Source organism: Schistocerca nitens, chromosome 9 (assembly GCF_023898315.1).
Source record: "Schistocerca nitens isolate TAMUIC-IGC-003100 chromosome 9, iqSchNite1.1, whole genome shotgun sequence".
Classification (NCBI taxonomy): domain Eukaryota; kingdom Metazoa; phylum Arthropoda; class Insecta; order Orthoptera; family Acrididae; genus Schistocerca; species Schistocerca nitens.
In genome coordinates this window covers 208,476,843-208,621,021 of record NC_064622.1, presented here as the reverse complement: position 1 = coordinate 208,621,021, position 144,179 = coordinate 208,476,843, and the positions used below count along the sequence as shown (strand labels likewise).

At 41.2% G+C, this 144,179-nt stretch overlaps 1 protein-coding gene across 1 annotated transcript; it reads right to left on the bottom strand.

The window, feature by feature from the left end:
* Positions 1-28,232: 28,232 nt before the first annotated feature.
* On the bottom strand, positions 28,233-118,450 carry LOC126204100 (uncharacterized). Its single transcript, XM_049938517.1, has 4 exons — positions 118,403-118,450; positions 112,554-113,111; positions 44,151-44,306; positions 28,233-28,289 (listed from the first exon to the last, which is right to left on the bottom strand). The coding sequence occupies exons 1-4, from the start codon at positions 118,448-118,450 to the stop codon at positions 28,233-28,235; spliced, it is 819 nt and encodes a 272-aa protein (XP_049794474.1).
* Positions 118,451-144,179: the final 25,729 nt, after the last annotated feature.

Sequence of the window (144,179 nt, the reverse complement as noted above, 5' to 3'; positions counted from 1 at the left end):
TGATTGCATGTTGAATACAGTCTATCAGGTATCTACGAAAAGTCTATCAAATGCTATCTTCTTTTAAGGCCACCTGGCCTTTTCTTTTTAGTTATACATTTTTATGCAAATATTTTGGCTCATTTACTTGAATCATAATACAGCAAATAGATATCGTCCTTCTTCCGACACGTCAAGTTAAATGTGTTTTCAAAATAATTGTCAGTAATTTTACTGGGTGAGGTATTTTTTTAGAAATGGATCAGTGTTTAAGTTGGGTACCGTGAACTCCTAAATGCTAGAAAATTTGACTTTCACGAAATTACAGCCTAGTTGTTCAGTAAGAAAAGCACTGTTAACTTGATTAATGATCTACATCGACAGTTTTACAATTTTCTTTATCATTGGTATCCGCCATAGTCATCATAATACCTCCTTCTTCCAGAGTATGGCACATATCTATCTCGTAACTACATTTATTCATATAATACCAGTACAAGCAACTTCATTAACTTCGAGCTGTCTCCAACGCCGAAGCCGGCCGCTGTGACAGAGCGGTTCTAGGCGCTTCAGTCCGGAACCGCGCTGTTACTACGGTTGCAGGTTCGAATCCTGCCTCTGGCATGGACGTGTGTGATGTCCTTAGATTAGTTAGGTTTAAGTAGCTCTAGGTGTAGGTCCTGACGACCTCAGATGTTAAGTCCCATAGTGCTCAGAGCCATTTGAACCATTTTCCAACGCCGAGGAGGGACAAGTTCAAACACTGCAGAATCACTCATGCTGTGTTATTCGTCCACGATCAACAACATTCGCCAACCTTCATTTGTCAAAATCGAGATGACATCCGAATACAGCTGGAGCACGAGCTCACTAGTGAAACTATAATTTGGAACAAGTTCCTAATTGTCAGGATTCCAGTTTTTAACCCATACGTTGTACCTCTTTACTATAGGTCGTCAAAACACACGTGTTCAGAATTCTCTTAATGAAAATAAGGTTTCAAGCAGGTAATCCTATTTTAATTAGTTCACAAACACTTAATCACGTGTCTTCAAGTTTCAACGCCTTTTTATATCGTTCTTCATATTATGGAGGGTATCATAAAAGTGGTATGTTGAAAATTTCCTATCAACTATTTTACAGTATTGCGAAAGCTTCACTACGAAAGGTAATTAATTACGAGAATCTTCTGTGAGACAGATTGTGTTTGACTTTAGTGCCGTTTACGCTTAGACCGTAGACGCGTATAGACTACGTTAGCTCTGTCTGTGTCTTGAAACCATGGAGATATAATAAGAGGATTTTTCATTACGTCACGGACTTGAAGTCGACATCCGTCATTTTAGTTACCCCTAACATTAGCTTCTGGCGGAGGTGTTTTGACAAAAAGTGCCAGGTTTCGTCGTTTACGAGTGTACCAGTCATTCTCATTATAATGCAAAATGTAAAGGACTCACATTTCATTCGTTGTTGAAGCGTCACATGCTTCTCGGCTTGGTTATTATAAACGTATAACAAAATTGACGCGAAATGCGCCGTATTACTGAATCAAATCTGCACTTAAGACGAGGAAAACGCCCGAAGTGTCTTCTCCACGCTGTGTGATTCACGAAAGCACTATAACATTTTCTGTTTCATAGAACTGTTGCATGCACACGACAGAAATTAAGAACAAGAATCAATCGTCTGCTAATGTTTTGTAGCATCTAACATGGCGGCACCTGCAACGTACAGCTTAAGTCTGTAGCGCCATTTCCCCTTCTTATACCTCCATGTTTGAAAGCAACAACATAGTCATGTGACATGTGGAATAAGACCCAGTCACTGTTATTATTTTATGAGAAGTGGAGCTAACAGTACAGTTCGCCTCTGTTAAAGCTGAAATTAAGCCCATATTTTAACAATCGTGTGACTTAAAACAATGTTATTACCTATGAAATACTGTAATTGAAATTATTTCTGCTAAATTCTCAACATAAAAGCAGTACCCATCGTACTCATCTATTTAATAATCAAGCAGATAAAACATAATAAACAAAATTTGAAACAACTATTTTTGCCGCTCTTTTTGTACATATTTGTTAGCCAGAGTTGCCTTTCCGGATTTGAATTTCTTGTGTTTGCCATGCTGCACTTCATCTGGTCCAATGTTCACACGGGAATCGAAGACAGCTTATCAGTTTGGTAGGAGGCATTTCGTTTTCAGATGACTCCACAAAAATGAAAATTGTGTGTAAAATTTTACTTTTGTGCTGCTATGAGAAATGACAACCACTTTTATTCTTCAGCTCCTATTTTTACAGAAAAAAATGCTGTCTTTATATTTTTCAAGGTTGCTGAAATCAGCACGGGACTAAAATCATACTAAAATAAGAAGTTGAGTGCGAAGGACATGTTGAATATTAAGAAATCCGTTGCAGTAAACTAGATAATATGCAGTTCGTCTGCTTAGCTCACTGGTAACGTGCTTTTCTCCCATGCAGCGGGCCCGGGTTCGATTCCCAGCCGGGTTGGAGATTTTCTCCGCTCGTGGGCTGGATGCTGGGTTGTCATCATCGGCACGCAAGTCGCCCAATGTGGCGTCGACTGAAATAAGAGTTGCACTTGGCGGGCGAACCCGAACGGGGCCTCGCGGCCAACAGTGCCATCCTATCATTTCATATCAGATAATATTAACATGCTGTTGCTTCATCGATGTTCTTAGCGTTTTGAAATTGAGAATCGATGTAGATCCCAGATTTCTAGACTGATTATGAATAAAAATTTTTATTAAAATCTACAAGTCTTTATACCACTCTCTGTCACTGACGTTTTCCTATCAGTTTTGTGGTGTGGTTATTAATGATCGATAACAGTAGAGCTCTTTAATGAAGACAACTTTTTAAAGACTAAACCAAACTTAGCCTGTCGAACTTAAATAACTCCTCTTGGCTAGTTCTCTGAATGGGTGGCTTTCTACATTTTTAGCGTTTAAGTTCTAATGCTAAGGAAAATTAAAAATTGGTGTCTCATTTTCTTGCTTTAGTTTTCTTCCAACACGAGAAGCCTCATTGTCAAAATATTAAGGCAAAAAATGTTTCTTGCGAACCTTTGTACAATGCCTTGCTCCAAAATTTTTCCTTTTCAAGGCAAATGTCGAAACATTTCTTTGTACCTCATCAGTGAAACAACTGTTACCAGCATCGATCATTAAGTATAGATTAGTTACAAAATGCATGTTACTGACAAAAAATACTAAGTTGTTGATATTTAATTATTTCCCTCCCACACGTTTTATGAGACATGTGTAGAACGATCCTTACCAACAAATTCACTACATTTATAAACAAATACATGTTATTAAATAGATCTTTTGCATATGCGTGGTAACAATATCACTCAGTTTCTTCCACAGGCTATAATTTAACGTCTTGATCTCGCAAAGCGTGTTAGCAATTTGATTTTTATTTTTTACAGATCTTGCCTCTGAAAAGAAATATTAGTTCCTGAGACATATTTCTGCGTGTAACCAAACAGTGCACGAGACTTCACATTCGCAAACAAAAAATCTTGACTGAGAACACTAAAACAAATTAATATTTAGGTTTACAGCATAATTTACGTGCAAATAGTATTCACGTGTCAGCTTATCGTGATATCGTTTTCAGTACATTGCGCTTTGTGTCTCATCTGTGGTCTAAGCGTTTACGTTTAACTTCCTGGCTGGATAGGGAAGAGATGTGTGGAGAAAGTTCGAACAGCTTACAGCGGCATAAAAACTGTTGTTGATTAAAGAATTCTCAGTTTGCGGAGAATGTATGTTGTAAACTGCAGCGAAGTAATTACGCAAGTGACCACAAGTGATTAACTTACATAAGCTTGGACTGTAGATAATAAGTCGGAAGACGACGTGCATATTGGTCCAAAGCTGCATCACATAAATGGAGAATTTCAACTTCACCTTTATTTATTTTTAGGGAAAAAATGTTTCGCTTAACATTTACGCTTTCTTGTTGCAGTAAAACGCGCTGCGGCTGGTAAGTATTTACGCGTGTAAAAATGTTGTGGAACCACGTATTTGTGAGAGTGCGAAATAACATTTCCTACCAGGTATTATCTCTGGTCTCAGTCCTTTAATTTTCAAGATCGCTTACTGTGTGGACCCGTGAGTAGCTGGAACGCACAGATAATTGTTGGAGGTAATTTAAACAAATCTACGACGTCAGTCTACGCCATCTTGTGCACCGAGCTGCAAACATTGCACTGCACCTAAGACATCACATCCTATTCGCGTAATAACAACGATCCTTCATGATAACAACGGAAGGTAAGATCACAGTCTTTGGTACGACCAAGACACATTTGACTTTTATCAAACTTCACTATAACAGGAATTGTTTCTGTTAAGTATTTAATGTACAGTAAACAATAGTGGAAGTTAATCTGAACTTGAAACAGTTCCGCGACGAGATTTTATGTTTCGGAAAAGAACTGAATCGCGACATTTCTCGCTGTTGCATACGTAAACCAAAATCCTTAATTGTTAATTCATTTTGAAAAACTGTCCCAAGAATTTATTAAAATAGTTCGGATTCAAGGTTCCGACGAGGTTTCCGCTAGATCTCCCCCGATTGTCTAACATAGAAGTGATGATTCCCTGTCAAATATTTCCAATTTGGAAAGCCTTTTTCAGACTCCTAAGCTACTATGGCAGTTGACTGAAAAGAATAAAGTACCACATGAACACTCGTGTTCTCATGGGTACGGAAAGCAAGGTGAAAAAAGTAAATAGTGTTGCACTAACAGCTAAGTCTACCTATGATATTATAAGGAAACCCATGTAATAGTGTATAAGCAAATTTATGAGATAAAAACAGTTATCCGTACTTAAAGCAAGCATTGTAGATTTTTTTAAGAGAAGGTTGAGTAACATATTAATAATCCTGTTACATGCCTTCACCTAAATGCATGCAAAAGTACCAGCATGACAAAATGTTAACACATGATCAGTATAGATTCTTCTGATTTATCTACAAACAAGTAGAAACAACTTTTCATTTTTAGCGTACTTGTATCGGTTCTGTCTGAATGCGCATTTGTCAACATCCCTCCTGTTGGATTTAAAGCATGTTTTCCGCGTTGTTAGTTGCACTGGTGGTATGTATTTAAATTCAAAAACAGTACGTTCTGTGTAACTGAGTGAACAGCTGTAGAGTTATTCTGGGGAAGAAAATAGCAGTGCTCGTTAATAAGCGAGTTACGTTACCCCAGCTAGTATTGAAGAAGCATATGAGAACATTTCTACTGTAACAGATACGAGTTTGATAACAATACACTCTTCAAATAACAGAAGTCTGTTATTGTTATAGTGTACTGCTTTGCAACTGATACAATTTTGCTATTCTGTTCTTCTGTGATTATGCACTTAACTACGGATATTTGGATACTCTATTATTCCTAGCTTCTCATTTCCAATATTTGTAATGTTCTAATGTTCTGTATATTTCACGAGTTTTATATTTTTAAGAGTAAGGTTATTGTTTAACGCCTCATCGACGATGAGAACACTAAAAAACTAAGCTTGCAAACAAACAAGGCAGAAAATCGACCGCGGGGTTTTGAGGGAACCATCCTGATATTTTTCTTAAGTGATTTTGATAATCCACGAAACCTAAATCGGAATTGCCTAAACAGAGATTTCGTACACACAGCTTCCTGACGCGAGTCCTGAACCTTAACCATTGAACAGCTAGCTTGGTAATCAATTTTGAACCAAACTTCTTGACACGTGATAGACTAACCATTTACAGTCAAATCAAAACAAAATTTTAGAAATTACGCATTATGTACAGATTCGGGTTTTCGGCTATTTTTTGCAGTACTTTCCATTTCGTACTAAATGCTCGCACAAGTAACAACTTTATTTCTTTTCCTAGAAGTGATAAGTGAAATAAGTGAAGTAGATTTAGCATTGCACCTCTAAAAAGAGGCAGGTATCAAAGGGAAAATAAATATACGGTATTTTAACTATGTATCGCAGTCTGACGAGCTGCGCTAGCTACCCGGGTATAGGATTTCCTCTGGTTACGCAGATGGGAGAACTAGATTATAGTACACATTAATTTCAGCGTATAATGAAAATAAGCAGAGCCAGGTTAGGATTTAAAATGCCGTCCCCTACGAAGCTATTACCGACAAAGTATATACTCTAAAAGAACAAAGGTGGAGAACAAAATCGAAATCGTCCATTTCAAAGGAACCAACAACTGGTAAAATTACGAAAATTTTTTGGGTAATCGAATGAGTATTTGAACCCCACAGCACCAAAATGAGAGTCCATCGGGTTAACCGCTGTAGCAACTCGCTCTGTCAGCGCGTAATCGTGAAATACTAAATGCTATTGTTGTAATCGTTTGCCAGTCAGATTTTTCAGTAACAATGACAATGAAATTAACGTTAAGTGGCTGCTAAAATCACTATTGAACAAGATTTTACAGTTTATTCCGTGCTCATGGTAAATATAGTGCGGCTGGATCCACTAAACTTATTCTGGTTTGTTATATCGATCCACCACAAACTAAAATTTCCATAAAAAGTACAAACAATTTAATCATTTTATTCCATCACTCAAAATAAATTTAATCTTTAAATCAGAAGTTGAATTTCATATGCGGAGTTACATATTCACATCTATTGCGCAAGCCATTGAGCAGGACATGGAGGAGGTGTTTCGTACCAACATAGCCCAGAACCAAAGCGAAAAATATCTGTATCCCTTTGTAGGTACCCTAACTTCTGTTATTTTCACGATTCTTACAAAGAACATACGACAGAGGCAGTAGAACTGTTACACAGTCTTCCTTTAAAAGCAGGTTTCTAAATTTAGCGAACAAGGTTTTGTGAGATCAGCGTCTATATTCTTCCAGAGACTGAATTTCATTTCCTTTAGAGTCTCTAGTACATTTTCGTATCTTCTGTACTGATCTACTACCGTCCTAGAAGCGCATCTTTGTATTTGTTCGACACCTTCTTCGTAAGGCATCAAAAGGAAGAAGGAATGAAAATTATGATTTAACTTTCCGTCGCCGTCATTAGAGAAAGGAAGATTAAATTTCAACATTCCGTCTACAGCGCGGTCGTTAGTGACAGCACAAGCTCGAATTGGGACTGGATGATAAAGGAAATCCACCGTACCCTTTCAAAGGACCCACAGCGGCATTCGTCTACAACGTTTTAGGATAACCTGAGCCGCTGCTCTTGATAATATGAGTCCCTGTTCAACGTCAGAGGACTCTAAATCACGATATCGGTATTGTCGACCGCTTTACCGTCTTTCACGCTGTTTCCTCTTCATATTTAGCGCAAAGTCCAGTACTTTTCCAACAAATCTTCCATTCGTCTCTCCCGAAGCTACTATACCGGAATCGTCCTTCTTCCTATCACTTCGTAGCGTTACCCCCATATAGCTGAACGGGTTTCAGAAATTTACCATTAATCTTGAAAGCTGTTAGTATCTGTCTCTTTCTCTTTGTTGTGGGCGTTATTCTGAATTCATTCACGTTTAAAGAGCGTTATCACTCAATACTCCAAGCGGAAATCCTCTGTCATTCATGCGTTTTCTCTTTATTATTGAACGACGGCACTACTGTGCAAATAATATCGTCAGGGAAGAATCTTAGAGGGTTTCTGACACTATGTGACAAATCATTTATGTTTATCCAAATTATTAAATATTCTATTACACTTCCATGGAGCATACCAGATTTTATTTTCGTTTGTGTAGAACGTTCTCCGTCTAACATAACATACAGGTCTGTATTAGTAAAAAATTCTTTGAGTTTATTCATGTGTTTGTGAACTCGAACGGGCTTATCATGCTAATCAGTTGAAAATATTCTGCTGTGTCGATCGCGCTACGAAAATATGAGAAGACGGAATCTAGCTGTTCGCCTTTTTCTACTACTTACAAGGTATTGTGTGGCAATAAAACGCGCTATGTTCCAGAAGAGATTTTACTCTTCACAGTATATTTTTATCCAATAATTATTTCACGTTTAATTCAGGGAGTATTTATATTCCTCTCAGCCTCACTCCTTTTTTACCGCCTTCTTCTACCTCACGCATCTAAATAGATCATGCAGGTTAACATGTGTCGATGATTCTATTTAATTTCTCCTAAGGACTACGTGCAGAACGTTTAATTGTGCTAGTTCTATTTTATGAACTTTTGCAACATTTTCAGTTTCACTTCTCGTCCCGCGGTAAATTATCCCTAATGGGACTTTATATTTTCACGTGTGCGGGTACTCCTCGTGTAGGGGTCCGTCAATAAAGTGTGCCTCCAAAATTTTAGAGCTTCCCACCAGCGGTTTGTTAACAAAACGCGTTTAATTGTTTCCATTAAAAATGGTTGTAGCTATTTTTGTTATGTATTTTATTGTGTTGATAATTTTCACTTTAGGACCGTTTGTATACATCTGAGTGAAAGGCATTTTATCATACAATACGCGTTTCGCGTACTTTGTTGTTCACCTATCTGTCCTTCTTTTAAGACCCCTTTATTCTCAGGAACGGGAAGATGTATCATCACTGAGCGAGGTGGCGCAGTGGTTAGCACACAGGAATCGCATTCAGGAGAACGACGGTTCAAACCCGTCTCCGGCCATCCTGATTTAGGTTTTCCGTGATTTCCCTAAATCGATTCAGGTAAATGCCGGGTTGTTTCCTTTGAAAGGGCAAGGCCGATTTCCTTCCCCCATCCGTCCCTAATTCGAGCTTGTGCTTCGTCTCTAATGACCTCGTTGTCGTTAAACACTAAACTCCTCCTCCTAGACATATCAACTTGAAGTTTATGTCAAATACTAAGGCCTACGGTCGCTTTGCGGTGTAAAACATTTAAGTTTCTAAGGCAGTGCAATCGAAAGACATGGCCGTTTATGTAACATACTCTGACACAATCAAACTCACTCACCAATTATATATGGAGTACTTTCCGTTGACGTAGAATCATGAAATGTGGTAAGAAGCAAGGTTATAAAATAAAAATAAAGCAAGAAATGTTAAAATTGTTAATTTGTAATTATATCACATAAAAATAGTTTTTGACATTTTTCCTCCGCCTGTCTCACTCCTTCCGCCTGTTAAAGCCTTTTTCTCAGGAACGAGTGAAGGCATCATGCTGAACTTTATGTCGAACATTGAAGTCTACGGCCCCTTTGCGGTATAAAAATTTAAACTTCTAAGTCAGTGCAGTGAAAAGATACGGCTATCTATGTCACATATTCTGATACTCGCAAACTCACTCATCAGGACCTACGGATGAATTGTTACACACAGAATTAAATTTGTTTGGAACCCTCAGAAAGCAAATCCTACTAGCACCTGTCCGGTTTTTGGAAGATATTTTTCTTAGCAGGTTGAACACAGCAAGAGATTATATGGCCATTACTTCGATGAAGAAATTAATTTACATGTTTCGCCATGGTATTGTGCCAATGTACGTTAACGCACGGAACGGTAGCATTATTTTTACATTAAAAACCTCATATTAATAGTCATCCAGCATTCGCATAAAATATTTTCTTTTTGGTAATGGAACAGTACGTAAGCGTTAGCTTGTTTCACATCTTGTGTAAGCCGGCCGGTGTGGCCGAGCGGTTCTAGGCGCTTCAGTCTGGAACCGCGCGACCGCTACGGTCGCAGGTTCGAATCCTACCTCGGGCATGGCTGTGTGTGATGTCCTTAGGTTAGTTAGGTTTAAGTAGTTCTAAGTTCTAGGGGACTGATGACCTCAGATGTTAAGTCCCATAGTACTCAGAGCCATTTGAACCATTTTGAACCAACACCTTGTGTTGCATTCCGCATGTGAGATCGAGTCTCTCACGGCATGACTATGTCGCCCCTTGTTGCTATGTTAACTACAAAGACACGTGCAGTGGTGAACACATAATTAATTAAACTATCTATTATTACACTGTTTGGTTCGTCTTGATTAAACTTACCTGGAAAAACCAAAGCAGAGCAGAATGACCACTTTTCAATTTCAAGAACCAAATGCTTTTCGTTGTCAACTCTTGGTATAAAATGCCAACAATTTTGTAAACACGACACTTCATGGTCTCCAACATATATTTTTTTCACACTTACCTAAAGCCCTGTTTACTAGTCACGGTTCGCTAATGAGACACATTGAACTGGCCGTGTGAGGTCAAACAATAATGTGAGTGTAGTCATCAACCTGAAAATTCGGCTTGTAGAACCAGCCCGAATACGAAAAGATGTTGACACTGTGGACTCGCCTACAGGGTGAAAGAGATGATGGAATGAAGGTAGATTAGGAAGAAGCATAAGCTCAGATTCGAAATAGTAGAGAAGGAAATCAAACGTGACCTCGAAGTAAATATCCTGACATTTGCCTTGTGCCGCTTAGAAAAATTCCGGTAAACAGTTATCACGACGGCGGAGCAGAGATTCGAACCCCACCAAACTGTAAGTGAACCCCGTGAGTTTGCCAATGCTCGATTTACGGAGTAAGCGGAATTCATAATCTCAGCAAACTATGCCGACGCAGTTTTTCTGTAAGTAAGTTAAATCAAATGCCGAAATGCTTCTCTGAATAGTGTCTGAATAATTCATTGCATGATTCTAACGTATTGAGTTGTATACCTCAACTGTTGGTAACACAACTCACACTCTGCTCCCCCTCCCACTCTCCTCCTCTTCCACCTTCTAGTAGTTTGCAAGTCTGTCAGCATTTCAGAGCTTTTAGGATTCTGTACCTCAATTGGTAAAAACGGAACCATTAGAGTATCACTTCGTTGTCCGTCTGTTTGTCTGTCTGCCTGTCTGTCTGACTGTTCAGAACCCTTGTTCTAAGCAACGGGTAAACGTACCAAGTTGAGATTTAAGACACATATTAAAAGCTACGTTCCCTTAGCGGTCTAAAAGACTGAAACTTCTAAGTCATTGCAGTCAAAAGACACGCCAGTTTATGCCACACACTTTGATACTAGCAAGCTCACTCATCAAACGGGGTACTTCCTGTTGACCAAGAATCATGCAAGAAGCAAGTTTTCACAGTACAGCCAAAGGAAAATGGTCCGAAAATTGTTAATCAGTAATTATATCACAAGAAAATAATTTTTTGTCCTTTGTTGTCAGACTGCCTAATGTTAAGACCCCCTTTTCTCAGGAACCAGTTGGCGTATCAGGTTGAAATTCATTTGACATTCTGACTTCAGTAGTCCTTTGTTGGTGCGAAAATGTTAAGCTTCTAAGTCACTGCAGTCAAAAGGTACGACCATTTGTGTCATACATTTGGATACTCCCAAACTCGCTCATTATAACCTTGACGTAGAATCCTTAAATTTCACGAACAGAATGGTTTCACGGTACAAGTAAAGCAAAAACTCAGAAAATTGTTAATCTGTAAATATGTGACACGAAAAAAGTATGTCTTTTGTCACTTGTTACCCGACTTCAAACATGAAATTAAAACATTCTTGAAAGTCTTGGAATCCCTGTGACCGATATCTTGCCAGTATCAATGCCGATAATAGGCAAAAATCGTCGAGATACTCGATTACCGGAATGGACGAACTGTCTGCACACATAATTACGTTTGTACGGTACCATCGGTGTGCGAGACCTACACGCAACTGGATAAGTTTATGTTTTATTTTTTTTTAGTTCCGTGCCCATGATCGCGCAGCAAACTGACGTACAATTTATTTTCAGCCAGTTCTCAGCAGTCTCAGAGGATACCACAAATGAAAACATTTGGGAGAGAATTTTCAGTCGCTCTAATCGCCGGATAAACTATATGACATACATAAATATATTTTATGTGTGTGTGTGTGTGTGTGTGTGTGTGTGTGTGTGAGTGAGTGAGTGTAATCGCATCCATATACCTACACCTGCAGTTCTTACAATAGTATCTTCTCGTCTTATAAACTAATTAAGACTCTCTGACCTGGAGGGATCGTAAACCTAGACAAAGCATGTGTGTCCTGAATTATTGTCGATGCATTAATTTTTATAGATTTCTTACGCGGTTGAAAGTGTTCGCTAGGCATTGATTTGAACCACCATATGTGCGTCCCTAGGAACATTTTTGTGGAATCGTTTACACTTTTTCAATATGGTATGATGTGATACCAATAGTGCAACTATTACAGATGAAGAAGTGGTTCTGTTTACACTAACACTCTGTATTAAATTTGACGCAGACCTCTGTAAGGAACCGTACTGGTGACTTCGAAATCCTCTACTCTTCATACGTGAGTATACGATAGGTTCACATTGATTGTATGCGAAAGAAAATTAAATAAATAGAAACAATTTGTGCTAGTTTATAAGGTTTATTAGTAACACAAAATCAATATTACGTAAGCCCAACTTTTGCCCTTATTACAGCAGAAATTCTTTTTGGTAGAGAGTACACTAGCTTTTTGCCATCTTCGGCCCAATGTTCCACTCAAGAACGCAAGCTGTCTTTTAATTCTTCTTTTGAGTTAATTGTGTGACGCCTGATTTTGCGCTTCAATAATCTCTAGAAATTCACTATGGGGTCCAGGTGCGGTGATTTGGCAGGCCATTCCAGAAGCTCGATGTTATTTTCCCAAAGCCAAGTCATTGTGCGGACAGATTTATGACTCGCTGTGTTATCGTGCTGGAATTTAACGCCGTTCATGTTTTTATCGCCAAAAAGTGTTGTAAAAGATGGCAGTAAAGCAGATTCTAGGACTTCTATGTAATTTGTGGATCAAAATTGTTCAAATGGCTCTGGGCACTATGGGACTTAACATCTAAGGTCATCAGTCCCCTAGAACTTAGAACTATTTAAACCTAACTAACCTAAGGACATCATACACATCCATGCCCGAGGCAGGATTAGAGCATGCGACCGTAGCTGTCGCGCGGTTCCAGACTGAAACGCCTAGAACCGCCGGCAATTTGTGGAATCCATACGGCCTTCACATACGACCATTTGACCCACTCCTGCAGCGCTCATGCAGCCCAAGTCATGACACGCCTTCCACTGTGTTTTACGGTAGGTACCACACACTCTGGCTTATATTCCTAGCCCATCCGGCGACGGACATGGGTCACACTCGGTGTAACAAAAATCTGAAATGTGAATAAGTATTTTAGAGGTTTCTATCATGAGTTTTTAAATTAATACGTTTTGTTTTGTACTCAAATTAATATTTGTTTTGAGAGCATCGACTTGACAAATCTGCGTGAACGTTTGCTTCGTCAGACCACACGATATTTGACCAATCTTGTTCGGTGAATGTCTGGTTTTTTGGAACCCATTCATACTGCGCCTTTCTATTCTTGTCAGAAAAGTGAGGTCTAAAGAGGTTTTCCCCCGTTTTTTAACTCTCTCTTACTATCATTCGGTCCCAGTGGGCTGTTATGACTCGCTTGCGCCCGGTTCTGGGCCTATTAACAAGCGATCCGGTCATGGCGAATCATTCAGTAGGATATTGTGCAGATCGGTGTGAACATTTCACAGTTTCAGAAATCTGCACATCACATTTCCCTTCCTCATGCAAAAGCTTTATCTGCACTCGTTTTTCTATAGTAAGTTCGTTGCTGTTAGGCATGATGCAACTGTATCAAAGATGTCACAGACCAAAACAGGGAAAGAGCACTAGATTAGTGATATGTCTCCACAAAAGCTTTATCTGCACTCGTTTTTCTATAGTAAGTTCGTTGCTGTTAGGCATGATGCAACTGCATCAAAGATGTCACAGACCAAAACAGGGAAAGAGCACTAGATTAGTGATATGTCTCCACAACGAGTGAATGTAGCTAACTGATTAGTACACAGAAAAACATAAAGCAAGAAATACTATAAGATTAAAAAATGTTATTAGCAACACTTTACTGAATTTGCAGTCTTTCATATTTTGGCAGTCATTTTAAGTTCTTTTCAGGCGTGTTAAGACCCTTCTTAGCCCATCTTTTGTCTTTCCACTACCACTCAAGGCATATTTTTATAGACATGAAGTATTCATTATAAAGAGACAGCGAGTCATGAAGTTTTATTGCTGACAGATGATCGCAGGTCCTTGCTATGTGTTCACTACGTCAGTTAAAACTACATTTACGCCTCAGACCGGATGTTACGTGCACATTTTACATGCAATAGCACGGTAAATTTGAGCCTCTGGATCTCGGTAACCAATACTGATATCGAAAACAGTTTAAAGATTCCCCAAGAACACCATCTTGAGAACACAAAGTAAAAATTTCGACGGTTTGCCGTGAACAGAAATTATAGAAGTGGCCATTCCCACAACCGCTACTTTTCGTGTCCAAAAATCATGCTTTGTTGCGTTTTGCTCAGGAACCGCCCATGAACCTAAGGTCGACAGTAGACCTCAGGTAATGCAAGAGGACCAACAGATTTGCTCAAGTTCCCTGCGCTGAGTTTAAGTTTTGACACAGTAATGCAGAATAGCTAGAGTATGCTCGTTCTTCCGATGTAAAAATGGACGTTAGGTCAAGGGCTATCCAAAACACTTGATGCCCCTGTGATCAACAGAACCCAAGATATGACCTACTGAAAAATTGTAATTTTGCGCGCGGCTTTTTGGAACACATTGGTACCGTGCGCTCTCGTGCACCGATCGATGCGTAAAAAAGAAACCTTGTGTATTAGAGACCACGGAAGCTGCTTCATAAATAAAAGGAAACGAAACACATATGGTGCAAAACACATTGTCATTCATTTAGTTCCATAGATGGGCCACACCTCCAAAAATCTCACAGACGTCTCTCACTACTTGGCTCTGCCCCATGAAACCTGCTTTGTTCCCTTTTCCATGTGTCTTAAATTTCGCGATGTCTGAATTTGCGACTTCTTAACGACTTATTGAGCGAAGCAACACAGGGAATCGGAACCTAAATTCACATTCGAGAAATTTGCCTTACTATAATTCTTAAGTGGCCTATTTCATCCCAGATTCTTCCCTGAACCGAACTTGCGCTCAGTGTTAATAAGCTTATCACCGTTAAAAAGTATTTGTGTGCATGTGTGTATGAGTATATCTCTAAAAGCACAAGGATGAGATTTTATCACGGTAACGTCCCTACAACTAGAAAATGTGATGTGATTGCAACAGCTCTTAGAGCAGTCCGTCGTTTGACCAACGATCAGCTAAATAAAACATTTAGCATAGAAAGTACATTCAAAAACATTATTCGTGTTCGAAGTCACACTCAGGACTGATATTTTATCTTGCCATTCAGCCGTTTCGTCGATATTTGTGAGCAAAATTGCAGTGCTAATAACAGTTTTTTGCGCATTAACTGTGAATATACGAGGTGGCCTAAATGAAGCTTACCAGCATTCTTTCGGGCTGTTCTCTAGAAAACGTTCTTCTAGTAAAAGACAGAGTGCAGAAAACAATGTCAAAATGGCAGCAGAGTTAGTTGTGCAAGTCAGACTCATAATTTTATCCTGTCCAGTTATATTTTTATGGTCCTATATTTATTTGCTCACAGGTCAAAGCAAGATCTACATGTGGCAAGAAAGCAAACGGTGCTGAAATAGCAGTTGATGATAGGATAAACGTGTTTCTGACGACTTTCTTTGAAACGAATAGATCTCTAGCAGTCCGAAATTGCGCTGCTCCGTCAGTTAAATGCCATAGAAAATGACGTGTATTCGCTACATGTTATGATTTTGTCTGTACTAGCAGAGATAATTCACCCCCATGGGCCGGGTAAGAACTCGAGACCTCGAGCGCCAGTTGCGCAACCGCTGGCCGCTCGTGCGTCAGCGGCGTGATCAGCTTCTGCATTCTCGCAGGCGTTCGCTTAATCCTTAAGCACCGAGAAATTAAAGCCTTCAAAACAACGAAAGTAGATATGAATTCGTAACCCACTAATTACAGAGCCACGGGACACGGCGTAGCCTCTGCCAACAGAGGTCGATGGGCAAATTTATCATTTATCGCCTGCATTCGTAATGGCTTCCCGTTGTTATTAACGACAGCCTTTACCGCACTGCGGCTATCGAGCGCCTTTTTTAACGTAGGATACTCGGAAGAAGACAGCACTAAATAATATATAATTAAGAAATCGCACGAGAGCGGAGTAGTTCTTCAAACGAGCCATCGGAAAAGTGCCAGGCTGCAATGAGATGAGTGACGACGCCTGTTATTTTATCTGACGCCACTTCTCACAGATTACTTTGTTATCCGGAATGAATTTTTCTCTCTGCAGTGGAGTGTGCGCTGATTGGAAACGTCCTGCCAGATTAACATTGCGTGATCGAACCTGGGACCTTTGCTAACGCAGGCAAGCGCTCCATTGATTGAGCTACCCAAGTGCGACACACGTCCCACACTTACAGCTTTACTTCCGCCAGTATCGCATCTCTTACACTCCATACTGGACGAAGGTACCAGGGTCGAATCCCAGTCCGGCACAGTTTTATTCCATTTATTAGTCGTTTTGATCACCATCATCTGCTAACAATCACGGATCTCGAATGATCTACATCTATTGTGGTGATGCGACGTAAGAAAGCGAGGTATTTTCTCATCTGCTCAGATTCCTACACTGCTCTACAGGCAACTTCCCAGCGGGAAGACTGACAAAGGAAACAGAATTCTGCTGGTTACCAGAGACGTCGTATTTCAAATAAAGAGGCTTACATTGTAACGAGAAGAGCTTACCAGGAACACATGTAGAAGCAGTATCCTTGCTGTTAAGCCAGAAAGTCAAAATTAGCGAAGGCAGAGTAACTGCAAGAGTCGGAAAATAAGTTACTTTGTGTGTGATCATCTTCCAGGCCGTGGCGATCTTTCTTTCGGTCGCAGAGGTGGGATGAAATGGGCCCAATCCACCTCTACGTGCCTTCTTGCTCCAGTGAGAGGATCCGCCAGTCTGTGGAATTTGTGGAATGTGTATTTAGATGCATCACATTTCAACAGAGTGTATTTTATGTACTGACGAGAGGGAAGGGGCATATTTAAGAGGGGACTTGCTCTTTGTTTTAGCGGATGACAAGACGAGTGTGGTGCGAGTTTTAAAATTTTGTGAATCGCCCAGACTCCAACCTAAACTACTATATTGGAGGTTTCAATGCGTTGTAGAATGGCCGCTGCATCCTTCTTCGTCCGGTGATCAGCCAGTCACATGTATCTGTCATATTATTTTGCAACCTTTTCAAGATTTCTCCCTTTCCTTTTATCCACTTTTTGAAAACTGACATATGAAAAGCTTTTGTAGTAAGTTTGTTTGCATGTTAGTGTATCTGTGTTTCGAAAGAGCAGTTTTAGGAAATATTTTACCATTTTATTTTGTAGTTTAACTTTTAGTCATTTTAACCACAGTCGTCTCTCCAGACAATGTTATGGCCGCAAAAGACCTCGCTGATGAGAGCACAGATAATTCTATCATCATCATCTGCATACGTTCTTGTCTCTGTAACCTAGCTCGCTAACACACACTTGTCCCATGACGCTCGATTCCGATGACGATCTTTTGAATGATGATGTCAGAAAAAAAATTCATTGCCTGTATTTGGCCGGAGCACATCTGCTAATATGTGGTCAGCATTACCCGCTACTAAAGCGGATGTCCTGGGTTCGGTTACCACTGACCACCTCGGATTTTCTTCCGGTGGGATGGTCTGGAATGCAGTCTGCTCGCGAAGTCAGATGAGAAGCTGCTTGATAAAATAAGCAGCGAAACCGACAAACAAGCTAGTGAAATGGAGTCGAATAGAACGGCTTGCACTGAGCTTGTGGCCACACGACTTTTTTTTATCAGTTTTAAAAAATGGTGAGTAAGGGCAGCAGAGTTTGTGACATACAGTTTCAGAGTTAAATTTCAACTATTTGGTGACTTAGACATACAGCCAGCTCATTTATACACTTAGTACGTTTTACTCGTATCATGTAAGCACACAACATAAATTAGAGAATACACAGAACATCGATTTAAATTTTATTTACCTGACTAGATTAGGGTTTTAAGGCCTTCTCTTACAGCCGACAGAAACAACATATATAAAATATATTACAAAACCTCCCATTAATACTACTACTACTACTACTACTAGTAATAATAATAATAAAAATAACTGACACTGCCTGGCTTTTGTAGGAGATTTTGCAATACTTTCAGAATATCTGACAGACAAGTTTGTACAGATAAATCTTCTGGAAGAAATAGCAAATAGAAATGGTTTCAAAATTTCAGCTGAAGAGACAAAATTCATGACAGCTATAAAAAATGCATCAAAATTCATAGACGCAAATATGTAAAAACAGAGTAAGTAAATTTAAATACCTTGGAGAACCTATACAACAGAATGAACTAGAAAAATTTGCAGTAGATGTAGGAATTAAGAAAATGGAGAGGACATACGATGTGACAAAGAATATTTACAACAATAAATGCATGTCTATAAAAACAAAAACAAACCACTATACCACAGTGGTGCGACCAGAACATGTATATGGATGTGAATCGTTAAAAATGAACTATGTGCTGCACAGAATAGAGGTATTTGAAAGACGGATTACTAGAAAAATAATGGGTGCAGTACGGACTGTAGATGGCTGGAAAATAAAAAATAATGAGGTCTAAAAAATATGGATAAAATGTCGGAAGTAATGGTTAAACGAAGATTAATCTTTTCCAGACACCTCTACCGAATGAATGACAACAGGATAAGGAAGCAAATATTCCTACATTGCTAGAAGAAAAAATCGACAGTAGCATGGATTACAGAAATTAGGAAAGAAATTGAAAGAAACGACATCAAAGAATCGGAAGTAACAGACAGAAACATTTTTAAGAATTAAATACTAACTTTACAATGCTTTCAATGCTGAAGAAATAGGAAATAGGGAACAATGTGGACAGAAGAAAGGAAAATATAACATGTGGAGAAAATGGAGTATTGGAAAAATAGGAAACAGCAACAGAGGAAAAAGAGGAATTGACAGACTGACACTAATAAAAACAACAAAAGTAATAATTGTAACAGCAGGTGTCATTGAGAATGATATGGACTGGCTTATCACACTTGAATCCATGTTTAGTATTAAGAGAAGCGGAATGAACAAAGAAAGAGAAGATTGAAATGACAGAGACAGTGACTGTTAGGAAATAACAGGATATAGATAGAAAACACTGCCGGCAATAGGTAGGGGTGAGTTCCCGGACAAGGAGCTGATAAGAACTGCACAGAATGAAGGAGAGATGGTTATTGTTACACAAGATGGACGATTGATCGCCTTTTGGACTTTGGAAGAAATTTAATGTCTCTCATATTTTGAGGAAGATTCTTCCAAAGTCGGGTCCCTGATACAGACAATGATTTAGACAACATGGAAGCGCTGTGTGATGGTAGAGAGAATTCTAGGAATTGCATTCTGATCGACACAGAAGACACCGACAGCTCTTTCAAAACTCTGTCAGGCTCGAGTGGTAACAATGATCTTTGCTGTACTAATCAGTAACTCACGAAGGGCTATAAATTCGTGATCTCTTCGCAGTGTCTTGCAAACAGAGACTATGTGACAACTGTCGGCGGTGATCCGTCCGTTAGGTGGGAACCAAATGCTCGATATACCCTTTGATGTTATTCGAGAGGACTCATGTGTCAAGTATCGACACATTATTACGCCCTCTCCCTTCTCCTCATTACTATTAGTAAAAAGACAAAACTGAAACTGCTCTCCATACATACTCGTCACTGTCCCAAGCGCTGTTATACAGTTAAAACCCCTGATTTATCGCAAATACAAGCAGCCTAAATGTGTTCCACTTGAGCAGCTTGTAGGCAATGAGTCACATGAGAAAAAGTAATGCAGTATCATTAGTTAAAACGAATTGTCTTTACACTAGGGCGCTTAGTCCAAAAGAGGTAAACTAGAAACCAGTTCAGGAAGCGTGCAGATTTCATCAGAAAAACTATGATTCCTGACGGAATGCCGTAGCGATAACACTAAGAAAAAATATATTTAGTAGCCCCGTGCATCAATAAATAGATCTGACTGAGACTAGATATGCACACTGTGAAACATTTGGTTCTACAAAGAAACTAATTCATCCGCAGTGATAAAAGAATATTCTAACTCTGTAATCATCGTCAGTTATTTGAGATCCACTGTCGGATAAAGTCCTCCTCTACAGCTGCTCGTGCATTACAGCCTTCAGCCACACACGTACAAGTTGATTATGCATATTTTCGAACATTACGAGGGGCGTAATGCAACACATATTTTTCTCGGTCACATTCGGTTGAAAAATTGCGGAGTGTGTTGTGGACATCGTGGAATATTCCCGCTTCAGCTCCTATAGTTTCATAAAAGTTCCGATAGGTGGCAGCGCTATACCTAGCCTTCAAAAAAATGGTTCAAATGGCTCCAAGCACTATGAGACTTAACATCTGAGGCCATCAGTCCCCTAGACTTAGAACTACTTAAACCTAACTAACCTAAGGGCAACACACACATCCATGCCCGAGGCAGGATTCGAACCTGCGACCGTAGCAGCTGCGCGGTTCCGGACTGAAGGACCTAGAACCGCTCGGCCACAGCGGCCGGCAGCTAGCCATCAAAATGACGTCTGTGATCGAGGTGCGTTCCAAGTAGAGAGCTATCATTCAGTATCTTTTGGCAGAAAACCAGATCGTCGGAAATATTCATAGGCGTTTGAAGAATGTCTACGGAGACCTGGCAGTGAACCAAAGCACTGTGAGTCGTTTCGTGAGAGGTCTGTCATTATCGCAACAGAGTCGCCCAAACCTGTGCGATCTCCCGCGTGCCGGCCGGTAGCACAAAGCTGTAACTCCTGCAATGTTGGACTACAGTGTGTTCTACCCATAAAAATGCAAAAGAACTTCTCCATGACAACGCAAGTTCATACACATGTCTGCAAGCCCGAGAGTAGCTCGCAAAACTTCACTGGACTCTTTTTCCTCATCCAACCTACGGCCCGGACCTCTCCTCTTCCGACTCTCCATCCGTTTGGATGAATGAAGGATACACTCCGCGGGAAGCAGTACGTGCATGGTGGGATACAGGAAGACGTTCGCTCCGATGTCGACCGTAGAGTAGTACCATGCGGGCACACACGCGGTCGCAGTTAAGTGGCGTAAGGCCGTCGCATTGAACTGATGTTGAAAAATAGGATTTTGTAGCCCAAATAGTGGGGAATAATATAATGTATTGGAATTCTGAATAATACCAATCTACTTTCAGAAAAAACGACCTCCCTATCTACCCTCTTTCCATTGGATCATCTTCCCGGTCTTTTTTTTTTTTTTTTTTTTCTCTCTCTCTCTTACAATCCAGCGAAGTACTTGCGTGATAGCCGGCCGCTGGTGGCCGAGCGGTTCTGGCGCTACAGTCTGGAACCGCGCGACCGCTACGGTCGCAGGTTCGAATCCTGCCTCGGGCATGGATGTGTGTGTTGTCCTTAGGTTAGTTAGGTTTAAGTAGTTCTAAGTTCTAGGGGACTTATGACCTCAGCAGTTGAGTCCCATAGTGCTCAGAGCCATTTGAACCATTTGAACTTGCGTGATAACCCATTCGGAGGATTCTATGTCCTCCTCACCACTATCGCATTTTCAGTACAGCCCTAGTTATGCCTTGCACTCTAGACTTGTCTAATCCATTACTTTGCATTCCTGTCTCTGTTACCGTTATCCAACACGTTCAAAAATGGTTCAAATGGCTCTGACAACTATGGGACTTAACACCTGAGGTCATCAATCCCCTAGAACTTAGAACTACTTAAATCTAACTAACCTAAGGACATCACAGACATCCATGCCCGAGGCAGGATTCGAACCTGCGACCGTAGCGGTCGCGCCGTTGCAGACGGAAGCGCCTATCCAACAAGTATCTCGCCATTGAGAGCTGAACAAATACTGGAAGCGTGAACTTAATCATTTCACTTTTTACACATTTACTGAACTGTTTAAACAGCGTATCACGCTCGCTGGGTACAGACTCATATGAGGCAATGCATTCCTTTAACCGACATGCTATCGTTCAGGAAGGCTGTACAGGTACTCACGAGCGGCGGATAATTACGTGGCATAAAACTGAGTACCTGATACATCTGTGATATTGTCTAACCGACGAACGATACAGAACTATTCTGTCTGATCATGTGCATCCCTTCGATCATCGACAAAAAGTCTTAGGCGATCTGTACACTAGGTATATTACCATTGCCTTAAAATTGATGTGGCATAGCACCTCTGTCAGATAACTGTCGTGGAGTCCCTCTTACCTCCCCGTTAAACTGTGTTTTAGCGTAATGCTTTGTGAAACCTTTGTCTTCTGTGGCGCCCTCGATTGATTTTTTCCACTCAATGTGCTCAAATTAATGTGTTCAGAACGCGTTCTCGAAAATTATATCTGGAGTTTATGGAAGTGCTCAGACCGAACTGGTTCACTGGTGAGACACTGGTCTCTTATTTCGGAAGAACTGTAATCCAGACTCCCTACTGGCAACTGGGATTTAGGTTTTCCTTGGTTTTTCTTAATCGCTTAAGGTGCATTTTCTCTTAAAAGAACTCCGTTTTCCTTTCCCATTCCGAACTGATGCTGCGTTGGTAATGATCACGGGGTCGATGAGACCTTAGACCGTAACCTCCTTCCCACATCGTTATCAAATAGTATGGAGTTGTAATACGCTGCTGGGGCATTGTCTCTTTGCATTTTTGTTACAACAGTTTTGAATTGGTTTGTGTACCATTTCAGTCGATCATAATCTCTCCTTGATGGTATCCTTTCCAGTACACTGAAATGAAATTACCTTCCTAAGTACAGGGGGATTATAATTAAAGTTAAATGTTAAAAACGCAGTAGCAATAACACCACTGGCCAGAATGACGTCAAAAATGCAACGGAATGTTATCGGAGAAAGGGGAAAACGTATGGCAGAAAAAAAAAGTTGTGTGAAAATTGATCAGTACATGGCGTTTTATATGTCATAATACGTAAATATGTGCCGGCCGGGGTGGCCGAGTGGTTCTAGGCGCTACAGTCTGGAACCGCGCGATCGCTACGGTCGCAGGCTCGAATCCTGCCTCGGGCATGGATGTGTGTGTTGTCCTTAGGTTAGTTAGGTTTAAGTAATTCTAAGTTCTAGTGCTCAGAGCCATTTGCACCAATAAGTAAATGAAAACACCTGCCATGCGCACGACCCATTGAAGTTGGTATAAACACGCAGGGTATACGGCTTTTCCTACTTTCGCGTCTGCGACGTTCGCCATGACTGTCTGAATGCAGGATCGCACTCTGATGTGAAACTGTATTACGAGAATGATGTCTGTGCACACGTCCCTCTGCATAAGTTCTGGACACTGAAGAGTTTGAAGAAAGGTGTTGGTCCGATGACTGCCGTGGGTCTGGAGAAAATGATTCTGAAATTAGAAAAGACGGATTCTTTTGGACTCTAACCTGGTAGAGGTAGGAAAAGAATTGATTGGACGTCAGTGGAAGCAGTGGCCACAGCAATGCAGGAGGAGACGGGTGGTAGTACGCAAAAGTGTAGTGCACGGAATATTGCCCGAACATTGGACATACCCGTGAGCACGGTGCGTAAAATCCTACGAAACATCCTCCTTTGATATCCATTCAAAATTACCCATGTGCACGAGTTGCTTTCTGTTGAGCTGCCAGCAAGAGAGACCTTTGCTTTAGAATTTCTTGCTCGCCTGGAAGTGGACAATGATTGGCGGTTGAAGAATTTGTGGACAGATGAAGCCCACTACCATATGACAGGATGTACCAATGCACAGAAATGTTGAACATAGGCAACGGAAAATCCACACAAAAATCAACCATTACCACTTCATCCTGAAAACATCACTGTGTGGTGCGAGTTTACGGCATCGTTTATCATAGGCCCATATTTTTTCCAAGGCCGGTCTTGTTACCTGTACCGTCACTGGTAAGCGCTAAGAGTGTCTTTTGCGCACCTACGTCATTCCAGCTCTCCAACAGCGTGGATGTGTGGATGGGATCATATTTATGCAAAATGGCGCACCTCCGCACATTGCAAATCCAGTCAAACAGTTGCTGAAGCGACTTTTTAGAAATGCTAAAATTATCAGCCACCATTTCCCCTACAGCTTGACCATCTCGATCTTCTGATCTTAATCCGTGTGACTTCCGGCTGCGGGGCTATCTGCAAGATGTTGTGTTCATTGTTTCGATTGCAAACTTAGCTGCATTGAAGGCACACATTGCGCAACACATTCTGAACGTGACCACGGAAACACTTCGATCAGCCGTGAAACATGCTGTTTCTCGATTTCAACTTGTTGCAGAAAACGGTGGACAGCATATTGAACATGTTTTGCGCCAGTCACATGGAAATTAATACTCCGATTTGATTTTGATTGATGCTTTTTACGCAGTTTTCGGCCTCAGGACCGATGTGAGTGATGCTTCTTATGCGGTTTTTGGAAGTTTAACTTTAATTATAATCATCCTGTATTTAAATTTGTCTATACGCCCAGTCTTTCGATATAATCTCTTCGTGTTGTTTTCTCCATGTGCGTGAATTAATTGTATTTTGTTCTTTTCATAGGATATTTCTAGTCCAATATCTTATTACAATGCTTACTGTTATTCCTAATAAATAAAGTATCCAACTATTCTGTTTGTGTGTAGATTACCTGCAACTATATGCTTACAATTCTATGTATGATTTTCCAGCATGTTATTTTTACATGCTGTAGATTGATTGCATCCTCATTCTTTGTGTTGATCAAAATCATACGGCAAATATCTATCATTCATCATTCTTTAAGTTGGGTTTTTTTCTCAATATTTTCATTCTTCTTATCCTCAACATCGTAGTGCATGCCTAAATTGTAGTATCAAGATAAATAAAAATCCGTCTTTCCGCTCCTCTGGAATCATATGAAGAAGCAATCTGCTGCATATGTTCCATATCAGATTCAGACACAAAATCAGAAAGAATAAGAATCATGTAAAGACACTAAGAAACTGGGGAAAGCTGACTCTGCTCAGATGAAGATTCACTGGAAGAAACCTTATAATCAACTTCTTGTCGATGGGGAACATCTGTTAAGCACAGAGTTACGGGTTGACTTACTGCAGAAGCGCGTCGGAGATTAATGTACAGAATCTCTCCTACAGTGTGACGAAGGGGCTCACGTGACGAGATAAGTGACCTATGTATGTAAAGTTTACGGAACAGTAATGACCTTAGTTTAAATTACTCAACAACAATCGGTGGGACAAGTTACTACAGTCAGTGGGAGCTGTAGGATTTAGGTGGCTCTAAGATCCCCTGTACAAACACAGTGAACTGGTGCACATCGGACTAGGTTGCCAGAAATCCATCATCATCATAACACCGAAAAATGTCAACTGTTGATGAAGATGACAGCTACTGTAACACTGTTCTGACATCTCTTAATAACTGGAACAGTATATCGTTGGACGTAAGTAAATAGCGAAGAGATAGGTTGAACAAAGGGTAGTTTGGCTTCAGGTAAATGTGGAGGTACTACGAGGGCTATTCGGAAAGTAAGGAAGGATCGGTCGCGAAATGGAAAATATAGTGAAAATCTGATGAAGCTTTGCACAGATGCATTGGGCCTTACGTCTAGTACGCCCATAGATCGCATCATGTCGCTCTTTTCAGTTCTGAGCTCACAGTGAGAACGTAAAAACGGCTATAAATTAGCGTCTCCGGCCAAGTATGAGGGCCTGGCGAAAGATTTAGCCTGAAGATATGCAGTCCACATAACATAACTGTCATGCGGTTCTTTCTACACGACAATTCGCTGCCGCACTCTGCAGGGGCAATGAAGATGCTCCTGCAGCGTTTTCGATGGGAAGTGTTTGATCACCAACAATACAGCCCGTAATTGGCTATCCCTCAGGATCATCTCTGCTCAAATGAACCGCTGGCTGTGACGACAATATTTTGACACAGACAACGAGCGGCAGTCAGAGTAGAAAATTGTCGAAAAGCACTGGCGGCTGTCTTCTATAACGAGGGAATTGAAAAGTTGGTACAACGCTAAGATAGATGTCTAAGTCTGAGCGGCGACTGTGTAGAGAAGTAGTTGGAAGGTGTAGCTAACTGTTGCAAATAAAACAATTTTCATTATCACAGTGGTTTCCATTTCGCGACCTATCGTTCCTTACTTTCCGAGTAGCCCTCGTACGTAGCACCTCTTATATTTTTCAGATGGTTCAAATGGCTCAGAGCACTATGGGACTTAACAGCTGAGGTCATCAGTCCCCTAGAACTTACAACTACTTAACGTAAGGACATTACACACATCCATGCCCAAGGCAGGATTCTAACCTGCGACCGTAGCAGTCGCGCGGTTCCCGACTGAAGCGCCTAGAACCGCTCGGCCACCGCGGCCAGCTCTAATATTTTTACTCACGAAAAGAAAGTAATAGAGAAGTCCGAATATCTGTATATCTTCCATGCATTCCTGGACCTAGAAAAGAACTTCAAATCTGCTGCAAATGGGTATGAATTAAAAATGACATCAGATTATGTATAAACAGACGTTATTAGGAGGACTGACTTAATTTCCTAAAGAAAAACACTTTTTGTACAAATTATTTTATGCTTTCTCAAAATATTCACCTCTAATGTTTATGCTCTTCTGCAGGCGTTAGAACTAATTTTGGCTGTAACTCTGAAATTGTTGACTGAAAAACACATGGCGTTGGAAGACATCAGCTCCTCGACTTGATGAAATTCCCTAGCCTCGTATATTTTGTTTGACGTTAGTAAACGAAGACAAGCTGTTAGGTAATAAATCAGATGCACCGGACAATGAGACATTAATTTGAAACTTTTCTTCATCAGATAACCAACTGTTTGACGTGCTGTGTTTGACAGCTGGTGTTGACATGGCGGAGAATGACGTTACGTTAGCGGCTTCTTTTTCTGATTTCATCGATGACTTTTGCAGCGGCATGTGCCCTGTAAGCACAGAAGCATCATATCATTTTCTTGGAAGTATTTTACGAAAGAGTCACTTTTCTTTACTTCGGTTCATCTTGGAACATCCAGCCATTCCTGCTTAGGTTCCGGCTCGTTTGAATAATATATACGAGTTTTGTCTCCCGATATGATTCTGTATATCTATTTTGTATTTAATCCAGTCGAATTTTTTGAAGATTTCCTTACCGCTATCTTTTTGATGTTCGGCCAAATTGTGTGGAGTCGATTGGAAACATCTTTTTCACACCACAATGTTCCCGTGAAATCTAATGCAGTGCGATCTACGATAAGCCTAGGGATAGCCCTGTCTCATGGTAAATCTCATGTTAATCGGGACCTTCGCCTTTCGCAGGCAAGTACTCTACCGACTCAGCTATCCAAGCATGACTAACCATCCTCCCTACCTCCCCATCTGCGAAGCTGTACTTCGGCAGTACCTCAGTAAAATGGAAGTAACAACCTGGCTGAACATGTGGAAGCAGACCATTAATCAATCACGCCTATAAAACCTGGGAGAACACATAAGGTGCTCTAAGACGATGGCTAAATAGATATCCAAACGTAGAACAAGTTGAGGCTATACAGAAACACGTACAAGCCAGTATGGATGCAGACGAAAAATGACTGTAAATCTCTATGTCCCTTCATACAGCAAGTATGATTTCGAGGAGTCAGTTTTGAATTACAGGGATTTCCAATGGTATCAACAACTGAAAATTGTCACCTATTACAGTTGTGCTTACATAAACACGAAATAGAGGACACTTGAAACATTTTAACCGATATAGCGTTCAGTGACTGTTGTTCTTTATTTAAATATGAAATTTCAAAAGGAGTACAGAAAAATTTTATTTGGAAATTCCAGTTTTCTTGACAGAAAGACAATGATTAGAAAAATCACAGATTTTACAAACAAAAGCACGTGCAGAATTAATATTTACTCTTGTTCTTAATAAGTTTACAAGGATTCAGTATTTGTGCAAAAATTCTACCCAGTGCATGTACAGTTACATGTAAAGAATTAGATACAGTTCTCTCTCTAGACCCATTCAACTTACAAAAATAAGTTTAACACAATAATATACAAATGTTTTTTTACAGAGGCTTTTTTAATATTGATTTACAAGTTTAAGTAATACTGTCTTCCACATATGTTCATTGTTTGCACAATCACCAGCGCTATGAGTGGATTCTTAGCACATACTGGTTACAGAGGTTCGTAGCTCATCTTCATCTTCGTTGTGGAACAGTATCACAGAAGAAAGCACCCTTTAACGCTTGTTGATCTGTCCCAATAGCGCGTAGTACGAGTAGGATGCATTCACAAGCTGGAACAAATCGAATAACATTTAAGAGACAGACAAACATTAGGTAATGTTCCGTCCCTTCAAAATACAAAGTAGTATTCAATTAAATTTTAGTTTACTTTGAGAACACACAACATCCGTAAGAAATGTCAATCTTTCATAGGCTACAGTTAAACACCTCTATTGATACATTATGTACCGGCCACTATGTAGCTTAATTACCTTAATGTAGCCCACGTATTTGGTATTTTTGACACGAACATCGTGAAAGATACAAAAATTTATTTCATCCCGCTGAATATTCGTTCATTTCACATATTTTAGTTTTCGCGCAGAAGACTGTTACTCTTCCTCATATTTAAAGAAAAATTCTTAAAGTGAAATCTGTGCATTACTTATATTTGTATTATTGCAGTGAAAAATAAAGCATGACCCATCGGTAAGTTAGCAACAATCAAATATGCAAAGTTGTAATGGACACGAAATTACATTCGCTCATAGTTGGTGCCTCATTTGGGGTATAAGTGCGGATATTGCGATCTACATCTACATACATACTCCGCAAATCACATTGAAGTGCCTGGCAGAGGGTTCATCTAACCACCTTCTCAATAACTCTCTATTATTCCAATCTCGTATAGCGAGTGGAAGAAACTAACACCTATATTTTTCCATGCGAGCTCGTATTTCCCTTATTTTATTATGATAATCGTTTCTCCCTATGTAAATTGGCATCAACAAAACATTTTCCCATTCGGAGGAGAAAATTGGTAATTGAAATTTCATGAGAAAATTCTTTCGCAACGCGAAACGCCTTTGTTTTAATTATGTCCACCCCAAATCCTGTATCATTTCAATGACAATCCCTCCCGACTTAGCTGAGCGGTCTAGGGCGCTGCAGTCATGGGCTGTGCGGCTGGTCCCGACGGAGGTTCGAGTCCTCCCTCAGGCATGGGTGTGTGTGTTTGTCCTTGGATAATTTAGGTTAAGTAGTGTGTAAGCTTAGGGACTGATGACCTTAGCAGTTAAGTCCCATAAGATTTCACACACATTTACATTATTTCGCGATAATACAATACGTGCTGCCCTCCTTTGAACTTTCTCGATGTATTCCGCCAAACCTATCTGATAAGGATCCCACACATTGTAGCAGTATTCTGAAATAGAACGGGCAAGTGTAGTGTAGGCAGTCCCTTTAGTAGATCTGTTATAGTTTCTAAGTGTCCTGCTAATGAAACGCAGTCTTTGGTTAGCCTTCCCCACAACATTTTCTGTGTGTTCCTACCCATTAAAGTTTTCATTATTGTAATTCCGAGGTATTTAGTTGAATTTACGGCATTTATATTTGGCTATTTTATCGCGCAACCGAAGATTAAACGACAGCATCATCTGCAAACAACCTAAGACAGCTGCTCAGATACTCTCCTAAATCATTTTGCAGATGAGGAACAGTAAAGAGCCTGTAACACTACCTTGGGGAACGCCTGAAATCGCATTTGTTTTACTCAATGACTTTCCGTCAACTACTGAGAACTGTGACCCCTCTGACAGGAAATCACGAATCCAGTCACATAACTGAGACGATATTCCATAAGTACAAAATATCACTACAGGCCGCTTGTGTGGTACAGTACCAAAAGCCTTCTTGGAACCTAGAAATACTGAATCAATTTGAAATCCCTTGTCAATAGCACTCAACATTTCATGTGAGTAAAAGAGCTAGTTGTGTTTCACAAGAATGATGTTTGCTAAATCACTGTTGACTGTATGTCAATAGACCGTTCTCTTCGAGGCAATTCATAATGTTCGAACACAATAGATATACTCCAAAACCCTGCTGTATATCGACGTTAATGATAAGGGCTTGTAATTTAGTGGATTACTTCTATTTACTTTCTTGAATATTGGCGTGACCTGCGCAACTTTCCAGTCTTTGCGTACAGATCTTTCGTCGAGCGAACAGTTATATATCATTGTTAAGTATGAACCTATTGTATAAGCATACTCTGAAAAGAACCTAATTGTTATAGAGTCTGGACCGATAGACTTGTTTTTGTTAAATGATTTAAATAGCTTCACTACTTTGAGGATATCTACTTCCACGTTATTCACAGCTGGCAGCTGTTCTTGATTCAAACCTGGTACCTTAATATGTACCCACTTCAGCTTGTTTTTTCTCTGCTTCTAATAAGACTTCCCACAGACACGTTACATAATTTACCACCTGTTTCTGCACGATTGTAACTGCACCACTAAGTGGACTATGCTTGTCAGTTTAGACTAACGGTTTTGTGTCTGTGTGTCCGAACTTCAATACCTGATCTGCTGCCTGGCAGAATGAAATATTAAGAGCTTGCTCTTGCCACATGGAGGTACTAACGAACCTATAAACGTACTACTGCTAATATCCATAACTATACGTCTGCAAATGAAATAAGTACTGATGCAATGTTGTTCAGTACTCTGCCCTCAATCATCAACAAAAACATCTGCACTTATACCCCTAACTCCCCGTATGTAAGCTGGACCAGAATGAGGTAGGTATACTGCTCATGTCGAGCAGGTCATTGGCTTTGCTCTGGATACACATAAAGAAATCCTCGTTTTGAGCCGCAAGAGGCGACCTGTGGTAAAACATTAGATTGCTGATAGTAACCTACATTCTCGATAACCGATCTTGTTAATGTTACTATCTTCAAATCTGGGAAGATTTTATACAGTGTGATTATATACAAAAGGGACTGTAATATACAGTATCAGCTATAATATAAAAGAAAAAAAAAACAAGAAATACAACACACCTCGACAGACCGCTATTGCACATTTATTAAAACAGCAATAAAGTACTCTTTCTCGCCACTTGAAGGGAGGTACCTAGCAGACCAGAAAACTGATGCATCAGCATGTCAAAATTAAAACAACTATACACACAGTTATCCAACATATACATATGTCTTATATCACACACAATTGAGTGCATCATTGCAGCCATTGTGTCGCTAGACTGACAGGCGGTGACCAATAAAGGATAGACGTTGAAAGTTTGACCAACCAACAGGTGTCACTAGTGTAACATGTACATTCTTTCTTAAAATAATTATATGATTACATTAAAGTGTGCTAGCTCAAACGTGAACGAGAAAAAATCCAAACACACATTTACAAAATTATTGGCAATAATAATTTCAGAATTTAAGAATTATTCTTATAGCAACTATTACATAATGTACCTATGTAAAAGCAGAGTTTTTATTTCGTACAGCTACCGCAAAAACACATGCAATAGATTGTTTAACACAGGATTTAACAGTTAACAAAAGCCACAACCATTAAAATATTTAATTTTTTTTAACTATTACAAACCTTAAAAACAAGGATAAAAATTAAAATCTGGACTCTTACAGTGTCATTAAAATAGCACTGTAAGGTGTGGTTACATCCAAAGTAACGACAATGGAATCACATGATAACGTAAAAGCAATTTTTATTACAAAATACGGAAATATACTAATCAACAGGGCTTACACAATGTCATTTGGGTAAACTGGGCTTCTGCCATGTCATTTAAGTAGCACTGTGGGCTGTGGTTATTTCCAATGTAACAACAATGTATTCAAATACAACATGAAGAACAGCACGCTGCATATAAAGCACAGCTCTAGGTAGTAAAAAATAAAGCCACTTGCTAAAGATGTGGGACCTCAAGTAACGCTCGATTAACAAGTCGTGTTAAGGATGTATTGCGTAGTATTATTGTTCACGGCCCAGAATTCACATTTTCATTTGTTATTACGTATGGGATAATGCCTAACTCGAGGTCTAGGTGTATCATGGCAACTTATCAGAGCACACTATCTAAGTAAGTATTCAAGGGCACGACATTGGTGGCACGGAAAATGTACCCTAAAGCTACTAACCGTATCCTGCAGCAATTACTTCAATGTATCAATGTAAGTGAACCACTCCCATCGTAAAATTTAGAGTGGTTTTAACATTTCGTTAACAAATGACAAGAAAGACGACATGTACTAATTTACAGGATAAATCTCAAGTTGCCCATATAAAATAGGTACTCGATTAAGTGTACAACGGGTTAGGTGATTCAAGTTCAAATGGTTCAAATGGCTGTGAGCACTATGGGACTTAACATCTGATGTCATCAGTCCCCTAGACTTAGAAATATTTAAACCTTACTAACCTAAAGACAACACATACATCCATGCCCGAGGCAGGATTCGAACCTGAGACCGTAGCAGCAGCGCGGTTCCGGACTGAAGCGCCTAGAACCGCTCGGCCACAGCGTCCGGCTGTGTTTCAAGTGATAAAGAAAATAAAAAATAGCCTCACTAGACAGAATAAGTGATCCAGGAGATCCTTCTGTAGGCATTATGCAGCTGGACAGAGAAACTCATAAGTTATTTCAAGAATAGACTAGTTACGATAAGTAATAGAGAATATCTACTGTCATTACATCGCTGTAATAAAGTAATGACGCCGTGGCCCAATGTCTACGTGTATGACAGTAGACTGTAACTCGACTACAATTAATACAGAGCTTACCCTCAAAGAATCACTTCACTTGATATACGCGAACCTGCCACACTAAAAACTGAAAGCCAAAATAGAGCACATATTTAGGTATATAAAAATGAATATGGAAATAAGTCGTTCACGAAGCGTATCAGACCTCGTATAATGCTTATTTACTGTGCTATAATAAGGCCAGCATGCGTTTTATTTGTGTTCACTGTCCGTAATTCCAGTTTTTATTCATTAGTTGTTTCAAAAATTTTAATTTCTTGTTCTTCATTTTTTCCGTTTTCGTATATATTACATAGGATTGTCTCAGGCTATAACCGCAGCGTACGCTGCTTCTCAAAAGACTTTGTGGCTGTTCGATTGTAAAATTTCGTCAATAGTCTACGGAGTGTAAAAGATATTAACAAAAATTTATATGAGTTTTCAATAGCTGTATACGTCTAAATGTGTATTAAATAATCAGATATAGAGGGTGAGTCACTAACTATTTCCACCAAGAATAACTCCGAAAGTATGGTAGGAGCTGAAAAGTTTGTGCGACCATAACATGACGTTTCTTTGTCGCTAGGTGTGGTCGTGTCAGAGATATGAAGGTCAACTTTGTTTTTTTAAGTGGGATGCTGTAGTTTGGTACTTAATTTGTGATAGTCTCCATCAAGACGAATCCAATGATTTGTAACAGTAAGGTCGTTCAAGGTCAACGGAGATCACAAAGGTGGCATGAACATCCATTTACAGAAGGTGTTCGAAGTGATGACCATTGGTATCAATGCAGTGCTGCAATCTTCTTGTCATAGATTGACTGGTGTTCCTTATCACATCGGCACTTATCGAAGCTCATGCTCTGACAGTTCTCTCTCGCATATCTTTTTACGAATACCACAAGAAAAAATCCAGAGGCGTCAAGTCTGGCAAAAGAGCCAGCCACGACACATCTCCTCTGCGTCCAATCCAACAATTTGGGGATTGTCTCTGCAACTCATTTCTAACCATCAGCGAAAAATGTGGCGGACACCCATCGTGTTGATACCACATTCTGTTCCTTGTTCCTAAATGTATTTCTTCCAGTAACAGACCTAACGTTTCTTGCAGAAATGTAGTGAACTACCTACCACTAAGATTTCCTCCGATGAAATACAGACCTATAATTCTGTCCACCAGAGTCCCACACCATACATTCACCGACCACAGTTCTTGGTGTGCAACTTGCCGCAGAAAATATGCATTTTCAGTTGCCCAATAACGCATGTTATGCGAATTAACACTTCCATAGTTCGTGAATGTAGCCTCGTCAGTATATAAAATCAAATTAATAAATGTGTTATCCCTCTGAATCTGAGGTTGATCCCATCGGCTCCATGATAAGAAGATTGCAGCACAGTATTGACACTAATGGACGTTCATGTCACCTTTTTGACCTTCGTTGACCTTCAAAGACCTTACTGTTACATATCATTGGATTCGTCTCGATAGCCTCTATCGGAAAATAAGTACCAAACCATAGCATACCATTTAAAAAAGCAAAGTTGCCCTTCATATCTCTGACGCGACCCCAGCTAGCAAGAAAAAAACCAACGTAATATTATGGCCCCCGTCGTCCCACGCGACATTTGTCCCGCATACTTTTCAGCTACCATCATACTTTCGGAGTTATTCTAGGTGGAAACAGTTAGTGATTCACTCTGTATATCCGTTCTGGTAACTGCATCATTTATTAATCCTACCTCTATAAAGGTACATTAGCTAACGAGTGCTACAAGAATTAGTTTTTACCTTCTGCAAATAATAATTATTTGGCAATAACTTTTAAAACTTGCCTTTAGAGCTCTTCCATGTTACTGGCATTCACACTATAATGCAACTCTATGTATGGATAGACTGTGTCATCATTCTTTTTGACTCACATGGTTTTCACTCAGGTTCCTTTGCAGCAAGGACAGTAAAAGACATGCGTAAACTCTGCTGATAACTATATCTCTAGCTTTAAAAGATTTTTTTTACTGTTCATATTTTTTCTCATTTTTACTATGCTACTATTCGAGTACGTTCTTATTACCTCATTTTATAATAAAATGTTTTACTACATTAGCAAGTAACTGCACAGTCGTGACTTTGGATGTAACCACAGCTTACACTGCTACTTTAATGATGTTGTAGAAGACCAGATTATAAATTTAACCTTGCTTTTTTAAATATTTTTGATTTTTTTAAAAAAATGTAAGTAATTTAATGGCTTTGTAAGAGTCGCGCTAGAACGCCCAGTGGGCAGCACAAAGTACCTAGAACGCCACACATAGTACACTAGCATATCGAAGATATACATCGTAGTAACTGGCAGCAATTGAATTTTAGGAGGAGAAGGCGTTCGCGCCTTACAGTGTATAAGGCTACTGGTAATATATCTGCTACTACGAAAAGCGGAGTAGGTGCGTAAGTTATTCTGAATGGTCCTTCAGTGTTTTGTGGATGCGTACTGAATTTTACACTTACTAATGCTGATGCTAGTGCACATGGTAATGGTTGGGTTACTGTAGCTCTGGTACATGGTGGTAAAGTGGAGACTGTATCAGGCAGGGCTGGAGACTTAACAGCCGAAAAGTTATTGCTTATCGCACATTTCAAATATGTGAGGTGTATAACAGAGATCGTGGTAAATCTTACTATATGTTTACAATGCCGTTGGTTCTTAGGACAAGGAATCGCCGTAAAGTAAATTAATCAGAGTGTGTCCGTATGGGTTAAAGGTACACTGAATTATGCAAAGATTAAAGTTGTTGGTGATGTCACATTATTATAGAAACAGAAATAAAGCACCTGTCCTTTCCTTATTTGACTTTGAGAAAATAAAAAATAAAAAATATTACACGACAGCAAAAAAGAAACTTGTTGGGTCATGGTAAATGACCCATTCCATGTCATCCGGATACTGATTCACCAACAGACACCGACACATCAGAGGGTGACCCATGCCAATTGGGGGGGGGGGGGGGCTATCACGAGTCTGCATGGTATCAGATATCTGAAATTTAATATGTGATGCTACCTCAGGTTTTCATTCTCATTGCAAATCTGTTTACAGTTTTTTTCTGTCAGATACAGCTTTGTCGCAGTTTGACTTCAGTGGTATGTTGCTGTGCCTATAGGTTATGTGTATTGTTGGAGGGAAATTTCTCAATACGACTCCTTATACCTTTCGGCTGTTGCACTAGTTGGTGCTAGTTGCTACTGAGTGACCTTGAAAGTGTTGTTTATAACATAGGCTTGCATTATCAGTGCTGTACTGTGATTATCCCGTATATTTAACACATAATTAGGAAAACAGTTCATCTTACGTTTGTACTTACAATGTCGACACGCAAGCGTGCGAACAATCCAAACGTTTTCTGTTATACTTACAGAAATTATACCATACTTAAGCGGAAATAGCAGATTTTGTGGAAAAAAAAGCTTACCATGCTTATTTTAAAATGAAACTTGGTGAATAGGACAAGGGATAGGTGCCAAAGACTGTTTGCCGCTATGTGTTGGAAGGTTAAAATAGTGGACAAAAGGAAAGAAAACATGCACGTTATTTGCGATGGTTTGGACGAGCCTAAAAATCACCTTAATGACTGTTTTCTGTTTAGTTAATGTTCAGGGGTACAACTCGAAAAATAAGAAACAAATTGTGTATCCACGTACTGATTCAGCCATCTGGTTGCTCCTCTTCCTCCAACTGTTTTATAGAACGTGGCAGAAGACAATGACGAAAATGAAGCTGATGCAGTTAACTAAGGCTATAGTGATGTCTATCACCATGAATGCGACTTTACTCCGCACCTGTTCTCTTAGAGTGAAATTAATTATCTCGCACGCGATTTGAATTTGCCTAAGGAATCTGCTGAACCACTCAGCTCCTGGTTAAAAAGTAATAATCTTCTGGGTCCAAGAACACATTACTCATGACACAAACATTGACAGAAGGAACCAGTTCCTTTATTCTCACAGAACGAATCCTTGTCTTACTCCAATAACAAAAACAAGATAATGCATTTCTATGAAATTGAATGTGATCCTATTCAGTGGAGAATTTTTCTAGCATCAACGAGGAGCCTGAAAGATGTATTACTGCATAACGGGAACGTGTATGGGTTCATTCTCGTGTCCCCTTCAGTTCAAATGAAAGAAAATCATGAGAACATGAAGATACTCTTAACAAGTATCTAGTACGAGGAACACAAATTACTTATCTGCGGTAATTTCATGGTTATCGGGATGCTAATAGGACAACAAGATGAGTTCACAAAAATGCATGCTTTCTGTGGGAATGGGACAGTCGGGCAAGGCAAAGGCACTGGAGTGTGGTAGTTTGGGCAGAGTGGAGAAATTTTGTGTCTGGATCTAAGAATATTCTGCACGAACCGCTTCTAGAACAAAAAATCTTGCTTCCACCACTACACATAAAACTGATCTTGATTAATCAATCTGCAAAGGCCTTACCACACGGTCGACCCCACTTCAAGCACATTTCCAAGAAATTTCGCTTTATCGCAAAAGAAATTGAAAGCTGGAATTTTTGTTGGTCCTCCAAGAAATTGATGAAGATTTTGATAAGACTATGAAGACAGAAAGAAACGCAGGACCACCTTCCGGTTAGTTACTGAGAAGTGTCAAAGGAATAACAAAGATCCTAATTACAAGAGCCTAGTCGAACGTAAGTGTGAAAGTCCACTTTCTACACTCAGGTATCGGCCACTCTCCGGAAAATTTGGAATCGTATAGTGAAAAACAGGGTGATCGTTTTCACCAAGATACTAAGGAGATGGAGAGGAGTTATGATGGCCGACTACTGTTGGATGCTGAACAGTCTTCTTATACGGGGTGTTCAAAAAGTCTCTCCGCAGCACCGTATGATTGTTAGCCGCGCGTGCCGTATGCCGCAGTGAATATACCGAAATGAAACTCAGTGAAATACAAGTTACTAATTTATTGAATATTCATTTTTACTTACAGATTTTCACATTAAATGTTGAAAGTGTCCCCCCTTTGTTCAATATACAATTCAATTCGTCTAATCATATTTCCAAACACAAGCTGTAACACTTCTTCTGTAACAGAGATAGTGAAATTGGATATTGCAGTTTTCAGTTCATCGATGGATTTTGGACGGTTTTTGTAGACATTTGCCTTCGCTGCACCCCATAAGAAAAAGTCAGGTGGTGTTAGGTCAGGTTATCGTGGAGGCCAAAGTTCCTGTGAAATTATCCGATCACCAAAAACATCAGCAAACAGCGACATTGACACGCGAGCTGTATGCGCGGTTGCACCATCATCATCATCTTGGACAGTTTCCAGCCACTGGCTGGGTCTGTCGGGAACACAAGCCTCTCCATCGTGTTCTGTCTTTCCACCATTCTCCCTCTTCCACCTTCGTCCAGTTCTCTCCTCTTCTCGTCACACATTCCTTCACTCCCTTCACCCATCTATCTCTTGGTCTTCCTCTGGGCCTCTTCCCCTCCAGTTGCAGATCAAACATCCTCTTTGGAATTCTTCCCTCATCCATTCTCTTCATGTGTCCATACCACTGCAGTCTTGATTTTTCTATCCTGTCCTGTACTGGTTCCTCCTTTAGTCTTTCCCTCACATACACATTTCGCAATCTGTCTCGTCTTGTTACACTCAACCTGCTCCAACTTCTTGAAAATAACCATTCGGTATTTCACTTAACACAAGTTGTCCTATGAATGGGTACAGAATATCACTGCAGTATCGTTGTGCGTTTATTATTTCGTTGAAAGATATTGGACCCAAAAACCGATGTCTAGAATTTGCAATTCAAACTCCTATTTTCACAGAATGAAGTGGTTCATCATGAATACACAATGAATTTGCAGCACTCCATGTACGAGAATTTTGTGAGCTCACGTACCCGGATAAATGAAACCACGTCTCGTCAGTGAAAAACGGTTCATTAAGCATATCCCTTCCATTTTGTTGAACTAAATTTGTGAACCATTGACAATAATGCAGTCTCTTGCCATGATCAGTATTTTTCAGTTCTTGCACGACTGTATGGGAAAAGTTCTAATTTTTCCCTACAGCTGTGTGGGCCGTTCCGACACTAACATCGATTTCCTGGGCGAGTTTTCTTGCTGACTTCTTCGGACTCATGGACATTTTATCGGAAATATCGAGTAGTTTATCCCTCAGAGAATACGCTAGGACGACCACTTCTCGGTGCATCCGTCACTGAACCCGTACTTAGAAATTTTTTAATCAAATCTCGCACATTATCGCGGAGTATTGTCTCCGGGAAAACTGAATTAAATGTTTAACCAACTCAAACTTTGTATTTACCGTCAGCTTTGAACACTTGTTCGACTAAAAACACATGTTCTTCAATCGTTAGAATTTTAACAGTGACAAAAACGAAACAAACGAACAAAGGAACTAAACTTAAACGTTCACGCCAACACGTAAGGACACACACCAACGATACCACTGACGCTGGCTGAGATAAACGAAACAGTGGAATGTTGGGAGAGTCCACTTGAAGGGAAGTAACCCAGGCAGGCGAACAGTCATACGACACGCGCGGCTAACAATCATGCGGCACTACGGAGAGACTTTTTCAACACCCCGTACAAGGATCTGCAAGGGAGTCCAAGAAGAGAAAGTTTAAAAATTAATGGTACAGTACGGACGTCTTGTTTTTACACGAGATAGTCACGAAACAAATTAGGGAAGCCCTGTAGAGTGTTTTTTAAATGTATTTTATTTTTTAAATGTATTTTGATTACAAACTCACCGTGGGTGAAATGGTGTTGAATGTATTTGTGAATTCAGAAGTTAAAACCTTCAAAACATTACATGTTATTTTGTGTAAAAACCTGACGTGATAGACAGAAACCGAAGTTATTTCTATAATCAGTATAAAAAATTTGTCCAAGGACACCTACTTTCAACTAATCATCTGACAAAAAGTTTTAAAAATGCAGACAAGTGTAATTTCTTAGAGCCTGGCTTAATTAATTATTGCCAGTAATTCTTAGCGACACCTGTTTGTGGTCCAATTGTCAACGTCTATTTTACTGGTAAACGCCTGTCAGTCTAGCGGCGCCGTGGCTGCAGAGATGTACCCTATTGTGACATAAGAAAACTGTATATTGTAAGTAACTGGGTATATAGTTGTTTTAATTTTGACATGTATCAGTCTTCTAGTCTGTTACGTACCTGCCAATTCATGAGAAAGAGTACTCGAGTACTTTTACTGTTGTTTTAAGATATTTGCAATAACCTATCTGTCGAGGTATGTCGTATTTCCCTTTTTACATTGTACCTGATACAGTATATTACATTTCTTGTACGTAATCACATTGTAAAAATTCTTTCCAGATCCAAAGATAGTAACACCGATTAGCGAAACCGCTTATCAAGAGTAAAGTTTGTTACTAGCTATGTTGGTAAAGTAGTTTATCTTTCCTAGCACACATAAACAAAAAGGTTACATTAGGCTCTCCGTTTTTTTCTGAATCATTTTGACTCGGACTTAGATTAAAATATATCCCATTCTGTGATTCTTAGCAAGGTTTTAGATAACTTCCGTTCGTTTGCAAGAAAAATGCTGGAACTGGAAATCACTGTCAATTACTCCCAACAGGAAACAGCAGACAAAACAAAACAGTGTGACAGTCAATTCCCGCCTTACAATGGCTGTGAAGCACCCAATAAAATTGAAGTACAACCCTTTGGCACGGCTAGAAGCCTGAGAAGATTGCTTTTAGTCATACCATCGTGTACAATGCATACATACAAATTTCTTAGTATCTGGCAAATAGGATTCAGTACTAAAAGTAAAAGGTAAGCTTGCCACTGACTACGAAGGGAAAACAGAACTCTAGATCTATAACGAGGAAGTCCATTTTAGGGAGAGTTCCAGCCACATCAAAATAAATTGCCACGTATGGTGATTCGAGCGCAACAGCTGGGCGATAATAAAAGGTCCACAGAGTACTGTTACGTGGTATTCTTCGCTGGGAAACCTTCAATGTTGATTCAACAGTGTCAACTGGAAATACTCGGATCTCTCCCACTCTCTCGCTCTCTCTCACTCTCACTCACTCACTCCCTCTCTCTCTCTCACTCACTGTCTCTCTCTCAACCTTCAGTGTTGACTCAACAGTGTCAACTGGAAATACTCTGATCCCTCTCACTCTCTCGCACTCTCTCGCACTCTCTCGCTCTCTCTCACTCACTCCCACTCACTCCCACTCACTCTCTCTCACTCTCTCACTCTCTCTCTCTCACTGTCCCTCTCTCACTGTCTCTCTCTCTCTCTCTCTTTCCTCTCTCTTTCCTCTCTCTCTGATTGCAGCTGTTTAACTGATAACTTTTTAACAAATGTGATGAATGCATTTGGAGTGTAAGCTATTGATAGTGGAGCCGTGAAAGCGAGAAAAACAGATGGATTTCAAAAGGTTCGAAGTCCAGGCTGTCTGGTGAATGGGGAAGAACAGTCCAATGAAATTTTGTGAGTTCCTCTCGGATGTGCAGACTTGGGTGAGGCCTGCGTTGTCGCGAAGATGAAGCTGGTCTGCATTTGTGTGGAGACTTGGTGAAGGCCAACATTGCAGGAGTCGTAGCTGTGTGCGGCCAGCCGGCACGCGGCAGATCAGACAGGTTTGTGCGAACTTGTTGCTATGTATGATGACAGACGCCTCACCCAACGACTCACTGTGCTTTTGTTCACTGACAGGTCTCTATAGACATTCTGCAAGCTCCTATGAATATATGCGGTTCTCTGGTTTTCCTCCAAAGGAAACTCAATGACAGCACTCTACAACAAAGGCACCTCCGTTATAGACGACACTTTGAAGGCTACGTGTAGCCCAGCCACCTTTCGGAATATTGCACAGTGTCCCACAACAAATTTCATTTTTTTCCACCGAAATTGACCGAGAAAGAAAACCGTGTTGAATTACTTATTGAACACCATTCGTAGAAGAGTGTGGAGTCGGCCAGGTACCAATAAACGATTCAGGAACGTTGCCCCACTGGTTCAGCAGGGAAGTTGTTCAATTTGAGTATTTTGTGTGAACCTTACGTGTGTGTTACCGACCTAGGTGGCGCAGTGGTTAGTACACAGGACTCGCGTTCGGGAGGACGACGGTTCAAACCCGCGTCCGGACATCATGATTTAGGTTTTTGGTGATTACTCTATATTACTTCAGGCAAATTCCGAGATGATTGCTTTGAAAGCGCAAGGCCGATTTCCTCCTCAACCTTCCATCATCCGATGAGGCCGATGACCTCGCTGTTTACTTCCCTCCCAAAATCACCCAACCAATCAGGCAAGTTGTTTACGTTCAACCTGAACTGCTCTTCGATGCCGTCGCATGCCCAGTCGAACAACAGAAACAGCGTTAATTTCCGTGGACGTACTTCGCGGCCGAAACACTTTGTTGGTTACGGTTTGTCTTGTACGCACAGCTAGTTGATTCCAGCTTAGTTTCCGGCTCGTACGAATACCTCGGAGTTTCACACCCTGTTACGACGTCTTGTCTGAGCTGTACGTTTCCTTAGTTGTAGTTTTTGTTGTTTTCTTACAGCAAACGAAACAAGCCTGTTTTTGGAAGTAATATATAGGGAACATACACTTTTCACAGTTAAATGTCCATGCAGAATAGAAAGTACTGCGGTCTCGGATAGGTCCAAGGATAGCTCTGTCTCACGGACAATCTCGTGCTGATCTTGTTCAGTGGTCTTGCGCATACCATTGAAGTTGTTTAGAACAAAATTCATCGCTGACAACTACTAAAGTTTGCAAACCAATAGCAAACACTCTTGGCTGAAGGCGAGTGATCACCAAAAGGTTAACGAAGCTATTCAAGGGTTTGTTAAGTCCTTACGATGATTGTAATCCACTGCCTGACAATAAAAGTGGAGCGCCCAGAAGAGATGGTCGAATATCAATGTAACTTCGTACACGCACACACAATCGACAGGTATGTAAATGATTAGAATTACAACCCTGCGTAATAGGTAGAAGAACCATCAGAGTCAATTAGTGTTGGTGAGTGTTGTTACTAGGCGTGGAAGGGTATTAAGGGGCGTGAAAAGCGTCAGTTGGTGTGTGATCAATGTGGAGGACCTGGAGATGGCGCTGCTTTGTGACAAACAACATCATCAGCCCCTGACAGAGCTTGAAAGGGAACTCATTGAGGCTCTACATCTGGCGGGCTGGTCGAATCGTGCAATACCAAAATTTATGTGGCACCCGGATGTGACAGTGGTCAGATGTTGGATTGCGCGGGAATGTAGTGGCAGATATCCTCGTCGTCAGTTTTCCGCTTGCACACGTCTGAGAACCGCCGTACTGTGCACTAAGCACACTGTAACCACATCTGAGCCTACAATCCGCGAAGAAGTATTGGTCTCCCTAGAACATTCTCTGTCATTCCGCGCCATTGGTCGTATACAGGCAGATTAGGGAACTGCCGTCCCACGAGTAAGTTACTGTTATAACAACATAGACGGATATGTTTGGCGTGATACCGTGACCAGGAAGGATTGACCGCTTATGAATGTTGTCGCATTGTGTTCATCAATGAAACTCTGCGCTCCACAACCCCAGATGACCATCGTCGATGAGTATGGCAGTGACATGGGGAGAGGTCGCGTTCTTCCAATGTTTTGGAGAGGCACAGCAGTATTACTTCTAGCGTCATGGTACGGATGTGACTTCAGGTGAAAGCTGGTTGTAACTTGACGGCACAGCAGTATGACACGGATATCATGCGTTCTCATATGTAAACCTCCCACGCGACAGTATCGTGGCGCGGTTTTTCAACAGGATAATGCACATCCACACGCAGCACATGTTACTGTGAGGTACTCCCATGACCAGCGAGATCCCCAGATCTGTTCCCAATCGAACACACGTGGAACCATTTAGGAATCAACACCATCCCACTGTCAGTATCCAGAATATCAAGAACCAGTGACAGCAGTTGGGCCCAACTTGCATCAGGAGAGCATGCAAAAGCTCCATGACAGACATCTCAATAGAGTCGGTGCATGCACCCAGATCAGAAGGATGGCTCATACTGCCAAATTCTTTGTAAATTTGGCACGATTTTGTAATCACTGAAATAACATCACATTTTGTTTCCTCCTTCCCTTCTGGGTGTTTCACATTTTTTTGTGAGACAGTGTAAAGCACTCAGGTGAATCTTTCACTTTCTGAGAACCCTGTTTCTCATCAGAGTACATTATAAAACAATTCTGCGAATTTCTGAGTAGGCAAATTTACAACATTTAAAACAATAATAGTGTGATATCTGAAACTATTTGGTGGACACTTGCCGAGACAAAAGTGGTTCTGTTGACTGGGTAGAGGTGCCCTGCGGTGATGACCAGTTGCTGCTGCGCCCGTAATATGACGATCGCCAGGGAGCGCTTGAAGCACTGGCTGGACTCCACCCACTGGCAGCTGTACGCCGCCATAGACAGCGCCTCCGCCTGTCAACAGCGAGCAATCTGTCTGCCGCGTAGCGAGTACAGCAAATGCGAAGGATCTGTGTATGCTGAGCAAAATGTCAAGTGAAGTGAAACCTTTCGTAAGTTATACCATGTAATTAAAAAGTTACTCTCATGTATGTACGCAGACTCAAGCGCCAAATGAAAACTTATATCAAGGCCAGGATTCGAACCTGTGTCTACTGTTCACTAGGCAGATACGCTAACCACAACGCCAATCTCGCACAGTGGCTCTGCAGGCTACCTCATCACGCCTTCCACCTCAATCAAAACTCCCATTCACGCCTCAGCACACTGGGTATTCTTTATGAACTCAAACAGCGTTGCAGAGACTCTCCAACTGTATTGGATCAACATCTCAGCATCGAATAAAATGCAGGATCCTGCCCTAAACCCAGGCATAGGCGCTTTAATCATTCGAAACTATTTAATTCCAGAGCTATTTTCAAGCCTCCGACATCATTGATGTATATATCAGACTGAAACGCCTATGCGTGGGCTTCAGGCAGCATCCCCCGTTGCAATCGATGGTTAGGTGCTATTCCAATACAGCTGGAGAGTCTCTGTAATGCTGTGAATTTAGCAGGAATATCAAGTTGGTTGAGGCGTGAATGGGAATTTGGTTTGAGGAGGGAGGCATGCTATATTAGTCACAGCAGTTGTATGAAGCCACTGTGCCAGGGTGCAACCGTCTCATGAGCAGGAGACCCAGGTTCAAATCCCAGCCTTGGTACAAATTTTCATTGGTCACTCCGGTCTGCATATACGAGGTGCGACAATAATGAGAATGATTTTCTTTGCAGGATGAGGCAACCCTGCAGGCTTGCGTAGGCACAATATCTTTGACCTTGGTCTATAAGCTTCTTCTAGTCTAAGCGGCACATCGATGCAACTGCTCAGTCGTGAGTTGTGCAGTAATAAGTTAACACGTGTTTCTGTCTCTCGTCTCGGAAATGGAACCGCATTATACTGCGCAACGGTATGCCATTTCTTTTTGCATTAAATAGGGTGAAAACGCGACGACAACTTACGGTAAGCTTCAGAAGGCTTTTGGAGAGGAGGTTATGTCAAGAGCTTAAGTTTTTCGTTGGCATAAAATGTTTTGTGAAGGCAGAACGAATGTTGAAGATGAAGACCGCAGTGGACGACCATCAACCTTACGGATGGATGTCGCCTAGGCCAGCGTGCGTGAACTCGTATGATCTGATCGAAGATTATCCGTGAAAATGATTACAGAAGAACTGAACATCAATCGAGAAACGGTTCATCTAATAATAACTGAAGATCTTGGTATGAGAAAGATTTGTGCAAAAATGATCCCCAAAAATCTCACACCACAACGGCGAGAAACACGGAAAAATATGGCAGCCGATCTATTAGAGCAAACGGAAATCAATCCAGAATTGTTGAGCCGTGTTATCACTGGTGATGAAAGTTCGTTTTTTCAGTACGATCCAGAGACAAAACGCCAAAGTGCGCAATGGTGCTCAACGGGATAACCCAGACCAAAAAATGCTCGCATGTCGAAGTCTAAAGTGAAATGGGTGCTTGTGTGCTTCTTTGATTCCAAGGGAATTGTTCATAAAGAGTGGGTGCCTCCTGGACAAACAGTTAACCAACATTACTAAAAATAAATTTTTGAAAGACTTCGTGAAAGAGTTCTTTGTGTCCGTGCCAACATTGCTGATAATAGGATTCTGCATCACGATAATGCGCCACCCCATACTGCTCTGCTAGTACAGCAATTTTTAAAACAAATTTCAGTACCACCACAGCCACCTTATTCACCAGATATCGCTCCGTGCGACTTGTTTCTATTTCCAAGAGTCAAAACGGCGGTCAAGGGACACCATTTTCTAACAACACAAGATGTCCAAAAAGCTGTGACGAGGGTCTCGGAGGATATTACAAAAGATGAGTTTCAGAAATGTTACCATCAATGGCAGAAGCGCTGGAAAAAGTGTGCGCAATCAGAATGGAACTACTTTGAAGGAGACAACACTAAACTTGAGTAAAACGGTAAGCAACATGTTTTTTCACATCAGTCTCATTACTTTATTGTCACACTTCGTATATATCATAGATGTTTGAGACTTTAGAACGTCTCTCGAATCATATAGCTCCATATGAAAAAAATATCTGACTAGAGATCTTTTTTAGTTTCAGATTATGTCTCTCTTAAGGTGCTCTGAAAATATTAATACTTCAAGTTGCTTTGTTTTTATAGAAACGATAGCGCATTTCAGAAAAGCCTTCATTTCCTTATAAATAACTATCAATTCCGCTCGACAGGTCTTCCGAAGACCGTTGCTGCTCCTTACAACTACAGTATTATCCACAAACGTCAATGTTTTTACTTTTTCTCCTTTACCTTTAATTCCCTCTCCAATTTTATTACTGGTTTCCTTCACTGCTTGCTCAATTTACAAATAAAATAATGTTGGACAGAGCTTCCCTTTTATGTCGTTAGACTCATATAACTACAGTCTGGTATAACCCTGCACTCCCTATATTTAAAACTTGCTACCTTCAGAATTTCGAAGTGTATATTACAGTGACAATTGTCAAAAGTCATCTCTAAACTTACAAATACTGTAAAGTTGATTTGCCTTTCTTCTGTTTCAGGTTATGTCGCTCTTAAAGGGACCTGAAAATATTAACATTAGAAGTCTCTCTTTTTATATAAACAATTTTTGTGAAAGCGATAGCGCAAACACCTGTTCTTCCATTTCTCTGGAACCAAAACTGATCTTGCTCGAGGAAGGCTTCTACCAGTTTCTCCATTCTTCTATAAATAATTCATGTCAGGGTTTTGACATTAAACTAAAAGTTCTTCTGACAAAATTGAAAAATGGGTAAGAAGGAACCGCTAAGAGACATCTGCAAGTCTGTCGAAGAATACCTACCTAGGAGGAAGATAGGTAAAGCCTAAAGAAAAATTAGAGGGAAGCAGCAGTATGAACATCAAGAACTCAGAAGCAAGCTAGTACAGAGCAATGAAGAGAAAGCTGAAAGGTAGAAGGAACGTATAAAAGGACTCTACAAGTGAAATGAATGTGAAGGCACTATTATAATAAGGGAGGAGGAAGCGCATAAAGATGGGAGGTATGATACTGCTGGTAGAATCTTAGAAGTTCGAAGAAGGCAATCCTACGTTTATCTCATTTGTAGATTTAGAGAAGGCTTTAGACAATATTGAGTAGAATACGGTCTTTGCACAGCAGTGATAAATTACAGGGAGCGAAAGCTTATTTACACCTAGTACAGAAACCAGATGGAAGTTATAAGAGGTAATGAAGACGAAAGAAGCAGTAGCTGAAAAGGGAGTGAGAAATGAGTATAGCCTCTTACCGATGTTATTCAATCTGTACACTGAGCAAGCAGTGAAGGAAGCCAAGGAGCAATTTGGTTAAGGGAATGAAAATTCATACGGAGGAAATAGCAACTATATCGTAGTCGAGGATATATAATTCTGTCAGAGGACTAAGAACAGTTGAACGGAATGGATGGTGTCTTGGAACGAAGGTATAATATGAATATCAACAAAAGCAAAACAAGACTAATGTAACGTTGTCGATGTGAGTGAAGTGCTTCTGAAACAATTAGCTTCGGAAAAGAGGCACCAAAAGTGGTTCATGATATTTGTTGTTCGTACATTAAAATAAAGGACGACGGCCGAAGTAGAGAGTAAGTAACATGCAGACTTGTAATAACAAGAAAGCCGTTTGTGAAAAGAGAAAATCGTTAACATCGAGTATGAATTTAAGAGTTTGGAAGCGTTTTCTGAAAACGTTTGTCTGGAGTGTAGCCTTGTATGAAAGTGAAACGAGAAAGGGAAACAGCTGAGACAAGTAGAGAATGGAAGCTTTTAAAACGTTGTCCAACAAAAAAAATTCAGAGGCAAGCTAATAGCATTTCGTTCCACCTCAGCAACTGAAGGGACCTACGTCACAGCCAAATTTTCCCATTGTAGGTATTGTACAAAAATGATCCCCAAAAATCTCACACAACAGCGAGAAACACGGAAAAATATGGCAGCCGATTTATTAGAGCAAACGGAAATCAACGTTGGCTGCTTCACCTGCCACGATCACGAAATTTGAAGAAACAGCTGGACTAGGTTGTGCAGCTGGAGGATTGAGGCGGTCCATTACCATGGCAGTATTTTGATGAAGTTGCTGTTGCTATAACTGACCGTGCAGCACATGCATCAAATCCTGCACCCAGTGCTAGAGCTGTGGCACAGGAATTGTCTCTCCCCTGATCAAAAGGTTCCCAGCTCATTTTATACTGGCATCCCTACAATACTCAAAATGAGCGTCTGAGGAAGTCCCAAGATAACTCCGAGACTTTGCCCTTGATTTTTTAGCATGCATGGAAATGGGTACATGTGGCAGGGAAATATTCTTTGGACGAATGAGGCACAATTTATTCTGCACGGTGCTGTGAATGCACGTAACAGGCGCACATAGATCTCTAATCCGCCACATGTTTATTTATTTATTTATTGTTCCGTGGGACCAAATTAAGGAGAAGTCTCCATGGTCATGAAACGAGTCAATACATGAAATTATAACACGATATTAGAAACAGATAAAATGAAATATAAAAAAACATTAAGGTGACAAGTCGTAAGTTTAAATAAAGAAAATCAACAATGTAACACTGGAATTTGCTTAATTTTTTAGCTCTTCCAGGAGCTCCTCGACAGAATAGAAGGAGTGAGCCATGAGGAAACTCTTCAGTTTAGACTTAAAAAGAGTTTGGGCTACTGCTAAGATTTTTGTGTTCTTGTGGTAGCTTATTGAAAATGGATGCAGCAGAATACTGCACTCCTTTCTGCACAAGAGTCAAGGAAGTGCATTCCACATGCAGATTGGATTTCTGCCTAGTATTAACTGAGTGAAAGCTGCTAACTCTTGGGAATAGCCTAATATTTCTAACAACAAACGACATTAAAGAAAATATATACTGTGAGGGCAATGTCAGAATTCCCTGACTATTGAATAAGGGTCGACAAGAGGTTCTCGAACTTACACCACATATAGCTCGAACAGCCCGTTTTTGAGCCAAAAATACCCTTTTTGAATCAGAAGAATTATCCCAAAAAATAATACCATACGACATAAGCGTATGAAAATATGCGAAGTAGACTACTTTTCGTGTTGAAGTGTCACTTATTTCGGATACTGTTCTAATGGTAAATAAAGCAGCATTTAGCTTCCGAACAATATCCTGGACATGGGCTTTCCACAGCAGCTTACTATCTATCCGAATGCCTAGGAACTTGAACTCTTCCGTCTCGCTTATAATATGCCCATTCTGGCTGATCAAAATATCGGTTCTTGTTCAATTGTGAGTTATAAACTGTAAAAACTGAGTCTTACTGTGATTTAGCATCAAATTATTTTCTACAACCCACGAACTTATTTCATGAACTACATTTTTTGATACTGTTTCAATATTACACACAAGATCCTTCACTACCAAGCTGGTGTCATCAGCAAACAGAAATATTTTTGAATCACCTGCAATACTAGAAGGCATATCAATTATATAAATCAGAAACAGCAGTGGCCCCAGCACCGACCCTTGGGGAACGACCCACTTAACAGTGCCCCATTGGGACTGAACATCACTACCACTCTCAATATTGCGGAGAATTACCTTCTGCTTTCTGTTCTTAAAGTAAGAGGCGAATCAATTGTAAGCTACTCTCCTTACTCCATAATGGTCCAACTTCTGCAGTAATATTTTGTGGTCATCACAGTCAAAAGCCTTCGTTAAATCAAATAAAACACCTAGCGTTCGCAACCTTTTATTTAATCCGTCCAAAACCTCACAGAGGAAAGAGAATATAGTATTTTCAGTTGTTAAACCATTTCTAAAACCAAACTGAACATTTGACAGCAAATTATGTGAATTTAAATGCACCAGTAACCTTGCATATACAACCTTCTCAATAACTTTAGCAAACACCGATGGCATAGAAATAGGTCTATAATTGTCAATATTATCCCTGTCTCCATTTTTATAAAGTGGCTTCACTACCGAGTACTTTAATCGGTCAGGAAACAGACCACTCCTAAAGGAAAAGATACAGATATGGCTAAGTACTGGGCTAACATACATAGAACAATACTTCAGTATTCTGCTAGATACCCCGTCATATCCATGAGAGTTCTTGGTCTTTAGTGATTTAATTATTAACTCAATCTCCCTCTTGTCAGTATCATGGAGGAGCATTTCAGGTAACAGTCTCGGAACACTTTTTTCTAAGAGCGCTATATTATTCTCTGTTGGGACTAGGTTTCTATTTAGTTCACCTGCTATATTCGGAAAGTGATTATTAAATAATGTACATATGTGCGACTTATCAGTAACACGGACATTCCCACTACGCACTGATTCTATATCCTCGACCTGTCTCTGCAGACCAGCCACTTCCTTTACGACTGACCATATGGTTTTAATTTTATCCTGAGACTTAGCTATTCCATCTGCATACCACATACTTTTTGCCTTCCTAATAACATTTTTAAGCACCTTACAATATTGTTTGTAATGGGCTGCTGCATTTAGATTCTGACTGTTTCTAACGTTTTGATATAATTGCCACTTTGTTCTACAAGATATTCTTATCCCTCCAGTCAGCCACCCAGGCTGACTGTTTGTGCTAGTACCCTGTTTTGAACGTTCTAACGGAAAGCAACTTTCAAAGAGCACGAGAAAAGTCTTGAGAAAAGCATTATATTTATCGTCTACTGTATCAGCGCTATAAACATCTTGCCACTCTTGTTCCTTGATAAGGTTTACAAAGGTCTCTACAGCAACTGGATCAGCTTTCCTAAACAGCTGATGACTATATTTAACACGTGTTGCAGCACAAAAATCTATTAGAGTTACAAATTGTGCTTCATGATCTGAAAGGCCATTCACCTTTTTGCTAACAGAATGCCATTCTAGTAATGAGGAATGAACAAAAATGTTGTCTATGGTTGTCCTACTGTTCCCTTGCACTCTCGTTGGAAAGAATACGGTTTGTATAAGATTATATGAATTAAGGAGGTCTACCAGCATCCTCTTCCTTGCACAATCACTTATACAATTAATATTGAAGTCACCGCATATAACTAACTTTTTGTATTTCCTATAAAGTGAACCAAGAACCTCCTCTAGCTTTAGCAAAAATGTTGTGAAATCGGAGTCTGGGGATCTATAAATAACAACAGTTAGAAGTTTAGCTCCATTAAATTTAACCACACCTGCACAGCATTCAAACACCTTTTCAGTGCACTACTTTGAAACATCAATTGACTCAAATGGGATGCCGTTTTTCACATACAGGGCTAGCTCCCCCACACCGCAAAGAGCTCCTCGAAAAGCTGCCAGCCAACCTGTATCCTGATAAAGGAAGCCTCTGAATTATCTCCTTATTTAAGAAGTGTTCAGATATACCAATAATTTCAGAGTCAACATCTATAAGCTATTCAACATCTATAAGCAATTCACTAAACTGCAACATGTTCAGTATGCTCTTCTGACAGAGCATCGTCAACAGCTGCTCCCAGATCCGGTATAATCAGAGCGTATTCTATCCTTCACATCAGGAAGAGTCCGGATTACTCTTGATAGACTCGATCCTTCAGATATCTCCACATCCAAAAGCACATGGGCTTAGGTCGGGGGATCTGGAGGGCCGCACATGTTCAAATTACCTAGAGATGATTCAGTCATGACTGAAGGTTTGTCGAAGCAAATCTTTCACCTGGCAAGCGACATGGGGTATCTCCCCATCTTTCATGAAAATAGTGGTGTGAACACATTTGCATTCTTGCAAAGCTGGAATCACGTGCTGCACAAGACCGTCCTTATAACGTGCAGCTGTCACATTACACCCAAGAGGCCGGCGAGGGTCGTCTCCTCGAAGAAAAGCGGACCAAGAATAAAGCACCATACAGTCACATAAGATCACTGCAGTAGATGTCCCTGCACATCTTCGACGTCTTTGGTGTGACGTCATAAGCGAGTGACTGAGTGTGAGATCGCTCTCTAAGTTGTTATGTATTTTTAGGTTTCAGATACATATTTTAACGGTTTTTGTGATAAAATTTACTATATAAGTGACTTATTAGTGGTTTCTTCATTCACCTCTGCTTTTCTTGTGCTGTGACCTGATATTTGTGTTTCCTATCGAGCAACGTAACCTCTTAGCTGTGTTTACATTCCGCGCTGATCAGTTGCAGCTGTAGCGGCGCATCGAAAGCTAAGTACTAATTAATTGTTTGTGTATAGTGGTTTATTTAGGAACTTTAGTAGCCTTCAACCGGTGTTTTTTTTTTGTGTTTTCTGGTGAAATAATTTCATAAGAACCTTTTGAGAACTGTTTTCAGCTTCGTTACTGTGTCATTAGACGTTTGATTCTCTTTCTGTATTAGTCTTTTGTTATATTCACATTTGCTGTTTATTAATACTGTTAATAATAATAGTTACTTCCCTTGTAGAGTAAGTTTGTGATTATTGTAGTCAGGTTTTTAACATCTTCTTATTGTAGTAGCGGAACAGAAAAAGTAAAATTTTACCATGAGCGAGAAGAGTGGGCTTTGCCGTAGGTTCGTGAGTAGTGGATTGCGGTGTGAGACTTGTTCGAAGTATTTTCACTGGGGGAATGCAGTGGGGAAGCGAGTGGGCATTCTGGTGAGATCCTCTCCTGGAACTGCAGGTTACATAGCAAGAGTAAGTTGATAGAGGAGCAGGAGCGTAAGATCTGTGCCCTTCAGGTGCAGTTGAAAAACGCACAGGAGGAGCTAGATAGGATTAGGAGGGAGAAGGGGGTTGGGGAATGGGAGCTGGCTGTTGGCAAGAGATCTGCTAGGAGAAGAAGATTTTCAGATAGTTTTACTATTGGTGTTTACAATAGATATGACCAACTGTCAGTCTAGTGGAGAGGAATCTCTAGTAGCTGTAGATGTAGGAAGTATGCAGCAGACCTCAGTAGTTACGGTGGCTAGAACAGTTGCAAAGTCGAAGAGGAAGAAGAAGGTTCTGCTGTTAGGTAGTTCTCATGGCAGAGGTGTAGGCCAGCAGTTGCAGGAAGTGCTGGGGAGTGAGTACCAGGTCACCAGCATTGTGAAGCCTAATGAAGGAGCTTGGACTGATGACCATAGATGGTAAGTCCCATAGTGCTGAGAGCCATTTGAACCTAATGCAGGATTGGCTCAGGTGACTGTTAAATAGGGGGGTTATGTAGGGATTTTACTAAAGAGGATCAGGTAGTGATTGTGGGTGGGGGCTGGTAATAGTATTGATAGGGATGGGGAGTATGACGTAGATGGTGACCTGGAAAAGATAGCCACTCAGCCTATCAACACGAATGTGCATTCGTGGAACTGTTTCAGCGTCACGATCGGCCTCATCTTAATACAGCCATCCGGCGTAATAACATGAGACTTGGGAGTGCGCTGATGACAGAAAGCATGGTGTCGGTGGAGTCTATCAGCAGGACAGATTTCACTAGACATGGCCTGCACCTCAACAGGTATGGGAAGGGGAGGTTAGCAAAGCTTATAGGTGACAGCATAGGTCGGGTTTGTGGGATCACTCATGGGAAAATTCCTGCAGTAGTGGGTGTTAGAGCTGCACCGTTTTTAGATTGAAGTCAGCTGATAGGTATTCCTGCTTAAGGGAAGTCTCTCTAACAAAGGAACCACTTTTGACAAAGCTTAGGTATCCGAGTAATGAGGGAATTAGTATATTTCATCAAAATATACAAGGTATTAGAGATAATGTTAGTGAATTGCTTATAGATGTTGACTCTGAAATTATTGGTATATCTGAACACTTCTTAAATAAGGAGATAATTCAGAGGCTTCCTTTATCAGGATACAGGTTGCCAGGGTGCCAGAACAACATATTCTAACTGTTTCAGCGCGACATTTTCACCTGGTGGCAGAAAGTGAAACTTATTTTTCAGCATACTCCGAGAGCGCACCGATTAATGTACGTACATACAATGTCTACTCTCTACTCCGCAGCACTCGGAACATCGTCAGTATATTTATAACCAGCCGTTATCTTCAGCATATCATAACATGACAGCCTGAGAACTGCATTTCACACTGGAAATAGCCACATATGACTGGACAGAGCATCGCTCCAAGCTATTAACTCACATTGTAAATGGTCGATAAGGGCACCGTTTGCGATGCAGCAAACGTTAATACATGTGTGCGATTCGTTGAAATCGCTGCTACTTTGTGCCTGCGAAGACGAAACAGCAGCCCGCTTTGGAAATCTGTTCGTTGGGTTGCGTAAATGCAGGCGCATACTAATTCGACCCAGCAGTACAGAGCGAGTGATTTGTTTGCGTGTTCCGACACGCTACCTGGTGGTGCACTCTGTAGCCACGCCACAGCGCATATTAGGAATCAAAATTTGGGGAGATGCTCATTCCATTGACATGTGTCGTTTTCTCGTATGTGTTGCAGTTTTTGCTTTCAGAGGACGTTATGAATATCCCTGTATTTGCAATAAGGTAGTGACGATGAGGACGAAGTCCTTCGTGATGGCACTGTTGCATAAGGCATACTGTGACTACTTCCCGCTCCAGTCCAGGGTAAAACTCCGAGCTTTCGATGATTACCTCCATCGCGTTCGTCAGGAGCAGCAGACTGTTAAATCTCCTGCGGTGGTGGTCTTATATAGCCCATAGACGGCTTCTAATTGGACGTTGAACGCGCAGTACTTTCGCAGATGGTGTCAGCGTCTGCCCTGATGGTGTCACCGCTCCCGTCGTTGCTTTTCTTTGCATCGAGAGCTCGCTAAGATTATATCCGCTTCCATGATTGAAAATATTCTCACACTTTCTTATTTCCGCAGCCTCTTTAATTACGGAATCCCAGTATATGAGAACCCGAGGCAAAACTTTTGTTTCGTAAAACAGTAAACATTTTTTGATGTTTCCGAGCAACAGTCATACAATACTTTTTTATGACACACCACCATTTGACTGTTTTATTGTTTATTTAAGTGCAATCCAGTTTTCAATCTTTTATGCCCTATTCAAATATTTGATTTTATGTCTTTAACATATTTTTCAAGACACTTAACATTTTGTCATGCTCAAAGTTGGCCATAAATTAACAAAGCCAATATTTTCTTAATTTTCTTAACTAACCCATTAGTGCACAGAATAATTAAGATCAGTTTTTCTGCTTCAAAGTAGTTGTAGGTTATTGTTTTGTAACAGGTTTACATGACAAACATAACTTCAGTTTATTTTTCATTTATGCAGTCATGAACATTGATGGCAACTGAAGTTGGCAATGGGCACTTAAGGTAACAAATGAAATACATTTATAGATTGATTACAATTTTTATTTTTCGAACTGTTTTTGTGACACATTCTTACTTTATATTTTTTTAAAAAAAGGTATTTAAACACTCAAAACATTTTTGAATCGTTAGAAAAATTCTCATCTGAATGTTAGCTTAGGTTTTTCAAAATTTATGAAACCCCTCAAAACGATAAGGATGAAGTGGTACCTAGCATTTGTCAAATATATACACAGTACGCTTTTAGCATACTTGGTATCTGCGACACTTAGATTGTCCTTTGACGATGAGATGATATTTTCTGTCCTGCCTTATATCATCTAATGAAAGACATCGTGATGGTGGACCAGCTTTTGCCCTTTGGGCTCCATGGGTTTTCACAATTTGAAGAACAACTTGCCTTCTAAACTGAAGATATAGCAGATCATTTCCCAACCTCTGATATAACAACCATCCCTGTACGCAACATACGTCAATACTCCACGCAGAGAGGGACCACCACCATTTTTAATCGTCATTTTTTCCCTATACAGAGCTGTGAATTAATCTTTCAGATCAATCCCTCCCAACTGCAGATTATATTGTTTCACAGCATCAGTCATCTTTACCGTTACTCTTTTTCCGTTCTGCTACATCTTTCCACATTTCGTAAAGGTTCTAGATAATCTCAGTTGGAAATAACTGTCGCTACTGCATTGTCATTCCATCTCATTGCCGTCGTCTGGCCTTTAGATACTGAAACACATATTCCTCTTTCTTGTTTTCCGAACTCACTTCGATGGCAAATTCAGTTATTTTCCAACTCCGTTCTCTCGCATTGTCCCTGCGCCACCCAGGTTTCTTCTCCATAGTTCTTCCAGCAATGGAACTGACATAAATTTTCTTCCACCTGGGATATTTCCGTGCTGAACCAAACCAATCACTCTATCTCCATCCTCGCCAAGACCAGTTTTACGTATTTTCGTATGTGCGCCACAGTAATGTTCTGCTTGTATAACGTAGCTATCAGGATTTTCCAAAATCCATAGCTTTAAATCAAATCTAATTGGCTTGCCTTTGATAAACTGTGTAGCCCCATGCGTCCCATAATATGGTACAATACTCTCATCAACACACACTGCATTGATACAAACTGCATTGTCAGATAGCGTTATTGAGAAAGTTGATCAGTTGCCTTACTTTATAAAACCCATCTTCCTTTATATTTGTGTTGTCACTTAAGTATATATATCACAAGATTTCTTCAAATCTGTCACGTCACGGATTCTGAAACTAAAGCTACATTGCAATCAGATTTCTCCTGCTAATACATTCTTTTATTTGGCAATTTATGATAACCTGAGAGAATCCTTATTCCCAGGACAGTGCATGACTCACGATAAGAAACATTCACATTTCTTTGACACATATAAATTTGTTTGAGAAACAATAAAATTTATTAATTTCTCAGAGAAAAACTTGTTAATAGAGTACAATGGGAATTTTACTGTAGTTGAAAGAAAATGTAATAAATGAGGACCAAAAGACCCATTTACTTCTTTTAGTTTCCAGCTTGGTTGCATTTGGTCCCAAACTGAGGTGATGGGTTTTACATGTGATTTAGCCCTCGAGTGTTTGGATAGGGTTGGAGTCTCTGCAGAATCGCCAATATCTTCTACTGCTTCTTGTCCTTGGCTTACTCCCTCACTGTAAAATTTTTACTTAGCCTCCCATTCTTCTTCCCATTCGTATTTATAACAGTTTATGTAGTTTGAGTCTCTGCGCAAACCTTAGTTTCTAACTCTCTTAGCCCTTGAATTTCTCCACTAACTGCAAACTTCTTACTTGATGTGCACTTCCTATTTCCTACAGTATTTGCAACAGGAAGTGTAGTTTCAATGTTTGCGGGATTCTCAATTTCTTCATCTCGTTCACTTCCATCACACACTGCAAAATTTTGCCTTGACATGCCCTTCTTTCTCTTTGTATTTACAACATGTTCATTTTCCTTTAACTGAACTTGAGCCTGTGCCCTTCGTATACGCGTAGGGAGAAGACATGGGGTTTTCCTTGAACTTCATAATCTGACAAATCAGAATCTTCGTCAGTATCTCCGCCTTGTCATACCATCTGATCGTATTTCTCTGTTTCGATCTGCTTCAAGAAAATTTATTATTTCGTCCACAGTCCATAAAGTATCATAACACCTGAAAGACAACACGCATGCCCAGTGGCAACTAAAGAGGCCAGACATATTTTCCCCTATGTAAATCATGCTAAAAACAATTTACAAATTCTGAAGAAATTGTGTGTATAATTTAAACTGTTTATTACAATATAGTAAAGAAAATTCACTTAAGATACTTACAGTTTTCATCGGCGCGGTTTTTAACACGCATACACACCAATAGATTTAACATTCGTAATCAATAACATTGGACTGAATACTGATCCTTCAAATGTTAAACAACAAAGGAAAGTGTCATAACTGCTTCCAATAATTAAATTCTATACAGCATTTCATTGTTGCTAACATTAATTTTTAAATACATTGACAACTTTAGTTGCCACTGGGCATTAATGAGTGAAGAAACCAAGCTCAAAGTTGGCCATAAATTAAGAAAGCAAACATTTTTCTTCATTTATGGCCAATTTTGAGCTTGACAACATGTTACAGTTCTGCAATATATGCTAAAAACATAAAATCAAACATTCGAAAATCGCATAAAAGACCGAAATCTAGGTTGTACTTAAATATACAATAAAACACTGAAATAGCGGTGTGTTCCTTAAAAAAAAGTATTTTGAGTTTGTTTGTGGGGCTTGCTCAATAAGTAAATTTCTCCAGGTCTCTTTTTTTAATATGACGATGTTCTGCACAGCGGCGCGGATAGACTAATCGATGTAATTGCTTCCGCGCTCCTTCGTTTCTGCAGCGCTACATCCAGCAAAACAGCCAGAGTTCTGGGAAGAGGATACTTAAATTCTATATTCCAATCTCCTAGGAAGATGAAGGTGGTACTTCGCCCTTTTAAAAGCAGTCTCGATCTCAGGATCCCTGGGATTTGCAGTATCGTTTGCGAGTGCCCAAGCAGTTACTTTGGTCAGTCCATCAGCACCGTTTCCGTCCGTTGTGCGGAACTGCACATTAAACATTGAGAGCTGGAAGAATCTGCAGTTGCTGAGCACAGCCTCACAAACACCTACAGAACACTGTTTTACGAAACGAAAGTTTCGTCCCAGTCTCTTACATACTGAGATTCTGTAATGAAAGAGGTTGAAAAAGTTGTGTGAGAACATCTTCAAACCTGACAGTGGATATAATCTTAGCGGTGCACGGAAGCGAGCTTTCGATGCAAAGAAAAGCCAGAGATATTCGTCTCAATGTTTACGCTATAACTGTAGCGGTGATGCCGCCAGGGCAGACGCTGACCCCGTCTGCGATAGCACTGCGTTGTCAACGACTAATCAGAAGCCCTCTATGGGCTATACAAGGCCTCCACAGCAGCAGTTTTGACTATCAATTGCTCCTGACGAAGACGATGCAGGTAACCGTCAAAAGCGTGTGGTTTTACCGTCAACTGTCGCTGCTTCATACAGATAGTTAAGATACTATTTAACTGTCAAAATTGTCCCCATTGTCGTTGTTTTAGACGCTCAGACATTTCTGCGCTGCCAAATTACAATTTCACGCGACTTCTTACAGTCAAGAAACCCACTGCATGGTGTTTGCTACATACGTCTTTGCCATGAAGTTTTCGAAAGGCTCATGAAATACACTCTCACTACATCAGTATGCTTGGTGAACTTTTCGCTGCATAGAAATTACAACAGTATACACAGCAGAGCTTTTAAGTACAAAAAGCTGCGTCAGCAGTGAATTACCTTCTCCGTGATGCGATGAGCGGCCCAGCAGTAGATGTACATCTGTCCGCCAGGTAGGGGCAGGAAAGCCACGCACCGAAATACAGCGCTGAAGTCATCGCTCTGGAAATATAATGAAAGTAGTGCGTCAAAGGCACAACTACAGTACCTAAGTCACATAACTAGCGATACAGTGTGTTCCAAAAAAGATTCTTCTGATCTCACAAGGCCATATCTTTTTACATGAATGAGGATGGAACTTTGAGTAGATTTTGAACGTACGCATCAAAACAAAGGTTACTTTGGAGCCAGTTGTATGCTAGCAGCTACAAAGGGTGAACAGAAATATGGATACACCGCCAGAAGTGCATGCTTGAACATAAATGCTGATGCTAGCCAAGCCTGCAGGTAGCACAGTCGTATTTGACCACGAACGGCACTTGTGCAACGTCTTCAACACATTGCAAGTGTCAGATGTATTCAGGACAGTTTCCGTGTAGTTGTAAGCACATTATATCTCAGCTAAGTGAATTATAACTTCCGCAGTTTATTGGCGCTTGTTAGATGGGTGCGCTCCTTAACCGAGGAAACCAAAGTGTTTGGTGTTTCAACAGGCACCGTATCGTAGATTTATACCCCATACAAGGGAAGTGGAAAAACGCCATCCACTAAGTCATAATGCGCACGAAAGTGAGTATTGAACGATCCTGACGGACGGTCGCTGAAGAGAATTGTGACGGAAGACAAGACAGTGACAGCTCTAAACGTCTCCAGGACAAAATGTCGCACTCGCGAATCCTGTCACCACCAAAACACGAAGAGAGCTTCATAAGCAGGGAATTACAGGGCAGCCGCGCGGGATTAGCCGAGCAGTCTCAGGAGTTGCAGTCATGGACTGTGCGGCTGGTCCCGGCGGAGGTTCGAGTCCTCCCTCGGGCATGGGTGTGTGTGCTTGTCCTTAGGATAATTTAGGTTAAGTAGTGTGTAAGCTTAGGGACTGATGACCTTTGCAGTTAAGTCCCATAAGATTTCACACACATCAAAAAATTACAGGGCTATCTGGAATTCCGAAACCACTAAACAGTGACACATATGCCCGCAACTGTGAAACGTGGTGCCGAAGCCATTAAACTATGAAGCCATTAAATTATGGAGCAGTGGAAGGAAGTTATTCGGTCTAATGAGTATTGTTTCACTCTGTTTCCAACTTCTGGCCGAGTTTACGTCCCGAAAGTGAAGAATGGCGGGGGGTTTTCAGTGGCCCCATGGTCAATCTGCAAGGTCTTATTACTTTTTTTTTTTTTTTTTTTTTTTGGTCATCAGTCTACTGACTGGTATGATGCGGCCCGCCACGAATTCCTTTCCTGTGCTAACCTCTTCATCTCAGAGTACCACTTGCAACCGACGTTCTCAATTATTTGCTTGGCGTATTCCAATCTCTGTCTTCCTCTACAGTTTTTGCCCTCTACAGCTCCCTCTAGTACCATGGCAGTCATTCCCTCATGTCTTAGCAGATGTCCTATCATCCTGTCCCTTCTCCTTATCAGTGTTTTCCACATATTCCTTTCCTCTCCGATTCTGCGTAGAACCTCCTCATTCCTTACCTTATCAGTCCACCTAATTTTCAACATTCGTCTATAGCACCACATCTCAAATGCTTCGATTCTCTTCTCTTCCGGTTTTCCCACAGTCCATGTTTCACTACCATACAATGCTGTACTACAGACGTACATCCTCAGAAATTTCTTCCTCAAATTAAGGCCGGTATTTGATATTAGTAGACTTCTCTTGGCCAGAAATACCAGTTTGCCATAGCGAGTCTGCTTTTGATGTCCTCCTTGCTCCGTCCGTCATTGGTTATTTTACTGCCTAGGTAGCAGAATTCCTTAACTTCATTGACTTGGTGACCATCAATCCTGATGTTAAGTTTCTCGCTGTTCTCATTTCTACTACTTCTCATTTACTCTCAAACCATACTGTGTACTCAATAGACTGCTCATTCCGGTCAGCAGATCATTTAATTCTTCTTCACTTTCACTCAGGATAGCAATGTCATCAGCGAATCGTATCATTGATATCCTTTCACCTTGTATTTTAATTACACTACTGAACCTTTCTTTTATTTCCATCATTGCTTCCTCGATGTACAGATTGAAGAGTAGGGGCGAAAGGCTACAACCTTGTCTTACACCCTTCTTAATACGAGCACTTCGTTCTTGATCGTCCACTCTTATTATTCCCTCTTGGTCGTTGTACATATTGTATATCACCCGTCTCTCCCTATAGCTTACCCCTACTTCTTTCAGAATCTCGAACAGCTTGCAGCATTTTACATTGTCGAACGCTTTTTCCAGGTCGACAAATCCTATGAAAGTGTCTTGATTTTTCTTTAGCCTTGCTTCCATTATTAGCCGTAATCTTTAGCCTTGCTTCCATTATTAGCCGTAATGTCAGAATTGCCTCTCTCGTCCCTTTACTTTTCCTAGAGCCAAACTGATCGTCACCTAGCGCATTCTCAATTTTCTTTTCCATTCTTCTGTATATTATTTTTGTAAGCAGCTTCGATGCATGAGCTGTTAAGCTGATTGTGCGATAATTCTCGCACTTGTCAGCTCTTGCCGTCTTCGGAATTGTGTGGATGATGCTTTTCCGAAAGTCAGATGGTATGTCGCCAGACTCATATATTCTACACACCAACGTGAATAGTCGTTTTGTTGCCACTTCGCCCAATGATTTTAGAAATTCTGATGGAATGTTATCTATCCCTTCTGCCTTATTTGACCGTAAGTCCTCCAAAGCTCTTTTAAATTCCGATTCTAATACTGGATACCCTATCTCTACTAAATCGACTCCTGTTTCTTCTTCTATCACATCAGACAAATCTTCACCCTCATAGAGGCTTTCCATGTATTCTTTCCACCTATCTGCTCTCTCCTCTGCATTTAACAGTGGAATTCCCGTTGCACTCTTAATGTTACCACCGTTGCTTTTAATGTCACCAAAGGTTGTTTTGACTTTCCTGTATGCTGAGTCTGTCCTTCCGACAATCATATCTTTTTCGATGTCTTCACATTTTTCCTGCAGCCATTTCGTCTTAGCTTCCCTGCACTTCCTATTTATTTCATTCCTCAGCGACTTGTATTTCTGTATTCCTGATTTTCCCGGAACACGTTTCTACTTCCTCCTTTCATCAATCAACTGAAGTATTCCTTCTGTTACCCATGGTTTCTTCGCAGCTACCTTCTTTGTACCTATGTTCTCCTTCCCAACTTCTGTGATGGCCCTTTTTAGAGATGTCCATTCCTCTTCAACTGTACTGCCTACTGCGCTATTCCTTATTGCTGTATCTATAGCGTTAGGGAACTTCAAACGTATCTCGTCATTCCTTAGTACTTCGGTATCCCACTTCTTTGCGTATTGATTCGTCCTGGCTAATTTCTTGAACTTCAGCCTACTCTTCATCACTACTATATTGTGATCTGAGTCTATATCTGCTCCTGGGTACGCCTTACAATCCAGTATCTGATTTCGGAATCTCTGTCTGACCATGATGTAATCTAATTGAAATCTTCCCGTGATATTCGCTATTACTAGCTGAAACTTGTTACAGAACTTAATTAGTCTTTCTCCTCTTTCATTCCTCGTCCCAAGCCCATATTCTCCTGTAACCTTTTCTTCTACTCCTTCCCCTACAACTGCATTCCAGTCGCTCATGACTATTAGATTTTCGTCCCCCTTTACATACTGCATTACCCTTTCAATATCCTCATACACTTTCTCTATCTGTTCATCTTCAGTTTGCGACGTCGGCATGTATACCTGAACTATCGTTGTCAGTGTTGGTCTGCTGTCGATTCTTATTAGAACAACCCGGTCACTGAACTGTTCACAGTAACACACCCTCTGCCCTACCTTCCTATTCATAACGAATCCTACACCTGTTATACCATTTTCTGCTGCAGTTGATATTACCCGATACTCATCTGACCAGAAATCCTTGTCTTCCTTCCACTTCACTTCACTGACCCCTACTATATCTAGATTGAGCCTTTGCATTTCCCTTTTAAGATTTTCTAGTTTCCCTACCACGTTTAAGCTTCTGACGTTCCACGCCCCGACTCGTAGAACCTTATCCTTTCGTTGATTATTCAATCTTTTTCTCATGGTAACCTCCCCCTTGGCAGTCCCCTCCCGGAGATCCGAATGGGGGACTATTCCGGAATCTTTTGCCAATGGACACTTCTTCAATTACAGGCCACATGTCCTGTGGATACACGTTACGTGTCTTTAATGCAGTGGTTTCCATTGCCTTCTGCATCCTCATGTCGTTGATCATAGCTGATTCTTCCGCCTTTAGGGGCAATTTCCCACCCCTAGGACAAGATAGTGCCCTGAACCTCTATCCGCTCCTCCGCCCTCTTTGACAAGGCCGTTGGCAGAATGAGGCTAACTTCTTATGCCGGAAGTCTTCGGCCACCAATGCTGATTATTTATCAAAATTTAGGCAGTGGCGGAGATCGAACCCGGGACCGAAGACGTTTTGATTATGAATGAAAGATGCTACCCCTAGACCACGAGTTACACGGTGTCGTACTACTACTAAGGAATATGTGACCATTTTGGCTGGTGTGGTACATTCCATGATGCAATAGTTTTTACGTTCCCCGATTGTGATCCCAAAATTACAGGGGCCCTATTCATCCATCTCACATCGTCCAGGAGTCGCTTTGTGAGCACGACTCCCGGCCACCAGACACGAGATCCCAGTATTGCTGAACCTTTGTGGTTTAATTTGGAGAGAGGGGAAAATGATCACTTCACACCTCCATCATCTTTGCCTGCACTTGCCACACTGACAAACCCATGCATCTACCAATGCACTGGTGAACGAATGCAAAGAGTTGCCGTAGCGACTCGCTTTCTGAAGTACAGGCACGGACACACTACCCCAGTCGACAGCTCGAGTGGAGGCTGAAGCCCACAGAGATTCGTTCAGCGCGAAGACCCACATCGAACTGTCGACTTTATCTCTAAATTGTGCAGCCTACTTCTACCATCCTAACAAGCAAGTCATGACCATTCATCCTTGTTTAAGAACTGTCTGTCAATGCCGTAACTGCTTCATCCGCAAAAATCTTGACAAGGAAACGTGGCACGGTAAAACTCTAGTGACTTTCAATCTACCCTTCTTTTCGAAAAAAAAATCCTCTCTGTGATCCGTCCTCCTGATGTAACAAACATTTTTAGCAATAGCGCGTTCTCACACCCAGCCTTGCATGTCAGATGCTAAAAAAATAAAAAAAAATAAAAATAGTGATCGATACTAGGCTCTTATTTATAGCTTCCTATTTTTCTTTTGAAAAGCATGAGATAATTATCTGCTGAAGGCACTTTTCTGAACATAACAGGGCGCTGATCACCTACTGATTCTTTCCCTCAGCGCTGCTCAGCCGCTGGACTGGAGACACGTCATAAACGAACAATAGCGTCGGTGCCCCGGGAACTCGACCGGTAACGTAACTTTCACACTGACAGCACCTCACGCTATGTGTCCTCTTTTCTACGAATGCCCGAGTCCCTGCTGGTTGCTCGAGACCATTTTCTTCTGATAATCGGATATTGCTCTGCCTGTCCCAAATCCAGTGTGCACCCTGTTTCCAAGCATTTTTAGGAAGCAAAGAAAAAGACGACCCATACCATGTTAAATGTAGTTATGACATGAAGTTAATTAGAGGTCAGTACACTGTCGCTGCAGTCCAAATTACTTTTCTAAGCTATTTTGTTGTTTTCGGCCTCCTCACTGTCTTCTGATTTGAATGTAATTCTCATATTAATTGACAAGGCTTGCCGCATTTCACTTTACTGTGTGATTTTCGTTGAGAACACAGCAATGCACCTCCTAAAGCTCAAAGCATTCCGTGCTGACGCTTACATTTTCAAGACGCTCGTTGTTAATCACCCCCGTGTGCACATTGAAGACTTAAGCTGCTTTCGACAGTTATGAATTTGGTACACAGAAATCAGCTTTCCGTGCCACCTGAGATTTAGCAATATACTTGTATCTCTTGCTTGTTTTACGTCGCCATTTCCTTTTCAAATCATACAGAGTTCAGTTTCTACAAGCCCTTCATCATGATGATGGTGAATGAAAATTTGTAGAGGTTTGCGAAGTTATATGGATATAGGAGACTTAAGATAATAATTTGCTTTCACATTTAGTCTTCAGTGAAATCGTTACATTCTATCTAAGAGGAAAAATGAATCGTCACAGTGTTAGAATATGGGGAACAGAGCAGCTATATACCACAGCAGAACACAAGAGACCCTACGCAAAGATTATTGTGTTTTGTTCCATTTCCTGAGAAAAAATTTACGACCCATATCTCTCACGGTGTCGCATACTTGTTTACTTTGGAGACCTGCCCTGCCGGCCGCGGTGGCCGTGCGGTTCTAGGCGCTGCAGTCTGGAACCGCGGGACTGCTACGGTCGCAGGTTCGAATCCTGCCTCGGGCATGGATGTGTGTGATGTCCTTAGGTTAGTTAGGTTTAAGTAGATCTAAGTTCTAGGGGACTGATGACCTAAGATGTTAAGTCCCATAGTGCTCAGAGCCATTTGAACCATTTAGACCTGTCTTTTTCGCACTTGTGATAACATGCCGAAAATTCTTTTTTCTACTCAATGGAGCTCCATCATATCTGCATGTCAGAGGCATCATATATGCATGTAAGAGCATTTCTTAGCGATTACCTCCTCAACAATGGATCATCCGTAATGGGATCTCACATCGCACCATTGGCCTCCATGGTCGTCTGATTTCATGATACATAATTTTTTTTAAGGTGCAAGACTGTATACGAGTTTCGTATGAACTGCGAAACCTCGTAACAAAAAAATGGCTCTGAGCACTATGCGACTTAACTTCTGAGGCCATCAGTCGCCTAGAACTTAGAACTAATTAAACCCAACTAACCTAAGGACATCACACACATCCATGCCCGAGGCAGGATTCGAACCTGCGACCGTAGCGGTCGCTCGGCTCCAGACTGCAGCGCCTAGAACCGCACGGCCACTACGGGCGGCGAAACCTCGTAACAGCAGCAGTGAATGCAGTTATCCCAGACTCGTTCCCATGGTACAGGACGAGTTTGACTGTCGCCTGGATGTTCGTCAGGCGTTCAGCAGAGGGCAGAATAAACGTTTTGTAAAAAGTACCCGAAGATTTTATGTGCATACATAAAAAGATGTATCCTTGTAAATTTAGATTTTTTTAATAAAAATTTTGCAGTCCCACGCGTAAGTTAGAATTGGTATGTTCATTTAGGTAAGTGACATAGTCTTTTGAAATCGGATGAATCTTCCTAAAATACCCAGTAGTGTACACAGAGATGTACTGTATACTATCCCCCAGTTTAACAAGTTCTCTCATAGTCATCAATTTATTTCAAGTACTGATACTGAAATGAACAACTGCCTTCGAAGAGTGTACGTTTCCCTTAAAAATTAATTGTATTAAATAAAATTTTGGCAGCTCTAAAGTAAAATTTTATTACTATTGTTTCGGATTGCTGCATGTTGCGCAGCTTCATCAGAACTATTTTTTTTTAATTTTTTAAGATTGACTATGGAGAATGTGGTCTAGGGGTAGCGTCTTTGATTCATAATCAAAACGTCTTTGGTCCCGGGTTCGATCCCCGCCACTGCCTAAATTTTGATAAATAATCAGCATTGGCGGCCGAAGACTTCCGGCATAAGAAGTCAGCCTCATTCTGCCAACGGCCTTGTCAAAGAGGGCGGAGGAGCGGATAGAGGTTCAGGGCACTCTCTTGTCCTAGGGGTGGGAAATCGCCCCTAAAGGCGGAAGAATCAGCTATGATCAACGACATGAGGATGCAGAAGGCAATGGAAACCACTGCATTAATGACACGTAAAGTGTATCCACAGGACATGTGGCCTGTAGTTGAAAAAGTGTCATGATGATCTCTCCATTGGTAAAAGATTCCGGAATAGTCCCCCATTCGGATCTCTGGGAGGGGACTGCCAAGGGGGAGGTTACCATGAGAGAAAGATTGAATAATCAACGAAAGGATAACGATCTACGAGTCGGGGTGTGGAATGTCAGAAGCTTGAACGTGGTAGGGAAACTAGAAAATCTTAAAAGGGAAATGCAAAGGCTCAATCTAGATATAGTAGGGGTCAGTGAAGTGAAGTGGAAGGAAGACAAGGATTTCTGGTCAGATGAGTATCGGGTAATATCAACTGCAGCAGAAAATGGTATAACAGGTGTAGGATTCGTTATGAATAGGAAGGTAGGGCAGAGGGTGTGTTACTGTGAACAGTTCAGTGACCGGGTTGTTCTAATCAGAATCGACAGCAGACCAACACTGACAACGATAGTTCAGGTATACATGCCGACGTCGCAAGCTGAAGATGAACAGATAGAGAAAGTGTATGAGGATATTGAAAGGGTAATGCAGTATGTAAAGGGGGACGAAAATCTAATAGTGATGGGCGACTGGAATGCAGTTGTAGGGGAAGGAGTAGAAGAAAAGGTTACAGGAGAATATGGGCTTGGGACGAGGAATGAAAGAGGAGAAAGACTAATTAAGTTCTGTAACAAGTTTCAGCTAGTAGTAGCGAATATCCTGTTCAACAATCACAAGAGGAGGAGCTATACCTGGAAAAGGCCGGGAGATACGGGAAGATTTCAATTAGATTACATCATGGTCAGACAGAGATTCCGAAATCAGATACTGCATTGTAAGGCATACCCAGGAGCAGATATAGACTCAGATCACAATATAGTAGTGATGAAGAGTAGGCTGAAGTTCAAGAAATTAGCCAGGACGAATCAGTACGCAAAGAAGTGGGATACCGAAGTACTAAGGAATGACGAGATACGTTTGAAGTTCCCTAACGCTATAGATACAGCAATAAGGAATAGCGCAGTAGGCAGTACAGTTGAAGAGGAATGGACATCTCTAAAAAGGGCCATCACAGAAGTTGGGAAGGAGAACATAGGTACAAAGAAGGTAGCTGCGAAGAAACCATGGGTAACAGAAGGAATACTTCAGTTGATTGATGAAAGGAGGAAGTAGAAACGTGTTCCGGGAAAATCAGGAATACAGAAATACAAGTCGCTGAGGAATGAAATAAATAGGAAGTGCAGGGAAGCTAAGACGAAATGGCTGCAGGAAAAATGTGAAGACATCGAAAAAGATATGATTGTCGGAAGGACAGACTCAGCATACAGGAAAGTCAAAACAACCTTTGGTGACATTAAAAGCAACGGTGGTAACATTAAGAGTGCAACGGGAGTTCCACTGTTAAATGCAGAGGAGAGAGCAGATAGGTGGAAAGAATACATGGAAAGCCTCTATGAGGGTGAAGATTTGTCTGATGTGATAGAAGAAGAAACAGGAGTCGATTTAGTAGAGATAGGGTATCCAGTATTAGAATCGGAATTTAAAAGAGCTTTGGAGGACTTACGGTCAAATAAGGCAGAAGGGATAGATAACATTCCATCAGAATTTCTAAAATCATTGGGCGAAGTGGCAACAAAACGACTATTCACGTTGGTGTGTAGAATATATGAGTCTGGCGACATACCATCTGACTTTCGGAAAAGCATCATCCACACAATTCCGAAGACGGCAAGAGCTGACAAGTGCGAGAATTATCGCACAATCAGCTTAACAGCTCATGCATCGAAGCTGCTTACAAGAATAATATACAGAAGAATGGAAAAGAAAATTGAAAATGCGCTAGGTGACGATCAGTTTGGCTTTAGGATAAGTAAAGGAACGAGAGAGACAATTCTGACGTTACGGCTAATAATGGAAGCAAGGCTAAAGAAAAATCAAGACACTTTCATAGGATTTGTCGACCTGGAAAAAGCGTTCGACAATATAAAATGGTGCAAGCTGTTCGAGATTCTGAAAGAAGTAGGGGTAAGCTATAGGGAGAGACGGGTGATATACAATATGTACAACGACCAAGAGGGAATAATAAGTGTGGACGATCAAGAACGAAGTGCTCGTATTAAGAAGGGTGTAAGACAAGGTTGTAGCCTTTCGCCCCTACTCTTCAATCTGTACATCGAGGAAGCAATGATGGAAATAAAAGAAAGGTTCAGTAGTGTAATTAAAATACAAGGTGAAAGGATATCAATGATACGATTCGCTGATGACATTGCTATCCTGAGTGAAAGTGAAGAAGAATTAAATGATCTGCTGACCGGAATGAGCAGTCTAATGAGTACACAGTATGGTTTGAGAGTAAATCGGAGAAAGACGAAGGTAATGAGAAGTAGTAGAAATGAGAACAGCGAGAAACTTAACATCAGGATTGATGTTCACCAAGTCAATGAAATTAAGGAATTCTGCTACCTAGGCAGTAAAATAACCAATGACGGACGGAGCAAGGAGGACATCAACAGCAGACTCGCTATGGCAAAAGAGGTATTTCTGGCCAAGAGAAGTCTACTAATATCAAATACCGGCCTTAATTTGAGGAAGAAATTTCTGAGGATGTACGTCTGTAGTACAGCATTGTATGGTAGTGAAACATGGACTGTGGGAAAACCGGAAGAGAAGAGAATCGAAGCATTTGAGATGTGGTGCTATAGACGAATGTTGAAAATTAGGTGGACTGATAAGGTAAGGAATGAGGAGGTTCTACGCAGAATCGGAGAGGAAAGGAATATGTGGAAAACACTGATAAGGAGAAGGGACAGGATGATAGGACATCTGCTAAGACATGAGGGATTGACTTCCATGGTACTAGAGGGAGCTGTAGAGGGCAAAAACTGCAGAGGAAGACAGAGATTGGAATACGTCAAGCAAATAATTGAGGACGTAGGTTGCAAGTGGTAATCTGAGATGAAGAGGTTAGCACAGGAAAGGAATTCGTGGCGGGCCGCATCATACCAGTCAGTAGACTGATGACCAAAAAAAAAAAAAAAAAATAGAGAACGTCTGGAGGAAAAATGGACAATACAGTAGGATATCGGCACCATGGATATACGCAAGACAGCACTTAACTGTGTGATTTTAGTTTTTCCCTGTGTATGTTGATTTTCAACTGTTCATCGATATTCGGCGAGATAGTATCGTCCAGATGGTGCATCCTCAGAATGTCTTCCGCTGAACGTCGTCTGTATATCCTCGATCCTGTTGTTGGTCACAGGCCCGCTATTTCCAGGAGAGGCTCCGCTGGCGAGGTGGAGGGACCAGTACGGGAATTGGATACGAATGACTTCCCCACATTGTGTCGCCACGGCGGAGGTCTGGACTCTGCTGATGCGGAGGAAGTGCGTCCACGCGGTGCGATCTCACCTCATCAGTTGGCGTGGGATGAGCAGACCTTTCCACAGACGCTCAGTGTTGAGTCTCAGGTTTTACTTAGTTGAAAACTTCTGCTTTATTTATCATCCCATAATGCAGTCGCATCTCTACAGATCCTTTTAAAACAAATCCAGAATGTCTGACAATTTTAATAACTTGCTGCTATAAGAATCCAAGTTACGTCGTTTTGGACATGCACTGCTGTGCGAAGATTGGCTTAGTTGTCCCGTATCTTTGTGAGACTTGCGCTCTTTTCGTGTTTCCTATAATGTCTGGATAGTGCGAAATTTCCCCGCACTGGCAATGAATGCGATAGACTCCTAGTTTCTGGAGCCTTTGGTCGTCCTTAGCAGACCCCACCAAGGCCTTCGTCTTGGACCAGGAGTACAGTTCGCTCTATCAAAAGCGTAGGGCAGTAGTTTTGGTGCGATACGTAAATGGTAGGATTACAGGTAATATTTGGTAACACTGCTAGGGAAAGAAACATAAATGAATCTGTGAGAGAAACTGGGAGATTTTGGCTTCTCTTTTTTTGTTTTGCACGTAATTAAAACCACACATCGTTCAATCTTAGTCCGTTGTGTATTCTATATCTTAACAAAATACAAATTACAGTTTGTAAGCAAGGAAAATTAGTTGATCTGTGCTTGTATATAATCAAAGCAATTACTTTCGATGCAAGAACAGTTTGAATCAGCAAACATAAAAAATCTATTATTGTTTTTTGTATTCAACAGAACGTTCTTCATCATGATCAAAGGCAAGAGTTCCCTGCTATTATTGACAAGTGCGAAACTTGTTTATGAGTAACAGAAACATGTTTGATATTAATTCGACGAAGTATTGAAACGATGTTGGATATGTTTTTGTTTGGCGGTATTTTTATTTTACCTGTTTTTGAGGAAATTGAGTTTTCTAGCGCTATATGATACATCATTTCTTTTGCAAAAACATTCCTCTGTATCACGATACAAATCGACAGTTTTCGAACAAAACCTGAACTAAATATTAACACTTCCAATTTTGCCATGAATACTTGCTATTTTTAAGTAACAGCCAGGAGGATAACTATGTAAAACAAAAACATTCCATAGGTAACGTGGCTCATTACATATTCTCATTCACTCTCTAGATGGTTCACTGCTAGGTTTCTCCGGTAATCGAGTAAGACACTGCATATGCAAACAAAGTGACCGAAATTAGGTAACGGCCGAGAGGTATGCAGCACACCTAACACAAGGTAAAGCGATTACGATTTTAAATGGCCAAAGCTACTAGGAAAACTACCTTAGTCTTCGCTTACTTGTTATAGTTTATGGTAGCCTACGGTAGTTCACTACTTTCGCCACAAGCGAAATACACACTTTACGTCGTGTTGCCAATTTCAATGACGTGTTACCAGTCTAAGGGATAAAAATCGTCGGAATAGGTTTTCCCTCTTCCTCTGCAAGTTGTTGCCTAGATTTATGGCACATGTGATCTGACAGAGATTGTAACCGTTCTTCCAGAAAACGGTCTGCTGCTATGCTGTTGCTAAAAACTCTTGGTTGCATAATTCGCGAGACCTGCGCTCTAGAGTGATAATGACATCTTCTCATTGGGAAATAACATGACAGCGTGTAGCATGTTACTGTAGATCTGTATGCATTTATTTACAGTAACAGCTGTGTTCTAGTGTGTCAACCGGTCACCAGTTGACTAACACGTTCAAGAACTGAGATTGGTTGTTTTCTTCTAACTCCATTGTGAACGTACAGGAGAACAATTCGTCATAAGGACCACCCAAAGCTGGTAACAAGTCAACTCGCTGAAATATCCAACCATTTGGACAACGCCACCAAGTCGAATACCCGAAAACATTTCAAAATCATTAGGTGCCAGAAAAGCTTATAATTTCACAACAGTACATTAGAATTAATGTAGCAAATTTGTTGATATTCACGTTTACAATAAGAAGTAATTACCTGCGTTGCAACGTAAGAATAAGGCTAACTTCCAGAACATATTCCTCACAGTCATAAGAAGACAAGTTGGATGTGAGTCCCGAAACATTTTATTTCTATGTTAATACTAATTTTCTAAAATTCCTTACAAGGCATTAATCTTGGGGTACACTCGGAAATAGAAAGCATCAGCGAACCATGTGAAACTTTCTTACATTAAATGTTGTAAATGTATTGTTAGCTTTGCTACATACATCAGTCTCTAAATGAATCCTGGTTAGGCCGACGTATGCCTGGAGAGTACTGAGTGTAGACTTGCTCTCTTCGACAATACGGACACGAAGGCTCCCTGCATCTTATTCTGGTTTCCATGTTGAAGATCTTTCAAATTCCACCCTACATTAAAGTCTAGTGAGTTTGTATCTGGAAAACGTGGTGGCCATGGCATTGATCCATTCCTTCTTATCCACCAGTTCAAGAATTTATTTAGAAACTAGTTCAGTAGCTTCCATATTTTACGGACCTAAACCTAGTACTATTTTAATTGTAGGAGAATTAGAAAGCTCCTGTGAATCGAACCTAGGTATAGGATGCCGAAAAATGTCCATGTCCGTATTGTCTAAGGCTGAGAAACAGTGGGCCAATGCTTCAGATCTCTTGAAAAACATAGAATTAGATTAGTACAAAAACATAAAATCACTTTAATTGTCTTCATAACACATAAGTATAGACGTAAGTGTATGTGACTATCTACCTTTCGGTTTCCTAAACCTGTAAACTGCAATATGAAAAAGCGGAGAGCATTGTCTGTATGAAACGTTGCGGGGCTACAAGGTCAATCGGAATAATTATCCACTAGCAAGCTTGGCTTCCATCCTTCACAAGCGATAGTAATCATCAACAAAATGAGCTCAACAACTGTGCCACGCATCATTACAGGCAAAAAGTTTCAATGACCAGTTTGGAACTGATTAGAGCCCGTATAATATCATCACAGAAATGGTCACTAAAGTTCTCAACGTATGAATAATGGCGCACAGAAATGGCAGCAAGGATTGCGAAAGAAATTGGTCAACGTTTTTAATAACATATAACAATTTTAGAAGAATTAGTAATCAAAACTAGGAAGGAACCCAAATTAAAGAAAATAATATAGACATAATTGACACACGGCTAGACCAATGTGCAGGATTCCCTCAAAATACGATTACTAGTGAAGTGAGAGGGTATACGAATCGGAAGCTAATGAGAGTTGATGCAATAGCAGCGGAGCGCGAATCGAAAACTAATGACTAATAAAAACGCGAACGATCCACTGCGCGACCAGTGGCAGAAGGGGCATATAAAAGAACCAAGGTAAGACTAAAAAGGTGACAACCTGTGCCCCTGCCAGAATCCAACATTTCCACCTCAGAAATAGGAATGCCTTCGCGAAAGAATAAGGCGGTCCCCGTAGACTATTGGGATGCTACATTAAAGACCATACGAAAACCGGGTAAGGAAAAATTATTAATCATTCCCCGTAAGAAAACTATGTCCGCACATGAATCATAAATGAACTTACGCAGCTACGCCAACCGCAACTCATATTCAAATGGCTCTGACGAGTATGGGACTTAACTTCTGAGATCATCAGTCCCATAGAACTTAGAACTACTTAAACCTAACTAACCTAAGGACATCACACACATCCATGCCCGAGGCAGGATTCGAACCTGCGACCGTAGCGGTCACGCGTTTCCAGACTGCAGCGCCTAGAACCGCTCGGCCACCCCGGCCGGTGCAACTCTTATTCCACACGATTAACGTTTAAGGAAAGGAACGTGTAGGCTTGGGTCATTGATCACAGCTGGACAGGGATGTACGGAACTTTCGGGTAGAATTAGGTAGACAGCTGAGAGTCAAGGTCCGTTGCGGAATCCACAGTGGAATCGGACATGGGGGAACCAGAACCCCCGTCATCGCAACCTTTCTCAGATTTCTTACGTGCCACCCGCACGTTCAGGTTGTATATGCTGTTTCTGAAGGCTACGTGGGATGGCGGCCTCTGCAGACGGAGGAGTGGGAGGGTAGGGGTCATAGGCACGGCTTCTTCCTTCCCCCCCCCCCCCCCCCCCTCCGTGACTAGGTCATATAATGCAGTTCCAGTCGCTGAGGCGGAAGCATTCTGTGGAACTGCCAATGAACAGGTAGTACTTGGGCGGTAATTTTATTATCCTTGGGAGTTTCTGTTGTCGGCAAACGCAGGAAACCGTCGGTGGCTGAAGACGAAGGAACAGGAGGACATTGCATCGTCTCAGACTGTAACGGAGGACACAAGGACGAAGGGGGGAATCCGCTCCCTCTCCACACACACAGGCAGCTCAGAAGGAGCCACTTCGCGAACAGGAAGAATGCTGGAGATAACTTCTTCGCCACTCACCGTACCACGGACGAGAGGTATCGCAGCATCGAGAGGAGCAGGGGACACAATTTATGCGCAGGTTGGCGCGGAAGGCACAGCCAAATCCTCACCATCATCATCCTGAGCGCGACGTCTCTTGTTTGTCGGCGTTATAGGATTCTGAATCTGTCGCGGAGGTAACGGCGGAAATTCATTGACATGATTATCGGGACTGTCTGTTCATTATAATCCGAAGCAGAAGTAGGGCCGACGGCGGCAGTAGATGGAACAAGATCAGCAACCGTCAATTTGCGACGCTGCACTAATGACGGCTTTAATACGAGAGCCCTACGCGGACAATTAGACCGAACGTGTCCACTCTCATTACATAAGAAGCAGGTTCCCTCTTGATCAGTATACATGACACAGACGCGGTAACCATACACTTGTAAATGTGATGGAATATTGAGTTTGATATACATTTCCAGGGAACGAATTCCGCTATAAGACTGTAATCTGTGTTGAGTAGACCAGCATTCACGATGGACGTTTTTCACGTCACCATAAGGAGTCAATATGTCCTTTAGAAAATTGTAATCAACTTCCGGCGGGAGGTTGAACACTCGAACATTGGTATATTCGATTTCAGCGTCAGCGAGTGACACCATACTAACGGAATTATCATGATTCTTGAACGGAACTTGAGAACCATGTCGCGACAGTAATCTTTCAACGTGAAGGGGATCCATAAATTTCACGTAAAACACGTACTCATCTGCATCAAAATAAGCGGTGGGACCTGATCAGAGTTCACATGAACTGTATCGACAAGCGAATTGTGGATTTCTAGAGAACCGGGCTACACGTGCAGCTTTGTTTTATCGAAAGTAAAGCTCGCAGTACCTTTTCGTGGAATACACGTGGAAGCCATGGTAGCCATAGCGAAGTTGCCGACGCCGCTGCAAGTAAACGAACACAGACAATAAAGGTGGAGCGGAGGCGCTACGACTCACTCGGCATACAGAGCAACACTAACGAGAAAAACACACAAGCGACGTTGCGGCATGTGAAATAAACAAGAACCTTCCCGCTCGGCGCTCGAAGCGGAACACGCCATCCAGGACACAGAGGATAGTGCGACTGCAGGGACTTACCTCTGGCACACTCTCCGCGAGAACCACATTTCCAACTTACTGTCCACGTACTACAAATGTAGTGCCCCTACCCATTATACTCATTACTCGCGGCTGTCAATCTACCGATTCCCGTAAGAGTTTGAGCAATGTGAGAGCATCCACACTGAAGAAGATCATTGGCCTTATCTATATGAAGATTGTATCTGTTTTTTCGGACATGTCTGAAAGAACAGATACCATCTTCAAATTTTAATTGAAAATTGCTGCTTAATAAAGGTGAATAAACACGATATTCCAGTGCCTGTTCTTAAGGGTATTTTCGTTCTGTCGATGCAACTACAAAAATGTGTGATTTATTTTCACCAGACGCGTTTCGCTTTAGTGAGGTAAAGCGTCATCAATGGTGGTGATTTTCGCTTGACTTCTCGCTTACATCTGGAAATGCCATCTGATAGCACGTCGTTGTTTTTCTGCTTTAGACACTGATAATTTTGGTCTGATTTGTAGTTGTTCCGCAGAACTATGCATTTCTTATGTTTTTCACAACACACTTCCATGCACACAGCTGTATTCTATTGTGTATATAGTGGTGTGCATAAAAGTGTGTTGTGAAAAACATAAGAAATAGACATTTCTGCTGAACAACTAAAAATTAGGCCAAAATGATCATTGTCTAAAGCAGATAAACAACAAGATGCTAGCAAAAAAAATGGTTCCAATGGATCTGAGCACTATGGGACTTACCATCTTAGGTCATCAGTCCCCTAGAACTTAGAACTACTTAAACCTAACTAACCTAAGGACATCAGACACATCCATGCCCGAGACAGGATTCGAACCTGCTACCGTGGCAGTCCCACAGTTTCGGCCTGCAGCGCCTAGAACCGCAAGACCACCGCGACCGGCAAGATGCTAGCAGACGGCATTTCCCAATGTAAGCGACAAATCAGGTGAAAATCACCACCATTGATGACGCTTTACCGCAATAAATCAAAACGCGTCTGGTGAAAAAAATGACGCATTTTTGTATTTGCAACGAGAGAAAATAATACTCTCAATAATTGTAAAGCAACTACGGTCACTATGGCCACATAAATGAAGAATCTACTGCCTGTGTTGTTAAGAAGAACGATGTTGTTTTCCTTCGGGCATGCATGCACGGGAAGGCACTGCGGAGACTACAGCCCTTATGAAATACATGAAATGTATTTCCAGTTGAGAACACGAAGAACCAATAGTTGTATAAGGGAATGACGACAATGAAAATTTGTGCCGGAGCGGGTCTCGAACCCGGATTTCCCGCTCGAATTATACGTTAGTATTCGCTTACATGTAATAAAAGTTCATTGTCATTCATAAATGAAAACAAAATATTTTGATCAAATATGCATGTTGACCAGAGCAAGCAAAATTTCGGAAAGCGTAGTAGCTTTAATCGGAGAAACAAAGTAAAAGAAGTCCGAAAGTTGGTGTATATTACATGGTTGCTTTTTTGGAGACTCCGCAAAGGAAAAGGGACTTATCGAAAAGCAAATACTAATCACTTTAGATTCCGACTCCGATAATCAGAATTTCCTTTATAACAAATATTAACTTCAAAAATGGTTCAAATGGCTCTGAGCACTATGGGACTTAACATCTGTGTTCATCAGTCCCCTAGAACTTAGAACTGCTTGAACCTAACTAACCTAAGGACATCACACTCATCCATGCCCGAGGTAGGATTCGAACCTTCGACCGTAGCGGTCACGCGGTTCCAGACTGATGCGCCTAGAACCGCACGGCCACACCGGCCGGCAAATATTAACTTCGTGCAAAAAGAAATTATAAACACTCCTGCTGGGATACCCTGTGTAAATCTAAATGTATCTAAAAAGTTAGCAGTCCTACAAACCCGTAAAACTACGTACTGGAAACACCAGAAGTACAATAAACACCACCTCTAGTCTACGTATTAACGTTACCCTGCATTATACTAAGCGTTTCGGGCTCTGTGGATCTTTATTGAGGTGTAATTCGTTTTTTACATTGTTTTCATCGCCGTTGAGCAACATAGATTCATGCACAAGTGCATTTCCATCATAGAAAGCTTAAATGTTACACTTCGCAAATTAAAAATCTAAGGAAATGAAAAACAAGATGAAAATGAGCAGCTAGCGAGAATTTCGTCAGATAAGACAATAATAACATTCTTTGACATTACGCTACCGACTAGTGTAGCGTACCCCACGTCAGTATAACCAAACACGTCTCCTTGAGGGGAAGGAACAATCTTCAACCCAGTTGTCTCACTCGAGGTCGAGAGAAGTAATGTAAAAGCGAAATTACACCTGGATGCATATACAAGGCCCGAAACGCATAGTAGAATACCATAAAACACGAATGATAGTTACGAAAAAATATCCGTGTGACACCTCATGTTTATAAATCTCGAGTAACATCAGAAATACAGTATATCTGATGTAATGCAAGAATGGTGGCTAGAATCCGTGGATCTTAACTCATTCGGTAACGTGTTGCTGCATCGCCCATTCAGAGTAGAACGGAAATTTGATTTAAATCGTCGAAGCAATTAAGTTAACGTAAAAGTTAATGCTTCCCATCTAATGTAACAATTTGGGTAGCTGTAACGTAACATTTTTCACATACATTTCAAAATACGACAATGAACAGAACGTAATATTGCGTGATACAGCAATGAGATGTATTGAAGGCGGCTTACATATGTGGCCTGAAACAGCAGAACGCAGACAGACAGGACGCTGAACATGAATTGCGTCATTGCGACGGGACTCATAGTTTCTTCCAGGTATCTGGTAAACCTGTAACACAAGTAAAACGAATGTATTAGCAACTGGTACTAAACTCTGCCGTTTAATATCCAGTGCTACAACAATTTTTGTACTATTTTAAAAATTTTCTCATGGGTTTTGGTCGACTGTTGATTGTTTCTCAGACACTTTGATACCATGAAGCAGCAAAGAGTCAGCCCCCCCCCCCTCCCCCTTGCGCGTAGATTATTGCTTGTACTGTAATAACCTACAGTGGTGTGGTACACAGGTCTTTCTCTGACATATGCTGGCGTGATATCCTGCTTGCTACTTGCAACGAAAACTCACTGAGAGGGGAAAATCTATGGTTCGGGTTACTGATATATTTTGTTCAAGTTGCTGTACTAGTTGTGTATGTCACACCAGAAAAGGTTTCAGTCCACCACCAGTAATTTAGGTTAAATCTTAGACAATACCAACCAGTCGGTTACCAAACCGTCAAAAGAACTATAAAACAACCATCGTGTGGAGTAGCCGAAAGGAACAAATAGAGGGTTCATCATGAAGCGTTGCTAGGAATCAGACAGGAGGTATTACTGTGAGCGAGATGCAAAAATAAGGCATATACTTTCAGCGACACAAAATAAAGGAGACTGCTCGAACTACTGAGAAACTATTTCACAAGGAACATTACAGCGCGACTTTTTCCTAACTTTGAATTATTTCCTACCTCTGTTACATTTTTTTATCAAAATTTATCAACTTATATACATATACTATTACACAAAACAAGCCTCCCTCCTTTGAACTTTTTCAGTATCATCCGTCAGTCCCACCTGATACGGATCCCACACCGCACAGCAGTAATCCAGAATAGGGCGGACAAGTGTAGTGTAAGCAGTCTCTTTAGTAGATCTGTTGCACCTTTTAAGTGTTCTGCCAATGAATCGCAGTCTTTGGTTTGCTCTACCCACAACATTATCTATGTGATCGTTCCAATTTAGGTTATTTGTAATTGTAATCCCTAAGTATTTAGTTGAATTTACAGCCTTCAGATTTGTGTGACTTATCGCGTAATCGAAATTTAACGGATTTCTTTTAGTACTCATGTGAATAACTTCACACTTTTCTTAATCCAAGGTGAATTGCCACTTTTCGCACACCCAGATATCTTATCTAAATCATTTTGCAATTCATTTTGTCATCTGATGACTTTACAAGACGGTAAATGACAGCATCATCTGCAAATAATCTGAGAAGGCTACTCAGATTGCCCCTATGTCGTTAATATAGATCAGGAACAATAGGGGGCCTATAACACTTCCTTTGGGAACGCCGGATATCACTTCTATTTTACTGCATGACTTTCCGTCTATTACTACGAACTATGACCTTTCTGACAGGAAATCACGAATCCAGTTGCACAACTGATGCGATATTCTATAGGCACACAGTCAGACGCTTGTGAGGAACGGTGTCGAAAGCATTCTGAAACTCTAAAAATATGGAGTTAATTTGACATCCCTTGTCGATAGCATTCATTACTTCATCAGTATATAGAGCTAGTTGTGTTCCACAAATCCGTGCTGACTATGTGTCAATAAATCGTTTTCTTCGAGGTACTTCACAATGTTCGAATACGTATATGTTCCAAAACCCTACTGCAAATCGACGTTAGTGATATGGGCCTGTATTTCTGCGGATTACTCCTATCTTCCTTTTTGCGTATTGGTGTGACTTGAGCAACTTTCGATTCTTTAGGTACGGAACTTCCTGTGAGCGAACGGTTATATACACTCCTGGAAATTGAAATAAGAACACCGTGAATTCATTGTCCCAGGAAGGGGAAACTTTATTGACACATTCCTGGGGTCAGATACATCACATGATCACACTGACAGAACCACAGGCACATAGACACAGGCAACAGAGCATGCACAATGTCGGCACTAGTACAGTGTATATCCACCTTTCGCAGCAATGCAGGCTGCTATTCTCCCATGGAGACGATCGTAGAGATGCTGGATGTAGTCCTGTGGAACGGCTTGCCATGCCATTTCCACCTGGCGCCTCAGTTGGACCAGCGTTCGTGCTGGACGTGCAGACCGCGTGAGACGACGCTTCATCCAGTCCCAAACATGCTCAATGGGGGACAGATCCGGAGATCTTGCTGGCCAGGGTAGTTGACTTACACCTTCTAGAGCACGTTGGGTGGCACGGGATACATGCGGACGTGCATTGTCCTGTTGGAACAGCAAGTTCTCTTGCCGGTCTAGGAATGGTAGAACGATGGGTTCGATGACGGTTTGGATGTACCGTGCACTATTCAGTGTCCCCTCGACGATCACCAGTGGTGTACGGCCAGTGTAGGAGATCGCTCCCCACACCATGATGCCGGGTGTTGGCCCTGTGTGCCTCGGTCGTATGCAGTCCTGATTGTGGCGCTCACCTGCACGGCGCCAAACACGCATACGACCATCATTGGCACTAAGGCAGAAGCGACTCTCATCGCTGAAGACGACACGTCTCCATTCGTCCCTCCATTCACGCCTGTCGCGACACCACTGGAGGCGGGCTGCACGATGTTGGGGCGTGAGCGGAAGACGGCCTAACGGTGTGCGGGACCGTAGCCCAGCTTCATGGAGACGGTTGCGAATGGTCCTCGCCGATACCCCAGGAGAAACAGTGTCCCTAATTTGCTGGGAAGTGGCGGTGCGGTCCCCTACGGCACTGCGTAGGATCCTACGGTCTTGGCGTGCATCCGTGCGTCGCTGCGGTCCGGTCCCAGGTCGACGGGCACGTGCACCTTCCGCCGACCACTGGCGACAACATCGATGTACTGTGGAGACCTCACGCCCCACGTGTTGAGCAATTCGGCGGTACGTCCACCCGGCCTCCCGCATGCCCACTATACGCCCTCGCTCAAAGTCCGTCAACTGCACATACGGTTCACGTCCACGCTGTCGCGGCATGCTACCAGTGTTAAAGACTGCGATGGAGCTCCGTATGCCACGGCAAACTGGCTGACACTGACGGCGGCGGTGCACAAATGCTGCGCAGCTAGCGCCATTCGACGGCCAACACCGCGGTTCCTGGTGTGTCCGCTGTGCCGTGCGTGTGATCATTGCTTGTACAGCCCTCTCGCAGTGTCCGGAGCAAGTATGGTGGGTCTGACACACCGGTGTCAATGTGTTCTTTTTTCCATTTCCAGGAGTGTATAATTGCTAAATATGGAGCTATTGCATCTGCATACTCTGAAAGGAACCTGAGTGGTATACCATCTGGACCGGAAGCCTTGCCTTTATTAAGTGATTTAAGCTGCTTTGCTACACAAAGGATATCTACTTCTATGTTTCTTATCTTCGCAGTTGTTCTGGATTGGAATTCTGGAATATTTACTTCGTCTCCTTTGGTGAAGGAGTTTCTGAAAACCGTGTTTAATAACTCTGCTGTGGTGGCACTGTCATCAGTGACATCACCGTAGTTATCGCGCAGTGAAGGTATTGATTGCGTTTCGCCACTGGTGTGCTTTATATATGACCAGAATCTCTTTGGGTTTTCTACCAGATTCCGAGACAGAGTTTCGCTGTGGAAATTATTAAAAACGTGTCGCATTGAAGCACGCGCTATATATTGACCTTCTGGTGACAAACAGACCCGAACTATTTGAAACAGTTAACACAGAACAGGGAATCAGCGATCATAAAGCGGTTACTGCATCGATGATTGCAGCCGTAAATAGAAATATTAAAAAAGGTAGGAAGATTTTTTTGTTTAGCAAAAGTGACAAAAAGCAGATTACAGAGTACCTGACGGCTCAACACAAAAGTTTTGTCTCAAGTACAGATAGTGTTGAGGATCAGTGGACAAAGTTCAAAACCATCGTACAATATGCGTTAGATGAGTATGTGCCAAGCAAGATCGTAAGAGATAGAAAAGAGCCACCGTGGCACAACAACCGAGTTAGAAAACTGCTGCGGAAGCAAAGGGAACTTCACAGCAAACATAAACATAGCCAAAGCCCAGCAGACAAACAAAAATTGCGCGAAGCGAAATGTAGTGTGAGGAGGGTTATGCGAAGGGCGTTCAGTAAATTCGAAAGTAAAATTCTATGTACTGACTTGGCAGAAAATCTAAAGAAATTTTGGTCTAATGTCAAAGCGGTAGGTAGATCAAAACAAAATGTCCAGACACTCTGTGACCAAAATGGTACTGAAACAGAGGCTGACAGACTAAAGGCCGAAATACTAATTGTCTTTTTCCAAAGCTGTTTCACAGAGGAAGACTGTTCTGTAGTTCCTTCTCTAGATTGTCGCACAGATGACAAAATGGTAGATATCGAAATAGACGACAGATGGATAGAGAAAAAATTAAAATCGCTCAAAAGAGGAAAGGCCGATGGACCTGATCGGATTTTTTTTTTTTTTTTTTGGTCATCAGTCTACTGACTGGTTTGATGCGGCCCGCCACGAATTCCTTTCCTGTGCTAACCTCTTCATCTCAGAGTACCACTTGCAACCTATGTCCTCAATTATTTGCTTGACGTATTCCAATCTCTGTCTTCCTCTACAGTTTTTGCCCTCTACAGCTCCCTCTAGTACCATGGAAGCCATTCCCTCATGTCTTAGCAGATGTCCTATCATCCTGTCTCTTCTCCTTATCAGTGTTTTCCACATATTCCTTTCCTCTCCGATTCTGCGTAGAACCTCCTCATTCCTTACCTTATCAGTCCACCTAATTTTCAACATTCGTCTATAACACCACATCTCAAATGCTTCGATTCTCTTCTCTTCCGGTTTTCCCACAGTCCATGTTTCACTACCATACAATGCTGTACTACAGACGTACATCCTCAGAAATTTCTTCCTCAAATTAAGGCCGGTATTTGATATTAGTAGACTTCTCTTGGCCAGAAATGCCTTTTTTGCCATAGCGAGTCTGCTTTTGATGTCCTCCTTGCTCCGTCCGTCATTGGTTATTTTACTGCCTAGGTGGCAGAATTCCTTAACTTCATTGACTTGGTGAACATAAATCCTGATGTTAAGTTTCTCGCTGTTCTCATTTGTACTACTTCTCATTACCTTCGTCTTTCTCCGATTTACTCTCAAACCATACTGTGTACTCATTAGACTGCTCATTCCGTTCAGCAGATCATTTAATTCTTTTTCACTTTCACTCAGGATAGCAATGTCACCATGTATTTTAATTCCACTCCTGAACCTTTCTTTTATTTACATCACTGCTTCCTCGATGTACAGATTGAAGAGTAGGGGCGAAAGGCTACAGCCTTGTCTTACACCCTTCTTAATACGAGCACTTCGTTCTTGATCGTCCACTCTTATTATTCCCTCTTGGTTGTTGTACATATTGTATATCACCCGTCTCTCCCTATAGCTTACCCATACTTTTTTCAGAATCCCGAACAGCTTGCACCATTTTACATTGTCGAACGCTTTTTTCCAGGTCGACAAATCCTATGAAAGTGTCTTGATTCTTCTTTAGCCTTGCTTCCATTATTAGCCGTAACGTCAGAATTGCCTCTCTCGTTCCTTTACTTATCCTAAAGCCAAACTGATCGTCACCTAGCGCATTTTCAATTTTCTTTTCCATTCTTCTGTATATTATTTTTGTAAGCAGCTTCGATGCATGAGCTGTTAAGCTGATTGTGCGATAATTCTCGCACTTGTCAGCTCTTGCCGTCTTCGGAATTGTGTGGATGATGCTTTTCCGAAAGTCAGATGGTATGTCGCCAGACTCATATATTCTACACACCAACGTGAATAGTCGTTTTGTTGCCACTTCGCCCAATGATTTTAGAAATTCTGATGGAATGTTATCTATCCCTTCTGCCTTATTTGACCGTAAGTCCTCCAAAGCTCTTTTAAATTCCGTTTCTAATACTGGATACCCTATCTCTACTAAATCGACTCCTGTTTCTTCTTCTATCACATCAGACAAATCTTCACCCTCATAGAGGCTTTCCATGTATTCTTTCCACCTATCTGCTCTCTCCTCTGCATTTAACAGTGGAATTCCTGTTGCACTCTTAATGTTACCACCGTTGCTTTTAATGTCACCAAAGGTTGTTTTGACTTTCCTGTATGCTGAGTCTGTCCTTCCGACAATCATATCTTTTTCGATGTCTTCACATTTTCCCTGCAGCCATTTCGTCTTAGCTTCCCTGCACTTCCTATTTATTTCATTCCTCAGCGACTTGTATTTCTGTATTCCTGATTTTCCCGGAACATGTTTGTACTTCCACCTTTCATCAATCAACTGAAGTATTCCTTCTGTTACCCATGGTTTCTTCGCAGCTACCTTCTTTGTACCTATGTTTTCCTTCCCAACTTCTGTGATGGCCCTTTTTAGAGATGTCCATTCCTCTTCAACTGTACTGCCTACTGCGCTATTCCTTATTGCTGTATCTATAGCGTTAGAGAACTTCAAACGTATCTCGTCATTCCTTAGTACTTCCGTATCCCACGTCTTTGCGTGTTGATTCTTCCTGACTAATGTCTTGAACTTCAGCCTACTCTTCATCACTACTATATTGTGATCTGAGTCTATATCTGCTCCTGGGTACGCCTTACAGTCCAGTATCTGATTTCGGAATCTCTGTCTGACCGTGATGTAATCTAATTGAAATCTTCCCGTATCTCCCGGCCTTTTCCAAGTATACCTCCTCCTCTTGTGATTCTTGAACAGGGTATTCGCTATTACTAGCTGAAACTTACTACAGAACTCAATTAGTCTTTCTCCTCTTTCATTCCTCGTCCCAAGCCCATATTCTCCTGTAACCTTTTCTTCTACTCCTTCCCCTACAACTGCATTCCAATCGCCCATGACTATTAGAATTTCGTCCCCCTTTACATACTGCATTATCCTTTCAATATCCTCATACACTTTCTCTATCTGTTCATCTTCAGCTTACGACGTCGGCATGTATACCTGAACTATCGTTGTCGGTGTTGGTCTGCTGTCGATTCTGATTAGAACAACCCGGTCACTGAACTGTTCACAGTAACAAAATGGTTCAAATGTCTCTGAGCACTATGGGACTCAACTGCTTAGGTCATTAGTCCCCTAGAACTTAGAACTAGTTAAACCTAACTAACCTAAGGACATCACAATCATCCATGCCCGAGGCAGGATTCGAACCTGCGACCGTAGCGGTCTTGCGGTTCCAGACTGCAGCGCCTTTAACCGCACGGCCACTTCGGCCGGCGTTCACAGTAACACACCCTCTGCCCTACCTTCCTATCATAACGAATCCTACACCTATTATATCATTTTCTGCTACTGTTGATATTACCCGATACTCATCTGACCAGAAATCCTTGTCTTCCTTCCACGTCACTTCACTGACCCCTACTATATCTAGATTGAGCATTTCCCTTTTCAGATTTTCTAGTTTCCCTACCACGTTCAAGCTTCTGACATTCCACGCCCCGACACGTAGAACGTTATCCTTTCGTTGATTATTCAATCTTTTTCTCATGGTAACCTCCCCCTTGGCAGTTCCCTCCCGGAGATCCGAATGGGGGACTATTCCGGAATCTTTTGCCAATGGAGAGATCGTCACGATACTTCTTCAATTACAGGCCACATGTCCTATGGATACACGTTACGTGTCTTTAATGCAGTGGTTTCCATTGCCTTCTGCATCCTCATGTCGTTGATCATTGCTGATTCTTCCGCCTTTAGGGGCAATTTCCCACCCCTGGGACAAGAGGGTACCCTGAACCTATCCGCTCCTCCGCCCTCTTTGACAAGGCCGTTGGCAGAATGAGGCTGACTTCTTATGCCGGAAGTCTTCGGCCGCCAATGCTGATTTATCAAAATTTAGGCAGTGGCGGGGATCGTACCTGGGACCGAAGACGTTTTGATTATGAATCAAAGACGCTACCCCTAGACCACGGGATAAAACCCTGATGGGATACCAGTTCGATTTTACACAGAGTACGCGAAGGAACTTGCCCCACGTCTTGCAGCGGTGTACCGTAAGTCTCTAGAAGAGCGTAGCGTTCCAAAGGATTCGAAAAGGGCACAGGGCATCCCCGTTTTCAAGAAGGGACGTCGAACAGATGTGCAGAACTATAGACCTATATCTACTTTCGATCAGCTGTAGAATTTTGGAACACGTATTATGTTCGAGTAAAATGACTTTTCTGGAGACGAAATCTACTCTGTAGGAATCAGCATGGGTTTCGAAAAAGACGGTCGTGTGAAACCCAGCTCGCGCTTTTCGTTCACGAGACTCAGAGGGCCATAGACACGGGTTCACAGGTAGATGGCGTGTTTCTTGACTTCCGCAAGGCGTTTGATACAGTTTCCCACAGTCGTTTAATGAACAAAGTAAGAGCATATGGACTATCAGACCAATTGTGTGATTGGATTGAAGAGTTCCTAGATAACAGAACGCAGCATGTCATTCTCAATGGAGAGAAGTCTTCCGAAGTAAGAGTAATTTCAGGTGTGCCGCAGGGGAGTGTCGTAGGACCGTTGCTATTCACAATATACATAAATGACCTTGTGGATAACATCGGAAGTTCACTGAGGCTTTTTGCAGATGATGCTGTTGTGTATCGAGAGGTTGTAACAATGGAAAATTGTACTGAAATGCAGGAGGATCTGCAGCGAATCGACGCATGGTGCAGGGAATGGCAATTGAATCTCAATGTAGACAAGTGTAATGTGCTGCGAATACATAGAAAGATAGATCCCTTATCATTTAGCTACAAAATAGCGGGTCAGCAACTGGAAGCAGTTAATTCCATCTGGGAGTACGCATTAGGAGTGATTTAAAATTAAATGATCATATAAAGTTGATCGTCGGTAAAGTAGATGCCACACTGAGATTCATTGGAAGAATCCTAAGGAAATTCAATCCGAAAACAAAGGAGGTAGGTTACAGTACGCTTGTTCACCCACTGCTTGAATACTGCTCAGCAGTGTGGGATCCGTACCAGATAGGGTTGATAGAGAAGATCCAACGGAGAGCAGCGCGCTTCGTTACAGGATCATTTAGTAATCGCGAAAGCGTTACGGAGATGATAGATAAACTCCAGTGGAAGACTCTGCAGGAGAGACGCTCAGTGGCTCGGTACGGGCTTTTGTTAAAGTTTCGAGAACATACCTTCATCGAAGAGTCAAGCAGTATATTGCTCCCTCCTACGTATATCTCGCGAAGAGACCATGAGGATAAAATCACAGAGATTAGAGCCCACACAGAAGCATACCGACAATCCTTCTTTCCACGAACAATACGAGACTGGAATAGAAGGGAGAACCGATAGAAGTACTCAGGGTACCCTCCTGGCCGTGTGGTTCTAGGCGCTTCAGTCTGGAACCGAGCGACCGCTACGGTCGCAGGTTCGAATCCTGCCTCGGGCATGGATGTGTGTGATGTCCTTAGGTTAGTTAGGTTTAATTAGTTCTAAGTTCTTGGCGACTGATGACCTTAGAAGTTAAATCGGATTGTGCTGAGAGCCAAAGGGTACCCTCCGCCACACACCGTCAGGTGGCTTGCGGTGTATGAATGTAGATGTAGATGTAGATATTTCGAACTTTTGCAAAACTTTGTCAATCTTCGGGATTTTGAGTTCTTTTAAATTTGGCGTGCTTTTTTCGTTGCTTCTCCAACTGCTATCTGACCCGTTTTGTGCACCATGGGGGATTTATGTGGTACATATCTCTCAATTGCCGTCAACACTATCTCTCTGAAGTCATTCCACATCTTTTCTAACCTTACCTGATCAGATCGGAAGGAGTGGAGACAGTCTCTTACAAAGGCGTTCAGAGCATTTTTATCAGCTTTTTTTAAAAAAATAGATGTGCTTTGCGTTTCTTTTTGATGGTTGTGGGTGTTGCGGTATTCAGCCTAGCAGCAACTGCCTTGTAGACGCTAATTCCTGTATTCGTCATGATACTCCCTATTTGTCCAGGATTATTTGTTGCTAAGAGGTGAAGTATACTTTCGCAACCATTTACGCTTCGAGTAGGCTCATGAACTAATTGTTCAAAATAATTATCTGAGAAAGCATTCAGTACAATTTCGGGTGACGTTTTATGCCTGCCGCTGGTTTTAAATGTATAATTTTTCCAGCATATCGTGGGTAGATTGAAGTCGCCACCGACAATAATTGTATGAGTGGGGTACCTTTTTGAAATAACACTCAAGTTTTCTTTGAACTGTTCAGAGACTATATCTTCCGAGTCAGGGGGTCGGTAAAACGATCCATTTAGTCCGATTGTCAAGTATAGCCTATGCCCATACTATTTCGCAGGAACTATCTACTTCAATTTCACTACAAGGCAAACTACTTCTGACAGCAATAAAAACTCCACCACCAACTGTGTTTAATCTATGCTTTTTGAACGCTTTTAGATCGTATGAAAAAAATTCGGCTGAACTTATCTCCGGCTTTAGCCAGCTTTCTGTACCTATAACTATTTGAGCTTCAGTGCTTTCTATTAGGGCTTGGAGCTGTGGTTCTTTCCCAACACAGCTACAATTTACAACTACAACAAGGATCGTTTCTACAACTCCCTTTTAGACGGACTCCCTTCCTGTGGTTTCCTGAAACCCTCTAACCGAAACAGACCGTCCAGTCCCTTCCACACAGCCCCCAATACCCGTGTGGCCGCTTCCTGTGGGTAGTTGACTCCTGACGTATTAAGCGGAACTCGGGAACCCACCACCCGATGGCGCAAGTCAAGGAATCTGCAGCCTACACGGTCACAGAACCAAATGGTTCAAATGGCTCTGAGCACTAAGGGATTTAACATCTGACGTCATCAGTCCCCTAGAACTACTTAAACCTAACTAAACTAAGGACATCACTGACGTCCATGCCCGAGGCAGGATTCGAACCTGCGACCGTAGCGGTCATGCGGTTCCAGACTGAAGCGCCTAGAACTGCTCGGCCATTCCGGCCGGCGGTCATAGAACCGCCTGAGCCTCTGATTCAGATCCTCCACTCGGCTCTGTTACTAACTGAGCTTTCTACCAATCATTCAGATTATCAAGAAAGTTATAAAAGTAGTTGTGAGTATTATTAGATATTACAGCGGAAGATAGCCTGCCATCACGGCTGTGAAATTAAGACGGAACAGCTGTGAGGCAACTAAATAAAGTTGCACGTTCAGTTACGAACTAACAGCTAAAACAGCTGTCTACAGCAAGCAATTCAGGCACTAAGTACATCAGCTTAAGAACGCTGGGGCAGCAGGTGAAGAGGAACAAACATGCAGCGCGATAGTAGCACAAGAGGCGAGCACACTTAAATGCAGTAGCATAGTAAGCAACTGATATCAAAATGCATGGATACAAAACCCTATGTCAAGATCGCTAAAACTGCTTTATTGGTAGTTTCAGGACAGAGACGAACCATCTTCAGATCTAAAACATAGAAAATTGCACAAAAGAGGTGAACAGTAGTATCATATATTTTATTTTTAAATTTCAATTCTGTGATACGTACCAATCAAAATTATTAATTAATTCAGTGTGTATCATCCATCAAACATTACACATCGTCGTAATCTGTTGTAGTGAGTCGCTCTTTTTATCATGTACACACTGAAACGTTTTATAGACCGAGACAAAAAAGGACATACCATATACATTTGGTAAGTGGTATAAGGCTACAATCTTCCTATATTATTTGATAGGTTTCATAATAACGACCACACGTAATGCTGGTTACAATTTGCACCTACACCTCAAGCACATTTGTAACTTCAACTGTTCGCTTCTTTGAGTTATGTTCCTCAGTATGTATGGATTGTGTGTTTAACACCCAGACTTTACGTTCCATTTGATTACACATATGTCCACATCCTCAGAATGCTGGTACAAATATGACTGTCTCGCCAACATGTACTACAAAACAGACAGAAATAATGCTTATTGTTCATTTATTGATTTGTATTTTGACATGCATCATGTGTGCTATTGTCTGAGGGTATAATCTATAGCAGATGCCTACGTGTAAGGAACTATGATTATATTCATGAAGTTCGATCCTCGTAACCCTGTTTACTGTAACACCTAATGGCTCTGTACCACTTAGGTTTTATCCGTCTATTTACTCGCTTGTAACTGAAAGCACTTGTAGCACTGAGTATAATTGGCACCTAGACTTCGGATTACAGTATTACTCGCTCTGTTATTCAATATTATGGATTTATAATTTTTTGAGCATTGGCGCTGTACATACTTTCGAGTATCCTAAAGAACTGTATAGCTTTCAGTTGTAACCATATTAATTTCCTTCTTGTTTACGATGTCCTGGTTTTGCATTATTTAACGAACAGCTTAATTCGTTATATGGTTGTTACAGATTGTAGAAACTGAATATAGTTCCTTGCATTATAAAATGCAAATCTAATGGAAATTTCTTACTTTACAATTCGTTACATGATTATAGAGGCACGACTTTGTAAAACTTTGTTAGTCAGCAGCGCCATCTGGCAGTTAGTTTACGTGTAGCACTAACGCTAGATATGTGGTCTGTTTTCCAACAGATACTTCCTTGTTCGATCTTTGCGTTCACACGTGAATTGTATGATAGTTACCACTATGAGTCTCCTTGCATTTAAACACAAGACTGGTAATATGAGCACTGGAGACATGTATGGCTAACGTTGTAAATTATGTAAACATGACGACCTACTTTAGATAAGATCATATCTTTATACCACTTACCAAACGTGCTTTGTATGTTTTCTTTTTGTCACGGTCTATAAAATTTTTCAGTGTATACGTAACAACAAGAGCAATTCAGCTCAACATATTACGACTGTGTATAATGCCTGGTGGCTGATGTACACTGAATTAAGTAATAATTTTGATTGGTATGTATCACTGAATGGAAGTTTAAATATAAAATGTATGATACTATTGTTCACTTTTTTTAATCAGTTTTCTGTATTTTAGATTTGAAGCTGGCTCATCAATGAGCTGAACTTGTAATCAACAAAGGAGTTTTGTCGATCTTGACATAGAATTTTTTATCCACACATTTTAAGACAACAGATCACCTGTCCTCCGATTTGAGAAAGTCAAATAACCTACAGTAAAGATTTGCAGGCCAGCTCTTTTCAAAAGGCATAAGATACCTCTGTACAATGGTGTGCAAAGAATTAGCTCTGGACTTAGTTCCAGAGGCACACAGAACGATACATCAAGACTCTCTTCCACCTTGAATCCAGTATATAATAATGATGAAATGACCATTAGCTCCCATGCATCGTACAAACTGCATTAAGGGTATACGGAACGCCCTATGCTTACAATGTTAAATTGAGCTAAAAGTTAGGAACATTTTCTCATTTGTTATTTGGACGATATTCTTGATTTTTTCACAGAACGCAGAGATATGTTCTGCTTTTATGCTGAATTATTAATTTTGAAAAAATAATGTATAGTTTTTCAGATATTTTATTATTTGTAAATGTTAAAAAAGTTATACATTTTAACAAGTATTTTAAAATTACATCCATTAATACAAAATAATTCCACATATCTTTTAATTCGGATATATTAGAAGGTCTTAAGGAACAACTACAGAAAATTTCATCTTTCTACTATAAATAGGCCCTGAGAAAATGTACCTTATACACAAAAAAACTAAAGTTACGGGAAATTAGCTTCAAAGTTTTTACTTCAGTACAAGCCTGCTCCATAGCTTGTATCATCAGAATCGTCCAACAGCTTCCTCTTGATGGCTCTGCTATGCTGTCAAGCCATCTTTGAATATACTTTTATGGCATTATCTGAAGACCTGAGCCGTTCCTTGTCCAAACAAAGCATAGCTGCGGCAGTTCGTAGTCCTACACAGAGCCCCAACTTCTGCAGAACTTTGCACTTTATTATATTGCCCTGATTGAATGATGAAACAGCATCATAAACGCCAAAGTGAAGTGTGTTTATACCCACAAACACAGTTTTAGGTAGTCTATTCCATATCACATGGTTCACACACTCATTTGGATTTTGAGTCCGGCCATGAAGACATTTCTTTAGTAGACTAAAATCTGCGAGGTCTCGGAATATTGGTTTTATTTCATCCATTATGGCAGGTGGCAGGTAATGGGGGTGATTGTATTGTTTCTTAGTTACCTTGCCTCTGTTGTACTTGCACCAACTATCGTCTCCTTTTGGACATAGCCAATGTGGGGATTCTCATTGTTTGAAGCTGTATGAAAAAACAGAGCCCAGACTGCTCTTCTCATTAATTCTGCATCTGCTGTATTCTGTCTTATTGCTAGACCATAGCACTTCTGAATATGATCTATTGTAGCATCTGTCAGTCTATTTTTTCCCATCTAAAGTTTTTCCATCGCTCAATTTCTTGCCTTTCATGCTAGCCTTGAGCCGTCGAAGTCTTGATCCCATCCTTTTCTGAACATGGCCAACACACTCCAGTTTGGAAATTTTCACATCGTTACCATAGGGTGTCAGTTCCTCAATTTCTTTGAAAGCCTTTGAGTCACCATCTCCAAGATAATTTATGTATCTAACGTTGTACCATTTTACTGAGCGTTGATAAATACTTCTTACACCAGCAACTTCCGTACCACCACTTGACCCACTGTAATTTGCCATGCACTCCTCTTCATGTTTATTTTTCATTTTCTCCTTGCATCTGCAATGCTTAGAAAGTATTGCCACATCAACTACCTTACCAGTGTCCACACTTTTAGCTGTTACTATACCATTCAGAGATGTGTGGCCTCTCTTCTGCCAGCTTCCATCAAAAGCTATGGACAAGTCTCTGCTATTATTATTTTCAACAATTGCTTCCTCAACAGCATCTCTCATGTTTACCTGTGCTACATCTTCTACAGCAAAGCCTATTGCAATTATGTGTTTGTTAAATTTTGAAAGTGGAGGAGGGAGGTTCATCACACCACACAACATGGCACCTGCAGCCCTGCCCTTTCCTATACACCGTAATCCATAAACCAGTCTAATGTTTATATCGTATAGTTTACCTGTATCTGCAGTAACATGTGAGGAATTGAAGAAAGTAACACTGTGTTTGCAATAACTGCACATCAACTCTAATTCACAAGCAAGTCCTACATGTAAGTTTGTTTTCAATGAAACACCACATTTTCCACATTGTTTGCAGCACACATTGTTCTCCAAAACGTCTGATAATAAAGAGACGTTAATTACTTCATATTTTGTAGTCCTAGCATTTATTTTCATGTATTCTTCTTCAATTCCAGCTAGTTTTCTTCTTGAAGCACTTTCCGGTGTAGTGGCAGCAGCATCACTCAATGTATCACTACCAGTGTTGAGGTTAATCGCTACTGGGACATCAGATACCGATGAAGATGAATCAGACGAATTTTTAGTATACTTTACTTTCTTGCGCCAATGTACACGCTTTCTAAATACCTTCAGACTAGGTTTTGGCATGTTGAAAGAAAGAAAACTCAATGACTTCTCCACATACGACTTTCACAACAATGACATGGATGTACTCACAAAGGAAACAATACAAATGGTGCAGAATCCATTGTCAACTGTCTAGCACTTTAGCCAACAGAAAAGCTAACTCTCTTGTGCTCAGTTATATCTCTGGCAAGGCTGTCTATATCAGGTATATTTCGCGTCTCATATACAAGGTGCGGAACATCGTGTGTCGAAATTATTTTAAAAAATTATTTAAAATAGTTCTATTCACGTCATACAAATATTTTATACATGGTATTAAACGGGAGAGTCAAAATTTTTCGAAAATGCATTTACCCAAAAATCGATTTTTTCATCGAAAAACTCATTCCGTATACCCTTAATCATAGTAGCACTAAATGAAGGAAACGCATGCAGCAAACAGAGGGGCAACGTTGGTGAACACAATAAATACAAATGCCAGTAAATTTTTGGAGCAATTACTCGACCATCCATCTCCCTAGACTACTCAATAATGGAATTTATACAGACATAAACAATCCACACCACTCAACAGTATGACAATTTAATGCCAAAATGGCCAATACTAAATTTAATGATCTGCCCACGTTCGCCACAAGCCGCGAAACGTGCTCATAAAGTTTAGAGACAGCCTAGTACAGAAACAAACAAGTGCATACACGCCCCACAGTATATCAGGACAGCCTCAGGAACATTACTCACAATGTAAAACGATAACCAGAACGTCCGGAACCATAACACATGTTCATCAAATTCAAAATTGCTGTCCATAGCTGGAAACGGGCCCTCACCATAAACCCCATAGTCCAGAGGAGCGAAAGATTAGCAAATCAAGGTTGCTGCCTCCATGTGCTTCAGTGGCTGAAGACATCCAACTGACGTCTCGGTGCCAACAACACTCCAGTATGCCAGGCTATCGACACCACACCATATTCAGCCCACAGGGTTGTCATCACGTCTGCAGCGCAGCAGGCCCCGAACTACACGAGCTTCCACCGACCATGCAAGAGTTAACGAGTATGCCACGCTCTTCCATACAGTGCCGCTCGGCGCCAATTCCCTGCCACCTGAGGGGAAGACCTCCTTCGGTTAACCAGCAACTGGTCAGAGACAACTGCTGTGAAAGGTTGCTGTCGATAAAAGCGAGCAGCAGCGATATGGAACACGCATGTCTCAAGAAAAGGTTCAAATGGCTCTGAGCACTATGGGACTTAACTTCTGAGTCATCAGTCCCCTAGAACTTAGAACTACTTAAACCTAACTAACCTAAGGACATCACACACATCCATGCCCGAGGCAGGATTCGAACCTGCGACCGTAGCGGTCGAACGGTTCCAGACTGTAGCGCCTAGAACAGCTCGGTCACTCCGGCAGGCTCACGCACGTCTCAAATATCAGTACAAATTATAGGCTTATAAAACTGCTACTGGCAAAAAGAGCAAAAAGTTGTGAATATATAGAAGAAAGAAGAGCATCATTCCCTACATCTCTGACTACTGCAAAAACTCACAAATGAAGACACACGGAAAAGAAGCGGAACTACTGAAGAACGGAGTACACCCCGTCAGCTTCGGTAAGTCCTTTTAATCAGGAAATGAGTTTATGGCACATTCTGATGGCTAGTTGTCGGTGCTACAAGACAGTTGGAATGACCCTGACATAAAGTGGCAAGTCACCGAGGTACAAAAGATTTCACATTTAGTCGTAACAGAACGAATGCTCTAAGTCGGTCTTTTTACGGAAAGAGTGGGGTAAGTCCAAGGTTTCGTTCCACTGTTCAAGTTACACCGCTGTTACGGACTGAAGCGCCTTGAACCGCTCGGTCACACCGGCCGGCCGATTATTAAAAGATGGCTTCTCATTGTCTTGCAATGATCCTCACATTTTCAAATTCTTGAGAGGACCACACTACTATCATACTTCAACCTAAACACTTATACTATAAGGAAACAAGATAGAGTAAAGTGTACTAAAAATTCGTCTGATTCATCTTCATCGGTATCTGATGTCCCAGTAGCGATTAACCTCAACACTGGTAGTGATACATTGAGTGATGCTGCTGCCACTACTCCGGAAAGTGCTTCAAGAAGAAAACTAGCTGGAATTGAAGAAGAATACAAGAAAATAAATGCTAGGACTACAAAATATGAGGTAATTAACGTCTCTTTATTATCAGACGTTTTGGAGAACAATGTGTGCTGCAATTACGAACAACACACACGCTCATGCCCGAGGGAGGACTCGAACCTCCGGCGGGAGGGGCCGCGCAATCCGTGACATGGTGTCTCAAAGCGAGTGGCCACTCCGAGCAGGTTCGAAACCTGCCTCGGGCATGGATGTGTGTGATGTCCTTAGGTCAGTTAGCTTTTAGTAGTTCTAAGTTCTAGGGGACTGATGACCTTAGATGTTAAGTCCCATAGTGCTCAGAGCCATCTGAACCTTCTTTTACTAATCAGCTAAAAACGGATAACTTATGGCAGCATGACTAATGTTTGTAGGGACCTTAGAGCAGTGTCTCCAGAGTTAGGCAGTGACTGCAAATGCGGATTGTTTGAGTGTTTCAAACTAATGAAACCCCACGAAAACAAACCGCTTATCAAGAATTTTAATTTGTTATGTAACTGAAATAATCACTCTTCCTACTTAACTAGCTTCATTTCTGTGACATTAACTGTAAGGTATCACGGTTCCAATGCCAGAGACTGCTTTTTCAAATGTTCAAATGTATGTGAATTCCTAAGTGACCAAACTGCTGAGATCATCGGTCCCTAGACTTACATTCCGGCCGCGGTGGTCCCCTAGAACTTAGAACTACTTAAACCTAACTAACCTAAGGATATCACACACATCCATGCCCGAGGCAGGATTCGAACCTGCAACCGCAGCAGTCGCGCGGTTCCGGACTGAGCGCCTAGAACGACGAATGTTGGAATACCTCCCAACGACAAAAGAGGGATACATGCTAACCGCCCTTGGAAACTATCCAAAGAAAAATAGTCAGCCATTATAAACCACATTGGTGCATTTAAGGGAAGAGAGACTTACTATGACAAGGGAATGACAGATATAACGTACCTTCAAGAAGGCCTATCAATAAGAAATATGTCCCTTGATTTATGAAAGAAAAATATCCAGAAATTCTTGTTCTATATGGGACATTCCGGAAAACATTTAACAGCAACTTCAACTTCTAATTGGGCTACCTGCATACTAATACCTGCCTAACATATGATAAAGTTCAAACAGAATTAAAAGGTTTGAATGCTATGCCTTTGCTAAATACGTGTGAAAAAGAGAAATTGCAAATTAGAAACCAAATTAAAATACTTAACACTGAAGAACAGGTACGTAAGCTAATGGCTGTTACATTTTATTCAAGGTAGCGAAAAGCAACGCAAGAAAGTTAAAAAATCCTGGAAAATGAAGCAGTATGCATGGATTATTAAAAAAACTACCCTTGCCAAGTATCAGTTTTACTGATGTTTATTACAAGCGTCAAATATGGTTTGATAGTTCCAATATCCATCAGATGTCCAAAAGTGATGCAATATTTTATACTTACACTGAAGAGGTAGGGAGTAAATGAACGAATGAATTTATTAGTTTTTTGCAGAATTATGTGAGTGATATCCTTGATCGAAAATTAAAGATTCTTGTAATGTTCTGTGATTCGTGCCGAGGGCAGAATAAGAATTATTCAGCTTTTTACATCTTCACTATATCGTTAACACCACTAAGATATTAGGTAGTACCAAAATAGTATTTCCAATAAGAAGACACTCTCACGTGGAAAACGATAAAAACTTTAGTTTGATGAAACAGAAAATTTCTGCAGAGTTACCAAAAGACAGGATTAAGGCTTTTGGAACCACAAGAGTGAATCCAAGATCTTACAAAGTCATTCCTGTTCAACAAGAAATTATACGAGATTGGAGGATTTTTCTAAAAGCGTCTTACACACTCAAGTGTTCTTTGAAGATACGACCGCTGATAAAAACTCTGGCTGTGAAAGAAGAAAAGTCGTTCAAATACAGGATTGCTTATAATGGGGCCTGGACACCAATATATTTGGAATATTCTGGTAGTATGCACTCACACGTCAAGCCTGAGTATCAACTGCATGAAGCTGACGAATTCTTATGGTCTCATTGAGGATATAATGATACGTGCTTTGTAATATGAAACTTTTTAAGACAAATCGTGACTGTTCTACAGATAACTAATTCTAGGGGTATGCTTTCAGAGCTCCTGAGCTCCTGCCTATATCTTTCAAAAAATATGCAGATCTTCAAGAACTTAAACAATTTTGTGGCCAAGACACAATAAATGTCCATTTTTGTGGTCAAGAAGCAAGAAATCTCTATTCTAATATACTACAGATTGAACCAAAATTCAACACCAAGAAAACGAAACTTCTAAAACTAAACAACACAAAGAAGAGATGAAATCCTACCAAAAATTGATGGGCTTCCCCGTTCTTATCGTGACTAACATGAACTTTCTTTGCCTGCGTTGTCTTTTTTATCATATAATTACAACTAAGTTTTTTCCTAAGGTACTTTCTCTACAGTTATTAAATTTGGCATCGTAGATATATTGTTTCCACTCGACTGGAGTGTTTGAAGTACTTTTTGTAGCCTTGAAAGTTTAAATTTCCTCTCATGAATAATGTACTAGATGTGACTTATCCCATTTTGCCGTGGGCTTTTTAAATGTATTACATAAAATTTACTCATCCTGATAATTTTATGATGTTTAAGAATACTTGATATCTTAGGAATCATAGTGGATGCGTGATCTGCAGGTTGTTTTTAGTCAACCGGTATCAGTTAACAACTAGCGACTGTGGAATTCTATTGCGACCACAGGTATTAAAATTTGTAACACATAAAAATAATTATCATTGGTGTTGAAAAGGAGTTGATGCAGTTGAAAACTAATAACGTGCCAGGTCCTGACAATTCCTACTCTATTGTACAGAGACTATTTTGCAGTACTAGACTCATTTCTTAGGTCGCATTTATAGTGAACTAGCGATCTGCCCTATCTTTCCGAGGTTCGTAAAACTATAATAAGAACTTATGTACACAAACCTCCTCATGAATCAGACTATGTGTTAGTAAAAAACATATCAAAATCCGAACAATAAGTCCCGGGTTAGCCTACACTTACAGACAGAAAAAGAACTTGGGGGACTATAATTTATAAATGTAGATAGAGGATATGCATAGATTCTGACCAAATCTCATAGCCCTCTGGAGTTGTAATGATTGTTAACTTTACTGTATATCCTCCAGATACCGCCTCCTCTATAGTTTGCCGACTTCCAACTACCATCATTAGCATGTCACTCCAAACGTCAAATAAATATGGAGTTGACAACAATACATATACACTCAAGATTGCTGTAATTATAAATTACATACACTAATTTTATTAATCAATAAATCCATCTATTATTGAAAACCATATCAAATTCTCTACAGTTTCTTAGATTAGTCTTAGAAACGCAGCGAGGGACTTCATTCAGTTAATAATACGTAGGGATATCTCTTACAGCTAAGACACCTAAGCTACGAGAATAAAAACATACAGAGGCTTTACACATGGAAAAAAGACGGAAATGTTAAATTATAGCTCAACAGCTTCACCGTTTGTTTGCTGCGGGATCCTGGGAGCATTTGCTAATATCGAAATCGATAAGTTTACTAAAGAGAGAAAAACCTTTTGTACATAAATCAGCGTGTATGTGAAAAGCGCCGCTCGTGCGAAACAGGGCTTGCACTTTTCGACCATGATACCGTGCTAACCATGGCTGTAGACTAATGTGATGTTTCAATGTTGTTAGATTTTCGAAAAACATTCGACGCTGTGCCGCGCCATAGACGAAGTATACGAACAGTTTCTCAGATATGTGACTGGTCGAAGACGTTTTGAGTGATAGAATCCAGTTTGCACTTCTAGACGGCGAGTGTGTGTCATAGAGAATGATAACTGTAGGAGTGCCTCAGGAAAGAGTAAAGAGTATTAGGTCCGCTTCCCCACTCTCCTCGCACATAAACAGTCTATCGGATAGGGTGGGCAAAAATTTGAGACTGTTTGCTGGTGAAGCGGCTGTGTACGGAAAGATATAGCTCATTAAGCGGTGAATAGGAAAAAAATTTCTTTCGACCACTGAAAGGCCGCTTGTCTTAAATTTAGCTAAAAAAATATTCCTGGAAGTAGTCTATGTATGAAAGAGATTTCATCCTCAATGGGAACATGTTCTAGCATACTAAGATCAGCACTAAGATAAACTCCCTCTGCCTCCTCTGCTCTCCCCCAAGTACCAAGCGGGGTCATCCATTCATAGTGGAAGTTCTGGAACAAATGAGTTATTGCACTCGTACGTCGAGGTCACAGGATCTCATCCCCTCTCCTGTGGGACAATAGTAATCTACTTTCCCCTCCCCTCGTCTTTTTTGATTTAGTACTCCAATTGTGTGAGTTTTGCCATTCGTTTGTGTTCTTCAGTCCGTAGTGAAAGGAGTATGTTTGTTTCGGGAGATAGTTCTAATAAACAATAACAACAAATTAATTTCAGGTTTATTATTAACAGTAACTTACAATAACTTTTCGCAGCCACTGTCCTCCTCCGCGTCGATCTAGGTCTATCCATAACGGCTATGCTACTTAGAAAATGGCGGTTAATATTACTGAGATAAGCCTCTCCGGCCCGCAAGAATAGAGTAATAAAATGACGCCACGACGACGCCAGTTGCTATGTATTGCAATTTCCCCTAATACTCCCGCCTCCATTCTAACAATAACAACACATCGCTACAGGCGGGAAGACGTGGATATCGTACACCAACGCGGAATCAAAACAACAGTCAACGCAATGGCGGCATTCGACTTCACACAAACTAAAAACGTTTTAGCATTCTCCGTTCTCGAATCAAAAATGATGGCTACCTTTTTGGAATGAAAAGGGCGTAATTTTGATTGATTTCATGGGCCGTAGGTCAACAATTACAGCTCATGTATGCTGTAAAACGCTGACCAAACTGAGACGTGCGATCCAAAATCGACGTCGTGGGAAACTGTCGTCTGGCATAATCCTGCTTCACGACAACACCGGTGCCAAAACCAAGGAGAAGATTCAAGATTTTGTTTGGGAACTTTTTGATCGCCCTCCGTATAGTTACGATCTTGCTCCAAGTGACTACTTCCTCATCTTGCATTTGAAAAAGTGGCTGAGTGGACAACGATTTCAAAACGACGGGGAGCTCAAGACAGGCGTTACCAAGTGGTTCAATTACCGGCGCCAGGCTTGAATGAAGAGGGTTTAAAGAAGCTGGAGAGGCGTTACAGAAAGTATGTAAATGTGAACGCCAATTATATGGAAAAGTAAAGTAGGTATGTATTAAAATATTACTATCAATAACAACCTTTTTCCATGGCCGTATTTTTTTATGACCAAAAGGGCCATAGTTTGGAATATACCTCGAAAACCATTATTCATGAGAGACAACATTATAATTGTACTGCCTCCAACTTTTGTTTCCTATAAGGTCCATATTTACAAAATAGGGAACGATAGGGTTGGTACAGAGGCATATAGGCCATCGAGTTTCCCTCGCTTCATTTGCAAGTATAGGCGGAAGTGGAAGGCTAGCAGTGGCACAAAGCATCCTAGATCATTCACCATTAACTGTATAGTTGATTGCGGAGCACTCGTGCAGATCGCCTACGCGGACCAAAGGCTTACTGTACCCTCGGGTTTTAGACGTTTCGCTGCTGCGGAAACAGTAACGTCCAAGCGGCTCACCACTGGGATTATGCCAGCCACATAAGGCGACCACCGCTGCTACTATTCTACAAAATGTGAAGAGAGATGGCGGAACCACCCCGATAGACGTTCCAAAAAGCTTTACCTCTTCCAGATTACATTTCCGCAAACATATAAATAAAATTTCGTAGGTCTAGGATCAGGTCCATAGAGAATCCTGCGGCACGACCTCGAGCGCCACATGAGTAATTTGTGAGCATGCTGCTCGCAATTGCATACATACCTTAATGATAGTTGAAATTAGGCCAACAACTCTCTCGTCTCGTGATTGCAACAGCTTCTGCATACGGATTGTCCGTATCGTTTCTAGTTTCACTATATTGAGCTCTGAGTTGTAATATTTTCCCTCATACTACAAGTAACGTCTAAGACAGGCATAATTGAAACACGATTATGAAATAACACACATGCTTTGATCTGCTTGCTCTCCAGATTTCGGTATTGACGAATCATTAACATTAAATTTAAAAAATAATAAAATTCATGTTATGCTTTCCATCAACCTGAAAATGGAATAATTTCCTTGCAGGGAATTGCGTAACATTTCATTACCATTTTCATCAGTCCCTAAGAAAATTCAGGTAGGACCTAGAGCTAAAAGTGACCCTGCACCAGTTACACCAATTGTCTTTGGTGTTTCTCTATAACTGTCGGTTATACCTGATGATCTCCTGATGCCTCTCAATACAGAGACACAGCTCCCTGTAGGCGCTGTCGTACCCTTTCGTTGCCTGAACAGCACAGCCTCGTCCGTCTTTCTGCTCGGTGGTGCATAAGGCCGCATCCAGTCGGAGGCTTCTGAGTCGTAAGATTAGTAGGTCGAGCTGCGCTCCCAAGAACTCCATGATGCCCATGAAGAGGCAGTCGAAGCCTAGTGTGACGTTAGCGATGGTGAAACTCGACATGCACTGCAGTACGTATGATAACTCGTACACTGGCACCTAAAAAAGAAACATTGACAAGAAGTTCAGGGATTCACCTTTCTTGTCTTACTTAACCAACTGCAAAGAGTACATCATATTTGTTAACGAACACTTGTATCATGAGGAAAAGCAGATCACCTGTTTTTGGGTAATATTAGACATTGATAATGGGGTCTTTTTTTATCGAAATTACAGCCATCGATCTGTCACAGATCATACCCCTGAGGGCTCTCATCCTCATCGTACAAGTCCCAATATTAGTTCCCAGGATCACGTTATAAGTTCTGCTTCGCTTTCTACTTTCCTCTTGTCTTTATCTTGTATTATAATTATCATCTAATAAGCCTGATCATTACTATTACTTACATGGATACCAACTCTCATTCGTCGCCGTTAATGGCTGCGAAAACATATTTATCTCTGTAACCTAAAGTTGAAGGTATCTGGACCGATAACATTTTCCGTTGATTCTGCAGTAATGTATCGTAATGGTGACAGTAATTATTTGAAATTAACACATAGCTAAGATTCTTTCACAGCATCGACGACGTAATAAAACAGTGTCATCATTGGTCTCAAAACCCTTTTCTTAACCAAGGCTTTCCAGATTCTATGATGTGACACTATAATCGTGTTTCTTTAATTTTGGTCGGTGTACGAGTGTACATAATTTGCTAGAGATTGTTTCATCGTATACTTATGCAGATTGTCTTGTTTACTACACCATAGGATCTCTAATGAAAAGTAAACCATACGGAATATCTGAAACACATCTTCTATGTCGGAAGTACCATGAGCATGTAGCAACATCTTGGAAATCATTATTTTTTCTGCACATCAAGATATGACAGCTCTTCTTTATCAAATACAGACATCTTGCATCCCCATTTCGTATTCAGATTTTTTTCCATATTTTATATATCTTTCTACACTTTCCATATTACTCCGTAATCTATGTATAAATGTACAACAATATTTGTGCTCTTACTGCTTACTCTACCATGTTTCTTTAGCATCCAGTAGTGATTTGGGTTCCCCACCAAACCTGAGAGAATCTACAAGGCGTCTGCAAGGTCAAATGTTACTCTTTGTCTTCTAAATGCAAACCCAGATAAAAAAAATTCTGTCTACACACAATTCTAACTGCCAATGCCAAACATTGTATACTCTAAAACATTAATGTACAACAGTGGAGGTGGAGTGCTGTTTTAAATGCAGCTTGATGTTTACTGATTCTTATAAAAAATCTATCTCCTAAGAACGTGAAAGGGAATAAGAGCGTCTAAAAAATGAGACTGACAGGAAGAAATGGCTAAGCAGTAATGGCTAGAGGACAAATGTAAGGATTTAGAAGCATATTTCACAATGGAAAGATGGATACCGCGTACAGTAAAATTAAAAGAGACCTTTGGAGAAAAGACAAGAAGCTATATGAATATTAAGAGCTCAGATGGAGAGCCAGTCCTAAGCAAAGAAGGGAAAGCTAAAAGATGGAAGGAGTAAATACAAAGGAGATCAACTTGAAGGCAGTATTACATACACGGAAGAGGAAGTAAAGGAAGATGAAATGGGAGGTACAATACTGCGGGCCGGCCGGAGTGGCCGAGCGGTTCTAGGCGCTACAGTCTGGAACCGCGCGACCGCTACGGTCGCATGTTCAAATCCTGCCTCGGGCATGGATGTGTGTGATGTCCTTAGGTTAGTTAGGTTTAAGTAGTTCTAAGTTCTAGGGCATTGATGACCTCAGAAGTCCCATAGTGCTCAGAACCATTTGATTTGAACAATACTGCGAGAAGAATTTGACGCAGCACTCAAAGACCTAGCTCGAAACAAGGCCCCAGGATAAGTTGACATTCTGTCAGAACACTAAGAGCCATGGGAGAGCCAGCCACGACACAAATCTTCCATCTGGGCAACAAGATGTATCAGACAGACGAAGAATCCTCAGAGTTTAGGAAGAATGTAATAATTCCAACTCCAAATAAAGAGTTGCAAACAGGTGCAAAAATTACCGAATTATCAGTTTAATAATTCATGGCTGAAAATACTAACACGAATTATTTACAGAAGAAAGGAAAAACTGGTAGAACCCGACTTCGGGAAGATCAGCTTGGATTTCGCAGAAATGTTAGAACACACAAGGCAGTACTGATCCTAAGACTTACTTTAGAAGACAGGTTAAGGAAAACCTACTTTTATAACACTTGTAGACTTAGGGGAAGACTTCGATAATGTTGACTGGAATACTCTCTTTGAAATTCTGAAGATATCAGGGGTAAAACATGGGGGACGAAAGGTATTTACAACTTGTACAGAAATAAGACGGCAGTTACAAGAGTCGAGGGGCATCAAACGCAAGCAGTGGTTGGGAAGGGAACGAGAAAGGTTTATAGGCTATCGCCGATGTCATTCAGTCTGTACACTGAGTAAGCAGTAAAGGAAACCAAAGAAAAATTTGGAGTAGGTAATGAAGTTCAGGGAGCAGATATAAAAATTTTGAGATTTGCCAATGACACTTATTCTGTCAGAAACAACCAAGGTCTTGGAAGGGCAGTTGAACGGAATCGATAGTGTCTTGAAGGGGGGGGGGTGTGTTAGAGGAACATTAAGGGAGGGGGGGGGTGATAGAGAAACATCAACAAAAGTTGACTGTAGTGGAATTCAGCCAGGCAATGCTGAGAGACTGTCAGTGACAAAAGAACGCTTTGTGAAGAAGAGAAATTTGTTAACACTGAAAATAGACTTAAGTGTTAGAAAGTCCTTTCTGAAAGCATTTCTCAGGAGTGTAGCCATGTATGAAAATGAAACATTGACGATAGCCAGCTTTTGAAAGATGGTGCTACAGAAGAATCCTGAAGATTATATGGGTATATCATGTAAGTAATGAGTAGGCACTGAATAGAGTTGGGGAGACAGAAAATTTGAGGCAATTTACTAAAAGAAGCGATTGCTTGACAGGACACATTCTGAGACATCAAGAATAACCAGTTTAGTATTAGACAGATGTTTGGGGGGGGGGGGGGGGGATAAAAATTGCAGAGTGAGACCAAGAGATCAGTACAGTAAGCAGATTCCGAAGGCTGTAGTTTGCAGTAGTTATTCAGAGATAAAGGGGTTCGCACACGATAGAGTTGCATGGAGAGCTGTAGCAAACTAGTATTCATATTGAAGACTGCAACAACAATAACAACAACAACCACCACCTAATAACAATGAGATCGATTAATACTTTCTCTTACATTGATAAAACACTTACTGTCCAACTACAATTGTCAAAGCCCCATATACAGGATGAGTCACCTAACGTTACCGCTGGATATATTTCGTAAACCACATCAAATACTGACGAACCGATTCCACAGATCGAACGTGAGGAGAGGGGCTAGTGTAATTGTTTAATACAAACCATACAAAAATGCACGGAAGTATGTTTTTTAACACAAACCTATGTTTTTTTTAAAATGGAACCACGTTAGTTTTGTTAGCACATCTGAACATATAAACAAATACGTAATCAGTGCCGTTTGTTGCATTGTAAAATGTTAATTACATCCGGAGATATTGTAACCTAAAGTTGACGCTTGAAACATTGTCCTCACTTCATTGCAGGGGCCCAAACAGCTGCAACATACATCGCGTTTCTACAGAATGATCTGCCAACGTTGCTCGAAAATGTCCCACTGGAAACGCGTCGACGTATGTGGTATCAGCATGATGGTGCACCTGCACATTCTGCAATTAACACTAGGCTGACCCTTGACAGGATGTTCGACGGGCGTTCCATAGGACGTGGAGGACGCATAAATTGGCCAGCCCGTTCTCCTGATCTTACACCTCTGGACTTCTTTCTGTGGGGTACGTTAAAGGGGAATGTGTACCGTGATGTGCCTACAACCCCTGAGGATATGAAACAACGTATTGTGGCAGCCTGCGGCGACATTACACCAGATGTACTGCGGCGTGTACGACATTCATTACGCCAGAGATTGCAATTGTGTGCAGCAAATGATGGCCACTACATTGAACATCTATTGGCCTGACATGATGGGACACACTCCATTCCACTCCGTAATTGAAAATGGAAACCACGTGTGTACGTGTACCTCACCCCTCATGGTAATGTACATGTGCGTCAGTGAAAAAGACCAATAAAAAGGTGTTAGCATGTGGACGTAATGTGCTGTTCCAGTCTCTTCTGTACCTAAGGACCATCGCCGTCCCCTTTGGATCCCTACGTAATTCGGTGCTCTCCGATACACACGATCGAACAGCGGAGGAGTGGTACTCAAGCGTCAACTTTAGGTTACAATACCTCCGGATGTAATTAACATTTTGCAATGCAACAAACGGCACTGATTACGTATTTGTTTATATGTTCAGATGTGCTAACAGAACTAACGGGGTTCCATTTAAAAAAACGTAGGTTTGTTTTAAAAAACATACTTCCGTGCATTTTTGTATGGTTTGTAGTAACCAATTACACTAGCCCCTCTCCTCACGTTCGGTCTGTGGAATCGATTCGTCAGTATTTGATGTGGTTTACGAAATATATCCAGCGGAAATGTTAGGTGACTCACCCTGTATATTTTAAAGATGATAGATGTATGTAACACATGAAAATAATGGTCAGAGTACTGGTCACAAGCTACTTTCAAAGCTTCTATATATGGATCGTTGCAATCCCTGGAGCTGAGACCGCATTGTGTGCAGGAGGTTTGGCATGGAGAGTGAAAGAGTGGTTACAGTTTATGCTGGAGGCGTTAGTGACACAGAGGTATCTGCAACAACATTTATTTCGCAATTCATAGAGTTAGAAAATGTCATGGGGCACTGGACGGCATGCCTCATCAGGAAATCAGGACATAACTGCTGCAGTCAGTGAGCCATAACCATGTGTTGTGCTGGTGGCAGCGTGGGGACAGGAAAGTGTCACCCACCCAGACATTCTGCAGTGCTGTGCAGCTTGTACCTGTGTTATGAACAGATTTTTTCGTATATCCTCTAACGCAGTAAACATAAAGTGAGTTTACTACTTTATTCATCAAAGTTGTTGATGTTTGTAAAGGTTTAAGGCAGTCCTCTACAGAGTCCAACACACTGGTAATTCGTAACCAAACTGCTCTTTTCTTGATACTTACCTTGCTTCAGAAGCCATGGTTTGATGATACACATCCCCATTTCTCATGTCAATGGCAGAGAGCAAGTAGAATGGATATAACTTATAACTGGTCATAGAGAGAGTCTGTAAGCATAAAGCTTCTTCTGTACTATGAAGATCCAAGACGTATGTAACATCTGGAAATGATGTTGTTTTGAGAAAACATGGAAAATGTGTTAAATATGGGAAATAAAAGCAGATACGAAATGTGAAGACAGTGGTCATATGATGATGGACAGAAGAAAAAATGATGGTTTTGAAGGTGTTTCATACACGTACATGATACTTTGCACTTACAAAATAATTATACGATTTCAATATTCTACAGAGTTTAAGATGCCTTAGAGATACTAGGATGGAGCTAGCATTCCTAAATGGTGTGGGTGATTTCTGTTGAGTCACCACACATCGACCGTTATTTAATACATACAGACAGGTAGCATGTAGATAGGATAATTCTTAATATGATTACATTGTGATCTTAACATCTTGTTCTACAGTACTACTAATAAAATCATATTCAGGATTGGTTATGGCTACTAGGATCGAATTAGATAGGTATACTTCAGTCTTTATCTTCCTTTATAGCTCTACGTTGGGGATGATATGTATTTTTCATACTAACGAGTAGTATTTTGGGCTATGTTCTAAATGCGACCAGAATAGCTTACATTTAGAGGTTTGGAGGCAGTCGGATAAAGTACCCTGGCTAAAGCAGAAACTTCGATTCTTAACCACACCATACGAAAAAGAAACGGTAATAAAGTGCCAGATACAAATCCAACCAGGACCTTCAAGCATCCAACCACGTCATTATAGCGAGATGCTACACAGAGTCCTGTGCCAATCCATATACGGGAGGGGTTTTGCAACACAGAAAGTAAGTTGGATGTGAACAGCGCTTAGCGTTGTGCAGTTGCAGGTGAGCCGCCAGCAGTGGTGGATGTGGGGAGAGAGATGGCAGAGTTTTGAGAGCGGATGATCTGGACGTGTGTTCCTCAGAAAAAGAAAATTTGTAAGACTGGATGTCATGAACTGATACATATATTATGACTTTTGAACACTATTAAGGTAAATTCATTGATTGTTCTCTATTAAAATCTTTCATTTGCTAACTATGCCTATCAGTAGTTAGTGCCTTCAGTAGTTAGAATCTTTCATTTAGTTTGCAGTATTGGCGCTCGCTATATTGCAGTAGTTCGAGTAACGAAGATTTTAGTGAGGTAAGCGATTTATGAAAGGTATAGGTTATTGTTAGTCAGGGCCATTCTTTTGTAGGGGTTATTGAAAGTCAGATTGCGTTGCGCTAAAAAAAATATTGTGTGTCAGTTTAGTGTTGATCAGAATAAGTAAAGAGAGAAACGTCTGAGTACGTTCAGTTTTGCTCAGCTGTTTGAAAATCAAATAACTTAGAGGTTTTCCAGAATTGTCATTTATAAATTTTTCTAAGGGGGTGTTTCACATGTTCCCAAACTATGATGGAAATTTTATGAATGACAATGCGCCATGTAACTGGGCCAGATTGGTCGCGATTGGTTTGAAGAATGTTCTGGGCAATTCGTGGGAATAATTTGGCCCCCCAGATCGCCTGACATGAATCCCATCGAACATTTGTGGGGCGTAATCGAGAGGTCAGTACGTGCACAAAATTCTGGACCAGCAACATTTTCACAGTTATTGACGAATATAGAGACAGCATGGCCGAATATTTGTGCAGAAGACTTCCAACGGCTTGTTGATCCATGCCACATCGAGTTGCTGCACTATGCCTGGCTAAAGGAGGTCCTACATGGTATTTGGAGGTAGCCCATGACTTTTGTCACCTCAGTGTATCAACATAAGATCATGATTGTTAATGAGTAGCTTGTGACAATGTAAGATGGCGTGGTCTCCTGACCTTCATTGTTTACATATTCCGCCCTCACAATCAAATTCCGCACATCAAGACGCTTTGTTCGAACACAAACTCGATAAGATAAAGTCAATGTTGTACGAATGCATGTAAACGATATGTAAATAACAAGTAAGCTCACCGTGGTTGAAATACTCGAGGCTGGCGTACACACATACATTCCAGAGACGACGGTCACAGGAGCTTTTAGTTCGAGAGAGTCAGACCGCACACCGGGAGGCCGGTCCCTTCACAGAACGAGTCAACCTCGAACGCCCATGGAGCGGACAGCGTTTGCCCGAGTGAAAGGAAGAACGACCCCGTGTTCAGCTTAAAAGCAAATTCCACTACATTGTGTGGGAGTGCCCAGCCTACGCATTCTTTACAAATATAGCACGCAGTTTCAGAGATTTTCACAGGGAGACAGCAAACGCCAAACGCCGATACTACAGATTTCTGGATTGGTCGCCTAAAACGAAACGTCATTCTCCCATTTTAGAAGATCAAAGCTGATTGGCAGACGATATTTCTGACGCCTTGAGCTGAAGGAGTAATGGAAGAGACTGAAAGATACACCCCTTCACGTCTGGCATGGAGAGTGGCCATTCCGTTGTCGCTCTTGGAGCGAGAACACGTAACGAGAGCGTGCGCGCTCGTACGTGTACTCAAAGAGCGAGGAGCAAGTCTCTCCTCAGTACTTCACTGGGAGAGCACCTCTGTCGAGAGCGAATCGGAGTGCGACTCTATATTGAGTCCTTGCGATTAAGCGTTGTTCACTGTGTTGGCCGACACACTTATTGTGCGGTGTGAATGGACAGAGTTATAGTTAAACGCCTGCGAGCGAATTTTTGAATGGCATCACAGTGGACTGGTTATCTGACCGGTGTACCACGCCAATAGTTAGACTAGCAGCAAATAGGAGTCCCTGACCTCATCAAAGCGTAGGAAGAGTTTGATTGGCGAAGGTCAATCCAGATAGAACGAGAGTTATGTTATTTGTCAGCAGCGAGCGGCACAAACAGCAGTCATCGCAGCTTACGGTAATGTGCGCTACAGCTCTTGCGAGCCCCATATTTCCTCCACAACAGTACACTTCACTGCATTTCACACGCGACAGCCTCAACTGTACCTAGCAACATTCTAATGGATAATTATTCAAGTTGAGCAGGCGCGGCTCTCAGCCATTCTGCCGTCAATACCAATCTTAAGCTTTGTATAGAAATTTCATTAGCGAATCCTGTCCTTAAGAGGTAACTTCACATTCCGAAAAGAACCCAGAAATAACGTGTTCAGTTCATCACTAAAAGTGCCATTGCGATTTCTCAGAATTTTTGCAAAATAAATAATAATTTTCGTTAGTTTCATGTTTTTCTTACACTAACTAGCACTACTCCAGTACCGAAGTATCCCACTAGTTGCGTAAGAAATTTTGTGAATTTTTGTGTCATTTCCTTGCAGCGGATGACTCCAGAAGATATTTATTGTTGAAAGTTTTTCAGGCATTTCTTTTTAGAACGTTAGGAGCGTCTGTCTGACTTCTGTAGGAGTGTGGGGGTGGAAATTGCATCTTGCAGGAGCCACAGGGTAAAGCGTACATCTCAGATTAATCCGTTGCGCAGAATGACAAATAGCACCCAGATGCTCACAACAACATTTTAAATTTTTCAAGTCGGTCAATAATTATATGAAACACTAAAAACCAAATTTTTGTTGTCGTTTGAAACCGTTAGAAGCCGACGGCCTTGCCGCAGTGGTAACAACCATTCCCGTGAGATCATCACAGTTAAGCGCTGTCGGTCTGGGCTAGCACTTGGACGGGTGAGCATCCGGCCTGCCGAGCGCTGTTGGCAAGAGAGCTGTACTCAGCCCTTGTGATTCAAACTGAGGAGCTACTTGATTGAGGAATAGCTGCTCTGGTCTCGCAAACTGACAAAACGGCCTGGAGAGCCGTATGCTGACCACATGCTCCTCCCTATCCGGATCCAGTGACGGATCAGATGACACGGCGGCCGGTAGGTACCGTTGTGCCTTCATGGCCTGTTCGGGCGGAGTTTAGTTTGAAGCCGATAGACTGGCAACTTGCAAAAAGAATCGGGTCATCGTTTTAGCCATTTAGTGCTATAGATGCTGTGTAACAAACCAACCTGCGTGTAATTGGTGCTGCGTAGCTGTCCAAACGGTTTAGCCATTTAGTGTTATAGGTGCTCTGTAACAAACAAACCTGAGTGTAATTGGTGCTGGGTAGCTGTCCAAACGGCAGTTTCCTCTCGCCTGGGTAGGCAATAAGCGGCATGGGGCACCAGACGGCTCCCTGGACGCAGATGAGAGCGACCACGAACAGGGCGAAGGCGCGCACGCGGCGGCTCACGTCACGTGCAGAGGCTTCGGCTGCTCCTCCTGCCAGTTCCTCCTGGGACATCACCAGACGCTCCGTTCGTCGCACCAGGGCGTAGTAGCGTCGGTGGTCGCGCAAGAAGAAGGCCAGCTTGACTACTCCGCAGGCCGTGGTCAGCGTGTTGGGCAGCACCAGTGTGATCTCTTCCATGCCGCCCTGTCCGAAGGCGATGCCCACGGCGGCTTCGGCCATATTGGCGAGACTCGCCAGGAACACGGCTGCGGTGTAGACGTAATACAGGGCGGACTCTGTCAGTGGCCACGCACCATTGAAGAACAGTATTCGAATGTTCACCTTCAATAGAGAACCCGCAGTCTCGCTCCAAGTAAATGTTGCCGTCTCATCACTGATTGGTAGCTCTCTCTGCTGCAGGCCGCTTTTCACCTGAGAAGTAAACGGAATGTCTGTGAATACAATGCTCTAGAAAATTTAAGGACTAGCTAGATAAAGTAACGCAACTTATTAACTACTAGGCGGAAACAAACCAAAATGCGGGAGTAAATTGCCACAGGTCTCCCAGTCCTACATAGAAAATTTTGGCGTCAGGTGGCGTGAGGTCAGCGTCACTATAATACCCAACGGGGCTGGCCCCGCAACACGAAGCAGCTGAACGAACGTAGAAATACAGTATGTGTCAATCAGCGAGCAGTTACGGTGCACTGCGGTAGTGTTCACTACAACGTGCTCCAGAGAGGAGACAATCTTGGAATTACTTCACACGGAGAATAGTCATCGGGAAACTGGAAGAAAGACGAAATGTAACGACAGTAGCCCCGGAGTGTGGTGTGGCTCACGGTACTGTTTCATGTGCATGGGGAGCATTCCAAACAACAGTTGCTGCTGCCCAAATGAGAGGTTGTGGTAGACCGCGGTCAGCTACAGCAGCAGATGACGGCTACGTTGTAAAACAGACAAAAAGGGAGCCGCGTCAAACGGCGGGAGCAATTGTAACAGCATTTAATACAATTGCAAGTCACGCTAACACACTCTCCACAATAACACGGCGACTACATTGGAGTGATCTATTTGCCTGACGATGAATATATTGTGTTCCATTTTCACCAGCATATCCGTGCACCGTTCGCGATGGTTCCAGCTCCACAGGGACCTGACTAACGAGGCATAGAGTCGCGTGCTCTTCTCATATGAGAGCAGATTCAGTCTGAGTGCTGATTCCGGATATACTCACATAAGACGAGAGTTGGCTACAAGTAATGCACACAGGAACATTGTCGAACATGATCATGTTGGTGTGGGGAGGCACTGTTTTCCGTGGGCGTATTGACCTCCAATTCCTTGAACATGGCACACTCATCTGTGAACGTTATTGTGCACTGTACTCCTTCCTCATTTGCGTCTTTTCACGCGTGCATTCGGTCCTGACTTGATTTTTGTGAATGATAGTGCACGACTACATCAAACAGTGCAGGTGGGGGATCTCTTGGAGCGAGAGGATATTTGCCAAATATACTGATATGTCCATTCCCTCGACTTAAATTCCGTCAAGCACGTGTAGGGTAGGTTGCGGAAACGTATTCAAGCAAGTCCACTTCCACCAGAGGTCATCCAGCCGTTGTGAACGGCCCTGGTGGAGGAATGAAACACCCTACCACAACTGTCCATCGGTCTTGTGGCCACCATGGCAGCACGAGGAGGAGCATGAACTGCCGTCCGCCGTGATCATACACCGTATTAAAAACAATGTCCCGACATTGTACGGTCCAGGGGACAATCATGAATCTTGATGACTTCAGTATCACTATTGTCTTCAAATAAAAGTGTCATTTCTGTTCGTCTCACTGAGCATCTCTCTCGGAGTATGTCCCAATATTCATCGAGCTATTTACTTGGCAGTGACACTTCATGCGAAAATTGCTTTCGTCCCTAAGTTTTGCACAACATTGTATTTCAGCAGCTACAGAGTCCACAGATGTAATGCTATACAAATGAGTATTCTGATCATTCCACAGGTAGACAATTGTTAGAATATTATCACTGAGTGAATTCCTGTTAGATTCACACCGAGTATTGTGCGGAGTCGGACTCTCACACGGCTCCTCCCAGATTACCGGAGAAGGTACAGATTACAGCAGTTTATGAGAAAAGTCGAAGAACTGCTAGGTGAATTGGTTGACGCGTATTATCAGTTTGTGTTTTTTGTATTCCATAATTGGCTCTGAGCACTATGGGACTTAACATCTATGGTCATCAGTCCCCTAGAACATAGAACTACTTAAACCTAACTAACCTAAGGACATCACACAACACCCAGTCATCACGAGGCAGAGAAAATCCCTGACCCCGCCGGGAAATTCCATAATTCTGCACCATATGTATAGCATGGATATAATGAGCTTTCTAGATAAAAAAGGAAATTCCTAACAAAAGCTTGACACGAATTCAGGGAACATCTTTCACGATAACGTAGCTGCGTCTTTCGCACATTGACAGTCGACCCTGAGCGTAAACAAATGCAACGTAGTTTGCCTAAATTGTTGAATGGATGAAAATCACTGGAAACAGAGAAGACCAAAAAATACACATGAGTAGCCGTCCGAAACAAACTTTAGTGGTATGAGCACATGAAACAAATTTGAGATGCCAGACTGAGGTTCAGTCGAAGAGTTTTAAAGAAATTTAATTCATCCACGAAACGAAGTGCCTTATAAAAGCCACTTGTCGTACCGATTCTTGAGTATTGTTCATCGATATCATCGTATATACAGGGTGATTATAATTAAAGTTAAACTTTCAAACCGCTGTAAAAATAACACCGCTGGTCAGGATGATGTCAAATTGCAATGGAATATTATTTGAGAAGTGGGAAAACGAATGGCAGAAGAAAAATAAATAGTTACAAAATGTAGCAATATATTGTCGCTGGATGCATCATAATCTAATAGAGGTCGACTATAAATGACAAATGAATCATACAACAATGCGTAAGGTGCAAGTTTGACGTTAAACAAACTGTACTACTCAGTGTGCATGGATGTACAGGTGTGAGACCGTTAGTTACGTAAGTCCATCCACCACGGCAAGGTCATATCACATCGGATGGGAAAAATCGGTTTTTACTGTTATTTACCTAAGTCCATCCACCACGGCAAGGTCATATCACATCGGATGGGAAAAATCGGTTTTTAATTGTCCTGAGGCCATAAACTGCATAAAAAGCATAACTCATATAGGTTTTTTATTCTCCTGAGACCAAAAACCGCGTAAAAAGCGTGAATCACATCGGTTTTTAATTGTCCTGAGGCCAAAAACCGCATGAACAGCATCAATCAAAATCAAATCGGATTATTAATTTCCGTGTCACTGGTGCAAAACATGTTCAATATGCTGTCCACTGTTTTCTGCAACAAATTGAAATCGGGGAACAGCATGATCCACAACTAATCGAAGTGTTTCCGGGGTCACGTTCAGAATGTGTTGCGTAATGTGTGCCTTCAATGCAGCTAAGTTTGTAATCGAAACACTGAACACAACATCTTTCAGATAGCCTCACAGCCAGTGGTCACACGGATTAAGATCAGGTGATCGGCACAGCCAGGCTGTAGAGAAATCGTGGCTGATAATTCTAGCATTTCCGAAATGGCGCTTCAGCAGCTGCTTGACTGGGTTTGCAATGTGCGGAGGTGCACCATCTTGCATAAAAATGATGCCATCCACACATCCACGCTGTTGGAGAGCTGGAATGACGTGGTTGCGCAGAAGACACTCATAACACTTTCCAGTGACAGTACAGGTAACAGGACCGGCCATGGAAAAAATGTGGCCCTGTGATAAATGATGCCGTAAACTCGCACCACACGGGGACCTTGTCAGGATGAAATGGTACTGGTTTATTTGCGTGTGGGTTTTCCGCTGCCCATATTCGACAGTTCTGTGTTTTGACATATCCTGTCAGATGGTAGTGGACTTCGTCGTCTGTCTACATAATCTTCCACCGCCAATGATTGTCCACATCTATGCGAGCCTGAAACTCTAAAGCAAACATCTCTCTTGCTGGCAGGTCAACAGGAAGCAACTCGTGCTCATGGGTAATTTTGAATGGTTAGCGAAGAAGGATATTGCGTAGAATTTAAAGCACCGTGCTCACGGCTATGTCCAATTCTCTGTGCAATAAACGTTTGCACACCACCATTCGTCTCCTCCTGCATTGCTGTGGCCACTGCTTCCACTGACGTCGAATCAATTCCTTTCCTTCCTCTACCAGGTTGCACACCGAAGAACCCGTCTTCTCGAATTTTCGAATCAATTTCTCCAGACCCACGGCAGTCATGGGACTAACGCCTTTTTTCAAACCCTTCTGTGTCCGGAACTTCTGCAGAGCGACGTGAGCACAGTCATCATTCTTGTAATACAGCTTTACAAGCAGAGCGCGATCCTGCATTGAGACAGTCGTGGCGAACGTCGCAGATGCGAGAGGAGGAGGATCCCTCTACCCGGAGTGCTTATACAAACTTCAGTGTGTCGAGTGCATGACAGGTGTCTTCATTTACGTATTCTGACACATACAGCAACATCTATTGATCCATTTTCACACTATTTTTTTCTTGTCATACGTTTTCCCCCTTCTACGACAATATTCCATTGCAATTTGACGTCATTCTGACCACAGGTGTTATTTCTACAGCCGTTTGAAAATTTAATTATAATCACTCTATATATATCGTAGGATCAGCAGAAGATATAGGGGCCATTCGTTACGTCATGGAATAGTTTATTTGGTGCGAGAGCCATTACGGAGACCCTCAACAAACTCCAGTGACAGTCCCACAAGAGAAACATTGTGTACCCCACAGAGCGTTACGGTAGAAAGTTCGACATGGTACGTTCGAAGAACAGAAGGGTATATAAGGTTTGATAAATAGTATCCGGACACACATATACAGGGTGAGTCACTAACTATTGCCATCAAGAATAACTCCGAAAGTATTATAGGAGATGAAAAGTTTGTGGGACAAAAGTTGCATGGGTGCATGGGACAACGGGGGCCTTAATATGACACTTTTTTTTTTTTTTTTAGGTAAGTGGGTCAGTTCAGAGATAAGAAGGTCAACTTCATTTTTTAAATGAGATACCATACTTTGGTACTTATTTTCTGATAGCGGCTATCGAGGCGAATCCAATGATGTGTAACAGTAAGGTCTTTGATGGTCAACGAGGGCCACAAACGTGCCATGAACATCCATTTACAGAAGGTGTTCTGAGTGATGACCATTGGTATCAACGCAGTGCTGCAGTCTTCTTATCATGGATTGAGTTGTATTCCTTATCACATCGGCACTTATCGAAGCACATGCCCTGAAAATTCTCTCTCGCATATCTTCAGGTGTAGTTGGAACGTCTTTATAAACAACGAATACCCACAAGAAAAAATCCAGAGGCGTCAAGTCTGGCAAATGTGCCGGCGACGACATATCTCTTCCGCGTCCAATCCAACGATGTTAATACCCCCATATCAGCATAAACGGTATGTAAGTGACACAGAACTTGAACCAACCTGTTATGCTGTGTCTGTTGTCTATCCTACACCTCTCGCAAATCTCTGCAGCTTGTAGTTGTGAAGAAATATTTACTGTAATATAGTGGTGTATTGGGTAATTTTTTGCAAGTTTTGTTCTGTTCTAAAACTAGAGAGTGTGATTAAGGGCTTAGGAACGCACCTGTGTAAGCTCTTGTGACAGATATGCACCACGAGTTGCTTGTGGCATGTTGGTCTGTGACATCATATGATGTATGGAACTGCCAGCATTAGCCCATGACAGTTACAGAGGTGTAACTCATATAGGGACTTCTAGTAAGGCGAACTCAGTTTGCTGCCAGTCCACTTCGAGTGGTGTAGAGTTATCAGTCAATCATCAGTTTGTTTTCTTATTGGGTATCTTAAAATCCTACGTATTTGTTTTCATTTATTAATATGTAGAAGCTAGTTTCAACGCTTTGTTTTTCTGGTTACGACTTCTTGTGCACACTTCACTCTTTGAATTGCATTGCACTATAAATATGTTGCTCGTATTCTGCTTCAATACTTATCGCATTCATAATGTTGAGCAGAGAAAATTTTTTCTATATTTGTTTTTGTTTCATATAAAACATAAGCTGGGTGTTCTGTGAACGTATGTCTCTTGTTACTCCTTAGGAATACGTCTGTGAACTGCTCCATTTACATTCTTTGTAAGTACACTGCTCACATTCTACGTCATCTTTCCTGCATTTGGTGGGGAGCTTTATTTTGTCACGGAATGAATACGTAATTTAGTTTTGAATAGTGTTACTTCTTGCAACTGAGTGTCATGGACTTCATAGTGGTTTACAGGGTACGGACATAGATGCAGAGTAGTGTGATTGATAATCGATGTGACTGGAGAATACTTCCTTGCAAATACCAAACATGTAGCAGCAGATGCGCAGATGTGTTCACATGTATTTAACAGGTATTACTAACAATAAATTTTAGGAGAAATCAATGTACACTAATTATCCTCTCCAAAGAAAATTTCAGGGGTCTCCATTGAACGTTATAAATTTAGAAGACAGGACGCGGACAAAAGTAACGTAGAATACGATCAGCATGTTTACCACGCATTTGAATCGAGCAGTTCATACACGGAATCGTAAGCAGTAACAAACAGGCATGAATCCAGAGAATACCATGTGACAGAACCAGCTTCTGTTAAATGTGAAACAAAAACAAACATGGAATAGTTTACCCCACCTAATATTACAGATTTGAGCAAAAATGTAGCAAAATACGAGCAGCGTACCTACTTGTACAATGCAATTCAAAGAGTACAATACAGACAAGATGTTTGTAATCAGAAACACAATGCTATGTAACCGGCTTCTGTGTCATGTTATTTCACATGGTTATAAGGGTCTGACATGTGCTACAGCGTAATTATTTGCACATCTACTGGCCGCACGGTCGAAATCGCAATAATTGATTTTACAAATTAATAATTTTGCTGTCAAAAGCTGACCACGATATAATTTACAAAATTTTACCTGACTGTGAAGTCCAGCTATTAGAAGTTAATCTTAATTTTTGATTGTGATTTCTCGAATGTATCACTTTGCAGGGTATCGAAAGCATTTCTAGGTACACACTTTACCATCAGACTACCAGGCCACCGACAAAGAATAAATAAAAAATATTTTAGTGGCAAATTTTCCCGTATTAGAATTTCATTGCGAGGCCGCTAGGAGCACTGCTGTCGATCTCTGCTTGCGTATCATAACATGGGTGTCGCATTTCTTATAATCTGGTGGCCGGCAGCAAGAGGGTGCAGTCACCAGTCGGCGTGGAGGGTGGCGCGGTGCAGAGCCGAGAGAGAGTTCGTAGGAGGTCGCCGGCGAGGCGGAGGCGACAGCACGGCGAGGCGTCAGGACATCTTTCGAGCGGATAGCCGATGGGTCTCTCCAAGTTCGTCCCACATACTTTAAAATAGAGACACAAGTACTCCTATCCTATTCCAGCGACGGTGACAATTGTTTAAACAGTCCACAGTTTTAAACCTAAGCCAAGTTAGCTCATGAGTTCTAAACTAAGGGCGGTATACACTGAGGTGGTAGAAGCTGTGAAATAGCGATATGCACACGATCGGTCTTTCGTATTGAGGTGATTTATGTGAAAAGGTTTCCGACATGATTTTGGCCGCACGACGTGACAGACTTTGAACGCGGAATGATAGTTGGAGCTAGACACATGGAACATTCCATTTCGGAAATCGTTAGAGAATTCAATATTTCGAGATCCATAGTGTGAAGAGTGGGCCGAAAATACCAAATTTCAGGCATTACCTCTAACCAAGGAAAACGCATTGGCCGATGGCCTTCACATAACGACCGAGAGCAGCGGCGTTGCGTACAGTTGTCAATGCTAACAGACAAGCAACAGTGCGTGAAATAAGTTCAGAAACGGACGTATGACAAACGTATCCGTTAAGACTGTTCGGCGAAATTTGGCGTTAACATGCTATGGAAGCAGACGACCGACGCGAGCGCCTTTCCTAATAGCAAGACATCGGCTGCAGAGCCGCTCCTGTGCTCGTGACGATGTCGATTGGACTGTAGAACTTTTTCCAGTTCATAGTGGGGTTGTTACAGCATTTAGCATGTTTGATATGAGGAAACAAGCAGTCTTGGTTGCAGTGTTACTGGAAAATAATAAAAAAAATTCAACACTGGAAGCAAGACTGCTTATTTCTTCATACCTAGACGACTGGGAAAACGTGGCTCGGTCAGATGAGTCCCGCTTTTAGTTGGTGAGAGCTGATGGTGGGGTTCCAGTGTGGCGCATACCCCACGTAGCAACGACCCAAGTTGTCAACAAGGCAATGTGAAAGCTGGTCGGGGTGCCTGTGTTTCCACGGAGAGGTCTGAGACCTCTGGTCCAACTGAACCTATCGTTGAATGGAAATGGTTTTGTGTTCGGATACTTGTTCCAAAACAACGACGGAATATTTATGGATAACAGTCCGCCGTGTCACGGGGCCACAGTTCTTTACGATTGATTTGAAGAACGTTCTCGACAGTTCGAGCAAATGATTTGGGCGACCTTACCGCCCGATGTGAATCCCATCGAACATTTATGGGACATATCGAGAGGTCAGTTCGTGGACAATATTCTGAAGCGGAAGCACCTTCGCAATTATGGACGAGTATAGAGGCAGCAACGTTTAATATTTCTGCAGGGAATCTCCAACATCTTGTTCAGTATATGCCACTTAGAGTTGCTGCAGTACGACGGGAGAAAGGAGATCCCACATCAAATTAAGAGATTTCCTATGACTTTTATCATCACACTGTGTCTTTAAACAGCAGATACACTGTTTATGAAAAGCTCTCAGGTTTTCAGCTGGCTGGCAGTATTATAAAACCGCGACGTTTCGACTTCTGGCTTTTCATCTACTGTCTACATCGCGTGTAAGCAGATATACTACTGACAGACAACACTCAAAATACGTTACAAGAAATAAAACAAGCAACGACAAGGATCTCTTCTGAAATGATAGGGAACGATGGTATCAGCATAATCATGATCATGTAGGTTTCGGACCGCCTAGTATCAGTCTTCACAACTATATTTAATTTGTGCCTCCTGAACAGGATACGCAGGACCGGTTCGAGAACATTTTCTCAAGATACTGAATTTTCATTTCGCGCCACTTCTGTCCCCGGAACTCACCTTCTCATCCATGTCAGTTTTCGATAGTAATTCTGATGTGTATCGCACAAAAAATCTCGTACTTGGGTTCTCCTTGCGCCCCTCTCAGCCTGGCACCGTAATTACTTGCCATTCGGTGTCCAGAGTCCTAGAATCGTGATCAAATGATAATGAATTCAATTTACTCGTAAATTCAACTTACACCGGTCCGCGCACCAGAGCGCACAGCACCAGTATGTCCCAAAAATCCAAGCGCAAAAATGCAGTTTTTCAGTGGGTCCTATTTCGGATTTTATTTAACACAGAGATAATGCTTCAAAGTTCTGGATAGCCCTTCTTATGACCATTTGTATACGTATGAGAAGAAGGACCATACAGAAGCTATCTTACAATACAGAGTCAAAATGTAAGTATTTCACGCTTCCTTCAGCCCAGGCAAATTAAACAAATCGATTAGTTCTTTTACTTGAGGAGTGATACATAGTGGACCTCAGGTAGTTTGCAAAAGCGACATTTGTTCATTTGCGTATCCTAAGTAAACCTCGGAAAATCATAATTCTCGGGTACGAAAAGTACCAATTGTGAGGATTCCAATTTCTATTATTTCAGTTCATAACAGATCGTCGAAATTTTTACCATATGTTCTTGAGATGATATTCTCGGGCAGCTTAGAAAACTTTCTCCATATCATTATTAGTTACCGAGATCCAAAGGTTCAGGACTACAGTACTTATGCACGTAAAATATGTCCGTAATATTCGGTCTGAAGCATAAATGTAGTTTTAAATAACGTAGTGTTTACGTGACAAGGTTCCACTTGTAAATCTCGGATCATCGCAAGCTTTCTGAGGCCACCAAATTATTAGTCAGCATTTCTTCACCAACAATTTTCTGACGCACTGTCTTTGTATAATAGGCACTTCACGTCTATACAAATATGCCCAAAATGGTATTGCAGTGACAAAAAATGGAATAAGAAGTGTCTTAACACGTCTGAAAAGAATTTAAAGTAACTGCGATAACTTATGAGTTACTGAAAAGACTGCAAATTCAGTAAGATATTTCTAATAATACTTTTACTGTTTTAAGATATAAATCATAACTCGGGTGTTTTCGATGAATTGCAATCGATTAGCTAAGTATCCATAAAAGTAAATCAAATGCTTTTGATTTAATCTTATATTATGCGTACATATTAGTTGTTTATAATTGTGTCGAAGTATATAAGTAATTGTCAAAATTTACTTACCTATAGAATCCGTTTAGTGTAAGCACCACACCCTCCTGTAGTAGTAAAACTAAGGGAACAAGCGAAACACAAAAAAGGCAAATATGTTCCTCTTTGAGAGACTCTGACAGGAAAGTGGGAACCAGGTACCAGGTACCTCGCCAAAAATTTTGGTGGGCGAACATATTCGCGCTTTTGTGTTGAAAGATCAGAGAGAAGTGGTGGTGGAAGTGAGAGGAGACAGTGGTGGTGGTAGAGAAAGGAGACAGATATGGTGGTACAGAGAGAGTGGCAGTGAAAGAGAAGACCGTAGCATTGGGAGCCAAAGAGAGAGGAGATACTGATGGTCAGTGAGAGGCTGTCGCAGTAAAAGAGAAAGAGAGATGGATGTAGATAGAAGCAATAGGAGCAAGAGGGAGAAGAGACAGTGGAAATGAAAAGTACAAATCAGTGGGGCCAATAATGGAATTGGATGGTGTGGACCCTTCCAAACCGCCGACATTTAGGTATAGGGGAGGACCCATTTTGAACGACATTTTTAAATACATTGGTATAGGGGACAAAAATAAGTTGGATCCGCGGAATTTTTGATTTGCCACAGTATGGTGGAGACAGTAGCAATGGGCGAGAGACGCAAGGAGACAGTGTAAGTGAGAGAGGAGACAGTGGCATGGGATATATTGTAAATCAATAGAAAAGGGAAACAGTGGGAGAGAGACTATTTAGACACTGTCAGTGAGAGAGAGATGCTTGGTATGAAGGTTTAACTGCAAAGAGAGACTGGGTAAAACAATTTAGAATGTCTGTGTTAAAATTTTTGGTGATGGAGGTTGAATGAGAATGGCAGCTGGTTCCCCACTTTTCTTTGAGGGGAGGACCTTTCTTGTGCTCCGACAGAAGCATTTTTCTGCTGCTGATAAAAATACACCGAAACACAAATACACCATCATCCCCATTGCTGCTGTCTGCCTCCAGAGTAAGTTACCCTGAACTGTTTGCACAATTCAATGCCCTGCTCCATTTAGAAGTTGAAGCACTTCGTTTTACAAGTATGATAACTTTTCCCTAAAAAAAATCAACATATGAATCTGTCAAACAGTAAAACAAACGTTCAGATTTTCTCCCAGTTACAATTTTTGTCTCTCAGATACTCAAGGTACTTCCTTCCCTCCTCTCTCCTTTGCCTGTTTTCTGTCACCTGTCCCCATCTTCCATCCTTTTCTCGAGTAAATTGCTGTCAGTGCCCACAGTTTAAATCTATCAGCCTATAATTTGTCTCTGTTATTCACTTTTCACATACGAATATAAGCTGTTACTTTTCTACTATAGGTATTAATGTTTCCAAGTAAGGTACGGCCTAATCGTCCAAATGTTGCCAGGATAAATAAATAAATAACTAAAAAATAAACGGTTCCCCATATTTTGATCTTCCCCCAAGTAACAGGTTGTAAGAGCCTCCGACTCCATGTGCAACTTACCCTTCATCTCGAGGACGATGAATTGCTGTAAAAGGACTAACCGTTGTTAAGCAGCTATTCAGTCTATAAATCGCTTTCTACAGTAAAATAATTTGCAAATCAAACTATTTCGGAGCTACCTTTGTTAACATGCTGAAGACAGGGGTAAGTCCAGATCACTTTCCTCCTGAGAAAGTCGTTACTGGTCCGACGACGTCCCACGGCGCGACGTATGGATTTGAAGTGCCGTTAGTAGCCCATCTCACGTGACTTTCTGCCCTCCTTGCACGGAAACGGGGACATGAATATTGTAAAAACCAAAACGTTCCTACTTACCCTGCCGCTGTTTCTTTTAGTTATTTTTCTTCCTTCATATTAAAGAGAATCTTCAATGACCACAGAATACACAAAGACTCTTCCAATTAACCATATCGTTTACTTTTATAATGAAACAAATTTTTGTATTTAAAACAGCAAGCGAGTCTCACCTAAATGTGAGGTCTACAGTGTACACATAAAATCTTAAAGAGGAACTATTCTTCTAAGGAAAAAGTAAATAATAGAGTACGTCAACAGACGCGGATACACTAAATGTCATTCGTTCACAAGATAATTCACCGAATGATAAAGGGAATAACTGTCAAAAAACAATGTTCCTTCCTTTGAGTGCAAGACACAAAATTTTACAAATACTGCTTTATGATAATGACAATATTCTTAAAATAGGGCTGCCAGGAACATCTACATCTACCCAATGAATAAAGTTTAAAGAGCAAAGAATTTGCTCTACACTCCATAGTTTTGCCTGATCATTTAAAAAAAATACAAATTTCTCTTTACTAGCGAAGTAAGCAGAAAAATTTACACTATTATCACCCCTGTTAATAACATATTGTTTAGTTTCCTCAAATAGTTATCTCCATATACTGTTATACTATAATGTCCTGAGAGGAAACAGTAAAACAGACGAAGAAAGACTACCAAAAAACGTTCGATTCCATTCACAGATCAGCCTTGTTTTCCACGCTTCGTGACTCTGAAATAAGTAATATACTAACAAATTTAATCAAGCAGCTTCCCATAAATACTCAGCCAAAAAACAAGATTTTTGAGAAGATATCACATCCATTCAAAATTAAAGGTGGCGCCATTAACAGTGTTTCGGAAAGAATAACTCAACGATGAGAAAACGTACTTTGAGAAACTAGAATTACTCAAATATTTTTCAGGAAAAATATCAGTGATAGCGAGTTTGCAGCCCTTAACATCTTAAAGAAAATAAATGATCAATATATTTTATTCATCCGAATCACTAAAAACATATATTTGAAAAATCAATTAAGTCGGAAAGTTTAAATAATGGACTACATTTTGTCACAGTACACTTACATCAGGAAGGTTTTGGAGACTAAGGTAGAACTCTTCTCTCATTTAGGTCCACATGCTTTATTGCTTTGTTATTGCAGAACAATTCCTCATTAAATGTAACAATGAATGTGGAAAATGGATACAACTTCACGGTGTGGCCCAGCAGGAATGGTCAATATTCAGAGAGATAAGTGTAACGATAATTCGAAACAAAAAGATCAGGTAAACATGAGCTTTAAAATGCCTACCTTAACAGGTAGAAGCACTTCTTCATCGTCTGTGAAAGAGAATCTCTTCTATTGATATCTCTTTGCTTTCCATATTTTCGGAAGAGGTATTATGGACTAAAACAAGCAAATATTGTCCAATACCAATAAACATGGGCTGTAAGATGCATACCTTAATAGCTATGAGCACTTGTTCAGTAAACGAAATGTTTTTCGCAGTATCGAAGATGAACAATGGCTCATAGCTGTTAAGGTATACACTTTAGAGCCCATGTTTACTGGATTTTTTTCTTGTTTTGGACTATAGTACCACCTCTCAGAATATGGAAAGCAAATAATCTGAAATAAAAGAGATTGGTTTCGCAGTGTCGAAGATGAAACAGTGCTCCTGGCCTTTAAAGTATGCATTTCAGAGCCCACGTTCACTACACTATTGCTTCGAATGATCCCGTCACATCCTGAATAATGACCATTCCTTCTGGGACGCCCTTTATATCCCAGACCTCCATGATTATTTGATATGTTGTCTAGTCTGGGACGTCTACTTGGTCATCAACTTGCTCGTCACCGTCATTCTTAGAAGCTCTGACTGCAGTAGTTTTGTCCTTAAACCTCACTGAATTATCACCAAGCAGAACCAAAAAGAAATCATGAATACTAAGGTGGAAAATGAAATACAGATTTGTATAATCACCTAACTGCAGTAAAAGTAACGTTTCAGCTTAACAAATCCGATATGGAACATATCAGGACAGTAGTATTTAACGCTGAAGTCCTTAAACCAAAATGCAATACTTTGCTTGGAAAATTATCCTCGCAAATATCATATATGAGGAAATGTCTTCAACAAATACGTCGGACATCTCTAACCATCAGCTCACCACCAAGAGAAATCGTAAAACAGAGTATGGAATCACACATGTGACGGAGCAATACATGAAAGATTTAAAACACGAGAGCTTCTTACACTCACAAATCAGAAATGAAATGGAAAAATTTCGGAAATAGACACTCAAAATCTTTATAACTGTAGATACTACTAAATACTACATAAGTGTAGTAAATACTACATAAGTGTACAGAAGACAAACATACATTATCCAAGATTTCTTAGCAAACAACGGTAGAAACTTCTGCGAAATATTTACATAAGAGATTCAAAATTATCATGCCCCAGGCTAATGCTTCAGATGTCCAGGAAACAAATAACAAAGTAAACTGCTAAATTTTTGCAGTCTACTTTCAAAACTTAAGAAACAGTGGAAGGCTAAATTATTAAATCATTTTGATAAACCTATACCGAATCTTGATTCGCCACTGCCCATACTGGAAGGAGTCTGTTAAATTATGTCATAAGGGAGAAATTATAAGCATGAGATAAACATCAATAGTGTGTATGTGTGTGTGTGTGTGTGTGTGTGTGTGTGTGTGTGTGTGTGAATGGTTGTGACTATTCCAAATCATTTATGAAATATTATATAATATCTGAAGAACTAAAAATCCGGGAACATTGGTCTACAATGAATTACCTACTGAACAAGAAAGGAGACAATCAGACATAAACCACACTTCACACTCCACTGCTTATAAAATCTTCTCTAAATCTCTACTAAACAGCACAGAAATAAAAATATCTCTTAACAGTAGAATACAGTTAGAATCTCTAAAAAGCAGGTCGTATTTAGAAGAAATTCTGAAGACTAAAAGTACCCTTTAAATTAAAACCAAAACTTAACAAATATTAATTATTTTTGTGGATTCCAAATAAAAAATATACGATTTCATTAACAAACACTGCGTAACATGCTAGACGGCTTTCAAGTTTAAAAACCAAGGGAATTGATCAAATAAGCTTGAGTGACACGATTTCAAAAGTTTGTTTTTTTGGGGAAGGAGAGAAATTTTGGCGCCATTCAAGATAAAGAGAATGGTCAGGGAGGGATCTACTGCTTAATTTAGTTCTGTTGAGAGTGATTAGACATTGGCAAAACGGATCGAAGGCTATTATTGTTGACAAAATTCTTCTTGTGCTCAACCTAACTATATTTTCTCATTACAATGCAATCAAACAGCCAAAGTTTTAGTCAAAATATGAGTAGGTTTGATTTGCGAATACATTATTTAAGTTGAGATCTATTTTAAATTTGAAGCAAAAATTATGAAGGGAACAATGTTAGTGGCTAAGGACGAGACAGTTAAAGTGTGTATAAATCGACCAACATTCATGTCCACTATGGGAGAAAAGGGCGACTAACTAAGAGTCAATATGGCGATTTGGAATGGAGATTATCTTTCTGTCGCGTTTGTCTGGTGTCCCAGTCGGTGGACTGCTCACTGGAGAGACAGATGCTGAGTAGTTTCTCTATCAGGGCACCTCAGAGAATCACGTGGCCATCCAATGTCGAGAAGTAGTACTACCTTTTTTTTTTTTTTTTTTTTTTTTTTTTTTTTTTTTTTTTTTTTTTTTTTTTTTTTTTTTTACTCATCAGTCTTCGACCTGGTTTGATGCGGCCCGACACGAATTCCTCTCCTGTGCCAACCTCTTCATCTCAGAGTAGCGCTTGCAACCTACGTCCTCAATTATTTGATGGATGTATTCCAATGTCTGTCTTCCTCTACAGTTTTTGCCCTCTACAGCTCCCTGTAGTACCTGGAGGTCATTCCCTGATATCTCAACATATGCCCCATCATCCTTTCCCTTCTCCTTGACAATGTTTTACCCATATTCCTTTCCTCTCCGATCTACACAGAACCTCCTCTTTTCATCCCTTATCTGTCCATCTAATTTTTAACATTCGCCTGTAGCATCACATCTCAAATGCTTCGATTATCTTCTGTTCCGGTTTTCCCACAGTCCATATTTCGCACAATGCTGTGCTCAAAACATACATTCTCAGAAATTTCTTCCTCAAAATAAGGCCAATATTTGATACTAGTAGACTCCTCTTGGACAGGAATGCCCTTTTTGCCAACGCTAGTCTGATTTTGATGTCCTCCTTGCCTGTCTGTCATTGCTTATTTTGCTGTCTAGGTAGCAGAATTCCTTAACTTCATATACTTCGTGACCATCAATCCTGATGTTAAAGTTTCTCGCTGTTCTCATTTCTGTTACTTCTCTTTACTTTCGTCTTTCTTCGATCCACCGGCTATCCATATTCTGTACTGATTGGATGGTTCCTTCTATTCAACAGATCGTGTAATTATTCTTCACTTTCACTCAGGATAGCAATGTCATCAGCGTATCGTATAATTTTGAATTTTAATGCAACTCTAGAACTTTTCTTTTATTTTCATCATTGCCTCTTCGATATATAGATTGAACAGCAGGGGCGAGAGACAACAAGCCTGTCTTTCACCCTTTTTAATCCGAGCACTTCGTTCTTGCTCGTCCACTCTTATTCTTCCCTCTTACTTCTTGTACATTTTGTATATTACCCGTCTTTCCCTTTTTACTCAGAATTTCGAACATCTTGCACCATTTTACGTTTCACGAACGCTTTTTCCAGGTCGACAAATTCTATGAATGTGTATTGATTTTTTTTAGTCTTGCTTCCAAGATCAACTGCGTCACAATTGCCTCCCTGGAGCTTTTACCTTTCCTAAAGCCAAACCGATCGTCATCTAACACTTCCTCAATTTTCTTTTCCATTCTTCAGTATATTATTCTTGTCGGCAACTTGGATGCATGAGCTGTTAAGCTGATTCTGCGATAATTCTCGCACTTGTCAACTCTTGCAGTGTTCTGAATTGCGTGGATGATATTTTTCCGAAAGTCATATGGTATAGCGCCAGAGTCGTACACTCTACACACCAACATGAATAGTCGATCTTTTACCACTTCCCCCAATGAGTTTAGAAATTTTGATGGAATGATATCCACGCCTTCTGAATTATTTGATCTTAAATCCTCCAAAGCTCTCGTAACTTCCGATTCTAATACGGGATTTTTTTATTATCACGTGATTTTCACGTAAACGAAGTGTCGCTCGGGCTGTAAAACATTCTCTCGACTAGGAGCAAATTTTGGACAGGTTCTCAAATGTGAGATAATACGGCATAGAAAGGATTGCAAACTCAGCAGAGGCCCGCACCCACGCCCGAAGAGGAGAGACCCAAGTTGACGGTCTATGGATAGGGGGTCGCCCATATCACGACGCTCCACTCCGTTATCACCACACTAGGCCCTCCGCCATCAGGCAGAGAAGAAACAGACCCCACATGGATGGTTGCAGTTGCTGACTACGCTTCTATCGGGTGAAAAACTGTTTACCCGCTGACGTTCCTTACAGATTGTGTTTTGCAGTCTTGCGTGATAGCAAAGTGGCTGGGACAAAGGTTCTTGAATTTCTACATAAACTAGTGCTCTTGCCAAATTTAAAATAGCGTGTTTCCCTTTTTTAATAGTAATTTCATCTGACTTTACCTGCCAGCAAATAACAGAGAGAATGATTTGCTTAAGACAGACAAGGACCTACCATTTAGAACTGTGGCGGTAGCTGGCAGACCACGGATCACTATGATGGTCTCCGCTATGGTAACGTACTTAAAAAACCGAATACGGAGAATGTAATAACTTTAGTCTTAGGAGAAACTAGTCGTGTTAAAGAAAATAGTGTTTGAATAAAACACAAATTTCTTCGTCATTTGTCCCCTTCTTGTATCAACTCCCTGTCTATACATAAATAGTAGAGGTTGTTGTCGCCAATATTATCTTCCATCGGGGCCTAGTATTTTTGTAGGGGTAAGCGGAGAGCGATGTCGGCGCACGGAAGAGGGAATATTGTTTCACATTTTCAGCGACACACTATCGGTCTCACATGTACTCAAGTCTTTACCGAGATCTTTAAGCGGGAGTGTATCTCGCTACCTTCACTGTCAACGAAAGACAAGAAGCAATTCAGTCTATAGGGAAAGTATAAATTATATTTTGTCGTGCTGGAAGTCAAATCTGGAAGCTGGAGTGATCTGTAGGGATTGAATAAGAGTCCCTAACCGTTCTTTTCACCAACCTGTCGTCTTCTAAAGTTATCTCCCTAGCGCAGAACACAGCTCGTCGGTCGCGGGATCTTCTTCGCCGGAGACTGCTCTGCTGTCATCTCGAAATGAACCTGTGCTTGTGCTTTTTTTGTGGGGTGCCATTTGCCTAGCTTAGTCTCTATATCTACAGAGGGCAACATCTGTAGTATTGGCAATGATGTTAGGCGACACCTCTCATTAATGTATCCTGTTTATTTATATCTTAAAATATCACTTTTTACACTGTCTTCTACAACACTCGACATAGCTTTCTTAATAGTATGGTAACTTTTCTGACAACTTCCGATACAGAGTACGACATGTCTGCCCAAAACATAAATTCACGTCCGGCTCTGAAGAACATCCCAAACAGAGTGAGTAGCAGAGCCGAAGTATTTAATCTCCGAGGCGGGCGAAAGCAACCCTAAGATGTCTTATTTCATTGCTCTTATGTTTCCCAGAACGAGTGAAATTTAATAAACAAAAACGGTGGACACATAGTGGAACCATGAGAGACTGTCATACTGAAAACTGGGTTAAATACAATGAAGCTTATATAAACAATTAATAAGAGAAGTTAGGCGTTTTGGCGCCTAACACCCGAATGTGCCAACCAATCAGAAGCAAGTTCAGTGCAATTGGCGGACTCTCCCACGGGAGCTGCTTGTACCTCACTCCACTTTTGTACCATATGCTACTTGACATGTATCAAGCTGCATCAAGGCGAGCTTCCAGAAATATAAACTACTGGCGGCCACAGCCAGGAATATCACACATCCCCTTCCTTCTCTGATTTCCAAAATTGGCCTGTTCTCGAAGACAACTAACAAGCTTGTAAATGAGAAAATTGTGCCCCAAATTTTAAAAAAATTATGGCTGTTTCCAATCTCTCACTAGTTCCCCTACTCTCTCATTCATGGAAATTCTTAAAAAAAAACTAGAAAATCGTTGTTCCTAAAATATCATCCCAATTAACCAAAACCATTTACTTACTAATGCTAAACATATACTTTCTCATCTTCATTGTATCAAAAAACCTTAACTAAGCACATTTTACATAATGATCTTCTTCTTGCTACAAATTATCATTTATGATTTTCAGCACATAGCTGCCCTTTAAATTTTCTGTAGTCTTGTTATTGAACAGTAAATATCGGCACGTGGGCCATTAAATCTCCTCACAAACACTCACTACACTTATTGATGTCTATATATGATAGGAACTAAACTATATATCTTCTCGGCGCAATGTCTTCTATCTTTACACATTACAATTTTTTCATCTAATATCAGCGCAGTGCCGTCCACTTTTACCTAATAACACTCACTTCTTTTCGTTTTACTAGGCCGTCCATATATACTGTTTACTATCACTTAATTCATAAGTACTCTACATTCTATCAGTATATAAGTGTCCTTAAATAAAATTCATACATTGATATTACATAGCTTTACAATATAAACAATATTGCATTGATCATAATACAATAATACTCACAAAGTCTTTGTTACTACTGTGTTGACTGCAGGGCTGTCATTTGAATTTTCTCCTCGCGCGTCTAGTGTTTCTAATATTGACTCATCGGTCAGTGCACTCTCGCACCACCAGTTAATGTTTTGCCGTTACACATCAGGCGTGCCTCCCCCCTGTCAGCGCTTACTTTCATTCAAGTTACAAACGGCGCTCGACGCACCGCTATCTTACGTCTACGTATTGAACATGCGAATGACATGAGGAAAGCTCTCATTTCATATTTCAGGTTTTATTTTCATTTCATTCGATAACTTAAGTAGGCATCCAAACAAGATTCACAGGTCTTTTGAGAGAACCGAAGATAGCCTAGATCGTGACAACAGAGATACATAGCGAAACAAATCCTGTTGCTTTAATTCTCTTGTAGCTTATTATGAACTTTGCTGCTCAAAAATGTAAACACTATGAATATAACAAAATTTTCTCATGTGCTTTATGCATTTGTATCTCAGTACTTATTATCGTCTGAGTCCTATGCGATATTCATGTTTTATGTTCATTAGCTGAGTGAGTAACATTTCTGTGTCGTGATACAATTAATAATAATGCTTCGGCGGAAATACTTCGCCCACTAATCCCTAAACGTGTGGCCGACTCTCACGTCGCCTATTACCTTCCTATTTCCTATCATCATATACGAGTGGTCGACTTCTGTTGTCGATCTAAAACTCTTTCATCATCATTTTAACTGTGGCTGGACTCATCCTAACCTAAATACACTACCAATCATTAATTTCAATACACCCTGATATGTCAGATTTACAACACAAATTAAACGATATTTCTCACAAAATTGAAAAAGTATAAATTCCACACATATAATGCAATCACAATCCTTATATTTTACTTTCATCAAAGTATCCTCCTTTGGATTTAATGACTGTCTCACAAACTTGAGGCATGCAGTCAATCAGTTTTTGTAGGTATCGAGAATCTAGATCATTCCACACATCCTTAACAATATTCCAGAGATGTTCCTTGCTGGATATTTTAACTCTCCTGATACGTCTGTCCATTTCATCCCAGAGCATTTCAACGGGATTACAATCGGGGCTTTGGGACGCACATACCATATCATTCAGTACTTTCTCTCCTTCCTTTGATGCAGTGTAGTTTGTACAGTATGCTGACCGATGTTACGGGTCATTATCCTGTTCTAAGGTGAGCCCTTTCCCTGTTATGCGCAATCCACTCCGTATTGCATGATACTGAAGTATGCGGTGGTACTGCTTCTGTTCCATACAATCTTCTATTTTCACAATGTCGTCAACTCTATCTATATCTGGCAAAACATCCTCAAACCACAATAGAACCTCCACCGTGCTTAACTGCAGGTAGAACACCTACTGGGCTACCGTTTCCCCTACAAATCGGCGAACAAATATTCTACTTCTGGTTGCAAAAAATCTCCGATCCATCGGTGAATAACACTTTCGTCCACTCTTCTAATGTCCAATTGCGATGTATTCTAGCCCATTCAAGTCTCTTCTGTTTATTTATGTGCCTTAGAAGTGGTATCTTGCTGTGACACATCCTTTCAAGCCGGCTTTAGACAGTCTCCTTTATACTGTTGCAATAGATATTGTTGCCGTGTTCATTTCTACCAATTCTGCACGAATTTGGGGCGCTGTTTTGAATCAGTTTCTCTTATTGGTAATTCTGATATATTTATCATCACTTTTAGTTGTTTTACGAGGTCGTCCTGGTGGTGGCATGTCCTTACTTCTACCTGTTGTCCTCTGGCGATGAAAGGTGTATTGAAGCACCCTATAGACACACTACACTGTTTCGCAATTTGGCGAATACATAATCCTGCTTGGCTAAGTGCTACAACTGCAGCACACTTCTCTATGGAGCCATACTAGCGATGTGCACACTTCAGTGTCACGAAGGAACTGACGTTCAGGAACCACATGTTATGTATCATAACAATGCTTACCGTTCGCAGCGGATATTGCATCACTACAGGGAACAACACATGTGCACCAAATGCCGCGTCCGTCGGCAAATAGGTAAACAAACATATCAGATAGGTACATATCGTTTATGTACACAACATTTTTTGTTGGATACTATTGTATCTCGATGACCAAAAACAAAAATCATGAGATGTGTACAACTATTGTAGTATTCCTTTGCTTCCTCAACACTACCCACAGTATTATACCTTATCTACAGAGAACTAGACGTCATTTATTGGGTGTGTTGAAATTAATGAGCGGTAGTATATATATATATATATATATATATATATATATATATATATATATATATATATATATATATATATATATTGCAGCGGAAACCTCATCACTTCATGTAATCACTCACAGACCATACCAATTGTTGCTAATAAAGTTAAATCTAATCGTCTCAGGACCAATCCGTACTGTTTGTGCTAATTGTGTCCACTTACTTGGTTTGCCGCCGTCCTCTTCGTCTGTGTCAGCTGCAGACTAGCTAATAAAGAAATATAGAAGATTGTTTTCTCTGTATATATGCATATGTAATTTCTTTGTGTTGCATAACATTTGTAAAAAGTTTCTGTACTTAGTTTATAGGGTGTTCTGCTGCCTGTGTGGATGAGGATTTTAGTTCTTATAGCCCAGGTTCTGTACTTGGTTTGCAAACTTTATGCTGCGTTTTATCTTTTGTGATATATAAGTATAGTCTATGATCGGTTGCTTAACTGTTCAATTAGTACATCTTTTGTTTCAATTCATCCCTTTTTGTCTCTTTTTTTTTTAATAGAGAGGAAGGATAGATGACAGAGTTTAGTTCAGAATGATGCAGAGGGAAGAACTAACAGCGTGAAAAAAAGGAAGTAAACTGTTAGTTAACTCAGGTACCTGGTAGGCGTCAGCTACCTAGCAATGCGAAGAGTGCTATTGCCCCCTATGGTTACTCTGTTTCTGATGAAATCTTTTGTTATCAACACTATTATACAATCCTTTGCTCTGTCCGGTCTTTGGGCTAGGCAACTCCACAGCACTAGGATGAGCCAGTCTAATTATCCTAAACGAACCCTCAAAACGACTGGCTACAAATTTGATTTTCTGTTGATCTGTCAGTTGTCAGGTATGACGCCCTCAAACTGACGAATAAAGTCAACACAATGTACACTAACTTTTCTAGAAAAGTTATGAAATTTGTAAGCATCGGCATTACTGACTAAGTCATTAATATGAACGACACTCTTAAGTATTTCCTGTTCAATTCATGTTTCGAGTTTCTGTTTTAATGAAACTTCCACATCACCTATGTTTTTACTCATCTCACTTAGTTGAGGTATGTTTTCTACCTTCTGTTCTATTTCTCTCAAACGACCCTGAATCGTATTTGTTTTACCACTACAAACAGATTCTATTCATGATACTTTACGGCTTAGGACTACATTTTCGTCCTTCAAGTCAACGACCGTTTGTTTTGCCTCTCATGGGTATCTTTGCAAGTTTTGTTTATTTTACACTGATCATTACTTAATTTCATGACTTCATCCCTAACTAACAATACCAAAGTATCTTGAGCCTGCATGAGATCATTTATTTTCACTACTTCATCATCAATCTTATGATTAGCCTCTTGCTTACACTTATCTAATTTTTTACCTCATTCCTTACCCTCATGCTCAATTCTTTTTTCACAAGCCCCTATTCTAGCTTCATGAGAATCAACCCTGGTCTCTAAACGTTAAAACGTACGATTAATTTCTGCTTTCTCCTTGTTTGTTGCTTCTATTTTATCAGCAAGTAATTTTCGCGCGTTCTATAATTCTTTTGAATCCTTTTTATTTCTTTTTGCCCAGATACTAACTCCATTAACATTTCAACCACACTTTTATTATTATCTTGTGTAGGCATTGTATCAGCTGATGCTGTTCCATGGCTTAACCTATTTGTTCTACTTGTTGATGCAATAGCAATGATAGTGTCAGAGTCCCCACCTCTGACATCACCATTCACCTTATATAACTTATTGTTAACATTCATGTCATTTACATCAGAATCTACCTCTCTAATTCCACTATCGCTACTATCTGAAATTGTGTTTCCTTGCAAAACTTGCGTTTCTACATCAGATGATCCTGGTAAACAGCTATCATCCATTTGATTTTGTACACTTTCCTCTTTACTTGTAATACTAATTTCATCTGGCATGCCTTGTAATTGGCTTGCCTCTGCATTTCGTTACCCTTAGGCTGCACTGTCTCTGTATTTCTAAGACTGTATCTCATTTTGCTTTCCCCCGACATTTTGTTGTTAAGGAAATTATTACGAAACAATTTGAAAATATTCTTAAAAACCCCTATGGTTGTTAATATTAGCTTCCTCTCGCTAGCTGTAAAGTGATTAGCGTACACGCTACCTTCCTCCCCGGCGCGATGCTACTACCCGCCGCATTCTCTTTGTCGTGTCGGGTGTCTTCAGCTGCCGTAGACGACCATAGACGTCTGTCCGTGCCGTTCGCCGCTCTCTGACGTTAGACTGCAGCAGGTGGAGGCGACAGTTTTTGCTTTCAATTCATTCGCCTCGCCTGCTGTACGCTGCTCAGATAACTCCTCCCCGAATCGTTGCTTCTCGTAGCGGTGAAATGAAAATAATCCGTCTGGACCGTGCACACACTTATACCTTTACCCTTCGACTTGCGTTTTCGCGTTTTCACTTTCAACTACGCGGAGCTATTTGAATCATTTGAACCAACTTTGAAATGAAATGTCACCCCACACCATCATTTCTGCTTGTCAGGTCTTACGTTGGACGACAGTCAGGTTAGTATCGCACAGCTGTCCAGGGCGTCTTCAGACACGTCTTCGGCATGGTATCTCATTGATTGGAGTACAATTGTCTTCCGTGAAGAGTTCCTCTTTGAACTGAGCCCCGATGACCAGTGAAGACGTGCTTGAAGACGTCTCAGGCATACGTAGGGTACCAACCTGATTTGTCAGCCTCCAAATGGATCGACAGCCAAGAGGAATGGTCTGGAGTACCATTTCATTTCAAAGCAGGACCCCTTTGGTTATCATCCGCAATACCCTTACAGCACAGCTGTACGTCGGCGATATTCTATGCCCCGTTTTGTTGCCCTTTATTGCAAGCCATCCTAGGTTTATATTTCACGAAGATAATGTGCACCCGCACTCGATGCGAGTTTCTCCTGTTTGTCTTCATGCTTGCCAAACGCTACATTGGCTAGCAAGGACGCCAGATCTCTCCCCAATCGAGAACGTTTGGAGCATTATGTGCAGGGCTCTCCAATCAGCGGTCTATCGCGCCAATTGGACAGAATTTGGCACGACCTCCCACAGGAGGACGTCCAATAATTCTCTCAATCAATGCCAAGCCGAATAACTGCCTACATAAGGGCCAAAGGTGGACCACCGCGTTATACTCTTGTTGAATTTGCGAAGCTCTTTGTCTCGAATATACTACCTAGTTTTTCTGAAATTGTAATCATTTGCTTTTCTGTAAATGTAAATCACGTCTGCTGATTCCAGGCCCATTCAGATCATTCCTTCGTAGTGTCTTACCACAGCGCACGCTTGGAACAGATAATATAACAAAATATATATCTTATCACAAAACGCAGACCACGTCACAAAACGCAGACCACAGTTATTAAAGTAGAAGCACTTTATGAATCCCAAACCATGGTAATTGGTAAATGATAAAGGGCGGAAAAAAGGAAGAAATATTCTGAGAAAAATCCTTGGACCAATGTGAGAAATTGGAATTTGTGTGAAGGAGAAATGGGAGAAAATGTACCAAATCATAGAAAAAAAGAAGATATGAGCAGGAAACGACGACCTCATTATTGCAGTCAGCTATATAGAATGACACTAACAGGCACAAAGAAAATTCTGGAATTAGCTTATTCATGAAGATCTGAAGCATTTAACTACCGGAAATGCATGTAGAACACAAATAATTTAACACATATGAACAACAATGCTAGGTAGAAAAAAATCAGTCACAATTTGATGCGAAGCTTCCTCGCGAAGCTACAGGAGAAACAGAACAACTAAATACAAACACAGTGAACGGATGAGAAGTTACTGGAAGGAAAATAAGAGCTGCAGCTGTTTCTTCTGGCTTCTCACTTCGTCCAGACTTTTGCTTGGTCTCTATTTCACCTGCCCTGTCGATTAAACATACATCAAAAAAGGTTTTGTATCACCTCGGTTCCGAAAGTTCCGGAACTGTACAGAAAACTGGCATAGAGAACAACAAAAATATCATTTCCGCCCTTCTTATTGCTCATGAAAACCATACATTTCATGTTGTACCACCATACGGCGAGACCTTCCGAGGTGGTGGTCCAGATTGCTGTACACACCGGAACGCCTAATACCCAGAAACACGTCCTATTGCATTGATGCATGCCTGTATTCGTCGTGGCATACTACCCACAAGTTCATCAAGGCACCGTTGGTCTAAATTGTTCCACCCCTCAACGGCGATTCGGCATAGATCCTTCAGAGTGGTTGGTGGGTCACGTCGTCCATAAACAGCCCTTTTCAATCTATCCCAGGTATGTTCGATAGCGTTCATGTCTGGAGAACATGCTGGCCACTCTAGCCGAGCGATGTCGTTAACCTGAAGGAAGTCATTCACAAGATGTGCACGATGGGGGCGCGAATTGTCGTCCATGAAGATGAATGCCTCGCCAATATGCTGCCGATATGCTTCGAGGATGGCATTCACGTATCATACAGCCGTTACGGCGCCTTCCATGACCACCAGCGGCGTTCGTCGGCCCCACATGATGCCACCCCACAACAGGAGGGGAGATTCCCTCCTGCACTCGCTGGACAATGTGTCTAAGGCGTTCAGCCTGAACGGGTTGCCTCCAAACACGTCTCCGACAATTGACTTGCTGAAGGCATATGCGACACTCATCGGTGAAGAGAACATGATGCCAATCCTGAGCGGTCCATTCGGCGTGTTGTTGGGCCCATCTATATCACGCTGCATGGTGTCATGGTTGCAACGATGGACCTCGCCATGGACGTCGGGAGTGAAGTTGCGCAACATGCAGCCTACTGCGCACAGTTTGAGTCGTAACACGACGTCCTGTGGCTGCACGAAGCGCATTATTCAACATGGTGGCGTTGCTGTCAGGGTTCCTCCTAGCCATAATCTGTAGGTAGCGGCCGTCCACTGCAGTAGTAGCCCTTCGGCGGCCTGAGCGGGGCATGCATAGACAGTTCCCGTACCTCTGTATCTCTTCCATGTTCGAACATAATCGCTTTGTTTCACTCCGAGACGACTGGACACTTCCCTTGCTGAGAGCCCTTCCTGGCACAAGGAAACAATGCGGACGCGATCGAACTGCAGCAGTGGCGGTCTAGGCATGGTTGTATTACAGACAACATGAGCCGTGTACCTCCTTCCTGGTGGAATGACTGGAACTGATCGACTGTCGGACCCCCTCGTCTAATAGGCGCTGTTCATGCATGGTTTTTACATCTTTGGGCCGGTTTGGTGACATCTCTGAACAGTCAAAGGGATTGTGTCTGTGATACAATATCCACAGTCAACGTCTATCTTCAGGAGTTCTGGTAAAAGGGGTGACGCAATTTTTTTTTTATGAGTGTATGATACTACTTGTTTCGATAGTTAGTGGTCACTCATTTATTTTTAAATTCCAGAATGAAATTTTCACTGTGCAGCAGTGCGTGCGCTGTTAAGAAACTTCCTGACAGATTTTAAAATTATTTTTTCCAACTTTGACGACATTGTCGCACACGTTTTCATTGTGTCGCTTTCTTGTCTGTTTGCATTTCACCTTAAGCTAACTTTCCGATGAGCTATATACTTTATTCTTTAAACGTAGCCAAGAAATGGACGACTTGTATATTAATTCGCTTTCTTATCTGGTGTGTGGCGGAGGATCCTTTGGGTACCACTGCTATTTCTGCCTTTTACTGCTCCACTCGCGAATGGTTCGCGGTAGGAACGATTACTAATAAGCCTCCGTGTGTGCCCAGTTCTCCTCAGTTTTTACCTTCACGAGACATAAATTGCAGGAAGATACATATTGAATGACTCAGGAGAAAATAAACAGAAATAAACCTGAAATGTAGCACAAGTTTCTGTCGTTATCAAATGAAAATATTTAAATCAACAGGACAACATTGGACACACAAGGCCAAAAAGGAAAAAAATAGTTATTTAAATAAAAATCTTTTCAATATAACACCTTTTTAAAACTGACTAAAAAGTAGAAAATAATTTCTCCTAGAACAGATTCCTAACCTTACACAGCTAGTCCTGAAATTATGTGCTAGTGGATTTTTAACGGCTATGAAAATACTTGTAAAATTTAAAACGAGAAACCTGGGGCTCAGGCAGCGATAATAGTAAGGAGTGCAGAGAGCAACTGACATTGAGAAAAATCACACAATTCACATCGTTTGTAGTGCAATAACATTATAGTGACGTAGGTGAACTATTCTCGCATCAGTTATCTGTTGCATGCGCCCCACATTTTCAGTTTTAAATTTCACAAGTACCGTCATAACTATCAAAAATTCACAAGTAAAAGTTTTCAGTACTACCTATATGGGTTTAGGAATCTACACTCCTGGAAATGGAAAAAAGAACACATTGACACCGGTGTGTCAGATCCACCATACTTGCTCCGGACACTGCGAGAGGGCTGTACAAGCAATGATCACACGCACGGCACAGCGGACACACCAGGAACCGCGGTGTTGGCCGTCGAATGGCGCTAGCTGCGCAGCATTTGTGCACCGCCGCCGTCAGTGTCAGCCAGTTTGCCGTGGCATACGGAGCTCCATCGCAGTCTTTAACACTGGTAGCATGCCGCGACAGCGTGGACGTGAACCGTATGTGCAGTTGACGGACTTTGAGCGAGGGCGTATAGTGGGCATGCGGGAGGCCGGGTGGACGTACCGCCGAATTGCTCAACACGTGGGGCGTGAGGTCTCCACAGTACATCGATGTTGTCGCCAGTGGTCGGCGGAAGGTGCACGTGCCCGTCGACCTGGGACCGGACCGCAGCGACGCACGGATGCACGCCAAGACCGTAGGATCCTACGCAGTGCCGTAGGGGACCGCACCGCCACTTCCCAGCAAATTAGGGACACTGTTGCTCCTGGGGTATCGGCGAGGACCATTCGCAACCGTCTCCATGAAGCTGGGCTACGGTCCCGCACACCGTTAGGCCGTCTTCCGCTCACGCCCCAACATCGTGCAGCCCGCCTCCAGTGGTGTCGCGACAGGCGTGAATGGAGGGACGAATGGAGACGTGTCGTCTTCAGCGATGAGAGTCGCTTCTGCCTTGGTGCCAAATGGTCGTATGCGTGTTTGGCGCCGTGCAGGTGAGCGCCACAATCAGGACTGCATACGACCGAGGCACACAGGGCCAACACCCGGCATCATGGTGTGGGGAGCGATCTCCTACACTGGCCGTACACCACTGGTGATCGTCGAGGGGACACTGAATAGTGCACGGTACATCCAAACCGTCATCGAACCCATCGTTCTACCATTCCTAGACCGGCAAGGGAACTTGCTGTTCCAACAGGACAATGCACGTCCGCATGTATCCCGTGCCACCCAACGTGCTCTAGAAGGTGTAAGTCAACTACCCTGGCCAGCAAGATCTCCGGATCTGTCCCCCATTGAGCATGTTTGGGACTGGATGAAGCGTCGTCTCACGCGGTCTGCACGTCCAGCACGAACGCTGGTCCAACTGAGGCGCCAGGTGGAAATGGCATGGCAAGCCGTTCCACAGGACTACATGCAGCATCTCTACGATCGTCTCCATGGGAGAATAGCAGCCTGCATTGCTGCGAAAGGTGGATATACACTGTACTAGTGCCGACATTGTGCATGCTCTGTTGCCTGTGTCTATGTGCCTGTGGTTCTGTCAGTGTGATCATGTGATGTATCTGATCCCAGGAATGTGTCAATAAAGTTTCCCCCTCCTGGGACAATGAATTCACGGTGTTCTTATTTCAATTTCCAGGAGTATATATATATATATATATATATATATATATATATATATATATACACAAATGTGTGTGGTTTGTTTTCGATGACGTAGCTTCAACTGGAGGTATGTTGCTATATGGACGATTTGAAGTGGAACCATTTCATCGATCATCGATGATTTCTTTCGTCTTTAGCTTTCATATTTTTATATTGCACTTTTTTCGCACTAGACTTAATTGTTCGACCGCGATTTCAAGGTAATCGTGGCGTTACAGTCTTCAGAAACCTCATTATACACGAACAATCTTTCAGATAGGGTCCCAGTACGGTTAGTTGTAGGGAAGTCTCAGCTATGGAAGACTGCAAGGAAATAGGATATGACAGATAGTTTTTCTTCCATATGACATATAAAAATGTACTCCTCCTTAAATGTCAATTAATACGAGATCACAACCATAAACAAACGCAAGAACTCGACAGTATAATTTTTGAAGAAATTTCCACAATTTTACTGTAGATTTGTGTTCATTTACGTCACACAGTCTTGATTTCGCCTTAGTAGCCATTCTCAAGTGCCATCTGAAATTTCAAAAAGTCTGACCTGTATAAAATAATATGTCATCGTTGAAATAACCTTCATATTATAGCTATGCAATATTTCATCCATATCACGCGTCTTTGGTATGTTCTCTAATACTTTAATACGATGCCTGGTTTATAAGACCAAATAAATATTACTTCGACTATGAAATGTCATTTTAGATACGTCTGACGTTTTTGAGACTTCAGATTGCTCTTGACAATGATATAAAGCCGAAATCATGATTGTGTGAAATAAAGGAATACAAATCTACAGTCAAATGGCGGACTTTTTTTTTTCAAAATAATTCTACGTGACTGTTGTCCTCCATGAATAAAAAATGGATAGTAACATACTATAGTACTACCAGCCGACTTTAGATATCTGTCACCCCTAGATACTAGGGAGTCATACTAAGAAGCTATATGAAATGAAGCGAACATGTGATATCACTAGTTTGATCTGGATTAATCAAATGTTCAGATGTGTGTGAATTCTTTAGGGACCAAACCGGTAAGGCCTTCGGTCCCTAGACTTACACACTATTTAAACTAACTTATGCTAAGAATAACACACACACCCATGTCCGAAGGAGGACTCGAACCTCCGGCAGGAGGGGCCGCACAATTTGCGTTAATCCCTAAGTATTCAGCCGCCTGTTCCCACACACTGACACTGTTCCTTTACGCAGCGTTTGTGTTGTTTCTTGAGTGGGATCCTCTAGAGTAGGAGATTGTGAAGAAAGCGTGTGGAGTGTAACGTCTTGCACGTTAATGATACTGAAAGAGAAGGGAGAGAATTATCCTTGCACCAGCATAGACCCTCACTTCTCGAACAGTAACAAGAGTGCAACACTGCACATGCACAGTATTTCGTCAGAATACCGCCACTAATCCATATTT

Coding starts and splice junctions, on each gene's coding strand:
- LOC126204100 (XM_049938517.1), bottom strand. CDS start 118,450: ATGCCACAAGCAACTCGTGGTGCATATCTGTCACAAGAGCTTACACAG. Junction 44,307..112,553: donor CCAGCACCAATTACACTCAG/GTTTGTTTGTTA, acceptor CGCTGTTGACAG/GCGGAGGCGCTGTCTATGGC. Junction 28,290..44,150: donor ACAGAACCACTTTTGTCTCG/GCAAGTGTCCAC, acceptor GATTTGTTCCAG/CTTGTGAATGCATCCTACTC.